Source organism: Schistocerca americana, chromosome 4, assembly GCF_021461395.2.
Source record: "Schistocerca americana isolate TAMUIC-IGC-003095 chromosome 4, iqSchAmer2.1, whole genome shotgun sequence".
Taxonomy (NCBI): domain Eukaryota; kingdom Metazoa; phylum Arthropoda; class Insecta; order Orthoptera; family Acrididae; genus Schistocerca; species Schistocerca americana.
The window spans coordinates 436,347,457-436,490,944 of record NC_060122.1 but is presented as its reverse complement, the minus strand read 5'-3'; the positions used below and the strand labels follow the sequence as shown (position 1 = coordinate 436,490,944).

General features: G+C 41.4%; 1 protein-coding gene across 1 annotated transcript; it reads left to right on the top strand.

Moving 5' to 3' along the window:
• Positions 1–62,606: 62,606 nt before the first annotated feature.
• LOC124613530 (pyruvate kinase-like) lies at positions 62,607–115,877 on the top strand. The gene is made up of 3 exons (XM_047142240.1): positions 62,607–63,170; positions 114,876–115,453; positions 115,532–115,877. The coding sequence occupies exons 1-3, from the start codon at positions 62,607–62,609 to the stop codon at positions 115,875–115,877; spliced, it is 1,488 nt and encodes a 495-aa protein (XP_046998196.1).
• The last annotated feature ends 27,611 nt before the right edge of the window (positions 115,878–143,488 follow it).

The following is a 143,488-nucleotide window of genomic DNA, read 5'->3' as shown; positions in this document are numbered from 1 at the left end:
GCAGAAATTGCTGTAGGTACAAAAGCAAAATTACCCTGTGACAGGGAACATAGATGTTTCCTGACAAATAAAGAAGAAAGCAATGTGTTAACAGGAAAGTAACATCTACAGTGAGGTTGGGAGAACTTCTGCGTGTGCATTAAAATATTGCTTGCGCATACAGATGTAGGGATCATTCCATGTAGGCATCATTCCTTCACAGAACCTCTAAATCTACCCATTGTGCTGTCCCACATGCAAGGTTATGTTGTAGTCTTCAGTCCATAGACTAGTTTGACGCAGCTCTCCATGCTACTCTATCCTGTGCAAGCTTCATCTCCCAGTACCTACTGCAACCTACATCCTTCTGAATCTGTTTAGTGTATTCATCTCTTCGTCTCCCTCTATGATGTTTACCCTCCACACTGCCCTCCAATACTAAATTAGCGATCCCTTGATGCCTCAGAACATGCCCTACCAATCGATCCCTTCTTCTAGTCAAGTTGTGCCACAAATTTCTCTTCTCCCCAATTCTATTCATTTCCTCCTCATTAGTTATGTGATCTACCCATCTAATCTTCAGCATTTTTCTGCGGTACCACATTTCAAAAGCTTCTATTCTCTTCTTGTCTAAACTATTTGTCGTCCATGTTTCACTTCCATACGTGGCTACACTCCATACAAATACTTACAGAAACAACTTCCTGACACTTAAATCTATACTTGATGTTAACAAATTTCTCTTCTTTAGAAACGCTTTCCTTGCCATTGCCAGTCTACATTTTATATCCTCTCTACTTCGACCATCATCAGTTGTTTTGCTCCCCTAATAGAAAAACTCCTTTGCTACTTTAAGCATCTCATTTCTTAATCTAATTCCCGCAGCATCACGCGATTTAATTCGACTACATTCCATTATCCTTGTTTTGCTTTTGTTGATGTTCATCTTACATCCCCCTTTCAAGACACTGTCCATTCCGTTCAACTGCTCTTCCAAGTCCTTTGCTGTCTCTGACAGAATTACAACGTCATCGGCGAGCCTCAAAGTTTTTATTTCTTCTCCATGTATTTTAATTCCTACTCTGAATTTTTCATTTGTTTCCTTTACTGCTTGCTCAATGTACAGATTGAATAACATCGGGGAGAGGCTACAACCCTGTCTCACTCCTTTCCCAACCACTGCTTCCCTTTCATGCCCCTCAACTCTTTTAACTGCCATCTGATTTCTGTACAAATTGTAAATAGCCTTTCGCTCCCTGTATTTTATACCTGCCACCTTCAGAATTTGAAAGAGAGTATTCCAGTTAACATTGTCAAAAGCTTTCTCTAAGTCTACAAATGCTAGAAACGTAGGTTTGCCTTTCCTTAATCTATTCTCTAAGATAAGTCGTAGGATCAGTATTGCCTCACACCTTTCAACATTTCTACGGAATCCAAACTGATCTTCCCTGAGGTCGGTTTCTACAAATTTTTCCATTTGTCTGTAAAGAATTTGTGTTAGTATTTTGCAGCCGTGGCTTATTAAACTGATAGTTCGGTAATTTTCAAGTCTGTCAACACCTGCTTTATTTGGTATTGGAATTATTATATTCTTCTTGAAGTCTGAGGGTATTTCGCCCGTCTCATACATCTTGCTCACCAGATGGTAGAGTTTTGTTAGGCCTGGCTCTCCCAAGGCTATCAGTAGTTCTAATGGAATGTTGTCTACTCCTGGGGCCTTGTTTCGACTTAGGTCTTTCAGTGCTCTGTCAAACCCTTCACGCAGTATCATATCTCCCATTTCATCCTCTTCTACCGCTTTCATTTCCATAATATTGTTCTTAAGAACATCGCCCTTGTATAGACCCTCTATATACTCCTACCACCTTTCTGCTTTCCCTTCTTTGCTTAGAACTGGGTTTCCATCTGAGCTCTTGATATTCATGCAAGTGGTTCTCTTTTCTCCAAAGGTCTCTTTAATTTTCCTGTAGGCAGTATCTATCTTACCCCTAGTGATACATGCTTCTACATCCTTACATTTGTCCTCTAGCCTACCCTGCTTAGCCATTTTGCACTTCCTGTCGATCTCATTTTTGAGACGTTTGTATTCCTTTTTACCTGCTCCATTTACTGCATTTGCAATGCAAGGTTATTGCATACCAAAATAAGCTAATAAACTGTTGGGTCAAGTACTTTTTCATATAGTACTGCATGCCGTTCATAATGAGGTGACCATGAATACCCTTGATACCTTGCCAGCTCTGAAAGATGTAGACTCAGTTTCTTCTGGCTACAAACAGTAAAGGCACAGACTCCCTAGCTAGTAGCAAGACTCCAGTAGAACATGAATATCTGCTAAAATTATAAAAATTGTAAAACCTGCACTATTTCAGCATGTGTGCAGTCCGTGGGCGCTGCTGGGAAGAGGATCACATTCCACAGAACATGCATGTTTCCAAAATTGTAAGCTTTTATAAGCAGGAGAGGATTTAAGCACCCCCTTCAGCTGCTGGGAAATTTTGTTCATTATTATTATTTGTGAAGTGTTTATGCATGTCATATTATTCATGTTCCTACGTTTGCTTTCTGCATGTATTCAGAAGCACAGTGTGACTGCATAGTTGGCCAAAAGGGAACAATGAGGAGCTCTTTCAGAGCAGTTGTTTCATTATCTTAACACATTTTATGTGAAAGATGTTTTAACATAGTCTTGTCGGGCTTCTGAAGTCAGAAAGTTGCGTAACTGCCCCAATATGGATTTAGAAAATACCGCCCCACTCTGAATAATCTGAACCTGCTGGAGGTGGCAGCACAAGAAGCTTTTGTCCACAAACACCACCTTGTGCTAGTCGTGTTCAATATCGAGAAAGCCTACACTGGCACTTGCTTGCGTATATTGTTGAACAACTTCATGAATGGGGAACTACTGAACACATTCCTCTTCTTATGATGTTTTTCTGTGCAAATCCTGTTTTCTTTATAGAGTCAGAGGCAACTATCCAATCTCTTCCTTCAAGACAATGGTATATTGCAAGGAAATTGACCCAGCAAGTCCATTCTTGCCATGTGCTTCTTATTCACGAACAATTTCTCAGTTTTCTATTCCTCCTCTAATCTTGGCTTGAAGCACACTAGCTCCAGCTGACATTTGAGAGATTGGAACAACAGTTATGAAAGAGCATTTATAACTTTTTGTTAGTGGAAAAACCATTTGCATAGATTTTAGTTGTTCATGTCGTCTTTTTAACTTACCTGAATTCTACATGAACATTACTCTTTTAAATTTTTACAACTTTTGTGTCAAGTTTTGATGCCATATATCTCTCTTAGCTGCCAATCAATTTGCAAACTGGATTACTTGAGTATGATATATATATTTGGATCAGCAAGCAGACGTTCAGAGGGTATTGTACTAGTGACCAGTGTGCACAGAGGTTATTGGACGATGACTCAGTAAGATGGTGTCTTCTCAAGTTCAGACGTTCTCTGAAGGTCCTATAACTGCCACAATTGTTGATATGCAACAATCAATAATCCATTTTTTGAAGGCCAGGTAAAAGAGGTTGGCATGTAACACTATGTACCGAGATTTGATCATTGTGGGATGTTTAAGCTTATGATCAGAATTGGAGCAGACACTGCCCTGGCTTATTAAAAGGCTCAGTCATGATTTAGAAATGATAAAACACAAGAAACTGTATTTTTCATGAAGTATTTAACTGTATTTGGAAGGGAAAATGATGGTTTTACTGTTTTGTGTACTGAAGGGTTCAAGTACATTAATCCTGTGTGGCTGCTCTGCCATTCTTGTTCACTAGATCTTCAAGTTCAGTGCTTAATGTGTACGATGTATATGGTGTAGAACACAGTGTTGTTGAAAAGGCACTTGAGTGGATGAAGAGTCACCATAGTAGGAAATTTATTCTCTCAAAGTCAGTACCGAGCTATACCAAAAAGAGTAATTGTAGATCATCTGAAATCTGTGTCCATCTCAATCCCACCACACACGTTGCTTATAACCACTGATGCCATCTCCCTTTATACAAACATCGTCCATGTACATTGTCTACTGCTGAAAATTTCCTCAATCAACAGCCACCTGATTCCAAACCTATGATATCCTTCCTGTTCACATTAATCATCTTGATACTTATCAGCAACTACTTTTCCTTTGAGGGCTGGTCTCACAAAGAGATCAGGGGCACAGCCATGAGAACCAGTACGGCTCCGTTCTGTGCCAACCTTTTCACGGCTTGCTTGGCTGGTGTTTCCTAGGATCCATATGGCATCATGGTGAGGTTAATCTGTTAAAATTTTTGGAATCTCTAAATACATTCTCCCAGTTAAAATTCACGTGGTCCAATTCTGAATCCCATGCCACTTTCCTTGACACTGACCTCGTCATCACTGAACGTCAGCTATGTGCTCCTGTTCACATTAAACGTAATAGCAAACAGTGGTACTTAATTGTGACAGCTGCCGTCCTTTCCATGTCAAATGTTCCCTCCCATACAGCCTTGGCATTTGGGGCAAGCATATTTGTTCAGAAGCAGACTCTTTACAGCAATGCACCACAGTTCTCACCTCACCTCAGCCTTCACTAATGTAATTACCCCACCAGAATAGTTCAAAAGCAGATTTCCCAGGCCTTCACATCCAGTCTTGGGACTGCTGATCCCTCCAAAATCTGGCTTTAGGTGTACACCTTTCATCACTGAGTATTACCTGGGTCATGAATGTATTAATTAGCTACTCCGACAGGGCTATGACTTCCTAAAATCAAGCCCTCAAATGAGATCCATTCTGTCTGTCATTTTGCCCACTGCACGTAGAATAGCTTTTTGTCACCCTCCCAATATCTGTAATATCCTTGCCAGATGTAGGCTCCTTCTGCACCAATTTCCATACCCTATGGCTCCTACCTCTGTGACCACCTCCACTCTCACACTTGCCCTATGCACCCTCTTACCACTACCTATACCAGCATTGTAACTCGCAAAACATGCTCTCAAAGGGAGAGCCACATATGAAACCACACATGTTGTGTACCAGCTGTTATGTAAACTTTGACCTTTTACATTGGCATGACTATCACCAAGTTATCAATTATGATGAATGGGCATAGGCAAGGGGTGTATTCTGACAACCCACAATATCCTGTTGCAGAGCATGCTCTACAACATAACAGTCGTGACCTTGGTATCTGTTTCACCGCATATACCATCTGGATTATTCCCTCAGACATCAGTTTCTCAGAACTCTGCAGATTAGAACTTGTGTTACAACATAACCATGGTTCTCGCCACTCACCTGGTGTGCATTCACATTAATTTCTTTGGTATCAGCACTTCTTCACAGTGACTATTCCTTTCTTCACTTCCTTTAAGTTTTCTATATATTTCATTTTCTGACCTGTCTATATTTCCCTGCTCGCTTCCAACCTCTATCACATGCAATGTACTTAGCTTTCTGCTCTTATTAACTCATGCACAATGCTTAGGCGGTAATCTCTGTCTTGCATATCACCCTATCTTCCATTTTTAAGCTCTCAGGACTTTAAATTTCATCCGGTGCAGTTCCCAACCATCAGGCTTTCTTTCTCATTCCATTTGATAAGCCTCCACGGACCTGGAGTTCTGAGGGACATTTCCAAACTCTCACCATTTCTTAAACCTCACCAGTCCTTTTCCTCCATACCTCTTCCCTCCTCTTCAACTCTTCTGCCGGTGGGAGCCACTGTCTCTGAAAGCTTGCACATTTAAATACCTTTATATATGTATTCTCGTACTTTTGCTTCGTGAGCAGACCTTTTATCTGTCCAGTTACATTATATTTTCAGAAGAGTGATTCAGTACATTCAAGCTACTCACCTGAAAATTCAGAGCAAAAGAAAAGGAGTAACTTAAGGTTTAGTCCAATAATAAGTGAGCAAGTGGTGGAAATAGTGTATTGGATACAGGAACCAATATTGCCCTATCCCTATACACACTCTGTATCCTCCTGACAGGAACAAAAAGAAAAAAAGTCAGTGGGAAGAAGGGTGGCAAAAATAAAGAACAAGAAGCTGTAGCCAGTAAAGTCCAAGGTTTGGGTACGGTTGTGGCCTCTAAAACACAGAGGTTAAGGAAGCTCACTAGACTAGAAATAAGTAGAGCATTAACCCATGACCCACAGCCCCTCTTTTGTTTCACTGGAGAACACCATTAAAAGAATGCTTTCACAACACCTTATGGCTTCTGTGAATTCAAAGTTACCCATATGCCATTTGATGTGTGTAAAGCTTCAGCAACCTTTGAATATATTATGATAACCTGTTTCAACAACTTAAATGGGTGATGTAAGTTATCTACTTGCAACAATTGTTTTCTTTAAGACATTGGTGCAGAATTTCGAAACCGTTAATAAATGTACTGAAGTGAATTCAGGCCACCATCTTTAAATGGAATCCTGAAAAGTACCTCTCATTGTCCAAGAAATGAAAATCTTGAGGTACGCAGTTAAGATACTGTGTCTGTTGTGATACAGGAAAAGTAGGAGCTACAACGTATAACAGATTTTCCTGCTCTTGGCACATTTGTAATGTGTTCCTATTTCCTATTATAGATGCTTACAAAATATTTCAGTTTTGACACATGGCCACTACAAGAACTGTTGCAGTTAAATGCCAAATTTTTTTGCAGCGAGGATCAAGAGAGACATTTCAGTATTGCTATGGAAGTGCTGACATTTTAACTAGTCCTGGCCATTTTCAACAAGAAAATCAAAATGGAACTATGCAGCTAATGGCTATCTTATGGGGGCATGAAAACCCAGGAAGGCACTGAGAGAGTGATTACTTATGTCTCCAGGGAACTCTTCATGTCTGAGAAGTGCTTTTTGACTGAGAAAGAGGACCTTGCAGTTTTCTCGATAAAGTGTGCTCTGACATGTAATGTAGGATATATACTGTCTTTATTGCCTGTAATGAAAATCTCGTGTTTAGACCACTCATGTTTTGTTCTATTTTTAAAGCATCTTCTATTGTGTTGGTTAGTGTGGCAGTCAGCACTGACACAAACAAGAAAGGAGAGAAGTTGTGATGGCTGGTGGCAGGAATACAGAATGATCTGTACAAAACATTTCAAATTAATAGAACTCTCTATTTCTAAAAAGAAAAGAAACATGAGTTAACTTCTTGTTATGACATGGCTTGATGTGCTTCTGGTGCCCCCTACATGCAATTACTTTACGCACTATTACTGCTTGCAGAACACAGGCCAAGTGTCGTCTTGATACTACTTGGTACTGATGTTCTTGTAGTCTGTGACCAAACTGCACTGACCAACAATGGGCGGCTGGTTAAGTGAGTGGTGACAGCGGATGCTGAGCTGTCACTTCATGGAGGTATGGCCCTGCTCGCTCTTTCCATTGGCACGCAGGTCAGTGCTGTCTTAATGCTATTTTGTGGCATTGTGCTGGTGATGCTTTAGGACTGCACATCTTCATTGGACATAATGTTGTTTTTCTTACAAATCTATCCGGTGAGATTGTAAACTGTTCTTCTTGTTTAAATTACCATTATTAGTCACATTTTCTTGCCTCTTACTTTATTCCTAACACTCTTTTACACATAGATATTCAACTTTGGTACACTGTACTTCACTGACACACAACATATTTTCATTTTTATGTTGTCTAGATTTATTTTCACCTCACTTCACCAGAAAAAAAAATACACGAAATGAAAGTTGATTTACATAACATGACGGCCGTGGTAGGCAAGTGCACAAGAAGAGTATGTGCAACAGCCAAGCAGTTTAATGGTGACATAAATCCTCAGAATACAGCTGAGGTACAATTGCACAGCTGAAAGCAGGGCCCAAGATTATGGTCTCTGCTCTGGGTTACATTTCAGTGGTTGGTGTCTTTGTGATCCATGGCGATGCTGGTAGGAACGAGTGCGTGCTGGCCTTTGTGAGCCCTAGGTCTATGGTTCTAGCCCCGTACCAAGCCCTAGTGAAGGTGCGGGTGAGCTGGTAGCAGTGGTCTACATGAGTGTGCTGCAGAGGTGGAGGTGGTGTCCGATGCTGGTCTGCCAGCTCCCAGACAATTGATGATGACTTGGTTGGCCCTCACTCGATAGGGGAGGAAAGACCAACTGATTTAATGGTCGTTGGAGATGATGCCGGTCAGCGAAAGCAATAATATGGGCGTGTTACCACATTTCTTCTCCCTTTGAGAGGTAGTGATTAGACAGTGTCTGCAAGGTCCTAATGCTGCGCACTGCAAAGTTTTCCACAGAAAGATGATGTCTGGAGGGTCAGGCTCTGTGAAACTAGTGTTGCCACGAGCTCCTGTAGGGAACCAGGGAGTAAGGCTGGAAGTGCTGTGGCTTGGTGGTGATGGCTTTGGTTGCTCCAGCTCCATAAAATGGGGGAGGGGTTGTGAATGTCCTGATATGGCTCCTGTGGACACTGGTTGCACTTCCTGCGGTAGCCCCTCTCTTGGCTTTGGCTGAGATAGACCCTATAAAGGGCTGTAAAACTCAGCTAATGATTTCTCTGTATGGGTGGGTAAGTCTGGATCAGTACAAAGGCTCAGGGGGGTTTATTGGGCAATTATTGGAGAGGTTGGAATGCTTGGATCTGACTGCTGGTGAGGAGATGCAGGTGCATATGGAGGTGGTGGTAGTTGATTCTCCATATAATCACAGCCAATTTTGGTGGAACGGAGGGGTGGGGGTGGGGGGGGGGGGGTGCACCTGCCTGTCACCCACCAGTATCATGAAGATACGTCATCCCTGCTGTACGTGGATGACTGCAGGGATCCAAAACTTTTTGGCTGAAGCTGCAGGCCCAGATGTGGGTCCCTGCTTTGAATCTTGGCTGTGGCACTGCTTGAGTGCATGTGGGACTGGCATCATAAGATGTAGCTGGTGGCCGTGTAACAATTCTGCTGGGCTCTTCTCACCGTTAGGCATGGTTCTGTAACTTCTAAGAAGTGTGTTAGTACATTCTCCACTGGAGTGTCTTATGTCTTTTCATTCGAGTTTTGAATGTTCGTACTTGGTGTTCTGCTTCTCTATTTGGCACTGAGGGTAAATCGTTAGTTCTCTTGTGTAGTGAACCCTATTCATAGCAAAAGGTCCTTAATAGTTTAAGATAGGACCCATTATCTGTTACTAAGATATTCATAGTGTTCTGTGGCATCATGGAACAGCCGTTGATGACGTATGAATATTGTGAATATACGTCAGTAACAACCAACCAATTTATATTGAAAAAGGGTCCCTGCAAAATTTGGGTGGACAGTTTCCCATGGCTGCATCAGCATTGGCCATAATGAAATACATTGCCACAGAGTGACTTGTTGTCCCGCACATTTGGTACATGCTTGACTTAATTGCTTGATTTGCCTGTCTATGCCCTGTCAGTGAACATGGCAATGGGCAAGCATTTTAGTTCTTGACATCCCACAGTAGATGAAGTATGTCATTTCCTAGAGATGCAGGGATTACTACTTTGGGGAGAGTGGAGGTATATTATCTTAACAGTACTACACCATGTACCAGAATAAAGTAGTGATTTGTAGGGTCTAAGTTCTCTCTTGGTGGTTGTTCGGCCCACCTCCACAATATATGAAGCCAAATTTATTGTAAAACATGGTTTGCACTGATGGTGTTGATGATATGTGAACCTGTAATTGGGAAGGGACCTACTTCTAGTTGAGCCCCATCATCGACATAAAAACAGAGAATTTCTGATTGGTCAAAACTGGATCTGGGCCCATTTGAAGACAAGACAGGATGTTTTTGTTGGCTATTGTGCTGTTTTTAAAAAAAGGAATTTTGTAGTTGTAGTGGCTACAAAATTCACTTTTGAAGAACAGCACAGGATCCACTGTTGTAACCTGTGGTCATTTTGTCTGGTAAGTGTGCAGAAGGGCTAAATAATGAGAGTAGCAATTTGTGGTCAGTGATGGGGTGAAATTTCACACCATATAACAAGCCATGAAATTTGTTATTGCATTTGGGCCTCTTTCTATTTGTGAATAGTTTTTCTGTGCTACGTGCAATAATTTAGGGACAACTACTATCGGCTGCTCCAAACTGTCTGAATTTTGGTGGGTGTGTACAGTTCTGAATTATTCATACTGTGCTGCATCGGCAGCTGCTGCCCGCTGTTTTCCCAGCTGAAAGGTGGCCAGGTATGGCACTGGCCAAAGAGTGTTGTTATATGTTTGGAATGCGTGTTCACACTCAGCTGACTAAATAAATGGCCCACCTTCTTTATGTAACTGATTTAATGGCTATGCAATTTTAGATGTGGATGGAATGAATCTTTAAAGCAAGTAGTTTTGCCCATAAGAGACTGGAGTTCCTTTATGTTCATGGGCCATCATACATCATTGATAGTTGCAATGTGGTTGTCCATTTTCTAGTTCCTCGCTGTGAAATAATGCCCTAGCTGCTCAGTAGAGGGTTAACAAAATTTGGTTTTTCTACATTGCACTTTAGACCTGCTTGCTGGAAGGTCTGAAAGATTTCTTAGATTTTGGAGGTGATTGTTTGTGGTTGACCACATGATGACAATATCATCGAGGTAGTTGATGCAACATGGAATGTTTTGTGTGAACTGCTCATAAGAGAACTGGAAAAGAGCACGGGTACTTGACGTACTGAAAACTAATTGTTTGTATGTGTACAGTTCGTAGGGCACGCTGACCATGAGCAGCTGTTGAGATATTTCATCAATTGGAAGTTGTAAATATGTGTCTGAAAGGTCTAATTTAGAAGAATACTGACCTCTGCCAGCTTTGGTACTAATTCTTCCAGATGAGGAATAAGGTATGTGCCAATTACTGCTCGATCATTTACTGTTGCTTTGAAATTGCTCAGAAGTGTATTTTGCTGGACAGTTTATATTTTATCATCACAATTTGTATTGCCCATTGGCAAGATATAATTGTTCTACCACTCCCGGTTATATTAATCTGTCTAATCTGTCTATTCCTGCTTGATTTGTTCACATAGTGGTAATGGCGTGTGTCGTGTCCAAAACAAACATGACTGTGCTGTCAGTTTGAAGGTAATGTGAGCAGTGAATTCTTTAGCTTTGCCTACATCTGGTGAAAATTGTTCTCATCATTTTGCTAGCTTCTGGAATGGCTCTTGTTCTGATACCACGTATACTGAATGTGAAATCATAACTGTGAAAGCTGTGGATACATCTAATCCAAACAAATTTTCAGAACATGAACAGCTTACTGCCAGGAAGTTCAACTGACATACCATGTTTTTGTAAGTAGTTTCTGAAGTATCCGTTGACTCAGGATACTCCCAAAAAAAGAAGCCCAGGTAGCGTTCAACAAAACTTGAAAATTTATTTGCAGTTCACAAAGTACTGGAACAAATAACTTTGTTGACAAAAGTTCAAGCTTCTTGTGCTTTTATATGAAATACCAACTGAATAGAACTCCCAACCTTAATAACAGAAACACTATTATAAGTCTTTACTTGTTAGGTCTCATGCCTGGAGAACCACACTTGTTAAGGGGAAAAAAATCAAAAATTGAAACACTCCCAAGGTGAATATGACTGAAGTCATTGAATCACAATCACCAATCAGTCTAATGAGAAAACAGTCAGTAACATAATATCATCTAACAAAGTCAAAGTCCTGGAGAGAGTGACGTGATGATCCTATCCTACAGCTGATGGCATGTCAAGAGCAAGCCCATGATTGAAGAAGTGCTCATGTACTCAGCACCTGGCTCAGTCCACTTGCTTCAACAGAACTGACTCACTGTGGCTAGTGTGTTAGCCTAAACAGTCTCTGGGTGACAGGACACGGTGAAATATTTTCAGCATGTGATCTGGTGGAAGGAAGTAGTACTGTGTGGCTAGCAACCTCTCTAGCCATTGCTAGCGCCACCTACTGACCTGCCACTGGTGATGCAACTGCCACCTGGAAGCTTGACACAGGAGGTAATCTTCCATGGGACTTTGCTGTGTACTTAAGTTCTTCTGGCAGAAGATGAGCTGTAGCCCGTGTTGTGCGGTGATTGTACTGGTAGCTGATGGTGCCAGTGTTCCTTAGCAACGCAGTAGTCCTTCCCCCACGAAAAAAGAAGTCGGTTTCCTCGGAAATCTAATTGGGGGGGGGGGGGGGGTAGGAAGTCATCGACATCCATCAGGATTTGGGTGGGTGGGGGGGGGGACATTCAGGGAGGATGACCCTGGAATGAATCAGGGGCTGCTGGAGGAACCACAGATCATTATGAGTCTGGAACAGAGAATGGTGTTAGCGGCTCCTGTGGTGTTGTGAGTCCCTGTCGTGGTCAGACCTGGCCAATGTATTTATAGCAACTACCACCACTCAGCAACTGCACTTCTAGCATTGCACGACCAGTCAGGGTTAGGACAGTGGCATGCTGCCACCATGGATGACCTCTGGCAAATGTGAGGGCTCTGACCGGATCCCATGGAGAGAGGAGGTGTGTAGTTGGGAGCTCTGGAGATGGAGCAGACCACTGATGGATGGATAAGAGACAGATGGCGACAGCCGAGCAGTCTTTCAGCTGGAGTCAAACCACTTTCAGGAGAAGCCTGATAAAATGACCCTTGCAAACATCATCATATTGACTTATCAGCCTCGTGTCAGTTTTCAGCAAAATCTTTGAAACCATTTTTACCCAATGGATCCATTATTACCTTGCAATCCACCTACCCATTCCCAGTGTCCAATGTGGCTTTCAACCCAACTATTCCATCAACAACCAACTTCCTTACCTGACCCACCTAATCTCTCATCAACTGAATAAATGGAAGTCTGCCATATTTGCCTCCCCTGATATCCAGAAAACTTTTTACAGTGTATGGCATTCTGGACTGTTCTTCAAGCTGCAAACAAGTGGACTCCCACTTAACTATGTCCACTTTTTAGCATCCTTCCTTCAATAACATTCTACACATGTCACTATATACCATGCCTGCTCTCACATTTTTCACCCCGCTGCAGGTGTGTCTCAAGGCTCTGTTCTCTCACCCCTCCTTTATATCCTGTATACTGCAGAAATTCCCAAACTGCAACCCCCATGGACCACCTGCATTATGCTGAGGACACCGCCTATGTAACCACTCATCTCTCCCATGCTTCCCTCCAATGTCACCTGAATCTCCTAGTCGAGTGGTGTAATACATGGAAACTTCAAGTAAATCCACAGAAAAGCCAAGCCACCATCTTTGGTCGCACCACTTGGTGTTTCCGTCATCCAGATTTCCTTCTCTCCATCTACCATCATCCCATTTATCTAATAAACACAGTAAAGTATTTACATCTAACTCTTGACAGAAAACTAACATGGAATGCACATCTGTCTGACATCCAACGCGAAGCCCGAAACCAACTAAAACCACTAATGGGCCACACCTGTTTTCTATATCCTTCTGCCTATAAATCTCTCATCTGCCTCATTCTAACCTATGCCAACATGGCCTGGATCTCTTCCTCACCTAAATTGAAATCCTGTACCAACTGCTCCACTTCCCACACCTTCTCTTCGTAGAGCACCCTCAGATCTGATATGTTAACTCAAAAATCCAGTCTCAGCACCTAATTTCCCATCCACTAATAACCAATCCAGGTGGCTACTGTACCACTACATCCATACTCCGCCCTCCCACACCTTCATGCCTCATCCATCTTCTCCTGCTGGAATTTTAAGCAACTCCCACTCCCCAATGATGAAATCTGTCCTGAGATGTGTTCCTTTTTCCAGCCCTAATCACAACACTCCACCTCACATCCTCCCATTTTTTCTTTCATCTTCATCCACCTGCGATTTCTAGTCACTACCTGCTGTTCTATAAAGCCCTGTAGTCTTATCATCACACCTTCATCATGACAATTTTTTCGTATGTCACCTAGCATCACCATTACACCATGGCATCATTCACATTCATCAGTGCTGTATTTTAACTAATACAAAATCATCAAATGTTTAGTAACAACCATCAATATTTCCCATCTATGTATTGTAGGAAGTCCCTGTTTACTGTCATCTTTTCTATGTTAATATCATCAACCTACATATTTTTTTTGCAAAATCTTCTGTTATTGTCACTCTATATATATTTTAACAATCTTTAAATACAGTTTATGTGACCAATGTGTGAAGAACGGATTTTATCCAATGCCAGCCCACCCCGGTGGTGGGGAACTGAAAAAAAGAGACAGCGAGTCAGTTCCATTAAAGCAAGCACATTGGGTCAGACACAGAGTGCATTAGTACTTCTTTAATCAACCATACAAGAGGATTTTCACACTGCTCACTCTAAGACTTTGACTTTTCTAGCTGATGTGATGCTTAGGGCACTGTTGTTATTTTACTCATTGTTTTCTCATTACATTGTCAGGTGACTGTGATTCAATGACTTTAGCCAATCACTCCGTAGCAGTGTTGTCATTTCCCAAATCTTTCTCTGAACTAGTGTGGTACTAAAGGCATTAGCCCTCATGAGTAGTTTGTTATAATTTTTTCCACTATTAAGGATGAGAGTTCTGTTTAGCTAGCACTTCACAGAAAAATGTGAGAAGCATGAACCTTTGTTAACACAGTTATTTGTTCTGGAACTTTGCAAGCTGTGAAAAATTTCCATGTTTTGTTAAATGCAACATGAGCTTCTTTTGTGAGAGTATCTTCGCTTGATGGATACTTCAGTTGAGCGATGTGGACTCCAGAAACAGTTTTTTCATGCGTTTGTCTTATTCCAGGTAGCCAGAGTTGTGGACCCACCATTCTGCCTGCACAAATCCTCGAGACACAGCCTCGGGGCATCAGTTCTTCTTGGTTTAGACCTTCTTAACGCCATTGGGTTGGAAAAACACAATACTGAAGCAGCTGTTTGTTCTTAAGTACCCTGCCCTTATGCCGCAAAATTTCTCTCCAAATTTCAATCAGATTTTCACCAATCATCCATTGGAGCCAAGAATTTTGAGGCTTGCTTCACTCTGCTACTGATGGCAATTCCAAAATTCTGTGAAGTCTAAAACATGCCAGTTGTGCTCAGAAGTAAGCTTTGACAAGAACTGCAGCAGTACCAATGAAGGAATTCTGATACTGGTGACACAGCCAATGGCCCACACCTATAGTGATTGTGGAAAAACGATCAGGGGTTCTGCACAGCTGTGGTGATTTTAAAGATTTAATTAGATGAGACCTTCTCAAGTCTCAAATCCCGGCTTCAGTACAAATTTTCATTCGTCACTACAGTCTGCATGTTTGCATCACACATTTTAAAGCTACTGTTAACAGTCTATCAGTGGTGGATGCTAATCCAATACCAAAGATAGAAGATATTGTGATGTGCCTGGTGGAGGGCAACATGTTTGCCAACTTAGATCTGCATGACATGTACTTACTACATCCAGTGGATGCAGACTCAGATCATTCATGTGATCAATCCCCCACTTGGATTATTCTGATATAACTTCCTTCTGTTTGGCATGGAAAGCGCTCGAGCGATTTTTCAAAGATACCTTTAGCACCTCATCCATGACATCCCAGGGGCAGCGAACTATTTGGATGATATCATGGGAGGCAAAGACATTCAGACCTAGGAAGGAATTAAGATACATTATTCACCACCTTCACCAAGGACAACCTCTGATGTAACCCAGGGCGGCCTACAGTACTGGACTGCCATGAGCTGTCAACCCTTCGGGATGTTCTGCTTCTACAATGAGACCGAAGCCTGCATGGTGATACCCAGCTCCATCCACTACTCCATCCTGGATTCCCCCCTGAGGGCCATTGGTGTGTCATTCTCACAAAATATTAGGCAAGACAACATGTTTACTGGCATATGGTGGGTGCCGCCATCTCAAAGATGGTCACCTCCTGCTCCACATGTCAAAGCAAACAGGTGTTCCAAGCCTGACTTCACCTCAATTTTGCTGACCCCTTTCCTGGTTCTTCCTAGCTGACTACATTTGATGCTGGTAGCAGTTTCTTTTCATCTTTCATATGCCATGTATGACGTCTTAGCAAACAATCCAAGTCTTAGCATGATTGCCCTCGAGGGCCTTCTAGACACAACAGTGACAGAAAACAGGCACAAATTTAGTTGTTCAGAATGTACTTCCTTTTGCACTTCCAAAAGCATGCACTATTCCACAAGGACCCCATTCATCTGGTCTTCAATGGCCTTGCCGAGCCCTTCATTTGTTCTTTGAAACCCAAATGATCAGGCTGAGACAATACCACTCAGTGGATGATGCCCTCACTTTATTACTGTAATAAAGTGAGGGCTCGACTAGAAGATTCAGGTGACATTGGAGGGAAGCATGGGACGCAGTTTGGGAATTTCTGCAGTATACAGGATATAAAGGAGGGGTGAGAGAACAGAGCCTTGAGACACACCTGCAGCGGGGTGAAAAATGTGAGAGCAGGCATGGTATATAGTGACATGTGTAGAATGTTATTGAAGGAAGGATGCTAAAAAGTGGACATAGTTAAGTGGGAGTCCACTTGTTTGCAGCTTGAAGAACAGTCCAGAATGCCATACACTGTAAAAAGTTTTCTGGATATCAGGGGAGGCAAATATGGCAGACTTCCATTTATTCAGTTGATGAGAGATTAGATGGGTCAGGTAAGGAAGTTGGTTGTTGATGGAATAGTTGGGTTGAAAGCCACATTGGACACTGGGAATGGGTAGGTGGATTGCAAGGTAATAATGGATCCATTGGGTAAAAATGGTTTCAAAGATTTTACTGAAAACTGACACGAGGCTGATAAGTCAATATGATGATGTTTGCAAGGGTCATTTTATCAGGTTTCAGGAAGAAGAGGACTTTTGATGTTTTCCACTGCTCTGGATAATAACCTGTGTACAGGACGGCATTGCAAAGGATGACAGGGGGTTTTGTGGTAGACTCTGGGACATTCCTTGAGGTGACAGTAGGTAATTGTATCATGACCAGGTGGAGTGTTTTGTTTTTTAACTACTGTTTGTGTGATGTCATCAGCTGTTATTGTCATATTTCGTACTGTTCATGAAGTGCTGTGTAAGCACTGGAAATCTGGAGTGAGTGATGAGACAGTTGTGTTGGTATGTTCATACACATGATGGTACATTGTGTAAGCAAAGTTGGGATCATGGGGGTGGTGAATGGGTTTTCATGTAGGATACAAAGTGGTTGGCTTTGGTGAGGTTGTCTGGAAGTAATCTGTTGTTGTGTAGGATGGGATAGGTGGGAGTAGAGTTGTTTCTGGAGAATCTCTGGAATGCTTTCCAATACTTTGTAAAGTTTATAGGTGTTTCGTTTGGTTTAGTGCATGTAATGCACCAATGCTGACATCGTTTGGCTTGTAAGAAACTGTGACCATGTCATTGGAGCTGTTGGTGATGTGTGAGCATGTCCCAGTCGTGAGTACAGAGGAATTCTCTGTATGCACGACAGGCTTCTTGGAGCAGGGCAAGAGCATGTGAAGGAAGAGTACGATGATTGTAGTACAGTTTACAGTGTGGGATGTGATGGAAAATGGCATCTGAGATGGTGTGTTGCAGCACTTCCTCCAAAAGAGGGGAGAATTCAGAGGAGGGATTAACGGGAATGAGGATCATTAGTTTTGAAGATGATGATGGTAGGGATGAGTGCTGGACTTGCGTTGTTGGTATGTAGCATTGAATGTGAGTTAGGAGTGTCTTTGGATGGGAAATTTGGTGTCATATCTGCTGAGCAAAAAGGAAAAGGAATGTATTAGGTGTTGTCATTCTGGGATGATTTCAACCTGCATGTGTTTAGTATCTTGGAGAGTTAGCTGGGTCCCTCCACAGCTGGTGGTGCCGCAGCTGGTGGTGCCACAGCTGGTGGTGCCACAGCTGATGGTGCCACAGCTGATGGTGCCGCTGACGATGATGTGACTGATGCTGGTGGTGACGGTAATGGTGCTGTGTCCTCAGCAGTCGCCAGCACTGGTATCACCATACGGGCTTGTCCATTGTCTCTTTGTAAAAGCAGGGCATCACAAAGAGTTGACAGCTCATGGCAGTGATACCAGGGGCGTGTGAGATGTGTCGGATCTGGTGGCCACCTATGCTGGATGAGACAGACGGCCTCCAGAACACTGGGGTTCAGTAGAGTGCTGGTTGATAAGCTGTGCACGCAATGGAAAACTGGCAATGGCATGTAAAGCATCATAGTCAGTATGAAAACAGACTTCAGGATCATTGTCGCACTCCAGATCCTGGCCTACAGGAGAATGAGAAAGCAGGTCAGCGTCTGATTGGTGTGCACTGGAGCTTTACTCTACACTGATACAACCCATGGGATAGTGACATGCACATATACTGATGGCAGTAGCATCATATACACAAGGTATAAAATGGCAGTGTTGGTGGAGCTGTCATTTGTGCCCAGATGATCCATATGAAAAGGTTTCCAATGTGATTATGGCCACATAAGGGGAATCAACAGACTCTGAATGCGGAATGGTAGTTGGAGCTAGACGCATGGGGCATTCCATGTTGGAAATATGCCATGAAGATTCCGAGATCCACTGTGTCAAAATGTGCTGAGAATACCAAAAGTCAGGCTTTACCTCTCACGACTGACAACACAGTAGCTGACAACCTTCACTTAAAGTCTGAGATCACCGGAGTTTGCGTAGAGTTGTCAGTGCTTACAGACAAGCAACACTATATGAAATAACCATAGAAATCAATGTGGAACATATGACAAATGCATCCATTAGGACAGTGAGGCGAAATTTGGCATTAATGGGCTATGGCAGCAGATGACTGACATGAGTGCCTTTGCTAGCAGCAGCACATCACCTGCAACGCCTCTCCTGAACTAATGATCATACCAGTATAACCCCAGATGATTGGCCTGGTCAGATGAGTCCCAATTTCCATTGCTAAGAGGTGAAGGTAGGGTCTGAATGTGGCACAGACCCCAGGAAGCCATGACCCAATTTGTCAACAAAGGATTGTGAAAGCTGGAGTTGGCTCAGTAATGGTGTGGGCTGTGTTTACATGGATTGGCCTGGGTCTTCTGGTCCAATTGTGCCAATCAGTGACAGGAAATAGTTATGTTTGGCTAGTAGGAGACAAGTTGCAGCCATTCATAGACTTCATGTTCCCAAACAATGATGTGTCATCTCACTGGCCACAGCTGTTCACAATTCATTTGAAGAACATTCTGGACAGTGTGATCGAATTATGTGGATACCCAGACTGCCCAACATGAATCCCGTTGAACATTTATGGGACGTACTTGAGAAGTCAGTTCATGTGCAAAATGCTGCACCAGCAACACTTTCACACTTACGGATGGCTCAATATTTGACATGGACACATGCATGCACTTGTGTGCAGATGTTATTGAGAAATTCCAGAGTTTGTGCATGACTATGTATTCTCTGGACCCCGCCTTTTATTACATGGCACCTGGGTTGTCTTGAGCAGTTCTCAAGAAAATGAAGTACACCATTGAATTATTGACCAATGCTGACATGCTTCTTTCCTTTGAGCAAGGGATCCTTGGGGACTTTGTCAAAGAATCCATAGGCATATCAAGGCAAATAACCCACGGATGGGTGACAGATTCAATGTACCCTTTGATTCATGTTACATCATGTACTTAGATGTAAATAACTTATACGGGCATGCCGTGCAATGATCACTGCCTATTGGTGTGTATTGATGGGTGCCAGAAGATGAATGTAAAGTGACTAGTTAGAAAAATCAAGAGGAGTATGGCAGCTGATTCTACTGTAGGGTATGTGGCAGAGGCAGAATTCACGTACCCTATTAGTTTGCATAATGTACACACCGATTTGCCACTGTGTCCAGAGCAACTAGTTCCATGAGGAGGCTCCACAGCAAAACTGAAGACAGTGCTGGGGAGTAAGCGGAGATACATTATTCATTACTGTAATCACCAGTAGTGTCTCAGCTTGGGGATGGAGCTGATTATAATCATCTGAGCTATCTCCTTCAAGCAGTATATTGATTTGAATATGAGTCAGAGAACTTCCATGATGTATGACTTTGAGAAAGGTTTTTAGAGAATAATGAATAATTCAGTTTTTGGCAAAATAATGGAGAATTTGATGGAATGGCATGAAATTTTGATTAGAACCAGATGGGATAAGAAAATGCATTGCCAGACCAAATTTTAAGAGGGGCACCATATTCAATAAGAACTTTGTTGCTGTGGAGGTGACAAAGATGGCAGTAGAGCTTATGAAACCTATTTATGTGGGGATGCGCATATTATCCCTATCCAAACTCCAAAGGTACCAGTTTCATTATGAGTTTGTGAAAACTCATTTCATAGATTCTAAATTACTTTATATCGATACAGATAGCTTCATCTATTGAGTGAAGAATTGTGATCCATATGAAGTAATGAGGTACCATGATAATGAATTTGACATGTCCTCATACATGGCTGATAATCCTTATGGTATTGTTCCATGGAACAAGAAGGTTATCAGCCTTCTGAGAGATGAGGAGAATCGATTGCCATTTGTGCAGTATGTAGGTCTGCGATCAAAAATGTATGCATATCGCACATTGGAATGTGCCAACCAGAGATGGGTTAAGGGTGTATGTCTTATGGTATCAAGAGCCCCCTCTATTGAAGACTATGGTGCATGTACAACAGTGTTCGTGATGCTGCAACGCAGCCACTGCGTGTGATATGGCAGACTAGTATTCGATGAAAAGGACACGAGGTGTACACTGTGCTACAGTCTAAAATTGGCCTGTCCCTTCATGACACTAAAAGGGTCATTTGTGATGACAGGACTGAAACTCACACTACTCACTTGTAGTGAGAGAAGGGGTGGGGGACTCTGAGTGAGAGGTACAGAAGGAGTGTGTGTGTGTGTGTGTGTGTGTGTGTGTGTGTGTGTGTGTGACAGAGAGAGAGAGAGAGAGAGAGAGAGAGAGAGAGAGAGAGAGAGAGAGAGAGAGACAGAGAGTGTCGCATAAATATTATATGTACTATGTACGCGTGCATGTACACATGACGTGTGTGGAAAAGAAGCATAAAGCAAAAAAAAAATGTATATTAGTGTGTGTTTATATATAGGTTGGAACTTAAATAGTGGCAACACTGCTGTGGACACTCTATGCAATGGAATCTACTATCATCGCTGATAGCACACGTTGAAATATCTACCTTACCTCCGAGCAAATGGACTCACCCGTCCCATGTCACCGGCATGCGCACAATCGAGGGAAACACAGTCACGTGTGAGCAAGCGGTCTAATGTAGTGGTGTCACTATGTTTTCGAAACAGGAACAATGGAGTTGGATCAAGATTTAATGTACCAAAGGTTGTACAGCACGGCAGTATCATCAAGGTCTTTAAGAGGCATGTGGTGAATTGGCATTGCTGTACAGAACAGTGGCACATTGGGTAAAAAGCCTTCAACATAGGTTGGCAAAGTGTGGCAGACATGCATCAGGCAGGTCATCCTAGCATCTCTGAAGTAGTAGTGAGTGCTGTTGCTGCATTAGTGGACAGTAATCAACGTCATACGATTCATGAGCTCGCTCATGAAACCAGATTAGTGCATACGACTGTGCTTCGCATCCTGAAGAAACGCCTGAGCATGCGAAAAATTGCATCACAATGGGTTCCGCAAGACTTGACGGAAATGCAGAAATGGGTGCGTTAGGACGCTGCTCAGATGCACTTGGAGCACTATAAACATGAAGGAGAGGCTTTCTTACACCACATCATAACACTGAATGAGACATGGGCCACATCATACAAGCCAAAAGTGAAATTCCAATCCAACGAATGGCATCATTATGGGTCGCCACGAAAGTCGAAAGTGCATCAGAGCCCCAGTATGGCGAAAGTTATGGTGATATTCTTGTATGACTGTGATGGTGTTATCCTAACACATTATGTTCCTCCACAGCAGACCGTCAGTGCACAGATTTACCATTCATTTTTGGAGCAACATCTGCGACCAGCTTTGCGAAAGAAGCGGCGATACTTTCTGTGCAACCCATCTGTCATTTTGCCGACAATGTGCGGGCGCGTACACCGCAAGCTGTGACTGCTCTATTTGGTCGATGGGACTGGCAAGGACTGTACCATCCACCATACAACCCCGACTTAAATCCTTGTGACTTACTAGTGTTAAAAAATGTAAACAAAAGCATAAACGAAAAAGGTTTTTACTGTAGACTTATATACCTGGAAAAATTGTAAACATTCTCATGCAGTGTTACTGCAAAAAAAATTGTAAAAAATATTCTCAACCAGTGGTACTGTTGTAGCGTGTAAGTTAGAAGTGTATCTGCGTTGAAATATTGTAGAATTCCAAGTCTTGAATAGCAGCATACTTGAAGATTCGATGCATCTCTGAGGTCATCTACTTTCCCTTCATGAAGATGATGGTAGCTGTGTGGTCAAATAATCGAAGCGATGTAACCATATCTTTAAAGGGTGTCCCAGGATCATCACAGTGAAATCCATAGTAGAAATATGTTAACCACTCTACACTCTTCCATGTTCTAGCACACTTCACATCCTTGGAAAGACTTCGGTGACGCAATTTTTGCTGAGAATATATGTATTATTCTGGCATCTTCTGTGTACGCTACAAATGCAACATCTTTAAATATGAACTGTCTATGCCCATCGCCATAGAAATCCTGAGCCTCTGCAATGATACTCACACTTTGAGATACTATTGTGGAATGTTCCGGGTATGGCACAGCACCTGTTCATTTATACAGCTCACTGCACAACACCAGTGAGCAGGCAGTAGTTAATCACATTATCATGCAGAACTAGAGCATACACCACACTGTGCTCTGGGCTGAGGATTCAGATTCAATTAGTACATCTATATGTCCAGATTTAACTATCTCATTCTGTTTTGAGCAGTCTATTATGATGATTAGTGATAGCTCCTTGAATTTCCATGGACTGAGTAGCCATCCTCCTTCTTCTTCTTCAGCACTTTCATAGTAAGAAGCACAGAACCTCACATACATGTCATATGCTAGATTGTAAACATTTTCATCCCACTGCAGGTGTAAATTGTCATATGGGTAAGACTCTGGCATTAGTTAACTTGCAGTTGTTGAACACAGTGGAATTATGTGCTACATTCCCTCTTCTATCAGTCTGAAATGCAAGTACAATGAATCTAGGCAGCTCTAGATGTGAAGAGGTTTTGATAGCACATGTTTGTCTGCTTGCAGTCGGTAGCACTGTATACTCGAAAACCACCAAGAGCAGAATGTTAGTGATAGATATGTACCAGAATTCAGAACTTTTAAAAGCTTTAAACACTCCTCTTGTTGATTGTGATCATATTCTCATATTGAGCTCCTTCAATGTAAGCGTTATTACCCTTCACACACTGTACCAGAATGAGTTCCCATTTAGCTTTCATAATAATCTTCTTCATGTCCTCAAAGTAGTACAGGTGCATTTTTACAGGTATGCTTGCAGTACATCATTTGTGCTCTGCAACTGTTCTATCCACTGGGTCATCAATGAATCATCCTGCATTTTCTAAACTACTTAAGTCCATTGATGATGCAGAGATGTATGTTTTAAGGGTTGACGTTATGCCAACACTGCTTGTACAGTCAATCTCAGATACATTGAGTTCAGAGGGTATCCTTGAAGCAGGAATGCCAAGGCTTTATGTGTAAGCTTGGACCCCATTCTAGCACTGCCATCGGTTTTCTTGAATGATCACTCCAAATACATTGAAACTGTTGCATGGAAGGGTCTTGCTGCTGGATGACCATCCTAATTTTATCATTCTTGATAAATGTGAATGAAGCATAAGGTTTATGCAAGAAGTATTCCTGATGTATAATTTGCTCATCATACTCTACTGGGCTGGTTATATTGAGTGAGAATGTCATTGTGAAGTTTCAAGCCAAATGATGTAAGAAACTCATAGTTCACACGTGTTATCACTTTGCAGTTCGGCACTGAAGTGACGTGCTGTGGGTTGCGTGCACTGGTTTTATTCCATGAGCTCGTCCTGCGTTAGATATAATTGTACTATGATTTTCGCATCATGAAAGTCAGCAAGTTGATTATTCTGGTCAACAGCACGCAACTTCAAATAGTCTTGTATCTGAACTGTCACTGGAAGGGATGTTGCATTGGTGGGAGTCTCAACAATCTTAGATCCTGTTGCAACTGAGGAGAATAATCCATATATAGAATGAATCAGAGTGTCACTGAAATAGAAGTTTGTTGCAGTGTTACACTCGACTCGGATTATGCTGAAAGGCAGTATGACAGCAGTCTGATCTGACTTGTAAAATCTACTAGGATCCTGCTTCAAAACCTGTCTTTTTGTAAAACCCGGTATGCACCCTATTGAACCTTTCTAGTTAAAGTCAATCATTGCACTCACAGTCCTTATTTCAGATTTAAGTGTATTGATGGTTTTAAATGGCTCAATACTTTTTCCAGACTGTTTTAGGACTGTGTTTAAATCATCGATATCATATGTACCAGGTTCAATTTCCACAATGTCTTTTTTCACCATTAATATCCAATGCAGATTGTTAGCTTCGGTGATATTTGGGATGCTGTTGTATGTCTCCAGTCCAATAAACACACTACTCCATTCATCAATGCTCAAATCAATTGGCGGGAAATAATTTGCATGTAATACAGATGAACATTCTTTTAAAGTCACAGTGTGTGACACTGCTTCTGAACCCCAACTTATGAAGAAATGTTTATAGCTCTCCCTTATATATTCTTCTTCTTCTTCTTCTTCCTCTTCTTTGTAAATGTCAAGAGAAACATGATGCATAGATGTCCTCAGAGATATGTATTAAAGTCCTGATAGAGCCAAAAATTGTAGAACACGTCTTCTGCGAGTGAAGTATCATTGTAATTCTTCTAGTTGTTGCAGGTCACCAAATGAGTTGAAACAGCAGATGGTATTCGCATGTTTCATAACATATGACACCCAGTGGATGCTAGAACCTTAAGCAACATCTAAATTTCCACATTGTCTTTGGTAGTGTACCTCACATAAACAAACCACAGAATCTTGGTATTTTGAAATTTTTTCCAACAAACTTACGTAGATCAGTGTCTGTGAGTGCTCAGTCTGGTAGGACTGCTAATGGGCTTTTTTTTTATTTATGAACAGACCAAGCCCTTTCCTGCATGGTTTCAAGTACAGTTCTTTCCCGATGGCTGCGGCTTCCATCATGCAGTTATGTCTTCTTGCTTCTTCTAACTGCACTTGGGAGTTTGCACATTCTTCACAGTTTAAGGAATTGTTGCAGCACCACCAGCAAGGGACCCCACCACTGAGAGAGCAGAGAGGGCTGGGATGGGGAATGGAAGAAAACACCAGACATCTCGGGTACTGGTAGAACTCAAGGTGCTTTAACCGATCATCTTCTTCTTCCCAACTCCCCCTCCTTCAGAGCATTTTTAGCTGTGAGGTTACAGTTTTTTCAAACAACTTTGCTTTCCACTCCTTCTTCTTCTTCTTCTTCTTCTTCTTCTTCTTCTTCTTCAGTGCACTATGTGCAGCATTCATAACTCATTTGAAAGTCGTCGCTCCTAAGCCGAAATTAACATTTCTGTGCATGGTTAACATGCTGGAATGCATTGACCAATATGAGTATGCCTTCTTGTGCATATCACCTGAGCCCTATCAGCAAAAAGCCTGTCTGCGATGCGATGACTTGGGAAATCTTTATTTGCAGCATATGCAGTGTTGTGTTCCATACACACTTCATCAAGCAGAGTAATATCCTTATCACCTCATGCTAAGTGTTTATCAACCTTTGCTGGCTGGAGTGGCCGAGCGGTTCTAGGCGCTACAGTCTGGAACCACGCGACCGCTACGGTCACAGGTTCGAATCCTGCTTTGGGCATGGATGTTTGTGATGTCCTTAGGTTAGTTAGGTTTAAGTAGTTCTAAGTTCTAGGGGACTGATGGCCATAGCAGTTAAGTCCCATAGTGCTCAGAGTCATTTGCACCATTTGAACCATTTTCTCAATCTTTGTTCCAGGTCCACAGTAGTTATATCCTGGGATGTGTACTTCGCCTGTGTGGAGTTGCTAGTCTCCCATCAGGTGCCTCTCCAGGTGGTGAATGGGGAATGGTCACTAGATATAGTGGGAACCAAATAAAATACCCCAGGGTGGACCAAAATTAGCTGCCTCGTAATTACAGGCCAAAAGAAGACAACTTTGGAAAAAAATTACCTGGTCCACCAGGTTGGAGGTTGATGCAATAGGCCAACTCCTCATTCACTGGGGGAAAAACAATACAATGTTAAAAGACCCAAGGTGATACAGCTGGATGGATTAAATGGCAAACAGATAAAGCTATGGAAATGAACTATGAAAATTGGAACATGGAACATTAGAGGATTAAGAAATAAAGAAGGGAAATAATAAGAGAGTGAGAAAACATAAAACAGGACATTATTGTGTCATCAGAAACAAAAAAGAAGAGAAATGGTGTAGAAAATAAGGGATCCTATGTACACTGATACAATGGGCAAAAACGTCAAAGTGCAAAGCAAGGAGTGTCAATATTGATAAAGAAAAAAATTACAGAAACATATTACAAGTTGGGAACCTATTGATAAAAATCTGATTAAAGTAAACATAACTCTATGTGGACACAAAACTACTGTAATAGGGGTGTATGCAGTAAGTGAGGATGAACCAGATCATACCAAAGAAACATTCTTCAATAAATTAAATGACTTGGTAGAAGGGATAGGAAATACAAGAGAAACAATAATTGCTGGGGATTTCAATAGGAGAAAAGGGTGACAAGTAAGAAATAACATGGTAGGACCAAGTGGAGAAAATATAGTAAATGATAATGGGCTAAGATTAATTAATATATGTGAACAAAATTCACTACAAATTTTGGATGTTTTCTATCCACATAAAGAAATCAATAAATTTACATGGCATCAAGAAACACACTAATTAAAATCAATAATTGATTACATAAAAATTCAGCAAAAAACAGTTTTAAAAACACTAGGCATTAGAGCACCCAGAGGAGTAACCCAGAGTGACCATCATCTGGTTAAATTTAAAATTGTGTTTCCATATGTAGATATAAATAGTAAAGAAGAAATTGTTTATGAGGAGGAAGATTTTAAAACTGAGATAAAATCCCAAAGTATAATTACATAGCCTACAAAATGAAAGTACGGTGTATCTATTCAAAAAAAGGTTTAGTGAAAAGTTAACTGAAACAGAATTTGACAATACAGATATACAATATAAATATATGATTAATGATCTATACGAGGCAGCCAAAGGAGCCCTGGATAAAGAAATTAACAATAAGAAAAAAATCTTTAGGCTATTTTGATACAGAAACAATGGGAGAGGTACTAATAAAGAAAGAAAAAATCTTTAAAATGGCTAAGTACACACAGTATCCAGGACAAGATAGACTTAAAAGCACAACAAGCCGAAATTTGGAAAATGGTGATGGAAGCAAAACAGAAGAATCAGGAAAATACTTGTAATAAAGTGGACAATCTAATTGAAGATAAAAGAAACTCAGAGGCATGGAAGATATTGAAAACACTGCATTCATACCCAGACTTGGGAAAAAATAGTTCAAAGAGTTATTGACTGCAAACAGAGGAGAATTTCTGGATACAATTAATAATGATATAGAAGAAACAGAAAATAATGGCAGCATTTCACTGGACATAGAAGTAGTAAAAAATTAATTAAAACTTTAAAAAAAGGAAGTGCTACTGGAATTAGGGGAGTACCAATAGAACTGGCGAAATATGGTACAGATAAATTACATTAACTTTTGAGAAGCCTTTTTGAAAAATGCTTAAATGGCAAGGCCGTAACAGAAGACTGGAAAGTAAGATTTATATCAACAATCCACAAGAAAGGAAAAAAAGAAGAGTGGACAACTACAGAGAAATAACTGTAACTTATGTATTTAATAGACTTTGTGGAAGGATTATCGAACATTTTTTGGAAACAGAATTTAAGGAAACAGAGGCTGAGGAACAGGCTGGCTTCAGAGCAGGGAGATATTCTACAGATCATATATTTTGCTTGCAACAGATATTGAAAAGAAAAAGGTGATAAATCATTTAGTATTTGTAGACACAGAAAAAGTGTATGATAATATACCCATATGTAACTTGTGGAAAGCTTTAAAAGGGTTTAATATTAGTTCCGCCATAATTAAAGCAATTCAGAACCTTTACAAAAACTTTGTAGCAATAATAAAAGTACAAAATTATCTTTCACCTGGATTTAAAGTTACAAAAAGAGTATGTCAATGGTGCAGTCTGTCACCAAAATACTTTATAAAATACATACAGAAAAAGTAATGGAAACTGGAAAAGAAAATGTAAAAACATGGGGCACCATTCATTACAATTTGCTGATGAACAACTAATTTTGATACAAGGTAAAGAAGACATACAGTACATTACAAGGAAATTAATGGACTAGTACAAAAGATTTGGACTTCAGGTCAACGGGGATAAAACAAAATATATGGTAATAGGAGAAACAAATCAAGATTTGACATTGGAAGAAGGGATGGGAACTATAAACACACTGAAGAGTATAAATACCACACAAGATGGAAAACAAGACACAGAAATTAATTCAAGAATAACTACTGGAACAGTAAATGGTATTTTATGGGACCAACAGATTAGAAAGGAAACAAACAGAAGATTCTTCAACCCAATTATGAGAACCATCATGACATATGGATCAGAAACATGGACAGTTAAATTTCAAATAGTAAAAAGGTTTATGGCAATGGAGATGGACTTTTGGAGGTGGACCACAGGGATATCTCGGCAAGAAAGAACCAGAAATGAAGTCATTGGGAAGAAAGTGGATGTTAACAAATTCAATTTCAGATTTTATAGGAGAAAAACAAATGTTATGGTATGGACATACAAAAAGGGTGTCAAAGGAGAGCTTACTACAGAGAATTATGGAATGGGAGCCACAAGGAAGAAAGAAAAGGGAAGACTGCTGACCACATGGATTCAAGGAATTCAGACCTCGATCAGAACAAGAAAAACTAAAGAAAAATTATGGACAGATAGACAAAATTGGATGATGAAAATCATGTTTGACGTGTAATCTTGGGGTACCAGAAAATGTAAAGTGTTACATTGTGAAACCAGATAATAATAGTAAAAAAAAGTGTACTTCCACTGGCAGTTTGTCTATAATACCACCACCTCCTCTAATGTTGTCTTCTAGAATGCATTTTATATTACTGCAGTGGTTGTGGAGTGTGCACCCCAAAATATAGCAAATTGTTAGCATCAATCCAATAGTTTTGTACTGCAGGAAAACCAAGCCATTTGACTTGAGCTCTATTTCTTTGACATCTTATGACTCTCTCCATGAGAAACATATCCAGTTCTGAGCTTTTCTGCAACTCTTAAGTGTGGAAGCAACCCACAATTTCTTCACGTTTACCATCCTTCAAGATATAAGTTCTAGGATTCATTCTTTGCACCTTTGAAACTGTAAATATTTATTTTGACCAGTTTGGCAGGTATGATTTCTCTTCTTGTGTTTTGAGATTCATGGAAAATCTCCTACATTAAATTTCTGTTTATGTCGATCCAGCATCTTAATGTAATAGTACACCATATCCATGAGTCTATCATTGCAAACATCAAATGGTTTCATTTTTATTGTTCTACATTTGGTTTGATTATACTGAGCAGATATTTTTGGGAGGATATCTGTCCATTTGTATGAGCTGTGAAGGTAAAAATGCATCCGCATTTGACGTTTTATTGTTTTGTTCAGACATTCCACGATACTCGCTCTGGTGGGTGAATTTTGAGTAGTGATGTATTCTGTGCCACTGCATTGCAATCTTGAAATACCTATGGTAAAACTCTCCACTGTGATTGGTTTGGTGGTTATCCGGGCATCAATTCATCCCTGTCTGCAACAAACGCTGCTCACACACATCTGCCACATTCCTCCCCATTTTTATTTTAACAGGTAATACTCAGACAGATTTGGTGTATGTATCAATAATCATTAAAACATATTTGAATCCATTATCCTCATGTGAATATTCCCTCTTATGTACAAGGTCAACCTGCGATAAATCAGCCAAACCTTTAAACATAACATACCTACAAGGGTATGCTTTGAGTGCTGGTTTGTGCATTTTTCAAACAACTGTTGCCATACTTATTTGATGATAACTCTCTCTCTCTCTCTCTCTCTCTCTCTCTCTCAGCCTGGAGATTATTCATTACTTGCAGCAGCTGATGCCATGAACAAATGTAGTTAATCTATTAGCTTGTTGGGATCATCGTAATATATATACTGCAGGATTCGATTGTTCTCTGCTGTATGCTCAATGTCAATACCATCACCACTGCTGTTGTTGTTTTCACCATCGAGTATTGGTTTTATATTTACTGTTGCTCTGGTTTTTTGTGATCTAATGTGCATCAGTCAAATCCAGTATTTCACGGTACATTTCTCCTATCATTAACTGAATAATTTATGGGTTTTTTCGTGGGTCTCACGAAAATAAGATTCATTAAGCCAGGTGTCCTCTCAGATTGTATCTGTATTGTGTCATCAGTTACATTTATAGGCTGCATATACAGCATGTACAATCTTCGCCTGCTGACACCGAATGTTCTATCTATCTGGCCAGGGGCATGATTGATAATGAATTCATCATCATTATCATGTGGTTTTGTTTTTGTTGAGAGCTGCCTGAGAGATTCAGTAACTGGGCTTAAAGGTCTCTCTTAGTGTTTGCTGTTGATCCATGTGACCTAACCTTAGCAACCATAATTTCTCTCTAATGGTGTTTTGTGCCTGAATGACTTTCTGCTCCATTGACATCTCAATGTATACTAAACAGACTTCTCTGCTATGTGAGGCTTTATATATCAGCTCTTCTTCGTCTTATTATGTGGCTGCTCCTCCTCCTCAATAACAAGGGCCTCAACTAATATTTTCCCCTCAATAGCCTCAACCTTTTCAGTTAAGTCGGTTACTTTCTTACCAGTTTCATTAGCTAACTCATTTAATGCATTGATCAAAAAAATGGTTCAAATGGCTCTGAGCACTATGGGACTTAACAGCTATGGTCATCAGTCCCCTAGAACTTAGAACTACTTAAACCTAACTAACCTAAGGACATCACACAACACCCAGTCATCACGAGGCAGAGAAAATCCCTGACCCCGGTGGGAATCGAACCCGGGAATGCATTGATCATTCTCAGAAGAGTTCAGTAATACATATGTAGCTCCCTGCTCATACCTCCAACTTCATGCACAATATTCTGGATTCTTGCATCCATGTACAAGCAAATTTTCTATCTATGTGCACCCAAAGCCAGACATGTGCGCGAATTTGTCCATGGTGCACATATACTGATGTACTGACCTCTCTTACCAAGTTATATATAGGGTGATTTCTTCCAACCTGCACAAATTCTAGGGGCTGATTAATAAGAGGATATGGAACAAAAAAGGTCTAATGAACTTATGTCCGGAAATGCACAGTTTCCATGCTAGAGACCATTTATTCAATCATACTTTGTTACAGAGACTGCAGTCTTATATGTGTTGTACCATGCAGCCACAGTTACAGTATGTGTTGACAATGGTTTCCATGTGCCTCAATGCATGCGTGTATGCACCATAGTATATTATGTCTCACACATTCACTACTCAAGAGGACGTCGTTATCAGGAGAAAGAAAACTGGCGTTCTACGGTTCGGAGCGTGGAATGTCAGATCCCTTAATCGGGCAGGTAGGTTAGAAAATTTAAAAAGGGAAATGGATAAGTTAAAGTTAGATTTAGTGGGAATTAGTGAAGTTCGGTGGCAGGAGGAACAAGACTTTTGGTCAGGTGATTACAGGGTTATAAATACAAAATCAAATAGGGGTAATGCAGGAGTAGGTTTAATAATGAATAAAAAAATAGGAGTGTGGGTTAGCTACTACAAACAGCATAGTGAACGCATTATTGTGGCCAAGATAGACACAAAGCCCATGCCTACTACAGTAGTACAAGTTTATATGCCAACTACCTCTGCAGATGATGAAGAAATAGATGAAATGTATGACGAGATAAAAGAAATTATTCAGGTAGTGAAGGGAGACGAAAATTTAATAGTCATGGGTGACTGGAATTCATCAGTAGGAAAATGGAGAGAAGGAAACATAGTAGGTGAATATGGGTTGGGGGGAAGAAATGAAAGAGGAAGCCGCCTTGTAGAATTTTGCAAAGAGCATAACTTAATCATAGCTAACACTTGGTTCAAGAATCATAAAAGAAGGTTGTATACCTGAAAGAATCCTGGAGATACTAAAAGGTATCAGATAGATTATATAATGGTAAGACAGAGATTTAGGAACCAGGTTTTAAATTGTAAGACATTTCCAGGGGCAGATGTGGATTCTGACCACAATCTATTGGTTATGAACTGCAGATTGAAGCTGAAGAAACTGCAAAAAGGTGGGAATCTAAGGAGATGAGACCTGGATAAACTGAAAGAACCAGAGGTTGTAGAGAGTTTCAGGGAGAGCATAAGGGAACAATTGACAGGAGTGGGGGAAAGAAATACAGTAGAAGAAGAATGGGTAGCTCTGAGAGATGAAGTAGTGAAGGCAGCAGACGATCAAGTAGGTAAAAAGGCGAGGGCTAATAGAAATCTTTGGGTAACAGAAGAAATATTGAATTTCATTGATGAAAGGAGAAAATATAAAAATGCAGAAAATGAAGCAGGCAAAAAGGAATACAAACGTCTCAAAAATGAGATCGACAGGAAGTGCAAAATGGCTAACCAGGGATGGCTAGAGGACAAATGTAAGGATGTAGAGACTTGTCTCACTAGGGGTAAGATAGATACCGCCTACAGGAAAATTAAAGAGACCTTTGGAGAGAAGAGAACCACTTGTATGAATATCAAGAGCTCAGATGGCAACCCAGTTCTAAGCAAAGAAGGGAAGGCAGAAAGGTGGAAGGAGTATATAGAGGGTTTATACAAGGGCGATGTACTTGAGGACAATATTATGGAAATGGAAGAGGATGTAGATGAAGACGAAATGGGAGATAAGATACTGCGTGAAGAGTTTGACAGAGCACTGAAAGACCTGAGTCGAAACAAGGCCCCGGGAGTAGACAACATTCCATTAGAACTACTGATGGCCTTGGGAGAGCCAGTCATGGCAGAACTCTACCATCTGGTGAGCAAGATGTATGAGACAGGCGAAATACCCTCAGACTTCAAGAAGAATATAATAATTCCAATCCCAAAGAAAGCAGGTGTTGACAGATGTGAAAATTACCGAACTATCAGTTTAATAAGTCACAGCTGCAAAATACTAACGCGAATTCTTTACAGACGAATGGAAAAACTGGTAGAAGCGGACCTCGGGGAAGATCAGTTTGGATTCCGTAGAAATGTTGGAACACGTGAGGCAATACTAACCTTACGACTTATCTTAGAAGAAAGATTAAGAAAAGGCAAACCTATGTTTCTAGCATTTGTAGACTTAGAGAAAGCTTTTGACAATGTTAACTGGAATACTCTCTTTCAAATTCTGAAGGTGGCAGGTATAAAATACAGGGAGCGAAAGGCTATTTACAATTTGTACAGAAATCAGATGGCAGTTATAAGAGTCGAGGGGCATGAAAGGGAAGCAGTGGTTGGGAAAGGAGTGAGACAGGGTTGTAGCCTCTCCCCGATGTTATTCAATCTGTATATTGAGCAAGTAGTAAAGGAAACAAAAGAAAAATTCAGAGTAGGTATTAAAATTCATGGAGAAGAAGTAAAAACTTTGAGGTTCGCCGATGACATTGTAATTCTGTCAGAGACAGCAAAGGACTTGGAAGAGCAGTTGAACGGAATGGACAGTGTGTTGAAAGGAGGATATAAGATGAACATCAACAAAAGTAAAACGAGGATAATGGAATGTAGTCAAATTAAATCAGGTGATGCTGAGGGAATTAGATTAGGAAATGAGACACTTAAAGTAGTAAAGTAGTTTTGCTATTTAGGGAGTAAAATAACTGATGATGGTCGAAGTAGAGAGGATATAAAATGTAGACTGGCAATGGCAAGGAAGTCGTTTCTGAAGAAGAGAAATTTGTTAACATCGAGTATAGATTTAAGTGTCAGGAAGTCGTTTATGAAAGTATTTGTATGGAGTGTAGCCATGTATGGAAGTGAAACACGGACGATAACTAGTTTGGACAAGAAGAGAATAGAAGCTTTTGAAATGTGGTGCTACAGAAGAATGCTGAAGATAAGGTGGGTAGATCATGTAACTAATGAGGAGGTATTGAATAGGATTGGGGAGAAGAGAAGTTTGTGGCACAACTTGACTAGAAGAAGGGATCGGTTGGTAGGACATGTTCTGAGGCATCAAGGGATCAGCAATTTAGTATTGGAGGGCAGCGTGGAGGGTAAAAATCGTAGAGGGAGACTGAGAGATGAATACACTAAACAGATTCAGAAGGATGTAGGTTGCAGTAGGTACTGGGAGATGAAGAAGCTTGCACAGGATAGAGTAGCATGGAGAGCTGCATCAAACCAGTCTCAGGACCGAAGACCACAACAACAACAACAACATTCACGTCAGTCAAGCTGCCCCTGCATTACTGCAGTGACCAGTAATGACCTCCATCTTGCTGTTTAGAACCACCACCAGCGTTCGAGGTGTCAGGAACAGACTGGGCATCCTCATCACCCAAACTGATGAGCGGGACAGGTAATAACAGCTCATTGTCCTGCTCCAGCATGTGGGCAATGTGTGCTACAGGATCCCACACGGTTGCTACAGGTTCGGACACACTGAAGGTTGTTGCTGCTGCAGGTCCAAACGCTGATGCAGATGGTGGCTGAGGTTGTTGTAGGTCCAGATGTCCCCAAGGGGGTCCACAACTCTTTTGTGGATGTGTGTGTGGCGAGCGTGGAACCTCGAGCTAATGCAGCTCTCTTTCTTTTCTGGGCTGAATACATCCTTTTCCACATCCCTCCCCGTCCTCGATCCTTTCCCCCCCCCCCCCCCCCCTCCCACCGCCCCTTCCCTTCCCCTTCTCCCTCTCTTTGGAGACTGGTGCTTATGACTGTGAGACATAATTTCTCTTCTTTGCTCTCTATGCTGCAAAGTCTCTGTCCTCCCTTTGTCCTTCTCTTTTCTTTGCCTCTTCTCTTTACCCTCTTCTCCACTGCGGCATTTGAGACCTCTCTTCTTTCCTTTTCTTTGTTCCCCCCTTTCTCTTTCTTTCCTCCCTGTGCATGTCTGAACGCCGACCCACGCGTTCCCACGCATAGCTGGTAATGGGGTAATGCGTAATTCCCGACCCCAGGTAGACAAGTAGGACATGTACATACCCCCTGGTAAAGGCCAGGCCCAGGGAGGGGTGATTACACGAGCTGGTACCTTCCGAATGTGCTGATTGGTCCCTCCATCTGTTTCGCAGGAGGTGTGACCTGAGGTGTGGATAATCACCTAAGGTGGGAGTGCCCTCAGAGAGGACCCCCCACGAGGAAGGAATGCACCATCAGAGATACTGGTAATCATGGGGGATACTTTCGCAATGGTTTCCTCTACTTCTACGACTTCTGCCCACAAGAGAAAGCTAGGTGAGTCTCAGCCACAGACACTTCTTCCATCAGTGCCAAAGTTCCTAATTGTTTCTCGGTCTGACAAAGGTCAAGACTTCTCTACAGTCGACCCTTTCAATATTCAGAAAAGTTGTCAATGCAATTGCAGGTCCTGTAAAGTCTTGTTCCTGATTACGAAATGGCACCTTGTTGATAGTAACAATCAGTGCCCTCCAGGCACAAAAATTGCTGTGAATTAACTGCTACACACCTTCCATCTCCATCTCCGAGTGGAAGCGCATTGTACTTTAAATTCATCATGTGGGGTGGTTTATACTCACTCACTCGACGGATTATCCAACGAGGACATACAAAATTACATGTCTGACCAGGGCATAACAGCCGTACATTGAGTCATGAAAAGGCTTGACAAGGACTTGGTACTGACCCGTACTCTCTTCTTGACATTTGATAGAGTTCAACTTCCATCGAACATTAAAGCAGAATATGAGATCATTTCAGTTCACCCTTATATCCCCAACTCTATGTGTTGCTATCGGTGTCAGTGGTTTAATCATACCAGCCAGTCATGTTCCAACCTGGCCAAATGCGTTACATGTGGCAGGGATGCCCATGAGGGTGATTGTCCATCTCCACCCCCTCGTTGCATCAACTGTATTGGCGACCATGCTGCTTCCTCTAGAGATTGCCCTATTTTCAAAGATGAACGAATTATTCGCAAAATCCAAGTGAAGGAAGAGATGTCCACATTTGCTGCTCATAAGTTATTCGCCAGTAGAACGCCCACTGTGCTCCCTGCTGGTAAATATAGCACTGTCCTTGCATCTCCTCAGACTGCTAAAGAGGTAGCCACATGGACTTGCGATCTCACCTTTAGCGCCACGGTGGTCATATTGGCAAGCCAAAATATCACCCATTCAACCTCCCCACTATCACCTGCTCACTCTAAGGCTCACCCTTCATCAGCTCCTGCTAAATCACGGGCCCCAAAATCGGACACCCAGGCTTCCAAAAAAAGAGCCTACTCATGAAGATTTTTTACATAGCTCGACCTCCCAACCATCGATTCCTCCCTCCTCTCAACATCCTGCTTCCAAGAAGGCTCAAAAGAAACAAAGTTCCTCTCCTTCTCCGCCATGGCGAATCTCATCTACACTGCCACCCAGCTGATCAACCAGCCAATCACTGATGGCACGAGCTGCCCCCGAGCAACCTAAGGATCAGGATCTTCTACCTTTGGCTGAATGCCATTCCACGCCATTGGCTGCCAGCTCTCAGCGGCCATTGAGATGACAGCAACTGTGGTGAGATTTTTTCCTTTTTCTGTCCACCCTATGTGAATTATCCATTGGAATATCTGCGGAATTCGCTCCAACCGGGATTAATTGTCGATCCTCCTATGATCCTCTTACGATCCTATTCCCCGGTCATCTTCTGTCTTCGGGAAACAAAGCTATGTCCCCATGATTGCTTGGACTTCCATCGTTTCCAATCAGTGTGGTTTGATCTCCCCTCTGCTGATGGCACTCCAGCACATGGAGGACTTATGATTCTTGTCCATTATACTGTCCATTATCACCCAATCCCCTTAAACAGTTCTTTCCAAGCTTTCGTTGTACGTCTTTCCCTTTCTAGATACACATTCTCTCTTTGTACTGTATAAATTCAACCGTCCACACCAATGGCAACAGCCGATCTCCTCCATGTCCTTGGTCAGCTCGCCCCCCCCCCCCCCCCCCACCCATTTGCTGATTGGGGACTTCAATGCTCACTATCCGCTTTGGGGATCTCTGTGTCCTTGTCCGCATGGCTCCCTATTGATTGACCTCTTCCGCCACCAAGCAGATCTTGTTTGCTTTAACCCTGGGGAACCTACATTTTTGTTTGCCTCAACGTCAAACTTCTCGCATTTGGACCTTTTGGTTGGCACTGTTCAGCTAGCTCGGCGTTTTGAATGGTTCGCTCTTGCTGATACACACTCGAGTGACCATTTCCTTCGTTAACAGCCACAGCTGCCATTTATGCACCCAAGACACTGGAAGTTTTCCCAAGCCAATTGGACAGTTTTCTCCTCTCTGGCAACGTTTGATGACCGTCAATTTCCTGGCATCAATAATCTGATCACTCATGGTACAGAAGTTATTCATACGGCCGCAGAACGTTCAACACCTCATACCTCCCCTTTGCCCCTGCTCCCCACCAGTTCCTTGGTGGAACGAGACATGCCGTGATGCAATACACGAAAGGAGACATGCACTTCACACTTTCTGCCACCACCTGATGTTGGTCAACTGTATCCACTATAAGCAATTATGTGTGTAATGCCATTGCATCATCTGCGATAGCAAGAAGGCAAGCTGAGACTTATTTACCAGCTCCTTTAACGCCTTCTCTTCCTCTTCTATAGTTCGGAGTCGAATTCGACGGTTATCCGGCATGTCTGGTTTCTCCCCAATCTCTGGGCTCACTGTCGCACATAATACCTTAGTAGACCCAGTCGTAATTTCTAACTCATTGGGTCAACACTTTGCTGAGATTCCGAGCTCTTCAAATTACCTGCCAGCCTTTCTCTCGAAGAAACGAGCAGCGGAAGTGTGACCTCTTGCTTTCTCCTCTCAAAATCGTGAAAGCTATAATACTGTTTTCTCTATGCGGGAACTCCAACACGCACTCTCTTCCTCTCGCTCTTCCAGCCCAGGACGAGATGGCATCCACGTCCAAATGTTGCTGCATTTATCACACCGAAGTCTGCATTACCTCCTTCACCTTTAAAATTGAATTTGGACCGATAATAACTTTTCCAGGAGATGGCAGGAAGCTATCGTCATTCCTGTTCCAAAACCTGGAAAGGACAAACATCTCCCCTCTAGCTATCGCCCCATATCTGTCACGAGGAGTGTGTGTAAGGTTTTGGAGCGTATGGTGAATTGCCATTTAGGCTGGTGGCTAGAGTCACGAAACCTTTTTACACCTGCACAATGCGGTTTCTGAAAGCATCGTTCTGCAGTTGACCATCTTGTTGCTCTCTCCACTTATATCATGAATAATTTCCTCAGGAAATGCCAAACGGTAGCAATATTTTTTGATCTGGAGAGAGCATACGATACTTGTTGGAGGACAAGTATCCTCCGCACACTATTCTCTTGGGCTTTCCAGGTCGGCTAAGCCTTTTCATTTGTGAATTTATGACATAGCACATCTTTAAGGTGCAGGTGAACACTGCTCTCTCCTGTACTCTCTCCCAAGAAAACGGAGTGCCCCAGGGCTCCATGCTAAGTGTTTTACTGTTTGCCATCGCCATAAATCCAATTATAGATTGTCTCCTTCCCGATGTCTCAGGCCCCCCCTTTGTCTACTACAGATCTCAACCGACCAGACTTCTTGAACGACGTCCTCAACGATGTCTCGATCGCCTCCACTCATGGAGCATCGAAACCGGCTTCCGCTTTTCTCGTAGTAAGAGCATCTGTGTAAATTTTCTGCATTGTATGGAGATTCCTCCGCCTTCCCTACACGTAGGCTCTGTCGACCTTCCATTTGCGGACGTCGCCAAATTCTTGGGACTTACATTTGACAGAAAACTGTGCTGGTCTTCCCATGTTTCATATATTTTGGCTCGCTGTCTGCGATCCCTCAACACCCTCCATGGGGAGCAGACCGAGTGGTCCTTCTCTGCCTATATTGCGCCTTAGTGCACTCAAAATTGGACTATGGAAGCATAGTTTACTCCTCTGCACGGCCATCTATTCTTTGGCGTCTTGACTCTGTCCACCACCATGGATTACGTTTAGTGTCTGGAGCTTTTTACAGCAGCCCCATGGAGAGCCTGTACGCTGAGACAGCTGAACCTCTGCTCTCCAACTGGCGAGCTGTCCCACTGAGTCGTTACGCTAGCCATCTGTCTTTCATGCCTACCCATCCGCCCCATGCCCTTTTTTTCGATGCCTCCTTGTATTTAGGATATGCAGGCTACCCTTCCTCCCTACTACTACCGGGAGTCTGCTTCTGTCAACTGTTATGTTCTCTTTCCTTCCAAGTTCCTAAAACTTAAAACTTTCTTGACAAATGGGCGGGGGGGGTGGGGGGGGGGGTGGGGGTGGGGGGGGGGGGGTACGGTGCCACCTTAGCTTTGTTCCCAGACCTGTCTTCTCCATGACCTTTGTCAGCTTCCCAATGATAGTACTCCTCCTATAGTTTATCGTCGGGCATTTGCTGCGCTATGCACCCAGAAGGAGGATGCCACAATACTGAAGGCTCAAAGACCACATTTGGTGTTGTGAGTGCCTATATTGTTGATGACATCCCTAATAGATTCGGTTTCTCCACCAGTACTCGGTTTTTACTGTGGTGCTTTACGCTGTTCTCCAGGCTGTCCAATACTTCTGTCGCCATAAACAGCTACAGTATATTATATGCTTGGATTCACTCATCTCTCTTCTCAACCTCCAAGCTCTTCATCCCGTCCACTCTCTGGTCCACCAGATTCAGGACTGCCTCCACTTGCTCGACTTGGGGGTCGTCCCTGTGGCATTCCTCTGGATCCCACGGCACGTTGGTATCTGCGGAAACAAGGCAGCCGTTATAGCGGCCAAGGCTGCAGTCTCTCTTCCTTGGCCTGCTGTTCGCATGGTTCCCTTTGCTGATCTACAGAGTTTTTTATGTCATTGTGTTGCTCTTTTATGGTACACACATTGGTCTTCTCTTCCCGATAATAAATTATGGGACATAAAACCTCTTCCCTGTGCTTGGACCTTTTCCTCCCAGCCTCGTTGTCTAGAGGGGGTAATTTTAACTAGACTCCGGATAGGGCACTGTCCTTTTAGCCATCAACATTTTTTAAGTCGCGATCCTCCCCCACTCTGTCCCTACTGCTCTCAGCCATGGACAGTGAGACACCTTTTACTTCAGTGGACCTATTTTAATCCGCTTTGCGCCCGTTTACAATTGTCGCCTGATATATCTTCGCTTTTAGCAGATGACATGCGCTCAGCAGATCACATCCATGAGTTTATCAGTGACAGTGAGTTGACATTGGTCATTTGAAGCTCTCTTTTGTGGAATAAAACCCCCCCTTCAATAGTAGTTTTCTGAGATTTCCTTCTGTTTTTAGTTTCTCTCCTTCTCGAGTTTCGCTCCCAATGCTGTTGATTTAACATTCGGTTTTGTACCCTTCCCTAAGCCACAGAATGAGCGCTTATGACTGTAGCAGTTTTGCGCCCTAAAACCATAACCAGAAAATTTTAAAAAAGGGTCCACATGAGATGTCTTCGTATGAAACATTTATGTAAGAATTGGAATTCACAATATCCACTATTTTATGGCGCTATACAATATGTTCATTTATTTGGATAAAAGCATATGGTACCTGAAGATGGCAAAATGAATTGCCAAAACTGGTTGCCTTCAGAATATAATAAAATATCATAAAAAATATGGCTGTTCGTGAAGTTTATTGACATTGAAAATATGCGACGGAAGTTGACATATTGGTGCTCACTCCTGCAGGCTTCAACATAACGAAGGGTGCTGCTAAACAAGGAGGAGAAAGCATCACATACATACCAAGACATAAAACAACCAATAATAATGCTAACTACAGACAAGGATGAGATGTGCAATAATTACTTTTCCACTTCCTGTTTTGCAGGGCTGTCCCAGATGTCAACTTCTGCTGCTCATACTTCATGGTTCTTCTTCTGCTGGCTGATGGCTGGCTGAGGGAGACTGAGGCTGTCGACCTGCTGAGACCACCCTACACCTACTATGATGACATTACCAGGTACTGTAATCGTAATGGCCGAAGCCTATCACATGACTAGATTCAGCATTCCTATTGGTTCCAGCCCTTCTTTTTCTGGACCGCCATCTTGGATTACATCACACAAGGAGCGGAAAGGAGGAGGGGGAAGGAAGGGGAGAGGGGATGGGAGGGGTGAGGGCCAACAGTGCCCCCTGGTGATGTTGTTGTCGACTAGATCAGTTGGTCTCCAAATCTCAAGGTGAACACCTGTGGTTCATTGTGTTAAAAAAAAGTACCACAGTTGTTTACATCATCTAAATTGTTTAAACACAAGCATCAATTTCTAGGTGTATTGCAATTTCAGAAGTAGATAAACAATATTCTTAAACAAATTCTCTAAACAATGTTTTATGCACACTATATTACCCTGCCGTCATAAAGTCCTCCTAGTCCAGCAGCTCCACACAGACCAAGCGAATTTCCCACTATTTTTATTCACAGGGCACAGTCTTGGATTACGTCATAGGAGGGGTGAGGGAGTGAAAGGGGGGAGTTAACAGCGCTCTATGGTGGTGGTTTTATGAACTAGGTCACTTGGTCTCCGGAACTCAAGGTGAACACACTGAATGGAGCAATTCAAATTGTTTAAATAAACAATATACCGCACTGTATACAAGATAAAGATTTACCGTAAATTGGGGCTACATTGCCCCTCTGAAAAGGAAATCTTCAAATAAAATCAAAAGCTTTCAGCTTTAAATCATAGATGGTATCACAGTCTTCCATCCAGTACTTTCTCAATCTGCCATTTTGTGTTTAGTTGTTGAGTGTATGATGCCCTGTCTAATAACAAGATATAATTTTCTTTTTTCCTTTCTTTTACTACTTTGTACTCCATAGATATGTTTGTGATGACATAGAATAATTTTCATTTGGTTATGTAATGTAGAACATGAAATGTGTGTGACTATGTTTACTATGACTATGTCATAGTAAATCCCCAGAAACTGTTTTCTTCACAAGTGGAAGCCATTGAACTGAAGTGTTATTTATTAAACTGAAATTTTCATTTGAAAAGTTGTCTCTACAGAACAGAATTTTATTACTGAAAGGGTAAGTACACAACCATTTGTCGTAGAATTTAGTGCTGAATTAAAATTTACTTCACCTGATAATGCGGTTGGATTTGTTTTTCTCTTATTCAAAAATAAATAAGTGAGGTTACATTATCAACAATTCTGGGGCTACTTTGCGCCACAAACAAAATGGAGCAAAGTAACCCATTCATTTCTATAAAATATATTTTAGTTATATTTCTGCATTATTTTCCATAGATACGATTTGTGAATATAAAAGAAAACCAGAATCACATTGATACATGTTAGCTACAAGTCTGGGCATTTGTGGAATACATGGACAAAAGAGATACAAAGGGATGCAGGTACAATAATTCTAGTTCAGGATGGTTTGAAGCAGCGACCTACAGAGACTGGTTTGAGAGCATACTGCTGTCCAAGCTGAAGAAACTGGAAGGAAGAAAGGTTTTGATTGCTGACAATCTCTCCACACATTTGAACATCCAAATTTTCCAGATGTGTAGAGAAAATGACATTCTTTCATGTGTCTTCCACCAAACTCAACTCATCTCACTCAACCTTTAGATGTTGCCTTCTTTCATTCCATGAAAGTGGCATGGTGGTAGGTACTGTGTGAGTAGAAGCAAACACTTGAAGGAATGAAGTGTGCCGTTCTTCCTAAATCCAGTTACCTGTTCTGTTGAAAAGAGCTCTTGATGTGATGCAGCCAAATGTAAAATGTAGCCTTGAAAGTGGCTTTAGGAAGTGCTTTGCTTGAATGTATCGGACACAGAAAGGTCCAACAAGATGATCTCAATAATTCATTTCTGCTCATTCTTCAAAGAAAGGAAACTCTCAACATTACCAGTGATAAAGGACACACAAAAAGAAGAAAGATTGCAGTCTCATCTGGAAAAAGTGTCTCTCATGCAATTAGTACCAGTAGTAGAATGGTGGAGACATATTTGGGTGTTGCAGTAGAAACCGCTTCACAAACACCTAGAGGCCAATGAGGAAAGCATAAAAGAAAGCAAATCTGGCATTCTAAGAGAAGTGATGATCACTATACACAAAACTCTTCTGACAAAGAATCCTGGGAGTCTTGCAGAAAGAGATGTCTTCTGGAAGTAGAGCAGGAAAAAGAAGAGGAAAACTCTCAAGGATCACAAATTAAACCAGTAAAGAGAGAAGTTGGTGCTTTCGTGATCTTTAATTATAAGGATCGTCTGTGTCCAGGTGTTATTCAAAACCTTAATGAGATTGGGGCAAAAATAAGTGCTATGACTGGATCAAAAAATCGTGGAAATGGCCATCAAAACCAGATGAACTGTTTTATGAATGGAAAAATATTGTCGAAGGCATAGATCCACCAAACATGGTGAAAAAGGGAGTTATTCCAAATTCCTGAACTGAGTAGTGTTGACTGACAATGCTGAATTCTGTGGTAATTAGGTTATGGTATCTAGATTATATAAACATGTTGCATCTTTGGTGAATATAGCATATCTAAGAAAATCTAATATTTACTTTTCCATAAGAATAATTCTGCAGTTTTGAAAAGTAAATACTGTATTTTTGTATGTGGATTTTTTTCTATTTAATAAATGTTAAAATTGAACTTTACTATGTGTCAAAATTTGTTCCATACAAGTTTTCCATTAGAATTAAACTGATTTTGAAAGTGGAATGAAGAAACATGCCTGTATGGGGAAACTTTGACCCACTTTTAAAAATTGTGTAACTCATTATAAAATGAAAACCCAAAGACCTCTTCACTCAGACATTATTCCTTTGTGCTGTAATTAACTGCTTGGAAATTATCAACTGTATTTGTTAACTTCAACTTAGGTGTTTTCAAGCATTGGTACAAAGTGTCTAAATACTGGAGCAAAGTAGCCCTGTTTTATGGTGTGTCTGTCCTGTTTGGCAGCCCAGTACAGACTGAGTCCTTCTCCCGTCAATTTCCAGATGGCAAAGGGGGAAGAGTGGTGGAGTTAGATTAGTGGAGGTAGCCTAATTGACATATTTTCCTGCCTCAGGACTTTAATTTCCCACCATGGCATCAGTGCAATGTAGCAAATCTATGGCTGCCATCTTGGATCCCCCATTTCAATAAATCTGGTAACAATGTAGAGTTGGATGATATGAACTTTGCCCTGCTTCTAGTGCATACATATTTTTAACTTACCATAATGCTAATGGACACACCAAAATTGGTTTTCCTTTCCTTTCTCATTACTAACTTACCTGTAATTAGAAACTATCGCAACAGCACAGCATGGGCAAATCATGCACCCGCCTTGAGGAATTCCAAACTGACCACATAGCAATCAGCTGGATAAACACTAAAGAGATCACGAACACAAAGGTCAGGAAGAACACAAGAATACAATTGGATCATTATCTTACAGAAGTTAAGTGCCTTTGGATTCCAAACAGGGACAGATTGCCACAGACGAATAGAAGAACCGGAAACATGAAGATAGACAGAGACATATTAAGACACAGCCGATCCAGATATGAGGAAGGAATTGAATCATTCAATGAATGGGAGGACATGAAGTGAAATATGGCGAAACAGGCTGAACTATGGGTAAAGGAAGAAAAGTAATGGAAGCACTGGTGGTGGAACAAGCAAAGTGAGGAAGCAGGAGAGACTGGAGCAGCAAGAAGGACCCGGAAAAATGGGAAGTTTTCTTAGGAGCAAGAAAAGAAGTGGACTGAACAATAACATGGATCAGAAGACAAATGACGACGCAGGAACTGGACGAGATTGAGACCAACTTTAGGAAAAACAACAGCAGACACTTTTTCGAGAAATTCAAAGAGAGTCTGATTGGATACAAGGATAGAGAATTGTTTATAAGAGATAAGAAAGGAGAGCTGGCTGTTAGTGTGGTGGAGAGCTGTAGGATTTTTGCAGAGAACTGTCATGACCTGCTGAACTGTGAACCATCTGAAGACGAGCTGGAATTGGGGACTGACACAGAAGAGGGAGAGCCACGCCCTCCAACTAGGGATGAAGTCACACATGCCATAAGTGATCTAAAGAAAAACAAAGCAACTGGAGAAGTTGGTACAACAGACGAGATGATAAAGTGGGAAGGCAACAAAGGAATAGACAACATGACTTACGTAATCCATCAGATTTGGAGAACAAAGAAGTTGCCATGCAGAACAAAGAAGTTGCCAGAAGGATGGAAGAATGCAATTGTATTACCAATACATGAGAAGGGGGACAAGAGAGAGGCAAACAACTACAGAGGAATATCGCTACTAGAAGTCGGATACAAGGTGCTGTCAAAACTCTTGCTCAAGAGAATAGAAGAACAGATAGAAAGTACAGTTGGTGACTACCAAGCGGGATTCAGGAAGGGAAGAGGATGTATAGAACAGATTTTTACCCTGAAACAAGTGATAGAACATAGGGCTTTAAAAAACAGTAATAACTTTCGTGGACTTCACAAAGGCGTATGACTCCATTGACAGACAGACCCTTGTTTGGATCCTGAAGAACAGAGGACTAGATGGAACTACACAAGAACTAATAAAAGAAATTCTGACAGACACAAAAGCAAGAGTGAGATTCAGAGGAGCACTGTCAGAAGAATTTGAGAGCAAGACTGGTGTTAAACAGAGAGCTGCATTGTCACCATTATTGTTCAACATAGCACTGGATGGAGTGATCAGGCAGTGGAGAGCAATAAATGAGGAAATGGGAATACCAAAAACCCATGTGGGGGACAAAATGGACGACAAAAGGGCTCAAGTGGACTGCCTAGCCTTTGCAGACGACATATCAATAGTAAATGAGACAGAAGAAGACGCAAAGACACAACTCGACAACTTAAGTAAGGTAGCCAGAAAGGTGGGACTGAGGATCGCCTATGTAAGACAAAGATATGAAATACCACTGCAGACTGGGAAACACAATAAGGCACTGTGCAATTGGTGTACAAATTTAAATACCTGGGAGAATTTATAACAGGAAGGAAAAGGAGCAAGGAGGGAATAACAGAGAGGATAAAGAAGATGAGTTCAGCCTTCTGTATGGCGAGAGAGATGTACAATAAAAAATATATATCCACAGAGGCAAAGATAAGCCACTACAAGGCAATGGTGAGGAATGCAGTATTATATGCTGCTGAGACGATGACACTGGGAAGAAATAGGACAAAACAACTAGAGAAAGAAGAGATAAAAATACTGAGAAAAATACTAGGTCCCACAAGAGGTGGAGAGAGATGGATGTGAAGACGTAGGGAAGAACTGTATCAGAACATGATAACAATATCTGACGGCTAGATTTGCTGGACATGTAATTTGGATGAGTATGGACAGAATGAGGAATAGAGTGTGGGAAACAACAGGGAGGACAAGGAGAAAGACAGGAACCAAGTGCGTTGTTGAACTTCGGAAGGATTTGTAGGAATTGGGGATCAAAGTCGAAGGAAAGGAAAATTGGGGGAACAAATACACCGACCAATATGCCGGAGACCATTTTGGAAATTTGTGGTAATGTCTTATGGGACCAAATTGCCGAGGTCATCGGTCCCTAAGCTTACACACTATTTAACCTAACTTAAACTAACTTACGCTAAGGACGACACACACACGCATGCCCGAGGGAGGTCTCGAACCTCTCATGGGGGGAGCTGCACGAGCCGTGACATGACGCCTCGGACCGTGTGGCTACCCCACGTGGAGCCGGAGATCAACGACAGAGAAGAATACAGGAAAAGATTAGAGTGTCATCAGTGGAGCCGACAGGAGAAAAGGACACTGAAGATCTCGGAAGAAGAGTGGGAAAGAAAAACTGAAGAGGTTCTGGGAGAAGAAGAGGAAAATGCAGTCAACGAAAGGGCTACCCGTGGTGCTACAGAGGCCGTAACGCAAGAAGAAGAAGAAGAAGAAGAAGAGGAAGAAGAAGAAGAAATGTCAATAATTGAAATCTATCAGTGGCTTTGTTGGCTATTGACAGCGCTTATCCCTTCTTCGACGTATGATTGGAAATCAAAATATCTTTCCTACATGGCAATCAGGTGATAGGGGGAGTCTGGACCCCCTGCACCCCCCCCCCCCCTTTGGCTATGTCCTAGGCTCGTTTCGTAAACGTATGGCCAAAGAGCCCTACAGTTTTACGCCTTCATTGCGCTGTGGCTCGACAGTAATAAACAATAACTCACGTCCTGCTAGTACGATAACTGTGATTACACATTTGCGCTACTTTGCTATGGAATGTAGCTTTTCCTGCTATGAAGTATTCTGATTTGCATCTGCAGCAGCAACAACTCAACACAATTGTTGTTACTGACAAATAAATGCGTGAAAAGAGATTATTACGAGTAATATTGAAGTTTCAGTGTAAATGTAAACAACAGTGTCATAACACCACCAAAGCCTACCAGTCTGTGTGGCTTTCTCTTCAGCTAGAGTTGTGGTAGCTTATTTGGTATAGTACGTTAAATAATGTAGGTATTGCATTCCATGCAAGTTTCCTACGTTGCATATCCACTGATTTGACTAGAAATGTAGAAAAGAAAATTTATTGAGTAGATGTACGTCTATCTGCAAAATGTCGGGTCTTCTGCTATTTACTTGCCACTTTGTTTTGTTTTTGTTTTCTTAGAGGACAACATTCTTCAGCATCACCTCCCATGGTCCTTAGAAAGACAAATGTGATGTCATTTTTAGTTAGTGCCGATTTTTATGACTCTACGTACGGTTCCTATTTTAAAACCTATGTTACAAATCAAAATAAACGATGCTATGTTCGCGCTCATCCGATATCATATTCAGAAGTGTAGCTTTCTATTCGCTTGGAGCGCTGTTGTCACACTGTAAAACAAAAACGATCAAGAGTGCCTTACGGGTCGTTTCAACTTGATAGGTTGCCGTGTAAACGGCGCGGGGTTCAAGGCTGTCGGGTTCGAACTTTTCACATCAATACGGCTACCTTGTAAACGGCGCGGTTACTTACGCTGTCAGCACAGAGAGACTGTAGCGACTGCAAGACGTTCAGAAGATCCTAAAGTTGAAAGCAGAACTAAAAAAATGAATAGCAATAAATTAGTTGTTGGATATTCTTTTATATTCACCTGAACAAAAGAAGAAACAGAAAACAGTGTCTTCATCCAATCAAGACACGATCTCTGGACGTTCTTTATACTTTTTGAAGCCTTGGAGAAATAATGGTCATTAAATTTTCAGCTGTTTTAAGACAGGTGTACGAACGTTAGATGATCTGCATGTAAGAATAAGAGATTAAATCCAAAGCTGCAACACATCCTTTAGAGAATGTATCCAACCTATACAATTACTGGCAGTCACAATCATGGAAAAGTAAACATTTTAAATTTTATTGTTACTTATACTCCTGTTTCAAAGACCTCTAATATATTTTACAGCATTATGTATATGAAAGATATTTAACAACCAAGACAGATGGTAAATGATAATGTAGTAAACAAAAATCGTAAATGAAAACTTCTAAGAAATTTTTTTAAATATTTAGGTTAGATATTGAATGAATTCAGTGGTGAGGTTGCGGAGTGGTCTGAGGCAGCGAGAGATGTGCACAGTGCCCCTGTGAAGTCTTTATTAAAGGGACTGTAAAGTATGGTAGTGGTTACCCTGTGCTGAATGGTGTCCATGGGATGCGCTACGATAAGCAGCCATACTTGCATTTCCTGACTTGCGTTTTTTAACTTCGTAGCTGATTTGTAACACTCTCCGCTGGAATTTCACTACTTCGTCGTCGTCAAAACCGCCCAAGGACGGAATTATCCCACTGAAAAACGACGTATGCCGATCTGGCCTTTGCTTCAAGCACCAATTCATTAAAGTTCAACTGGTTCTGGTTTGCTTTCTTTCGTTTTTAGTGATGTTGTTTTTTAAAACATTTCAACATCCAACATGATGAAAACAGCTACCAGCAAGACATATAATTTCACACTAAAGAACACAGAAGCATCGCAGGCAACAACAAACGTCAAATACCCCCAGATGTGAGCGCCAACGATGGCCCGTAATCCCTTTTTCCATTGGTCGGGACTACAGAAGAACGAGGCGACCAATCACTGGTTCCTAGCCAATTCTTTGTCACTAAACTTTGAAAAAACACACTACATGCAGTTCAGAACTTGTAAGGGGTGTCCCACGAGTAATGCAGTAAGTGAAACAGGCAAAAAGGAATACAAACGTCTCAAAAATGAGATCGACAGGAAGTGCAAAATGGCTAAGCAGGGATGGCTAGAGGACAAATGTAAGGATGTAGAGGCCTATCTCACTAGGGGTAAGATAGATACCGCCTACAGGAAAATTAAAGAGACCTTTGGAGATAAGAGAACGACTTGTATGAATATCAAGAGCTCAGATGGAAACCCAGTTCTAAGCAAAGAAGGGAAAGCAGAAAGGTGGAAGGAGTATATAGAGGGTCTATACAAGGGCGATGTATTTGAGGACAATATTATGGAAATGGAAGAGGATGTAGATGAAGATGAAATGGGAGATATGATACTGCGTGAAGAGTTTGACAGAGCACTGAAAGACCTGAGTCGAAACAAGGCCCCCGGAGTAGACAATATTCCATTGGAACTACTGACGGCCATGGGAGAGCCAGTCCTGACAAAACTCTACCATCTGGTGAGCAAGATGTATGAGACAGGCGAAATACCCTCAGACTTCAAGAAGAATATAATAATTCCAATCCCAAAGAAAGCAGGTGTTGACAGATGTGAAAATTACCGAACTAACAGCTTAATAAGTCACAGCTGCAAAATACTAACACGAATTCTTTACAGACGAATGGAAAAACTAGTTGAAGCCAACCTAGGGGAAGATCAGTTTGGATTCCGTAGAAACACTGGAACACGTGAGGCAATACTGACCTTACGACTTATCTTAGAAGAAAGATTAAGGAAAGGCAAACCTACGTTTCTAGCATTTGTAGACTTAGAGAAAGCTTTTGACAATGTTGACTGGAATACTCTCTTTCAAATTCTAAAGGTGGCAGGGGTAAAATACAGGGAGCGAAAGGCTATTTACAATTTGTACAGAAACCAGATGGCAGTTATAAGAGTCGAGGGACATGAAAGGGAAGCAGTGGTTGGGAAGGGAGTAAGACAGGGTTGTAGCCTCTCCCCGATGTTGTTCAATCTGTATATTGAGCAAGCAGTAAAGGAAACAAAAGAAAAATTCGGAGTAGGTATTAAAATTCATGGAGAAGAAATAAAAACTTTGCGGTTCGCTGATGACATTATAATTCTGTCAGAGACAGCAAAGGACTTGGAAGAGCAGTTGAATGGAATGGACAGTGTCTTGAAAGGAGGATATAAGATGAACATCAACAAAAGCAAAACAAGGATAATGGAATGTAGTATAATTAAGTCGGGTGATGCTGAGGGAATTACATTAGGAAATGAGGCACTTAAAGTAGTAAAGGAGTTTTGCTATTTGGGGAGCAAAATAACTGATGATGGTCGAAGTAGAGAGGATATAAAATGTAGGCTGGCAATGGCAAGGGAAGCGTTTCTGAAGAAGAGAAATTTGTTAACATCCAGTATTGATTTAAGTGTCAGGAAGTCATTTCTGAAAGTATTCGTATGGAGTGTAGCCATGTATGGAAGTGAAACATGGACAATAAATAGTTTGGACAAGAAGAGAATAGAAGCTTTCGAAATGTGGTGCTACAGAAGAATGCTGAAGATTAGATGGGTAGATCACATAACTAATGAGGAAGTATTGAATAGGATTGGGGAGAAGAGAAGTTTGTGGTACAACTTGACCAGAAGAAGGGATCGGTTGGTAGGACATGTTCTGAGGCATCAAGGGATCACCAATTTAGTATTGGAGGGTAGCGTGGAGGGTAAAAATCGTAGAGGGAGACCAAGAGATGAATACATTAAGCAGATTCAGAAGGATGTAGGTTGCAGTAGGTACTGGGAGATGAAAAAGCTTGCACAGGATAGAGTAGCATGGAGAGCTGCATCAAACCAGTCTCAGGACTGAAGACCACAACAACAACAATGATGGCAAGAAGATAGAAGAGGTGGACAGTGTTAAATTCTTGGGATTACAGCTTGATAATAAATTCAACTGGGAGGAGCACGCCACAGAACAGCTGAACCGTCTTAACAAATCTCTGTTTGCAATGCGAATTTTGTCAGACACAGGGGATACAAATATGAAAAAGATGGCATACTATGCTTACTTTTATTCCATAATGTCATATGGGATTATTTTTTGGGGTAATTCATCAAGCCAAGCTAAAGTTTTCCGGGCACAAAAATGTGCAGTAAGTTATATGTGGTGTGAACTCAAGAACATCCTGCAGTATTCACAAGGATTTAAAGTCACTTAGTCTTGTACAAAAAGGTGTGCATTATTCAGGAACACACATTTTCAATAACTTGCCAGCAGCCATAAAAAGCTTAACAAGCAATTAAATTCAGTTTAAGAGAAGCCTAAAGGATTTATTGGTGGCCAACTCCTTCTACTCCATTGATGAATTTCTCAGTAAAACCAACTGATTATATACATAATCTATCTTGTGCACCATTTCAGTGCAGTAATGTGTTCATTGTAAATAAGTATTATAGTAGTTGTATTACATGTTTATTACCTTATATGTGAATAAATAAAGTTTTTTATTTTAAATTCAGTGCATTAGTATTTGTAAAATGACTTTCATATAGTCCTCATTAAAAAATGACGATCATTCCACTTGGGACCTGTGGAACGGTACATCAGCTTATTTGTTTTAGTTGTAAATATTTGTCATGTATTGTTATTTTTCTGACATGTTCAACATCCTGGAGGACCTCCTCACTACGGATCAATTGGAATGAAAGTAAATCGAATCTAATCTAATCTAATGTGCCTTGGTTTGCAACAGGAAGGGGAAGGGTAAATTGGCTGGGGAAATAGCAGGAAAGTTAAAGGGGGGAGGCACTGTCATGAGTGGTAAAATACCAGTGGTTATAGGATTCAGAAAAGACCCTTTTTTAGGGTAGGGAGGACAGAAAGAAAACAAATTTTAAGAGAGGTTAGAACTGAGACAAACCTTCAGTTTGAGAAAGAAATCAAAAAACATAATTCCAGCTTATTACATCAACATAAACAGCCATTGGTTAAGAATTTTCAACTGTCAGCAGATATTTTAACTCCATCCAATTTTAAGTCAGTCAATGTGAAATGTCAGCTATCTTTATTGCATCAAAATATTCGAGGACTGAGAAATAAAATTAATGAATTAACTATCTGCATAGATGAATTAGAGTCTTCAAACCCAGCTGACATAATCTGCCTCTCTGAACATCATGTGACCACTGGTATAGAACTTTTAAGTGTTACAGGGTTTAGGTTAGCATCTCACTATTGTAGATCAGAAATGGAGAAAGGAGGAGTTGCCACATTCATCAGGAACTGTCATAAATTTAAGAACATAGACATTCATAAATTTTGCCTAGAACAGCATATGGAAGCATGTGCAACAGAATTAGATTTTCACAAAAAATCTTTCATAATATTAAGTGTATATCGAGCACCTGCAGGTAACTTTAATCTGTTTGTAAACCACCTTGAAGCTGTACTGGCCCATTTAACAACCAAAAACAAAGAAATAGTGGTTGCTGGTGATTTCAATGTAGATTTCCTTAAAGACTCTCCCAATAAGAACCTATTTGAGTTAGTAACACTATCATTCAACTTAATTCCCACAGTAAAGTTCCCCACTAGGATAACCACTTGCTCACAAACAGCCATTGATAATATCTTTATAGAAAAGTCAAATGAACAAAATTATATTACAAAACCAATAGTCAATGGCCTCTCAGACCATGACATGCAGTTCCTTCTGTTAAATGTTAATACTGAACAGGATATAAAATCTGTTAAATCTGAGCTCAAGAGGGTAATCAGTAAGCCAAAAATTGATTATTTTAGGACACTCCTCAGAGACATTCACTGGACTGATGTTTACAGTGCTCATGGCATGAATGAAAAATATAACATTTTTGCTAATAAAGTGCTTACCTTATTTGAACACTGCTTTCCCCCAAAACTTACCAAGGTTAGAGCAAAGTCTACAAAGAAGCCATGGATTACTCGAGGAATAGGGGTATCTTGTAAAACAAAAAGAAAACTGTATCTGTCAATCCGAAACATTTCCAATGTTGATGCTATAGCACATTATAAGAAATACTGCAAAATATTAAAGACTGTAATACGGATGTCAAAGCAAATATATTACAAGGAAAAGATAGTCATATCAGATAACAAAATAAAGACAATATGGGATATAGTGAAGGAGGAGACCGGTAGAACCAGACATGAAGAGGAACAAATAGCATTAAGAGTAAATGATGCATTGGTGACAGATGTGTATAGTGTTGCAGAACTTTTTAACAAACATTTTATAACTGTTACTGAAAAGATGGGGTTGTCAGGTTCGGTAGATGCTGCTATGGATTACCTTAGACCAGACATTTCAAGTAACTTCCATAATATGAATTTGACCCTCACTACCCCAACAGAAATAATGTCCATCATAAAATCTTTAAAATCAAAAACATCTAGTGGGTATGATGAAATATCAACAAAGTTAATTAAAGAATGTGATTCTGAGCTAAGTAACATATTAAGCTATCTGTGTAACCAGTCGTTTATCAGTGGAATATTTCCCGAATGGCTGAAATATGCTGAAGTTAAGCCACTGTTTAAGAAGGGAGATAAAGAAATAGCATCAAATTTCCGTCCAATTTCACTGTTGCCAGCATTCTCAAAAATTTTCGAAAAAGTAATGTACAGTCGTCTTTATAACCATCTTATCTCAAATAACATACTGTCAAAGTCACAGTTTGGATTTCTAAAAGGTTCTGATATTGAGAAGGCTATCTACACTTACAGTGAAAATGTACTTAATTCATTAGACAAAAAATTGCAGGCAACTGGTATATTTTGTGATCTGTCAAAGGCATTTGACTGTGTAAATCACAATATCCTTTTAAGTAAACTAGAATATTATAGTGTAACAGGAAATGCTGCAAAATGGTTCAAATCTTATATCTCTGGCAGGAAACAAAGGGTGTTATTAGGAAAGAGACATGTATCAAGCTATCAGGCATCATCCAACTGGGAACTAATTACATGTGGGGTCCCACAAGGTTCCATTTTGGGGCCCTTACTTTTTCTTGTGTATATCAATGACCTTTCATCAGTAACATTACCAGATGCCAAGTTTGTTTTGTTTGCTGATGATACAAACATTGCAATAAATAGCAAATCAAGTGTAGTCTTAGAAAGATCAGCCAATAAAATATTTGTAGACATTAATCACTGGTTCCTAGCCAATTCTTTGTCACTAAACTTTGAAAAAACACACTACATGCAGTTCAGAACTTGTAAGGGGTGTCCCAAGAGTATATGTCTAACATATGATGACAAGAAGATAGAAGAAGTGGACGGTGTTAAATTCTTGGGATTACAGCTTGATAATAAATTCAACTGGGAGGAGCACACCACAGAACTGCTGAAGCGTCTTAACAAATCTCTGTTTGCAATGCGAATTTTGTCAGACATAGGGGATATAAAAATGAAAAAGCTGGCATACTATGCTTACTTTCATTCCATAATGTCATATGGGATTATTTTCTGGGGTAATTCATCAAGCCAAGCTAAAGTTTTCCGGGCACAAAAACGTGCAGTAAGAATTATATGTGGTGTGAACTCAAGAACATCCTGCAGAAGCCTGCTTAGGGAACTAGGGATACTAACTACAGCTTCCCAATATATTTATTCCTTAATGAAATTTGTCATTAAAAATATATCACTTTTTCAAACCAACAGCTCAATTCATGGAATCAATACTAGAAATAAGAATAATCTTCACAAGGATTTAAAGTCACTTAGTCTTGTACAAAAAGGTGTGCATTATTCAGGAACACACATTTTCAATAACTTGCCAGCAGCCATAAAAAGCTTAACAACCAATGAAATTCAGTTTAAGAGAAGCCTAAAGGATTTATTGGTGGCCAACTCCTTCTACTCCATTGATGAATTTCTGAGGAAAACCAACTGATTTGTATATAAGTACAACATAACTTCTGCACAATTTCAGTGCAGTAATGTGTTCACTGAAAATTTGTGTGTGTGTGTGTGTGTGTAAGTATAATCTAACTTCTGCACCATTTCAGTGCAGTAATGTGTTCATTGTAAATAAGTATTACAGTAGTTGTATTACATGTTTCTTACCTTATAAATAAATATAAAACTTTTTTATTTTAAATTCAGTGCAATAGTATTTGTAAAATGACTCTTAGTGTTCATTAAAAAATGACGATCATTCCACTTGGGACCTGTGGAATGGTACATTAGCTTATTTGTTTTAGTTTAAATATTTGTCATGTATTGTTGTTTTTCTGACATGTTCCACATCCTGGAGGACCTCCTCACTACGGATCAATTGGAATGAAAGTAAATCTAATCTAATCTAATCTAATCGTGCTGGCTTCCCACGGCAGCCATTAGCCGGTGCCGGGCAAGTGTGAAATGTCTCGCACAACCGTGTACCGGCGTCGGACAAGCATGAAACGACTGAGTTAACACTAAGTGACCTTTTCTGTTTTCATTCGATAGATATTCCTCTTCTATGATTCCTTCCACAGATATTCGTCCTCTATGGGTAAACCATATCAAATTTTTATGTAATAAAATCAGCAGTTAATTACATCTAATCAGCAAGTTATCAAAAGTAGTCCCACATCAGACATTAAAAACAATTTATTATGGAACCATTTTTGCACAGACTAATCACGGGATAGAGATACGGGGTTGTGCTGCCGACATACAAATGAACAGAATATTAACCCTACAGAAAAGAGCAATCAGAATTATTCATGGATTAGGGTATAGAGATTCATGCAGGGAAATCTTTGTTCCTCATAAATACCTCACAGTCTACTCACTGTATCTTTACAAATTAATTATATTTTTGTGACATATCAAAACAAAGCAACAAAGTGCTCTGATATGCATGCCTATAATACAAGAAATAAAGACTGCTACTACAGACAAAGAACAAAATTAAAAACAACAGACCATAGTCCATGCATTAGTGGTCAAATATGGTACAACAGATTACCGAGCTCTATAAGGTGCCACAAAGGGAACTTATTCAAAGTGAAACTGAAATATTTCTTGATTGACAAGTGTTTATATTCTTTAACTGAATATAAATACATGTATATATGACTGTACTAAACTTGTAAAAAAAATGCTATGACGTTTGCAAAAGACACCAGTTGGTGTCTCCATGCAAAAAAATACAAATAATAAATGTCCATGGAGGTAGAAAAAGAAGGGAGTTGGCTCCACAGACTTACACTATACGTTGTTTTGAAGCCAGAATGGGCGGGGCATGCCGCCGCTTTAAGTACCCCAAAACTAGCCGACTACTGTTTACGATAGCTGCTTATCCATTATTTCCGTCGTATGCGCGCAACAAAGGTTTTAAATACCAAAAATTATAGAGATTACGTGAATAACATAGTGTCAGAAGGCAATTTCGAACGTTTTTCTGTTCTTGAATGCGTATTTGCTCTTGTAATACGACACATTCGGCCTCCATCACGTATCTTGCTTTTTTGCTGCTATATTTCGGATAACCATAAACAGAAGGAAGTGATGAGAAAAGCGTGCTTTCGTAATCCATCTAATTCCACTTTTACTGTGTTTGCATCGACAGCAAATGAAACTGGAACTCTGAATCCAAAGATTATTTGGTTACTGGTATCGGTATTACTTTTTGTTCATTACATTTTCAACTTTTAACTCGTATGCACAACATTTTTAGTGTTCACGTTTGCAAAAAACTTACCTACGTGTTCTTTGCTGGCCCGTAAACGTGTGCAATGAGGAAAGAAGCAAGGCATTCTATCGTATCTTTTGTGTGCCAACAAAATGAATGATTATTGAAATGTCAAAGAAACAATAACTGCATGGAGGCATACTCCATGCAGAATAGGGTTCTTATTTTATTAGATTATAAGCGAATTAGTCTTGCTGTAGTTTACCCATCTCCTCACTTTGAAATCTTACCTGAGATGCATCATTCAGTGTGTGGCCAATAATAGCAACTTACAGGGTAAAAAAACGATATAATTTTTAAATATCTTCCAGCATTATGGAATGCTATAAATGGGATGAAGGGAATAGTCTAAAACGCTTAAGACCCTTTACTATGGATATTTTGCTATGTATGTGAGTGACTTTTTAGTAACGCTAGTCTAGCCTGTGTAGGAAGTACCCCCACCACTCCAACAATATTTATCGCCAGTCACTGTGTCAGTTTTTCAGGAATAACCAAATATAGTACAATTGGAATGTACGCCTACTTTGAACATCTACTTGATTTTACTTTTGCATTTCATTTTGAGGTTTTCAAAGTAAGTAAGTCTATACAATACTTTGTGACATACCAATAGTTAGTTTCATGTTCAGTGTATCATTCGCAGAATAAACCGTAATGATATGGAACGAGTCGTTATATATTGACATCAATTTTTTTTGTAGATATGCCTTCACGCTGATCATTTATTAGTTTTTACGTTTTTTAATTAAAGATAGACACAGTTAGTAAGTAATTCCTACCCATCACCATTTACAAAAGTGATCAAAACTTTTAACTGCAGCATAGTGAACCCCTGTTTGCGCTACTGACAACTTTAATGTGGCGCAATGAATGTCATTTTTTTCTTCTGGTATTGTAATTATTTACAACGAACTTCAGGAAGGAGTAACTATACTGTGAAACGGATAGATTGCTGCTCACATGCCTAGTACAAGGCAGGCACGACGAAAAGAGTGTGTACATAAATTTTCAGCCAAAGCCTTCTTCAGAAAAGGAGCACAACACACATACACATCTGTACAATCAGACACACAAAACTCACGCATACATGACCACTGTCTCCGGCTGTTGTAGCCAGAATCTGTTTTAGAGGGGAAGAAATGTGGAAAACGAATAATAATAACTATCGGAGAGGAATTCAGGGCATCACATACTGCACCAACTATCAGCGCGGTTACGTAGCCGTGTGTTATGCGATGACGAGACCGTTGATAACAGTGCGGCTCGGATGTCAGAGCGTTTGCGACTTGGAAGGCAATGACAAACACAGGAAAGATGGAAAAGAACGGACACACAGTACTGTAAGGCAAATCTAAAAGTCAAATGACAGAAATAAAACCTTTACAATAAAACTAAACAGTGCAACAATAATTCATGTATACAAAAGAAAATATTGCTAGAATTGCTCCAGTTACGAATGAAATGTGATTTATTTAAACTTTACATTACGATCGGATCGATGAGTACACCTCTGAACAACGCAAGCTGGCATTTTTGATGAAACAATTACGTCTCCATACAGTAAAAGCACCCAATAGTCGAAATTGGGTACGGGCACATCAGAGTGTACAATCACATGTCATCCTATTTGAAACATATGCAAAATTTACAAAAGTTTAAAGTGAAACTGAAAGAGTACTTGCTTGACCACTACTTCTATTCTGTTTCCGAGTTTTTAGAGTACCAGAAAAGTGTAGTGTAATTGCCCAAATATTCTTAATAAGTCTATCATTTTATTTTTATTATATTAAAATTGTGATCAATATTCAACATGTATTGAATAATTTTTAATTATTTATCCTTTCAAAATAACAATGTGTATGATGATGTATACACTGTACCAACCTGACTTGACCTACATCGTTTGTGCAAAATATATACCTAAACACGATTTACAGGACCAATAAAGAAATACAAATACAAATAGTGACATCAGGGGAAAGTATCACCGCTATGAACCTAATGTTTTGGACTAGTTGAGATTTGGACATCGGCTTCAAGTTTCTTTTTTTACCTCCGTGCTAATACCCATAGACCATATATAACAAGACCGGGCATGCTCCCATCTCTGGCGAGTTAAGGTTTGAAACCAACATAAGACTCGGGGTAGAAAGCTGAGTTCGTGTCTGTACGCGCTTTGTGAAGTGGAGCTGACAGTTACAGTTTCTCCTATTTATAGCTGAAATCAAGCATTGGTTTTGACAATTCGGCGACCTGTAGTACAACTTTTACACACGTAGTAGTGCAATTAACGTACTTTCTCCGAAATTCCTGATAATAAAGCAACGGTTATCGTTTTTACAAGTGGTCTGTTTTAAACGTATTGACAGTTCTTTTTAACAAGCGACAGAATAATTGTTGTTTAGCGAATACTCTTTTTTTATACCGTGAATTCTTGTAGTTCATCACTTCCACAGGAGTGGAAGACAAAATATTAATTATGCACGCAGCATTAGGTTTCTAACGATTCCACAAGAATTTGTGTGAAATGTTACAGGCTTTTGTAAGAAAGGAAATTCGTTTATGGGCATAATGTCAGGTATTTACATAAAATAATGACACATTTTTTCTGACTTTTTCTCAATTCATTACAGTTTCCGAAATGTTACCAAGATAGGAAATGTAATACATTACAAAACGTTGATTATACTTGTGTAGTGAGCTAGATGTTAACAATTTTCGTCTTAAAATCAAGTTTTGCATCCAAGGACCAACATCCATCCTAACTTTCAATTCATGGAAACAACTCTGCAAATATTTTGAAATAGTTTCCTTTCACAATTGAGATTTTCATCAGTTCGTGGAGAGTGTAGGGTCAAAACAAGATTTCTCTGGGCATATATTCACTGAAGAACTGTAAACAGAACAGTCAGTATGTTTCACCTGGCCACACTAAAAACGATAGCCTTCGCATTAATGTTAGGAATTTCGGAGAAATCAGATTAACTGCACTACTACGTGTGTAATAGCAGTAAGGCAAATTATTTTCTTGTTAAAACTAATGCTTCATTTCATTTAAAATGAGAAAAACTGGGTAATTTCCAAGAATGATTGCCTGTGGAAGTAGCTGGGTCCAAACGAAACATATCGAACGTGCGATGGTAAATCGATCATGCGACCCCGGTGACGGGCGTTGTCATCAATTATTTGTGATCGTCATCTTTATCTGTTTTCCGTCGTTCCCGTACTTGCTCTAAATTACATACCTCCGCGAATTATTTGTGAGTTGCTAGGGAAACCCAGACGATTTATGTCGTTACTGAGTGGAATGTCTGGTGTTATTGACGTTTCTTCGGTGGATTCTCTCACATGGAAGAATCTAATTCCATGTTTATGCAGCGTAGAAAATTGTTCGACTTTTTGTAGCAAATATGGAGTACTACCAGACAAGGAAAGAAGGGACTGTGGTGGTGCGAAGTGTGTAAAACTCCGTAAGAACAGTTTCGATGCTGAAATACCGTTACAATTTCATTGCGGACAGTGCGGAAAACGAACGAGTATCAGGAAGAATACATGGTTCGACTCTTCCAAATTATCCATCCAGATCACCGTAATGGGCTTTCACATGACGACAACACCGACGTCGAGTAAGGTAAGTCGTCTCCTTTACAAATACAGGTATTTTTGTAGTCGTTGCTGTAATGACCAATGTAAACATACTCACAACGCCCGCCAGAGTCGCACGATCGATTTACCATCGCACGTTCGATATCTTTCGTTTGGACCCAGCGACTTCGATAGGCAATCATTCTTGGAAATTACCAAAAACTGTGTCAGCTCCACACCATAGAGTAAATATCTCTGGAGTGAGCATTCACATGCGCAGAACAATTTTGTGTTGTCAACATACATTGCCGGCCTGGTCACGTGATCTCGGGACATCGTGTGTTTGTCCGTATAGCGCCCTGTATATTTAGAATGTCACTACACCCCTAGTACAGACGGATTCTTTTCTTACGTGTCGTGGATTATTTATATATGTTGCGCAGACATTTTAACAGTATCCATTTGATACCGGGAATAAACCAGCTACATAACTTTTAAGGGCAAGTGATATTACATTCTGCTTCTTTGCGATAGGTGTCATAGTTCAGATGCCCTCAATCTTTGGTAGTTTTCGCTATGATACGGCACTTTATAGTATTACAGAGCCTGACGTACATTTTTGCAGTGATAGTCGTTTTTGCGATCTAAAGCACAATTTTTCGTACTGGTGGCACTTTGAGGTATTTATTTAACGCCTTTTAAGTACTTGCCCCCAGTTTATTAAATAAATAGTAGACTGAGTAATCTATATACATAATCGACAAGTCACTGATAAATGCATGGAGGATAGTATTTACTGAAACAACTAACCTTTCCCTTTCCTGTTCCACTAGCAAATTTACGAGAGGAAGCGATAGTTTGTGAGCTTTTGTACGAGCCGTAATATCTGTTTTATAGTCATAAAATCGTAGAAAAATAGGTCTACAGAATCAAGCCTTAATTATAAGACGTCTCGAAATTTTTAAACATATACAGTGTCACTTACTAATATGAATACTATAATTAGAGCTACATGGTATGTACCCATGAAAAGTTACTATCCCTCCTTTCACATATTTTTCTTTGCATCCGTAGCAACAACAGTAATTCCCCTCGCTATTACACTATCAACAAACGGCGAAACACAACAAAAACTCTTGATATTATAAACTTCAAACGCTGCAGAAAGCACACACGCACAGCGAAGTCCCGAAAACACGTGAAAATCCTGGTTTAATGTTGACAACATGCGCAGAACGCAATGCTCACTCCAGAGATCTTTACTCTATGCTCCACCCCAAAGAGTGCGTAATAACAGAAACTCGACGTCCTGTCGCGGGTCTCGTGACTTAAATGTTGTTTTCATTGTAATGACGTCACGCGCAGTCTATGCTATCTGTGGTCTACGGTGATATCGATTGACAGAATAATTATATTCGCCTCGTCCAATACAATCATAAATATTCTTTGTGCCACAGTTGACAGTTTTCGACGAAGAATGTGAATTCTAAGTTAGGTTTCTAAGAAAACAGTTCGTTTCTTCGATTCTTTCTTTCATATTTTGTAAAATTGTTCACAAGTGGGGACAGTTTATAGCATAATCGCACGCTCGGATATATAAGATCTGAGAAGTACGGAACTTGCAAACAACGTCTCGTGTTTATTTAGGCAATAGAAACATCCCAGTGGATCTGAGCAAATGACTTGCCACTATCCGAAATTGAGGTTCTCCGAATATAAAAGTGAGTGAGTGGTGGAGAGTGGCGATGGGGGACGAGCCGCTGCAGCCGCCGTGGTTATCGTCGGGCGACGAGGGCGCACCCGGCTGGAAGGACGCGGCGACGCAGCTGGAGCACAACGCGAGCTTGCGGCTGGGCTGCCTGGAGCGCGCGCGGCGCCTCACGGCCACGGTGTGCACCGTGTCGCCGGAGTGCGTCAACGAGGAGGAGATGGACCGGCTGGTGGAGGCGGGGCTGACGACGTGCCGGCTGGACCCGAGCCGCGGCAGCCTGGAGCAGCTGGCCGCCGTGCTGCAGGCGCTGCGCGAGGCGGCGGCGCGCCGCGGAGCGCGCCTCGGCCTGCACTGGCCCATCTCGGCCGCGCTCGCCACGAGCGGACCCGCCATCCGCACGGGCAAACTGTCCGGCGGCTTCTCCGCCGCCATACACCTCGACCCGGGAGACTTCGTCACGCTCACCACGGACAGCCAGTACTCCGAATCCTGCTCTGCCGACAACCTTTACATCGACTACGAGAAGATTACCAGTGTCGTCAACGTCGGAGACACGGTGTTGCTCGACGAAGGGCGCATTTCGATGATTGTGAAAGAGGTAGGTATCGTACACAGTCTAGCGAAACAATCGTGACCGAGCCCCTACCACGCCGTAGTGGAGAAGCGAGGCAACTGTACCCCAATTGAAGCAGCTGATCGCCGCCATTTGCAGGGATGAATCCGAGTACAGTGTGTAAACTTTTAGATGGCAGACCTCTCCCTAGTCCTGAATCGGTAAAAGTCGGTAAACGTCGGGAGGCTTCGGTAGGCACGCAGTTGCGACTGCTACCAACATTACGTAGCCGACTGTGTTGTACAAGGTAGCCATTGTCGTCTGCTTCGTTATTGTTTTGCGCTGTACCGTTCTGCGTGTTTTTATCGTGCAGTTGTGCTAAACATTATCAAAATGAGTGAAGAGGCAGTTGCTGGCCCATCTCGGGAGTCGCCAACAACCCCTACCGGTAGGCCTACGGTAAGAAGGAAACCAATATTACGTAGCGATGCTCGCAAAATTAAATTGCGTGTGATTGAATGCTGCGAAAGGGAAAGGGAGCAGAAAAAATTTCTTCCATTACTCTTTTCGGGTGTTCGGAGAACAACTCACCAAAGTTTCATTTCAATCGGATGAATGGTCTGTGAGTGCATAGTAGACAAACATACATACATTCATTTATATATATATAGATTTTAATATACATGACGATTTCAGTTTCGTTTATGAACAACATTTAAAGCGAGATTTACTTCCAAGCCTTTCGTCTGCTTTGTAGTGCCAGCACTGCAACTGGTAGGCGTGCCTCGTGTCCCCCAACGGCTCCTCTCCCCTCGCCGGCCAATGCTTGCTCCCCCCTCTCCCCGCACTCCCAACACAACTCTGCCGTCTTACAGTTAACACACTGTACTGGGGTTGTGATTTGAAGTATATGAGGCGCAACGAGAGCAAATTGCAACACAAATTAAGCACATGTTTGTTTAAAAAAATACTGAGTATTCGAGTGTATTTTAAAAGTATACTTAAATGAATGAAGTTTCCTAATTTCCGAAATACGCCTGCATAGAGACGCGAAATTTAAGAATGTAAGGCTCTTTCCTGACAAGGTGGAGCGAGTTTACATCGAGCTATTTGCATTAGACAATTACATGAAACTTTTAAAGTAGCAGACAGTACGATTATTATTTAATTCACATAATTTTCCTGTCAGTTCCTGTTTGCTTTTTGCCGACTACTGTGTACATTTTGCACGCTTACTTTTGTTTAGCACGGTTTTGTCTACACTCGAATATTGGTATGATTAATTGTAATAACCCATATCACTTTAAATACCGTAGGAATTTCATTCGCACATTAGTTTTTAACACTGATAGCACCCCTGAAAGTGGTTGAGTTTGCAACATTTGATCAAATATTTGACCTGACAACACATGTTAAGTATCTAAACGCAATTATTCGACCTACCTCTGATTCATACTTAATATATATTTGATTAAAAATCTAAATACCTATCATGTGCCTAGTTCTTCATTCAGTTCAACTTGGTACATTAACCCTCTTAGTATTTTTAGTAATTTATGTGCAAATACAATATAAGTACTTGACATGCAACAAAGTACCTTTGTCTGTAATCTAACACTGCAACTTTTTCCCTATGTAACTTGCAATGTTTGTAGCAGAAAGTTTATTAGATACAGTATAAGGTATAAATATAGACATCAGGTTAGGCTATAGAACAATCTGCTGTCATCTACATTTAGCATTTGCATTAATTGGCTTTGCAAACACTATACCTTTTCAAATGAGTTGGAAATCCAAATACTGTCGATATAGCATCATCCTTCAGTTGACTTCTATTTACATAATTTTCCATACATACTTTTCAAAATGAAGAGAGCACAGCAAATGATTTGCTGTCGGTTGGAACTTCTCTCTCCGAGTACCAACAATCCATTTGCGATTTAGAAAATCATTTGTAAGGGGAATCCTAAACAAAAACAAACGATCATGATGTATTGTTTCTCCATGAAAATACTATATACAAGTAATAGAAAGTATCAAACAACCAGAAATGACTGACCTATGAAATGTAACATTGTTTCCGTCTTCATCTTTGCTTCCATTATTCTTGTTACAATTAAAAGCAGCACACGAACGAACCATGTTTACGCACTGTTTCCCTGCAAATGGCGACTTCTGTCACGTTCAATGTGAGGACGCGAAACTAGCGCCAATGCGCGGTCTAGTATTCATTTAGTAAGCCTATGGTCGTGACACTCCGTTTCGTTTTTGTTACCACGGCGATAGCAGCGTGCCAAGTGGCCGGCAATCGAAACTTCTGAAAACGATATCGGATGAGTGCGAATGCTATCTTCTATAATGATTTTGTAACATAGTGTAAAAGCGGTGGCTCGTTTTTATTTTACAGGTTACTATTCCTTGCTGTGGGGCTGTGATTTTTGATATTTTTTTCTAAACCAGATGGCAGTTATAAGACTCGAGGTACATGAAAGGGAAGCAGTGGTTGGGAAGCGAGTGAGACAGGGTTGTAGCCTATCCCCGATGTTATTCAATCTGTATATTGAGCAAGCAGTAAAGGAAACAAAAGAAAAGTTCGGAGTAGGTATTACAATCCATGGAGAAGAAATAAAAACTTTGAGTTTCGCCGACGACATTGTAATTCTGTCAGAGACAGCAAAGGACTTGGAAGAGTAGTTGAACGGAATGGACAGTGTCTTGAAAGGAGGGTATAAGATGAGCATCAACAAAAGCAAAACGAGGATAAAGGAATGTAGTCGAATTAAGTCGGGTGATGCTGAGGGAATTAGATTGATATGTAGACTGGCAATGGCAAGGAAAGCGTTTCTGAAGAAGAGAAATTTGTTAATATCGAGTATTGATTTAACTGTCAGGAAGTCGTTTCTGAAAGTATTTGTATGGAGTGTAGCCATGTATGGAAGTGAAACATGGACGATAAATAGTTTAGACAAGAAGAGAATAGAAGCTTTCGAAATGTGGTGCTACAGAAGAATGCTGAAGATTAGATGGGTAGATCACATATGTAATGAGCAGGTATTGAATAGAATTGGGGAGACGGTGAGTTTGTGGCAAAAGTTGACTACAAGAAGGGATCGGTTGGTAGGACATGTTCTGAGGCATCAAGGGATTACCAATTTAGTATTGGAGGGCAGCGTGGAGGGTAAAAATCGTAGAGGGTGACCAAGAGATGAATACACTAATCAGATTCAGAAGGATATAGGTTGCAGTAGGTACTGGGAGATGAAGAAGCTTGCACAGGATAGAGTAGCATGGAGAGCTGCGTCAAACCAGTCTCAGGACTGAAGACTACAACTGAAACGTCCCCTTTGAACAATTATACATGACTGTGCTTAAACTGACACACAATATTTTGTTAGCGCAACGCAGTCTGACTTTCAAAATTCCCTACAAAAGAATGGCCCTGACTAACATTAAACTATACCTTTCACAAATCACTTACCTCACAAAAATCTTCGCTGCTCAAGCTACTGCAATACAGCGAGCGCCACTACTGCCAGCTAAATAAAAGATTCAAACTATGGAAGGCACTAACTACTGATAGGGATAGTTAGCAAATGAAAGATATTAATAGAGAACAAACAATGTATTTACCTTGATATCATCATATATAAATATAGCAGTTCATGACAAATTTCAAAACTCCGCCATCTCTCTCCCCACATCCACCACTGCTGGCGGCTCACCTCCAACTGCGCAACGCTACGCGCTGTTCACATCCAGCTGCCGCTGCCCAACACTACAACGGCAGACAACAATGCAAACTAGCCACAGACTGCACACAGCACAGCCAGTGATTTTCATATTGAGCGCTACGTAACGTTGCCAATAAGAAAACATAAACAGCCTACTTACATAGAGAAAACATAAACAGCCTACTTACACAATAACAACAACAACAACAAACCAGCAAGGCAAAACCGAGGCCACTACTTCCACCACATCAAGTGGATTTAGTGCTCACGTACTCACACTGAGCCGTGAACACTTCCCAGTTTATCAATGGGGAATAGTTGAACATGATTACTACTGTTATCGGTGCCATGCGTGCAATGGTCGTGCCAGGCGCGCGATATTGAATCTTTATACTATCGTTTGTGGCGCGAGACGTGCACGACCTTATAGCAACCGTTATAGTTCCGCATTATTCTGTTACACCAGGGGTGAGGAAAGAGAGAGAATGTAAGATTTACGGACTCATTTATTAAACAATTGAGAATCTAACAATAATACAACCAAATGGGGGTGGGGGGAAGAAAGATTCGAGTTCAACAGCTTGCCCTAACGTACGTTCATAACACGCCACGATAGAAGGAGGAAGGGAATTTTAGTGATGATCGCCAAATTATCAAATAGAATCCCATTTAGTAAAGGAAGGGGTTGCAGGCGTGCAACGACCACCACCAGGAATTAGCCAAAGTGTAAGAAGATGCTGCTGTTAAAAAAAAAAATGGCTCTGAGCACTATGGGACTCAACTGCTGAGGTCATTAGTCCCCTAGAACTTAGAACTAGTTAAACCTAACTAACCTAAGGACATCTCACACATCCATGCCCGAGGCAGGATTCGAACCTGCGACCGTAGCGGTCTCGCGGTTCCAGACTGCAGCGCCAGAACCGCGCGGCCACTTCGTCCGGCCGATGCTGCTGTGCGTGAATCGCTCCGTAGCCTCCCGTACTAAAGCAATAAAACCCGCAAGACGCGAAACTATTCACAATGACCTATCAGGTTCTCGCTGGGTCGCAGGGCGCGAATCTACAGTGCACGTCGGCGCTCATGCTTACCGAACGTTATCTCCTGGAAGCGGCAGGTCTCCGACACGGTCACACTAGAACTGAACTACTGCCCCTTTGTCCACCACCCATCCACGGAGGAGCGGTTGGCGCCCGCCCGCAAAAAACGGGCGCGCACCTGAACTGGCCATCATAGGGCCGGAATTTCACAGGGAGGCGACCTCGCGACGTTAAAATTGAGCAGAAATAGCGTTTACAAGGTTGGTAAGGCAGGTTGGGGAACTGAGAACAGGAGGAACTTTGGCCACTACTGAAAATTCAAACGACACCACGTGCTACCCTGGCGATCGGAAAAAGGATAGGAAACGGGGAGCCATCATGGCTACTAGGGAGACTGCTGCCCTCGCCCATAAAGAAAATTCCTGGCGCCAAGCTCCTCTCACAGATCAGCGTGAGACAAACTGTAAAAATCGTCAAATAAATCAGGCAACCCATAGAAATTATTAATATTACCTGAATTATTACTTTACCGAGAACCAGATTGCTGGGATTAGAAATATGAATAGTTTTACAATGAATAGTTTTTACAATAAGACCATATGTAGTACCATAAAAATCGACAATAACTAAAAAATGACAACACATTTGTGATTATTGAGTTTTCTAAGGACCGTAGAATGTATAAAGCAATAAATTGCAGGACAGTTTATTTACGTTTCTGTTGGAACGTGCAGATATTTGCTGAAGTATGTCGTCTACTGATAATAACCAGAAATTGCTATCAAACACCAGAAGACCATCGGCTCAAACACACAGTATATCTACCCGACAACGTGAAGTTTTGGTCGCTACAGTACCAGCCGAATCAGTGACGGTGGAGCGTAGGAAATCTGGATGGAAAATAATTCCTGCATTATTTAACGTATCAAATATGCCAAAACATCTATAGCTGAAGGGAAAACCACATAGATATGATACTAAAAAGTGAAAAGCAACAAAACTTGTTTTCCAACACAGATGAAACTAATTCCACAACTGTCGATACATCTGAGCAAGGAAGGAATCTTCAACGCATTCGCTTTTGAAGCAAAAGTAATTACATTTACAAAAATGTCTCTGTATTAGAAAGTCGAGTGATGTGTAAGAATGGACGCATCATTGAAGTCCGAAAACAATTTTTAGGTGTCAAGGGAAGTGCCAGGCATAAACATGCTTCTCACACATGAAATATGTGGTTATATTCTCTTGTTTTCGGCGGAGCAAGCTGCAATTATACTCACATATTCGAGAATGTTTCTTCATCAATAAATTGTAGCTTGTGTCACTGAATCAGTGAGTTTTGTCTGAGTTTACATTTATTTGACGATAATTCATGTGTCTTGGTAATTTACTAAAGCATGGAGCGTAAAATATAACTAGTTCGTTAATTAAGTAGAAATAGAATTAAAATCTAACATTATTCTTACGACCCATGTCTCTGCTTTCTCACCGCTTGGTGCGCTAGGTTCGCTCCAGCTGTCAAACGCTAAACTTTCGCGCTAGAGAATGACACGACTGTATGTACTAGACTGTGGTATTATACACTGTTTTGGGGATGAAGAGGAAATTGCAATACTAGCCGTCGGTTTAGACCAGTGACGTAGTCACAGTCTAATACACGCTGTCGCGACACCCTCTGCTGCGAAAGTTGTTACCGTTTGACAGCAGATACATGTGTCGTAAGACTAATGTTACGTTTTAACTATTTTTCTGCTTAATTAAAGAAATACTTACGTTTTTTACGTTCCATGTATTACTAAATTAGCAGGAGACATGAATTATCGTCAAATAAATGTAAAAACAGCCGAATCTCACTGATTCAATGACATAAGCTACAACTTATTCATGAAGAAACATTTTCGAGTATGAGTGTGACTGCAGTTTACCCCGCAAAAAAAAGAGAATGTAAACACATATTTCATGCGTGGGAAGCATTTATCACTGTTTTTGTCTGTTCTTATTACAATACGCACTTTTCTTGATACTTAAAATTGCAGACTTTAATGATTCATCCATTCATACACATCTCTCGACTCTCTAAAATACACGAAAAGTTTTGTAAATGTAATAACCTTCGCTTCAAAAGCGAATGTGTTGAAGATTTCTTTTGTTTGTTACTAACAAGGGAACCTCCCCATCCCACCCCCCTCAGATTTAGTTATAAGTTGGCACAGTGGATAGGCCTTGAAAAAGTGAACACAGATCAATCGAGAAAACAGGAAGAAGTTGTGTGGAACTATGAAAAAAATTAGTAAAATATACAAACTGAGTAGTCCATGCGCAAGATAAGCAACATCAAGGAAAGGAGAGATCAGGAGCGCCGTGGTCCCGTGGTTAGCGTGCGTAGCTGCGGGACGATAGGTCTTTCGTTCAAGTCTTACCCCCGACTGAAAATTTTACTTTCTTTATTTTCTCAAAGCTGTGATCTGTCCGTTCGTTCATTGACGTCTCTGTTCACTGCAGTAAGTTTAGTGTCTGTGTTTTGCGACCGCACCGCAAAACCGTGCGATTAGTAGACGAAAGGACGTGCCTCTCCAATGGGAACCTAAAACATTTGATCGCAAGGTCATAGGTCAACCGATTCCTCCACAGGAAAACACGTCTGATATATTCTATACGACACTGGTGACGGCATGTGCGTCACATGACAGGAATATGTTGTCGACCCACCTAACTTGTACATGGGTAAAAAGATTCTTCTACCTTGCCCGATTTAGATTTTCTTGTGGATGTGATAATCACTCGCAAAAAAGTGATGAAAACATAAGAGTTTGTCACATAAACTGAAAATAAAAAATTAAACTTTTCACTCGAGGGAAGACTTGAACCTAGGACCTTTCATTCCGTAGCTGCTCTCGCTAACCACAGGACCATGGCGCTCCCAGGCTCCCATTGTCCTTGATGTTGCCTATCTTCGCATGGACTACTCAGTTTGTATATTTTACTTTTAATTTTTTTCATAGTTCCACACAACTTCTTCCTGTTTTCTCGATTGAGCTGTGTTCAGTTTTTCAAGGCCTATCCACTGTGCCAACTTATAACTAAATCTGAGGGGGGTGCGATGGGGAGGTTCCCTTGTAAGATGTAGTGAGAGTTGTGGAATTAGTTTCATCTGTGTTGGGAAACAGTTTCATTGCTTTTGACGTTTTATTGTCACATCTATGTGGTTTTTCCCTCCGGCTACAGATGTTTTGGTGCATTTGGTAGGTAAGTAATGTAGGTGTTATATACCATCCAGGTTTCCTATGTCCCACAGTCACCGATTTGGCTGGAACTGCAGCGACCAAAACTTCACGTTGTTGGGTGGATATACGACGTCTTTCTGCTAAAGGTCTGGTCTTATGGTGTTTACTATCATTATTTGGTTATTAACGGAAAACGACATACTTCAGGAAATATCTATGTTCCAAGAGAAAAGTAAATAAGTTGTGCTGTAATGTACCGTTTTTCCAGGGTCCTTATGAAACTCAAGAATGACAAATGTGGCGTCATTTTTAGTTATGGCACTACATACGCTACGTTACAAATCAGTGTAGACGATAATATTCGCACTCATCCGATATCATATTCAGAAGTGTAGCTTACTGGGCGCTTGGTACACTGCTAACGCAGTGGCTAACAAAAACGAGACGCAATGTCACGACTGTAAACCCGGCCCCAGACGGTTAATAACATTGTGCAATGCTACTGACGTTCTCTCTATACAGCTCAATCAAATTGTGCAATTAAATAGTGGTTCGAAAATGTTGACGATAAAGACGTTGGTGCTGTGATAATTGCTCTACTTCATTGCAAGCAGAAAAATATGTGGATGAAAAACTCGGTCAAGGGCAGTCGAAGATCACTCAACTTAATGAGAGATTTGAGGCTGAAAAAAAATCGCAACTTTTTGTGTGTTGACGGCCCAACATCTGATACATTACTGGAAATGATTGTCAACGTACGTAGGCGTCCCCATACATAGCACGACCTCTTTTTATCCATTGCAAAATTTTTATACACTACTAGAAGTGATTTCCCATGATTCCGCTAAAATTCTCGCGTACGGTTTTCCGGGCGGGAAGGAGCACCGGTCCCCAGCACGAATCCGCCCGGCGGCTTTGTGTCAAGGTCCGGTGAGCCGGCCAGTCTGTGGATGGTTTTTAGGCAGTTTTCCAGCTGCCTCGGCGAATGCGGGCTGGTTCCCCTTATTCCGCCTCAGCTACACTGTGTCGGCGATTGCTGCGCAAACAAGTTCTCCACGTACGCGTGCACCACCATTACTCTACCACGCAAACATAGGGGCTACACTCGTCTGGTGTGAGACGTTCCCTGGGGGGGGTCCACCGGGGGCCGAACCACACAATAACCCTGGGTTCGGTGTGGGGCGGCGGAGGGGTGAAGTGGACTGCGGTAGTCGTCGTGGGGTTGTGGACCACTGCGGCTGCGGAGGGGACGGAGCCTCTCCGTCGTTTCTAGGTCCCCGGTTAACATAACGTAACATAGCTTTAGCAGTTGCTGTAAATTGTTTGTTCTTTTAAGTACGATATTGAAGTAATGTACGTGTACTAAATATTGAGTGGATAACCGCCTGGTATATAATGTTTTTTGTGTTACCTACAACATTTAGTTCTTGAGGAATAACACGTTCCAAAATCGACCAATTCATTTGCATCAGAAATAGAAATTTTAGAGTCTTGCACTCACCTCCCTCCCATCCTCCTGCTCCCACGGACGTTAGATTTTTGCGGACGTTCAAATCCCTATTATCAAAAACCAAAACTGTACAGTGAGAGGCATAATTTCACGAAGTCTTCGTTTACCTGTTATGTATTATGATACAATATATTGCATGTGGCAGTTCTTTCGAACTAAAAATTTACAAGTTCAGGTTCATCTTATAGTTACGGAAACTTGTCACGCAATAATGCATGCACTAAACGACTGTTTCCGGATAGGTAATGTACGCTCGCACATAAATATCTATTTATGCTTTGTCATAATTTTGCTTTAATATTTTTTTTAACATCGTCCTTCGTTGCCTTTCCCTGTATTTTTTGAGCAGCAAATCACACGATTCATTATAAGCATTTCCGTTTTTGTACTCCTCTGCATTAACATCCCATAATGCCGGTAGTTATTTATACATTTTGATGCTCTATAGACATATAATGCTCTTTCGTCTTATTTTGAGCTCATTTTCAGCACCGTAACAACAACAAACAATGATATCCCAGAGTCTGTAGCACATGAGAGACTGACAAGGATATTTGTCAATACTGCCCACATCACAATATTTCCAGGCAGTGCAAAATATTTCAGAAGTTTTAAGTGTTCCCAATATTATTGCGCAAGCTCTCAGTGTCACCCCTAGACGTTAAATATCGTTGTGCTTCAGAGAAAAAAATTCTACAATATTACTGACCGTTTACGGAGCGCTTCATATAAGACTGTGACGCAGTGAATGTGCGACAAACTTCATAAACAACACGGTGACCATAACGTCATCTTAAAAGGTAAAGTGCACAGACAGTTTTGACTATGAATATTACCTCAAGTAGGAAAAAATAGTTCTAACTCCAACTATTATGCTCAATCGTGTAAAATACCAGAAACAATACGTGGAAATAAACCGAATCGATATTGTAAAAACGTATTCTACAGATATAATGGGTATCATGACACACAGTAGGGACTAAAAATAAACGTAAATGAATCGTAGCTAGTATCGGGAAATGTGCTTTAGCTATACAGCTCAAATGGAGACTCTGATAGGCAGTTTCAATGCATTTACTTGCCAGTGGTAATAATCAAATGGTTCAAATGGCTCTGAGCACTATGGGACTTAACATCTGTGGTCGTCAGTCCCCTAGAACTACATCACACACATCCATGCCCGAGGCAGGATTCGAACCTGCGACCGTAGCAGTCGCACGGTTTCAGACTGCGCGCCTAGAACGGCGAGACCACCGCGGCCGGCTCTGGTAATAATCGTAATAGTTATAAGAAGAATAATCTTTAATTATTTAACGGAAAGAACGCGAATCGAGTGTTGTAAAAAAGTTCTATATTTGTAAGGGAAACCTCGACAGGCAGTACGAAATGAAAATGAAATGTGTATCGTACAGAAATAGGGTCAAGATCAAGGTCCGATTCCACCCGTATGACGTCATTAGTTTACGTTGCGAAGGATGTAAGAGAACTGTTATTAAATATTATCTGCACTTGTATTAGTTTCCTGTGCTGTCTATGGTGTTTGTAAACAGGAAGCATAGCTTTAATTGGCGGTAGAGAATTAAATAGCGATTACATTTTTATTTTTTACACAAATACGGGGCTGTTTATTTCTGGATTGAGCACGATCTCTGAGCGTAAGGTTACACAGGAACCCTAGAGCAGAAGTTAAATTGCTGCGAGTGACACGATCAGTGTTCACTGCGTTTTTTCGGTTTATTCTGGAAGAATCACCGTATGTTGCTTTTAGATTATGTAATTTCCTTGTAACGTTGATGTCTGCTATTGTTACCTTCGTTTGAGTTATATAACCCTAGCGCATATTGAGATTTCACTTGAGTGGTCTTTGTACATTTTTGTTCGCTTCCGTGTGGGGGAATTTGTTTTTGTTATTCGTCGAATATGTCGTGGTGCTTTTGTGGCTCTGCGGTTGGTATCGCTATATTCCTTTGAGCTATATAGGTCTACCGTAAGATGCGATGCCACTAGTTTGCTACGACTAGTGACGTAAGTGTGTTATTTTGCGAGGCCCACGGGAAAGACCAGCGGTGGCGCGTACGTCACAGCACCTCATAATAGGTGTAAAACAAAGCATAGGACTATGGATAGAGAGATGTTGAATGAAACGCGTTTGGATTTCAAGAGAACAATGCGTGAAACCTTCAGTGACTATCGCAGCAGAATATTGTCAAACGATATTTCACAAAACCCAAAGAAATTCTGGTCGTATATAAAGGATGTTAGTGCCACCAAAGTTAGTGTCAAGTGTCTAGCGATTGAGATAAGAACTGGAACAGAGGATAGCAAAGTAGAAGCTGAAATGTTTAACTCTGTTTTCAAGAGTTCCTTTACAAAGGAAAACCCAGGTAAATTGCCCCAATTTAATCCTCTTACAACTGAAAAGCCGAGTGAAAACAGTATTATTGTCAGTCGTGTTGAAAAACAGCGGAAACAGTTAAAGCTGAACAAACCTCCAGGGTCCTATGAAATCCCTATCAGATTCTGTATTGAATATGCGGCCGAGTTAGCCTGTCTACTATCTATAATCTACTGTAGATCCCTCGATCAAAACACAGTGTCCAGTAGTTGGAAGAACACACGTCAAAATGAAGGGTGATAGAAGTGGTCCACGAAACTCGATTTGTTGTACATTCGTAGAACATATTCTAAGCTCGAACTTAATGAGGTATCTTGAACAGAATAACCTTCTCCACGCCAACCAGCATGGATTCCTAGAACATCGGTCATGTGAAACCTAGCTCGCACTTTTCTCAAAGGACATAATGCAGGTTTTGGATCAAGGCAGTCAAGTAGATGCAGTATTTCTTGATTTTCTAAAGGCATTTGACTTAGTACCACACCTAAGCTTATTGACAAAAGTTCCATCTTATGGATTATCAAGTGAAATTTGTGACTGGACTGAGGACTTTTTGGTTGGGAGGACACGGCATATTATCTTGGATGGAGAGTCATTGTCGGATGTAGAAGTAACTTCAGTTGTTCCCCAGGGAGGTGGATTGGGCCGCTTGCTGCTCATGTTTTACGTTAATGACCCTGTGGAGAATATTAACAGTACCTCAGACATTTTGCAGATGATGTCGTTTTGTATAATGAACTGCTGTCTGAAAGAAGCTGAAGCTGCATAAATATTTAGTCAGATCTTGATCAGATTTCAACGTGGTGCAAAGCTCGGCAACTTGCTTTAAATATTCAGAAATGTAAAACTGTACACTTCAACAAACGAAAAAACGTAGTATCTTATGACTACCATAAATACCTGGGCGAAACACTTTGAAAGGGTATGAAATGAAATGATAATACAGGCTCAGTTGTGTGTAAAGCAGGTGATAGTCTTCGGTTTATTGGTGGAGTACTGGGTAAGTGTAATCAGTCTTCAAAGGAGACTGCTTACATATCACTTGTGCGACCCATTTTAGAACATTGCTCAAGGGTGTGGGAGCCGTACCAAATAGGACTAACAGGGGAGATTGAACATATACAGAGAAGGATTGTACGAACGGTCACAGGTTAGTTTGACCCGTGAGAGAGTGTTACAGCGATGCTGAAGGAACTTAACTGGAAGACTCTTGAAGATAGACGTAAACTATCCCGAGAAAGTATACTAACAAAGTTTCAAGAACCAGCTTTAAATGATGCCTCTAGGAATATACTACACTACTGGCCATTAAAATTGCTACACCAAGAAGAAATGCAGATGATAAACAGGTATTCATTGGACAAATATCTTATACTAGAACTAATATGTGATTACATTTTCACGCAATTTGGGTGCATAGATCCTGAGAAATCAGTATCCAGAACAACCACCTCTGGCCATAATAACGGCCTTGATACCCCAGGACATTGAGTCAAACAGAGCTTGGATGGCGTGTACAGGTACAGCTGCCCATGCAGCTTCAACACGATACCACAGTTCAACGAGAGTAGTGACTGGCGTACTGTGACGAGCCAGTTGCACGGCCACCATTGACCAGACGTTTTCAATTGGTGAGAGGTCTAGAGAATGTGCTGGCCAGGGCAGCAGTCGAACATTTTCTATATCCAGAAAGGCCCGTACAGAACCTGCAACATGCGGTCGTGCATTATCCTGCCGAAATGTAGGATTTCGCAGGGATCGAATGAAGGGTAGAGCCACGGGTCGTAACGCATCTGAAATGTAACGTCCACTGTTCAAAGTGCCATCAATGCAAACAAGAGGTGACCGAGACGTGGAACCAGTGGCATCCCATACCATCACGTCGGGTGATGCGCCAGTATGGCGATGACGAATACACGCTTCCAATGTGCGTTCACCGCGATGTCGCCAAATACGGATGCAACCATCATGATGCTGTAAACAGAACCTGGATTCATCCGAAAAAATGACGTTTTGCAATTCGTGCACCCAGGTTCGTCGTTGAGTACACCATCGCAGGCGCTCCTGTCTGTGATGCAGCGTCAAGGGTAACCGCAGCCATGGTCGCCGAGCTGATAGTCCATGCTGCTGCAAACGTCGTCGAACTGTTCGTGCAGATGGTTGTCGTCTTGCAAACGTCCCCATCTGTTGACTCAGGGATCGAGACGTGGCTGCACGATCCGTTACAGCCATGCGGATAACATGCCTGTCATCTCGACTGCTAGTGATACGAGGTCGTTGGGATCCAGTACGGCGTTCCGTATTGCCCTCCTGAACCCACCGATTCCATATTCTGCTAACAGTCATTGGATCTCGACCAACGCGAGCAGCAATGTTGCGATACGATAAACCGCAATCGCGATAGGCTACAATCCGACCCTTATCAAAGTCGGGAACGTGATGGTACGCATTTCTCCTCCTTACACGAGGCATCACAACAACGTTTCACCAGGCAACGCCGGTCATCTCCTGTTTGTGTGTGAGAAATCGGTTGGAAACTTTCCTCATGTCAGCACGTTGTAGGTGTCGCCACCGGCGCCAACCTTGTGTGAATGCTCTGAAAAGCTAATCATTTGTATATCACAGCATCTTCTTCCTGTCGGTTAAATTTCGCGTCTGTAGCACTTCATCTTCGTGGTGTAGCAATTTTAATGGCCAGTAGTGCACAACCCTTTACGTTTCGCTCACATAGTGATGGTGAAGAGACAATAATTACTGCAGGGACAGAGGCATTGAAAGGATCATTTTTCGTGCGCTTCATACGTGAATGGACCGGGAAGCAACCCTAATAACTGGTGCACTGGGCACTGGGACGTACCCTCTGCCATGCACTTCGTGGTGGTTTGCATAGTAGGGATGTAGATGGGGGGGGGGGAGTAATTATTTCAGACGAGTTTAATAATTCTCGACTGTGTGTTTAAATGCATGCCAGCTCTCGATACCACACCACAAAGTTAGGTCCTTTAGGGTATACGTTTTCGACTGCATATTAATTTCTCGTGAGCCCTGCACGGAGACGAGCGTTCGCGGAGTGTGGCAGACAAGCCGACTTGCGTGATGTCACAAGTTCATTGCGAGGCCTCACTTTCTCGTGAGCCCCGATTTGTTGTATGAAGTCGTGCACGCTCGATGTATTTCAAATTTGCTTTCTGGAGTAAGTGGGGACTAACTATTATGTTTGTGTTTTCGTCTGTAGAAGCTGTGTCTAGTCTCTCGCAGTAATATGTAATTATGTATTTTTTCCTTTTGACTTGTAAGCTCTAGTTTTCGGTTTCTTCGTTTTTTAGATTGTCGGTTATTTGCTTCTTGTTCGTTTTCATATAATTTTTCCCTTTGATTACTGTTAAGAATGTGTCGCAGTATCAAGTACCGTTTGTGTTGGGACGTTGTTCGCCATTTTTTATTTTACCTTTTTTTGTTTCATATATTTTTAGTTGTCGGTTTTTTGTCGACAGAGTCTGTTTCTCTGAAATAGAATCGTCTGTGTTTACCGTTTGTTTGTGTGCATTTTTTTCCCTTGGAGTTGCACTTCTCTGTTGATTTGCGTGCAGACCGGTTTCATTTTGGAGATTTTTGTTTTGATTTTGGTCAGTATTTTTCATTCGATAGTTTTTCTTTTTTATTTATTTTTATTCTCGAAGCTGCTGGTTTCAGTTTCAGATTTATTGGTTATTAAGATTGAATATTGGGTATTTTGCCGTGTGTTCGTATGTATGCAACCACCTGTAAAAATGAGTTCGAGAGCTCTTGACATTGCTGTGGGTGAAGACGGCTATAGTAACATTAGCTTTTTAGTCTGTTGATGTTATAGCTGAACACGTTAGCTGTCAGCAGTGTGGCGAATTTATGAAGTTGTCTCGAGTCCCTCCGTCTCGGACCATCGCCCTCCACATGTAAAAACGTCAGCGCGGTAACATCTGAAGATCCATTTGTCGAGGTTCGTGGTTCGAGAAATCTATGTTGCCATTGTGTGAATTGTGCGAGTGACATATTGTTGGTCGTATGGGTATCCTATATGGTCGCGTGCCCGTGAAACAGGAGTGAATCTAAGTTGTGTTGTTGATTGGTATTCTTTCTGTAGGGAAGTTTGTACTAACTTTATTAAGTATAGGGAATCTTTGGTGGGGGCTGACTGTGTATGTCGAAATTGAATGCTAAGAGAAAATATGGAAAGGAGAATAGGCTTGTGGGAATTTGAGGGTGGGAGGTTGTTGTTCATGGGGTGGGTGGTGTTGATCGATGCACAAAATCATGTTTGGTAAGTTAAATCGAAAAATTTGTCGAGCTTGGGTCTACCATTATTTCTGATTGTTTCTTCTCTTACATTGTTTTCTTCTCTTGGGGCGTCGAACTTACGACCATCTCATCGTCAACCATACTTTTTAGTTCAAAGATGAAGAAATAGGGGCTTGTACGAACACAATAGAGAGTTGAAACTTCCTGGCAGATTAAAACTGTGTGCCGGACCGAGACTCGAACTCGGGACCTTTGCCTCTCGCGGGCAAGTGCTCTACCAACTGAGCTACCCAAGCACAACTCACGACCCGTCCTCACAGCTTTACTTCTGCCAATACCTCGTCTCCTACCTTCCAGACTTTACAGAAACTCTTCTGCGAACATTGCAGAACTAGCACTCCTGAAAGAAAGGATATTGCGGAGATATGGCTTAGCCACAGCCTGGGGGATGTTTCTAGAATGAGATTTTCACGCTGCAGCGGAGTGTGCGTTGATATGAAACTTCCTGGCAAATTAAAACTGTGTGCCCGACCGAGACTTGAACTCGGGACCTTTGCCTTTCGCAGGCAAGTGCTCTACCAACTGAGCACCCAAGCACAACTCACGACCCCTCCTCACAGCTTTACTTATGCCAGTACCTCGTCTCCTCCCTTCCAAACTTTACAGAAGTTCTTCTGCGAACCTTGCAGAACTGTGAGGACGGGTCGTGAGTCGTGCTTTGGTAGCTCAGTTGGTAGAGCACTTGCCCGCGAAAGGCAAAGGTCGCAAGTTCGAGTCTCGGTGTGGCATACAGTTTTAATCTGCCAGGAAGTTTCATATCAGCGCACACTCCGCTACAGAGTGAAAATCTCATTCTGGAAACAATAGAGAGTTATTGACACGCTATTAGAGCCGTTGTTGGTAGGGGGGAAAGATGCATTTCTACGTTACAATCTCCCCTAGATGAATAATAATGGGGGAGAAGTATGTCTGAAAATTTCTGTTCTTTCCATGCTTTTGTGAGATCAGTTTGTAAAACATATAGGAAGGGGAGGTTAGTTACGGATTTTAAGAGAGTTGTGCCGGATGGGAGGAGGATGGCCTTGGTTTGTGATTTACACGACATGCTTTTTTATTTTTTTTCATTTTTTTAAAGTGAAGATTTTAGTTCTGGGGAAAATGTTTCATTGGTTTTTATGTGTTGCTGTCCTTTGTTTTTGTTGTTTTGTTTAATCGTCATGTATAGCGAACAATGGCTAAAGGAGCGGTCATACTCAGTTTTCTTACACACACTCCCACATTCTCAATACTCGTACGGCGGTTGTCTTGCATCGGGCAGGTACATTACACTACCTCTTTTGGAAAGGAGTGAAAGTCTGCTATACTTCCTGGCACCAATGCCTCTAACTGTGTTCACTGGGTACGGCTGATCACACTTTACAAGGACGGCATGTGGTCATGCTGGCGTTGTTTTTCGCTGAACCTGCACTTCAATATTACAATATCTAATAAAAAAAGGCCGTTATCCAATTTAACGTCTACTTCGTATGTGCAGAGCAAGGACTGTAGTTATAAATCGAAGCTTAACACCGAAAATAGATCGATCATATGCTGCAAGACATGATACAACAGTGTCCCGATTTCCTCGTTAAATAATGAAAAGTATAGACAGGTAGATAATAATTTGCATTAGATACAATGACTCTTTTTTCTTAAGATCTATGATATTGCTTGACGGTATTGTGGTGAAGAAATATGTTTCTCCTGTTGTTTTAATGTAACAATTGCGCAGTGGCTTAGACACTGGTTTACACACGGCGGCAGACAGAATGTTCGTCTACAGCAAGATGGGGCTTACAAAAGTGTTTAGGCAATACATTTAGGAACCACCGATTCGGCAGAAATGCGTGTGTATAGGGAAGCACAAATGAAAGCTGCTTTATGCCTACGTATGACGAACAAATACTCTAATATGAACACCAGAGGTTCAATCTGTCTGTAGGAATCATTAATGTATAGCATTCGAATATTATTAATGTAAATTCAGACCTACAAGAATGAACGTATTTAGACATTCGATAATTCTTTTGTCTGGTACATCTGCATTTTGACCTACAACTTTTACCAATTTCCAGCATTGGCATCGCAACAATTTGCCAATTTTACAAATAATTTGCAAATTTTTGGGTTTGTTAGTCTACCAAATCACCAATTTTACACCCAATTTACGAATTTCTGGATTTGGTATCCCACCAGTTTGCCAATTGTACAGCCAGTTTTACCAATTATCGGATCTAGCATCCTACCAAATTGCCAATTCTTAGCTAATTAGCCAACTTCCAGATTTGCTGCTCTACCAATTTACCAGTTTTGCAGCCAGTTTTACCAATTTCCGGATTTGACGCTCAGCCAAATTACAAATTTTCTGCCAGTTTTACCAATTTCTAGATATTGTGCCCTACCAGTCTGCCCATTGTGCAGCCAATACTAGCAGTTTCCGGATTTGGTGCCACTCGACTAATATATTGCAGATTATGCTAAAACATTATTTTATGCCATCAGAGTATGCCATGCCACCTCGCCATTTTTTAACTCTAATTCTCAATACAGTGTCATGCAATTCGAATAATAAAAAAATTGTTACAAGAAATACCAACGACCCAATCCTCTCATGTTTCGTATCTTACGAGGGAATGTTCCAATCCAACATGTCGAGAACTATCCTGAAATGTTTTACGCAGGTGGAATACACTGAAAGAAATGCGCTATCAAAATTTTATAAGCTAAGATCCACTGCTAATGTTTAAAAAAGAGTTGAAGTTACTCGTTTTTGCAATAGGAAGAACTGCTTAAAACAACGGTTTGTACAGCTTCTCCTGTCTAGAGCTCGAATTGGCAAATAAGCAGACGTAGCCGTGACGAGAGGACGTAGTGCTGCGTAGCGCGAAGTCCAAAGCGAATAAGCAGACGTAGCCGTGATTAGAGGACGTACAAGTAGTGCTGCGTAGAGCGAAGTCCAAAGTGTACACACGTGAATTTTAAGCTCTTAATCCATACCAAAAAGTCTCACTTCATTAATTTTTTGAAGAACTTGCAGTTCCTAACGACAACTTTACTGTTGCAGAAGTAATTGTGACAGACGTAACTAGCAGAGGACAGAAAATCAAGACATTGTATGATGTTGCATTACAGACTATTTCCATCATTTGGGAATTTTTATTGTTGACATTACATATTTTATAGCAATTCCTGTTGTACTGTTCTTATGGTAATCTTTGAATAATGTATATTTTGCTACCAGTGGAAAAGTTCGTCGTTTATCCCCTTTTGTCAGCATAAAAATGCGAAAATTCTCTCCCAATTGAATGAAGAAAACAAACGCTTCCTTACATTAGGCGCAGCTGATAAAAGAATAATTAATGCATTCAGGCACTTCACCCGAACAGAGTAAATTCTGCACATTGCGCTGCGTACCAGGCATACTTGATCCGATTCTAAAAATGTGATGATGCAAACTGACAATAGAGAAATTTCTGAAGGTTAATAACACTGTTCCGCTGATAAACCTGAAATGACGAAGATCTGTTGGAAATTACATTGTCCGGCAGTTATTTGAAAAATGCTTTACACTGCTGAAATTTTTTTTATCGAGAGACTGATTCCGGGTGGAATCCGAATTGCGTTAACAGTCTTTTTGTCGTCCTGTTAAAGACAAGGGTGTCATTATGACCAAGCCAAGAGTCCAACAAAAGCAATCAATTAGACTCCTATTCTGTGCAAATGGTGAGAAGACGCTTAGCATACTACACTGAAAATTAATCTCTCCCAATTTTTCCAGATTTTGCTACATCAATTACAAGACTTTTGCAGATAAACAGTCCTTTTTTTAACTTTTGGCCCTAATTTGCTCGATGTTGCTGAAGAGAGAGATACAAGTTGCGGAAACAGGAGTCGTCTGATACTTATCACGGGCATTGCTCTATATACATGGTTCCCAAAGTGGTCCGGGAGACCAGACGTGGACCCACGTTGGCGTGAAAAAAAAAAAAAAAGAAAATAAAAAAGAAAATGGGGGTTCACAAGTTGTAAGTGGGGGTCCACGAAAATTTTTAACCACCTTAATTTTTTTGGAGAACCTAGTGCATTTTAAGGTCAGCGACTGCTACTTGTAAAAACAAGCATATTCGATATTCAGTACAACGCATGTAGATGCTTGCAAAGTGCCGCCCGTGTAAGGGACGAAATACCACTTGTGCTTCGCTTGCAAGCTTCGCTAATATAAACATGAATGCCAAGGACAAAAAGTTACTCATTTGTTTCCGGAATTTTGAGAATAAAAGTGTGAGTGAATCGATGTCAGTGATTGCTAGTGCCGAAAAAAGGAAGTACCTGGCCATTTGTTAGCGATATACCAAATTTATAATAAATATCTTTTCAAGCTTCTCAGTCTTATTATTTGTATTAACAATAAGAATCAGTACTTATCAATAAGGCGTTGCTCTCATTGAGAGTAGTACAACTAAATAATAACACAGTCCACTAACATAGAGAATCTATGCTTATGACAAAGATTTCCAACGATTGCTCTTACAAAATGAAGTGGGCTGGTTGTCGAAAGGTGCATATTTATCAAGATTTTACTAACTTTTCGAATCGGTTATAGAATTTCTGGAAACTAATGATCCGGATTTAAAAGAAAATCTGATCAAATTTAAAGCAGACATTGCGTACTTGTCGGATTTTTTCAACGAATTTAATGACGTTAACTTGCAATATTACAAGGGGACAGTCTAAATTTAATAAAAACAAAGGGTGTAGTTTCGGCTTTTCTTGACAAACTGAAATTTATGAAGCAAAATATTAGTCTGCGCGAATTCTCCCAATTTCCGTACTTGACACCAGCAGAATGTGTTGATGAGGATATTTAGGCACATGCTCAACATTTAATTACCCTGCATGATGACTTCAAAAATAGATTTGAAGATATTCTGACGATGGAAATACCACCACGGAGCATAAATCCACTTGATGAAACGGAAGTGGCGAATGTGGTATGACAAGAGTAGCTACTTGAGCTTAGCACCAATGAAGAGCTGAAGGTGAAATTTAAAAACGGCTATCAAACATTTTGACTGCAGGCGGAAATACCAGAAAATATCCTGGGCTGTGGGGAATTGCGAGAAAATTTTTGATAGCGTTCCCCTCGTCATATCTTGTCGAAAAAAGTTTTAGTGTCGTCACCAACCTAAAAACAAGAAAAAAGGAGCAGATTGAACATCACAGAACGGGGAGATCTGAGGTTATTCCTCACAAAACTGAAGCCAAATGTTGATAATTTGCTTCCAATTCATCAAGTGCATCCGTCTCATTAAAATTATGGCTATTTTTTAAATTGTTTATTTGCATTGTAGAGTTGATTGTTGATGTTTTGTCGATTGTTGATTAGTACGTTATCAATGTTTATTTTTAATCATATTAAGTATATAATCATAAGTATTATTTTAATACGTAACACACGAGAAAATGTGCTGCTTTTATTTTTACCACTCCGAATTTAGGGTTTGGACTCGACCCGGACATTTTTTAGGAGTTTTGGGAATATAGTAGAAATGTAGCAGCGGGAGGTCTACCGATAACAGTAAAACTTTCAAAGTGTTCTACGAGAAAAAATAGTTTGGGAACCTCTGCTCTATACTATGTGTCATAGCATTCATTGACTGCACAAACGAATATGTCTTTTTTTCCTCTCGAAATGACACTGTGCGGTTTGCACGAAACCTGACTGGATTTACACACAGCCTTTAGGGGATAACAAGAAGCTTCGTCTTCACCTCAGCTGCTAAGTTCCCTATAGAATCTACATCTACATCTACATCTACATCCATACTCCGCAAGCCACCTGACGGTGTGTGGCGGAGGGTACCCTGAGTACCTCTATCGGTCCTCCCTTCTAATCCAGTCTCGTATTGTTCGTGGAAAGAAGGATTGTCGGTATGCTTCTGTGTGGGCTCTAATCTCTCTGATTTTATCCTCATGGTCTCTTCGCAAGATATACGTAGGAGGGAGCAATATACTGCTTGACTCTTCGGTGAAGGTAAGTTCTCGAAACTTTAACAAAAGCCCGTACCGAGCTACTGATCGTCTCCCCTGCAGAGTCTTCCACTGGAGTTTATCTATCATCTCCGTAACGCTTTCGCGATTACTAAATGATCCCGTAACGAAGCGCGCTGCTCTCCGTTGGATCTTCTCTATCTCTTCTATCAACCCTATCTGGTACGGATCCCACACTGCTGAGCAGTATTCAAGCAGTGGGCGAACAAGCGTACTGTAAACTACTTCCTTTGTTTTCGGATTGCATTTCCTTAGAATACTTCCAATGAATCTCAGTGTGGCATCTGCTTTACCGACGATCAACTTTATATGATCATTCCATTTTAAATCACTCCTAATGCGTACTCCTAGATAATTTATGGAATTAACTGCTTCCAGTTGCTGACCTCCTATTTTGTAGCTAAATGATAAGGGATCTATCTTTCTACGTATTCGCAGCACATTACACTTGTCTACATTAAGATTCAATTGCCATTCCCTGCACCATGCGTCAATTCGCTGCAGATCCTCCTGCATTTAAGTACAATTTTCCATTGTTACAACCTCTCCACACACCACAGCATCATCTGCAAAAAGCCTCAGTGAACTTCCGATGTCATCCACAAGGTCATTTATGTATATTGTGAATAGCAACGGTCCTATGACACTCCCCTGCGGTACACCTGAAATCACTCTTACTTCGGAAGACTTCTCTCCATTGAGATTGACATGCTGCGTTCTGTTATCTATGAACTCTTCAATCCAGTCACGCAATTGGTCTGATGGTCCATATGCTCTTACTTTGTTCATTAAACGACTGTGGGGAACTGTATCGAACGCCTTGCGGAAGTCAAGAAACACGGCATCTACCTGTGAACCCGTGTCTATGGCCCTCTGAGTCTCGTGGACGAATAGCACGAGCTGGGATTCACACGACCATCTTTTTCGAAACCCATGCTGATTCCTACAGAGTAGATTTCTAGTCTCCAGGAAGGTCATTATACTCGAACATAATACGTGTTCCAAAATTCTACAACTGATCGACGTTAAAGATATAGGTCTATAGTTCTGCACATCTGTTCGACGTCCCTTCTTGAAAACGGGGTGACCTGTGCCCTTTTCCAATCCTTTGGAACGCTACGCTCTTCTAGAGACCTACAGTACACCGCTGCAAGAAGGGGGGCAAGTTCCTTCGCGTACTCTGTGTAAAATCGAACTGGTGTCCCATCAGGCACAGCAGCCTTTCCTCTTTTGAGCGATTTTAATTGTTTCTCTATCCCTCTGTCGTCTATTTCGATATCTACCATTTTGTCACCTGTGCGACAGTCTAGAGAAGGAACTACAGTGCAGTCTTCCTCTGTGAAACAGCTTTGGAAAAAGACATTTAGTATTTCGGCCTTTAGTCTGTCATCCTCTGTTTCAGTACCATTTTGGTCACAGAGTGTCTGGACATTTTGTTTTGATCCACCTACCGCTTTGACATAAGACCAGAATTTCTTAGGATTTTCTGCCAAGTCAGTACATAGAACTTTACTTTCGAATTCATTGAACGCCTCTCGCATAGCCCTCCTCACACTACATTTCGCTTCGCGTAATTTTTGTTTGTCTGCAAGGCTTTGGCTATGTTTATGTTTGCTGTGAAGTTCCCTTTGCTTCCGCAGCAGTTTTCTAACTCTGTTGTTGTACCACGGTGGCTCTTTTCCATCTCTTACGATCTTGCTCGGCACATACTCATCTAACGCATATTGTACGATGGTTTTGAACTTTGTCCACTGATCCTCAACACTATCTGTACTTGAGACAAAACTTTTGTGTTGAGCCGTCAGATACTCGGTAATCTGCTTTTTGTCACTTTTGCTAAACAGAAAAATCTTCCTACCTTTTTCAATATTTCTATTTACAGCTGAAATCATCGATGCAGTAACCGCTTTATGATCGCTGATTCCCTGTTCTGCGTTAACTGTTTCAAATAGTTCGGGTCTGTTTGTCACCAGAAGGTCTAATATGTTATCGCCACGAGTCGGTTCTCTATTTAACTGCTCAAGGTAGTTTTCAGATAAAGCACTTTAACAAATTTCACTGGATTCTTTGTCCCTGCCACCCGTTATGAACGTTTGAGTCTCCCAGTCTATATCCGGCAATTTAAAATCTCCACCCAGAACTATAACATGGTGGGGAAATCTACTCGAAATATTACCCAAATTATCCTTCAGGTGCTCAGCCACAACAGCTGCTGAGCCAGGGGGCCTATAGAGACATCCAATTACCATGTCTGAGCCTGCTTTAACCGTGACCTTCACCCAAATTATTTCACATTTCGGATCTCCGTCAATTTCCTTCGATACTATTGCACTTCTTACCGCTATAAACACGCCTCCCTCTTCACTGTCCAGCCTGTCTCAGCGGTATACATTCGAATCTGAGTTTAGGATTTCATTACTGTTTAGGTCTGGTTTCAGCCAACTTTCTGTCCCTAGTACTATATGGGCATTGTGACCGTTTATTAATGAGAGTAGTTCTGGGACCTTTCTATAGACGCTCCTGCAGTTTACTATTAGCACATTAATGTTGTTATTCCCTGTTGCATTTTGTCTACTACTACCTTGCCACGTCTCAGGAGGCGTCTTGTCGGGCCTAGGAAGGGAATTCTCTAACCTAAAAAACTCACATGTGCACTCCACACATACTCCGCTGCCCTTGTAGCCGCTTCCGGCGTGTAGTGCACGCCTGACCTATTCAGGGGGACCCTACATTTCTCCACCCGATAGCGGAGGTTGAGAAATTTGCACCCCAGATCTCCGCAGAATCGTCTGAGCCTCTGGTTTAAGCCTTCCAGTCGGCTCCAAACCAGAGGACCGCTATCGGTTCTGGGAACGATACTACAAATAGTTAGCTCAATTCCACCCCGCGAGCGAGGCTTTCCGCCTTCACCAATTCCGCCAACCGCCTGTGCGAACTGAGGATGACCTCTGAACCCAGACGGCAGGAGTCATTGGTGCCGACATGAGCAACAATTTGCAGTCGGGTGCACCCAGTGCCCTCTATCGCCGCCGGCAGGGCCTCCCCCATATCTCGGATGAGACCCCCCGGCAAGCTGACAGAGTGAACACTGGCCTTCTTCCCCGACCTTTCCGCTATTTCCCTAAGGGGCTCCACCACCCGCCTAACGTTGGAGCTCCCAATAACTAACAAACCCCTCCCCCCGTGTGCCTGCTCGGACCTTGCTGAAGGAGCGGTAACATGTCCACTCACAGGCAGAGCGAGCGATACCACACGGCCAGCCACCACATTGACTCTCCGCCTCGTGCGCCGCGAACGCCGCTGAACCCGCCACTCCCCTTGGGGAGAGGGTGGCCCAACCGCGCCCGGTACCCGCGAAGATGTCTCGACAGCAGTGACAGTGGGTGAAGCATGTAACACCTGGGGTGTACCATGCGACGCACCAGACTCCCCACTGCCGCTACACTCCGAGGCAGCAGCCTGAAGACGGCTGACCGCGGCCATCAACACGTTCAGCTGTTCGCGAACAGTGGTCAGCTCCTCCTGCGTCCGTACACAGCAGTCACACATGCTATCCATCCTAAGAAGTCAATTTACTGTAGAGAGTTAATCAACTTTTAACTAGACTGCTAATTCACTAAAGGCGGCTGATAGTTGACTAAACTGTGGTTGCTAGCCACTTCTTGTAGAAAACAATGAAAATAACACTACCTGTCTCTGGACTGTATTGAAAACAAACACTAGCACTACTGGCACTATGGTTGACTAAAGGGCATCGCTCTGACTGTATTCAAAACAAACACGAAATCTATGGAACACTATTACTATCACTCGACAATTAAAGCTTCCTAAAAGCAAAAACACACGGAAGAAGAAGTGACACGTAAGAAAAATACAGTTAATACTTAAATTAAGGTAGCTCGTTGCACAGCAGACGTGAAGCAGACGGCAGTTACGACGAATCCCTACTAATGAAAGTCCTCTACACGTTTGCTTGAGGTAGACATGGTAATTTTGTGTCTTCCGTTTCTCTGTAATTTCCTGAATCTGTTTAACCTGGTTGAAGAAGCCCGTAAATCATTAATGTTCATCTCATTTGCAATTCAGTGTGTTCGTTGTCGTAGATCTCCCTTGGAAATTGTGCACTGACTCATATAATGAGTTCCAAATCTTTCAAACAGTTTTTTTTCACACTTCTGCAGTTTCAATTTGTCGCATATTTCGTACTTCGTGTAAATCTTTCTTTTATAATTACATAAACTCATTTTCAGATTTTACGAAACAGGACCAGCTTTGCACAGTGCTTAAGTTTAAGCATTTTATCTTTCCATTTGAAACGCCCCCTTTTTAACAATTATACATGACTGTGCTTAAACTGACACACAATATTTTGTTAGCGCAACGCAATCTGACTTTCAAAGTTCCCTACAAAAGAATGGCCCTGACTAACATTAAACTATACCTTTCACAAATCACTTACCTCACAAAAATCTTCGCTGCTCAAGCTACTGCAATACAGCGAGCGCCACTACTGCCAGCTAAATAAAAGATTCAAACTATGGAAGGCACTAACTACTGATAGGGATAGTTAGCAAATGAAAGATATTAATAGAGAACAAACAATGTATTTACCTTGATATCATCATATATAAATATAGCAGTTCATGACAAATTTCAAAACTCCGCCATCTCTCTCCCCACATCCACCACTGCTGGCGGCTCACCTCCAACTGCGCAACGCTACGCGCTGTTCACATCCAGCTGCCGCTGCCCAACACTACAATGGCAGACAACAATGCAAACTAGCCACAGACTGCACACAGCACAGCCAGTGATTTTCATATTGAGCGCTACGTAACGTTGCCAATAAGAAAACATAAACAGCCTACTTACATAGAGAAAACATAAACAGCCTACTTACATAGCCCCCATGCTCCCCACAAAAAATTTTACAAATTGGATTGGGCAGTGGCCAATACAGATTTGAAAAAAATTTTTCATAATTACAATAACAAAGAAATCAAATGCACACACTTATTGATACAATGTTGGTCAAAAGCTAAAATTTTCTCACAGTCCATAAAGATAGTCCTGATCATTCATCATAATAGTAATTACAGGTTTTTTTTCACAAAGTCTCATTAGTAAAAGAAATTGCACACAGAAGTAGTGGATTTCCATGCAGTCTTGAAGAAGTAGTGTTGTCCTTCCAACGGAAAGACAGTGCTGACTCTTGACATGCTGACAGGTAATGGGCCACAATGGAGCAAACCCACAGCAGAGTCATTCGAAGTTTGAAGAATATTGGTAGGTAGGTCATCACAGCGCAGACCCACTGTAGTCCTGGTAGAGATTACGGTATTGGTGGGCCACCAGAGGTGCAGACCAACTGCAGTCCTTGTAGAAAGTGTGGACAGGCCCACTGTAGTCCTGGTAGAGACGATCAGCAGCCATCTATTGTGATTGTGCAGGTGCACAATCACCAGTGAAGAGTCTTGCAGTTAATATAGCAAGTCCATAAACCACCACTTGTGCACTCACAAAGTTTTCGGAACTGTCCTTAGAACCAACAATGCTGTTATCCAGTCCCTTGCTGAATTATTTACACACGCGTAAACGCTAACAGTCCCAACTTCTCACATATTGTGCATTACTATGACCACAGAAACGTGTGCAGTGAAATGTAACTTACAAGTTACTTAATTTGATGAACTGGTCTCAATTACAATTTTATAACATAAGAATACAATAACAAAGGTACAAAATACATCATTAAAAACATAACAATACAGATAACATTTGTAGTACAGGCTTTACAAAAGAATCGAACTAACATATACATCAGTATTACAGGAATTATGACATAAGTAAATACATAAAAGATCAGAATAACTTTTGAAACATCAACTTCACACATGAGCATTAACACAAAACAGAATAAATAATGTCTAACATCTTTACAAAGTAAATAACATATTATTAATGCCAATTATATTCGAGGATAACAGTATTCCTCATCATAGTGAATGTAGCTTAGTATTAGAAAAATTCTACAATATAAGTCTTATCAGATAAACATATAAATACAGGAAAAACATAAATACCCAAGGGTACACAAACATATAGCGGAATAATACAAGGAAAGGACAGGTTTTGTTTTACTGCAGTATTTTGCAAACAAAACTTTCTTTACTTCTCGGAGATCTCCCTTCGTTCTTCATTATTTCCAAAAGTCCTATCTATACCTGCTTTCTGTACTTTCCTCGTATAGCCTCTCAGTGCATTTCTTCAAATTCATCGCAACTCATTCTCTTATAGGCTACCCCCTCTTAAGCTAACTTAAATCTACTGAGCTCAGATACTAAACTAAGGAACGAGGCAATGCAGCAGCACAAAACAATTAACACAAACAGCAATGATAAAAAAATCCAAAAGGCAAAGCAAGCAGCATAAATTACAACTAATATAAGGCACTGTGCAGCAACAAGAAAAGCTTAACAGAGTAATACAAAGTCAAATTCAGTAACACTATGCCTGGCAAACAGCAGCAGTAAATGCTATGACGTATACCTAAGCATGACAAAGCTCAAGCATAAAAAATATTACAGTAAAAACAACAATGCAGACAAGGGAAATGTATGTTCACATCTTAATGTCTATGTAATTAAAGTGGTGCACCACAACAACTTATTGTAAAAAAAATATTACCATATACTTGAAAAGAAAATTATGTGTCCAGTTACTGTTACTAGTCCCTTCTTATTGTTCTTTCCTTTCCAAGTGCTCCATTTTTAAAGAATGTGGATTACAAAATTATTATTTAATAGATCTGTTGACAGAAAGTGTTCACATTAGCAAATGCATTTTATTTTATAAAAGCAATGCTGCAACACAGCTGAAAACCAGATATCAAGTGAAATAAGCAACTACGAAAAGCAAAGCATAAAAATATCATTCAATAGTCATGTGACACTTCATAAATTAGTAGCTCTCAACTCTCGTAGAAAGACACTTGTCATTATAATGGCCCCCCATTTTTTTTCTACCTGTGCCGCTGAAAGGCTAATGGCTTTTTTTCAGGCGGCTGTCGCCCAGGTGGGTGCCCGCGACGGACGCATTACGTGCAGGTGGTCACTTAACTTTCTTACGGAAATATTTACGACAGCAGTTTCCGCTACAGTGACAGTCTCACATAAAAATATTTCACAGGTCAAGAATTAGCGTTGCAAATCTGTAGAAACAAAACCCTATAAATATAACAGTGTCCAAAAAATTTTCGCCAGCATTGTGATACATTCACTCATATACACACATTTCATAACTCTTAAAGTACGATTCTTGGTTTCCAACAATCTTTTTCACAAATCAGAGTCCCTAATCAATACTCATTATTCCTTACCTTATTCGTCGACACTTCTTCAGTATTTCATCATAAGAAATACATAGCATAATCAAACTCCTCATATACGGTATCATCATCTTATTAATCATAAACATACCTCAACAGTATAATACACATCGTCGTCATAATAATATCGTAACATCTTAATCAACTCTCAAAATCGTCGTAGCTTCCTCCAATAATTTCAAAACCTAAAAAAAATTCTCTGCTCATTTCAACAGTGTCATCTACCTCAAACGTACTTTAAAATCATGCTCCCTTACCAAATACATCATTCAAAGCTCTCATAGTATCACAATGATTCCGAAAAAATATGAACAGTTTACAAAGTACAGACAAAATACAGTTTCATAAGTGTGAAGTTACCCAACTGTGTATTGCGTAAACATGTGCCACTGATGTAGTAAAAAAATGTTTATCTCTCAGTTAAATGATCAGATAGCTGTGTAATTTGTGTGTTAGAGAAATATGGTACTGATGTGTAAAGTTGTATAAGCAAATACCATATTAGCTAGGGTTCCTTGTGGTTGCCACACACATGGTACACAAAGTAAGCGTGTACCCCCCTGAGGATTAATGTAATTATACCCTCAGGTGTTACAGATTACAGCAATGGAATGAAATGTATCATGGAAAAACTTCGTATCATTGTACTTCAAATATCTTTAAAAATAAATGTTTTAAGTACAAAATTAATCACTCAAATGCGTGTCCTGTAGCGCTAAATGATCGTCTTGCTGTAAGATAATTCTGTGGAAGTGTCGTAGTTATCGTCCTCCGAAAGCTAAGTTCTGCAGAAGTCAATGTACTTACCTCATAATACACAAAAGTGAAATGCTTTGCGTATAAATTTCTTAGTTATTACGCTTATTGCCGTGATGAGGAAAGTACTGTGCTGTAACGTATTGTTGTGCTACGGAAAAGGCAATCTCATTGTAGCTATACCACAAAAGTTGCTAATAAAACGTGTTTTGCTTTCCAGAAGAATTCAGAAAAACTATGCAGATATAAAGCAGATACACCGCAAAAGCAACATTGTAAATTGTCACTCATTAGTAGCGTCGTGATAAAATCGTGTAGAAACATAAACTAACCACTATGTCATCTGGTATCTCACTGAAAGTACTTTAAATCCAGAATATATTTTCAAGTAAACCAAAATGTTGCATGAAAATCTCATTAGCAGTGCCAGTATATGTTCTAAGTATGTGAGCCTTATAGTCGTTACGTAATCGTGCAACTAACAAGCAAGAATGTACAAATACAACACTGTGTCGTCTGTTCACTATAACAATGCAATCGTAATTTCTGTTTAAAAATGTTCCCTAGGTTCTAGACTGGATATTTAACTTCAAACATTGTTGCATATTAACAGTTTCTTAAGTCTGACAAAGCATACTAGAAATGTGAAGTGAAAAGTTATATGGCAAAGACAAAGTTAAAAAGCAGATTAGCTTTCAATAAACGGTTTTACATGTGAAATCTGGTGTAAACCTTTACTCTTCATAGTACTCAGAGTTTGAACTTGAATGCAATTGTCATGCGGTATACGTCGGTAAAGAATACTGGAATTTTTCTCAAGGTTAGCGTTTATGTTATTTTTCTCTGAGCCAGCCGGCGCACGTGGGTGCCTGCGGCGCGAGTCATTGTCTGTCTCTTTGTTGGCGCGCGTTGTTATTGGGATTAGGAGACCTAACTTCTACAAATTCACCTCCTCAAGAGGGCCCTGCTCTGTTTGAATCCCGCCAGTTCTGATGCAATTCAGGTCTGTCGTTACGAATATATCGTCTGTCGTCATGTCGGTAGATTCCGTAGTATCTTCCTTGTCCGTCACGTGGTGGAGAGTTTCTCCCTGAATCGTAACTGTGCGCCGAACTGTTGCGTCTGAAGTTATTCTGCCTCCCTTGATAATAATTGTCTTGGTTCCCATATTGTCTGTTTCTCTGATTGTCTCTGTGATAGTCATTACTACGGAAATGCGATCTTTCTCTGTAACTATTATTACTCTGCCAGCGGTTGTCATATGGGTGGTGTTTGTTTTGGTCACGATTTGCGTTGTAAGAATAGCCTTTTCGTGTCCAGTTATTATTTCTTTCATCGTGGAATTGTGACAGATGTGACCTGTAATTGTTGTGCTCCTGTTTCCGCGTTCCCCGATTGTCAGTGTCAATTTCCAATTCTTGTAACAGACCCTGAAAAGCCTCAATGTCTTCTTTACAACGTCCTGCTAAAATAATATGTCGTAAATGTTCAGGCAATTTGAGTAAGCAAATGCGGATGAGTTCTGAGGGGCTGTATGGGTTTGAAAGATACTGATTCTTATGCAACATGTCTTCAAAATATTTCACAAGACTGGAAAATTCAGATTGTTCGAAATGTTTCATCAGTATGATGCCATGTTTTACTCAGTCTTGTGTGGCTTGAGACCAATATGCTGAGAGGAAGGCATGGTAAAACTCTCCTTCACTGTGGCAATCGTGAATGACCGATCGCATTCTTACAGCTGGTTCATTCTCTAAATAGCCACACATAAATTCTAATCTGTGTTCTAACGACCAGTTGGGAGGAAAACAATGAGAGAATTGATGGAGCCATGCTTGTGGATGAATGTCGTTGCCAGAATTCTTAAATGTTTTGAATTTACGTGTAGTAATGAACAGCTTATAGTCAAAGTCGTCATGTCGGCGAGTCGCATGTCGGTCATTGTTAGGTCGTGTCGGCCGTTCCATCTCAAAATTCGGTGCACATTGCCAATTTCTTTCATAACTTCCGAAATGCCCTGTGTTATTATTTTGTGGTTGTTCCGTATTTCTATGTCCCTCTTCCCATATTGGAGCGTGAGTGTCCTCTGAAATACGTAATTCTTGTATTACCTGCGTCAACTAATCTTGTACTTCCCGGATTTCTCTTTTGTACTGTGTATTGATTTGATTTTGAATTTGTTTGAATTTTCGTATTTGTTCATACTCTTCTGTGTCAGTGAAGGCTACAGGTCTTGTGTCATTCAGATCATCATCTACCTTTGTAGATAAGTTAGTGACCTGATCCGAAAGTTCGGCTACTTTCTCCGATAGTGTACTTATTTCCTCCATGTGTCTTTCTGAACCAATTTTCAGGATATCTACTGTGTCCTTTAAGATTTCCTGAGTTCTTGCAGGTTGCGTAACCGAATCGGTAGATGCAACTGAGTCAATTTTAGCTTGCAAGGTCTCATGATTTTCATGAACAATAGTTTGCAGTTCTTTTATGGCTGCTTCGTGATTCTGTAATACATTTTCATGACGCGAAAAAATAGGTTGGAAATGCTAACAGATTTGTGTTTTTAAGTCATTACAGACCTTTTGACATTTCGATTCGATGTTATGTAACTCAGTGGTTAAATCTTCACGTGTTTGTTCAAGTGTAGTGTCTAACTTTTGAAGATTTTGTTCCATTGTGTCTAACTTTTTGAGATTTTGTTCCACTGTGTCTAACTTTTTGAGATTTTGTTCCACTGTGTCTAACTTTTTAAGATTTTGTCCCATTTGTCTCTGATTTTGTTCCATTTGTTGCATTAATTGCAATAATAATGTATTAGTGTCTGGAATCTGTTTCTCTACGCTTTTCGGCAGTGCATTTGCACCGGCAACATTCACATTTTGACAAGCAGAAAATGCGTCTTGACTTATTTGAGAAAACGGTGATAACCCAAAACCTGAATCTACAGTATTTGCGAAATTGTGTCCTGTCATTTCGGATTCCTGAGGCGAGCTGTTGCCGACCGATCGATCGATAATGCTTCCCTGTTCACTACCTGTTTCACTGTCTACACCATTGTTTGCAGCCCGCTCCATTTCCCTATGCACAATTACCAAATTACTACTTTGAACATCAGTTAATTCATTACTCGGTGACGCTAACACACTGCTTTCATTTTCACTGTCATTTCTCAGTTTACTTTGGAGCCTAGTATTACGTTTTTCACACGCCATTATTGTCACAATATTTCACATGACAACACAGAAAAGCACAATTTGAAGAGCAAAAATAAGAGAACACATTAACATAACACTGAAAATAATATCTAGTTAATTGCAGCTGCGAAATACTTGGTGCAAATCTACATGCATGCCGCAACTGTTTTACTGTACAACAATGAAAGACTGCAACGACAAAGGAGATTTTCTCTACAATTACGCGCTAGCAATAAACAAAATCTACACTAATTACACAAACTACAACAAAAGATCAGAAGATTCCAGTGAGCTTACCTGGCAGGGTCGCCATATGAAACGTCCCCTTTTTAACAATTATACATGACTGTGCTTAAACTGACACACAATATTTTGTTAGCGCAACGCAATCTGACTTTCAAAATTCCCTACAAAAGAATGGCCCTGACTAACATTAAACTATACCTTTCACAAATCACTTACCTCACAAAAATCTTCGCTGCTCAAGCTACTGCAATACAGCGAGCGCCACTACTGCCAGCTAAATAAAAGATTCAAACTATGGAAGGCACTAACTACTGATAGGGATAGTTATCAAATGAAAGATATTAATAGAGAACAAACAATGTATTTACCTTGATATCATCATATATAAATATAGCAGTTCATGACAAATTTCAAAACTCCGCCATCTCTCTCCCCACATCCACCACTGCTGGCGGCTCACCTCCAACTGAGCAACGCTACGCGCTGTTCACAGCCAGCTGCCTAACACTACAATGGCGAGTATTACAACAATGCAAAGCAGCCACAGACTGCACACCGCACAGCCAGTGATTTTCATATTGAGCGCTACATAACATTGCCAATAAGAAAACATAAACAGCCTACTTACATAGAGAAAACATAAACAGCCTACTTACATAGAGAAAACATAAACAGCCTACTTACACATTGCTTTACCAAAAAAATTACCGCCTTTTTTCATAATTGTCACCGAAAGCTGTTACTGTCTAAGTTTTCTTTGGGCTTGGAAGGTACTCTATTTTTGTTCTGGACTTTATTTAGCACAACAATGATCTTTCCAAGCACAGTTCATGGAATTGTCAAGAGTTATTTCCTGTTTCTTCTAACGTTACCACAATTTCTAATGAGATGTCGACATCATTGGAAAAAATGTCCAAGAAATTAATTAATAAATGACACACACTTAGGTCTTCAGGAGAAATAGCTGAAGTCAGTTGCATACCACATTCTTGCCGATGATGCAGGTATAGCTATCACACCCAACAGACAAGAATTAACTGATGAAATTGTAAACGATGTTTTTCATAAAATCACTAAATGGTTCTCTGCAAATGGGCTTTCATTAAACTTTAACAAAACACAGTATATACAGTTTCACACAGTAAATGGAATGACACCATTAATAAATATAGACTTCGATCAGAAATCGGTAGCTAAGGTAGAATATTCAAAATTTTCTATGTGTATGCATTGATGATGTGTTGAACTGGAAAAAACACACTGAAAATCTGCTGAAACGTTTGAGTTCAGCTACTTATGCTATTATGGTCATTGCAAATTTTGGCGATATACATCTCAGTAAATTAGCTTACCACGCCTATTTTCATTCTCTGCTTTCTTATGGCCTCATATTCTGGGATAACTCATCATTGAGCAAAAGAGTGTTCATTGTGCAAAAGCGTGTAATCAGAATAATTGCTGGAGCTCATCCAAAATCATCCTGCAGACACTTATTTAAAGAGCTACGGAACTTCACTATAGCCTCACAATATGATGATCTTCACTGCACAGAGTTAAATCTAACTTTGGCTCAGAAGGGGGTAAATTATGCTGCCACAAAAGTCTTTGGTCAATTACCTAATAGCATAAAAAATCTGACAGATAGCCATATAGAATTTAAAAGGAAATTAAAAGAATTTCTGAATAGCAACTCCTTCTACTCATTATATGAATTTTTGGATATAATAAGTGGGTAATCCCCCCCCCCCTCCAATCATACATACAAAAAAATTAATTGTCATGTAATATTCTGTGTAATGTAATATCTTGTATGGACACCTTTTATTAACCTGACACGTTCCACATCATTACGAAGTATCGTATTCATGATCTATGGAACAAGTACTAATCTAATCTAATCTAATCTCTTCACATTTTTCTTTACAAGGTTGAAAACATTAATTGGATTCAACGTTAGTGTGAAATTTTGGAACTTTCACAAAGACAAATTTCGAAGAAAATTAATTTTATCTCCGTTGTTACGACTTAGCGATACTCCAAAGGCAACTGCTAATTATTATGGTCATTAAATGAGTTGCAAATTCAAGCCAATAGTAACTGCGAACAATAATGTCAGAGGAAAGATCAGCAGAAACTTAAATTCTCTTTACAAATTACGATCGTGTAGCGCCGTGTTACCTGTTTACCGATGTTCCGTCAATGAAGGAAATGCGAGCCGGCCGGTGTGGCCGAGCGGTTCTAGGCGCTTCAGTCTGGAACCGCGCGACCGCTACGGTCGCAGGTTGGAATCCTGCCTCGAGTATGGATGTGTGTGATGTCCTTAGGTTAGTTAGGTTTAAGTAGTTCTAAGTTCTAGGGGACTGATGGCATCAGATGTTAAGTCCCATAGTGCTCAGAGCCATTTGAACCATTTTTGAAGGAAATGTGCTTTCCGTGTTATGAATGTGGTCTGCTACAACTACACAGGGATGTACATTTCGCCAGCCGCCTGGTGAACTAGGAATTTGGTAAACTTCAAAATAAAAAAAACAAATACTTGCAGTATTCCTTAGCAGACAAAAATTTGACGTGTTTCTTTCGATATATTCGTCCTGTATGAAAAAAAAATAAAAAAAATCAAGGCAGTTTCGACGTGTCGAACTGGACAGTTTCCTTGTTGGTTACGTTAACACGGTGACGGCTGTGTGTGCATTTTTTCCATGTACCTTGCAAAGTTCAAACCCATGGCGGTGTGTGATACAACGGTAGGTATGAGTACGGGCGGCAGTCATACCACCCACGGCCTCAGTAGCAGTAGTACTGAAACTACTGGGTTGTGAGACTACCCATATTGTATGTTAAAAAGGATTTTATAAACTGCAAGTGCGTAATTTACTGCTAATAACTCAGAACTTAATTTGTTAAGTTAGAGTTCAACTGCTGTCATTCAGATTCACCGGTAAGCGTTGATGTATTTCGTTTTGAAAAAGAAGTATAGGTAGCTGGCTAGGACATGGGGGGAAATAACAACAATATTTTTGTTGAGGATGTATAGTTTTACTTTACTAACTTAAAATTGTTGCATTGTAGCCCAGTGTCCCGCAAAAATTTGTCTTCCACATTGACGTGACAAAGTCGTGGGATACCTTTTTAATATCGTATCGGTTCTCATTTTGCCCGGCATAGTGTGCTGTGTGCGTAGTGGTGGTGACGTGAACTCAACAAGTCGTTGCAAGTCCCCTGTAGAAATATTGAGCTATGTTGTCACTACAACCGTTCATATTTGCGAAAGTGTAGTCAGTGCAGGATTTTATGTCTCGTAAATGTTCGAAGGGATTCACGTCGGATGATCTGGGTGGCCATATCGTTCGCTTGAATTGTCTAGAATGTTTTTCAAACTAATCGAGAACAATTTTGTCCTGGTGACATGACATCGTTGTTAGGGAACATGAAGTCCATGCATGGTGCAAATGGCCTCCAAGTAGCTGAACGTAACCATTTCCAGTCAATGGTCGGTTTCATTGCATCAGAGGGGGATCTGCGCCACACTCGAATCCTACAATCAGCTCTTACTAACTGAAATCTGTACTCGTTTCACCAGCTACTGTTTTCCAGTTGTCTAGGGTCCAACCGATTTGGTCACGGAACCAGGAGGGGTGCTGCAGGCGATATTGTGCTGTTAGCAAAGGCGATCGCGTCGTTCGTCTGCTTCCGTAGCCCATTAAAATCAAATTCCGCCGAGCTGCCCGGTGAGCACTGACAACTCTACGCAAACGCCGCTGCTCTCGGTTGTTAAGTAAAGGTTCAAATGGCTCTGAGCACTATGGAACTTAACATCTATGGTCATCAGTCCCCTAGAACTTAGAACTACTGAAACCTAACTAACCTAAGGACATCACACAACACCCAGTCATCACGAGACAGAGAAAATCCCTGACCCCGCCGGAAATCGAACCCGGGAACCCGGGCGAGGGAAGCGAGAACGCTACCGCACGATGTTAAGTAAAGGCTGTCGGCCACTGATTAGTCCGTGGTGAGAGGTAATACCTGAAATATGGTATTCTCAGCATTCCGAAATGGAATGTCCCATGCGTGTAGCTCCATCTGTCATTCCGCTTTCAGAGTCTATTAATTCCCGTCGTACCGCCACAATCATGTCGGGAACCTTTTCACATGAAATACCTAAGTGCAAATGTCAGTTCTGCCAATACACTGCCATTTTATATCCTGTGTACGCGATAATACTGCCGTTTATATACGTGCATATCCGGGGCAGACATAATTTTTTCTGGGAGAGGGTGGGGGGGGGGCTCAAGGATTAGGACGGTGAATAGGTCCTTATAGCCTTTGTGAAACTATTTGAAGACTAGAAATTCAAAAGGGGCTAAGTTCCATTTATGTGAAAAACAAGCTTTTGTTGTCGATAGGAGGTACGTGTCAAGGCCATTAACCGACGATGGGTGTTACATCCGTACGTCCTCCCTTTAGTTTTCTGTGCTTGCTCGTAGATGGAGTTCAACCCATGAGGAGTGTTGGTATGCGCTAAGTCGACGTTATACGACCGGTACTCTGCTGCCCATCAGTTGACGTTTGTTAATGAAGATGGGTGAGGTTATGACGCGTTGTGAGCCTGAATACTGTGGTGGTTCAAAAGCAATGAAGAGACAATGTGAAAGTGAAAGTAAGAGAGCGATGGAGAAGAAAAGAAGTGTGTGTGCTTTATCATGCAAGACAGGAAAAGGAAAAGAAAGACATCCCAAACAACAGCCATCCACGTTGTTATGGGATCAGTACATCAAACGTTAACACTCCGCAATAAAAGTATCTACGTGAGAGTCTAATGGTTGAAAACAAATAATGTAATATTGTACTATTATAATGTGTCATCACCGTCACACCTCAGCCTACGCTTTACCGGCAAGATGATTAGACATAACGTACATTCTTAATGGGGCTCATGGGCCTTATGCCATTAGAACGTCGGCGAAATGCAAAGTACGCCGATCCAACGGAGTTGCCGCAAGTGGACATTTATTTTTATGGTTCCTGCTTGTGAGGGTGCACAAAAACAGGCATGCAAAAAGACCTTTGTGGATATTTTCGGTATTTCAAAGAAAAAAATAGAGATAATGGCACAGAACAAAAATACGAAAGAAGAGGATCATTTAATAGAAAATACACAGATGAAGATTGGCAGATTGTTCGTGTTCGCATTCACGTGTTACCTAGAGATATGACTCACTACAGTAGAAAGCGCTTAACGAAGTAGTACTTAAGCCCCGATCTCAATATGAACAGGCTCTTCACTGCGTTCAAAGTAAAATATCCAGATAGTACTGCGACGCATAAATTTTACAGAAAAGTTTTCCTTGCCGGTTTTCCGCAAGTACTCTTCGGAAAGCCACGATCAGATACTTGCTGAACATGTGACCGATTAGTTCTAGAAGGTAAGGTAAATCACCAGGATGCTCACAAAGCTAAGTAAGAGCTTGAACTGCACCATCGCAAAGCCGAAAGGGCACATCACAGTTAAGAACTGGTGCACTTGCTGCAACGTTACCAGACATTTATACTTGCACGCTATTCATAGATCTCCAGCAATTATGTTCGTACCTTTCCTTACACATTCAGATATTTCCTAGCTGAGACAGTTCTAATGTTACAATTTCGTGTACATATGCGTGACATTGATGATGCAACAATGTGTATGTGGAATGAGACGGAAGTTGGCAGGGGAGCTAATGAAAGCGCATCCTGTTTATTTGCACTTCTCAATCAAGTACCTAGCTTCATAATGAAGAAAAAACTGTGTGTTTGGAGTGACAACTGCAGCACACAAAATAAAAACAAAATTCTTCTGTTCGTGTACAAGTTTCTAGGGCTTTGTGGGATGTTTGAATGTGTTGACCTTAAATATCTCATTTCTTGACATAGCTTTGATTGATTGATTGAGAGAGTATGGGACCAAACATCGAGGTCATCAGTCCCGCGACATAGCTTTTCTGGCATGCGCTCGAGATTTTGCTACCAACGAAAAGAGAAAAAAGACAGTGAAATATTTTGTTCCGTGCGATCTAATGAAGTTAGTGACTTCATCACGTCATGCAAAGCCATTCAATGTTCTGGAAATACGTGAGTCGCACTGTCTTGACTTTTACACAGCAGCAGATAACTTGATCACCAACAAGCTCTTGTGATCGACTGCATAGTGGATTCTAAAAATAGCCCTGAGGCGTCAAAATACAAAGAATCTTTAACAGGCTGCAAGAGTGGTCAGTGTCCGATGTCCTGAAAGAGGGCAAATCAGTCTCTGATTTCCAAAATATGGAACTAAAGCAAGATGACAACCGCCATATTTACCCGAAGAACACAGGAAGTTTTACTAGGACGTTAGTGGTTAAATTCATGTAAAATGTCACAAGATGGTATTTGGTACTCTTATTCCGCATCGCAGTGCTGTTGTAATCATTGCAAAAACAACACAAGAACAAAGGACTCAGCCCTTTTCGAAATCGTCATTTTCTTTGTGATACTAAGGGCGTACTAGTTGCTCAGTTAAGTCTCTGAGTTACATACCATGTCACAGCGGCCTGCAGTGTGACTTAGGAACGTTATTAATTGTATCAAGGCATTCTATACGGAATAAATTGGTTTTCTTTCAGTATCTCGGAACATTCATTTTGGTACTTAGCCCCTTTTGAATTTCTAGTCTTCAATTTCAAAATAAAAACTCTCTCTCTTTTTCTCTCTTTCTTTTTTCAGCCTGTCTGAGGGAAGAGTATGTGTGCCGTTCCAACCCCCGACCTCCCTGAATCCGTCTTTGTGCACATCGCTAACCCATGACTTTAATCACATCAGTGTCCTTGTTGTTGTTGTGGTCTTCAGTCCTGAAACTGGTTTGATGCAGCTCTCCATGCTACTCTACCCTGTGCAAGCTTCTTCATCTCCCAGTAACTACTGCAGCCTACATCCTTCTGAATCTGCTTAGTGTATTCATCTCTTGGTCTCCCTCTACGATTTTTACCCTCCACGCTGCCCTCCAGTACTAAATTGGTGATCCCTTGATGTCTCAGGACATGTCCTACCAACCGATCCCTTCTTCTAGTCAAGTTGTGCCACAAATTTCTCTTCCCCCCAGTCCTATTCAATACCTCCTCATTAGTTATGTGATCTATCCATCTAATCTTCAGCATTCTTCTGTAGCACCACATTTCGAAAGCTTCTATTCTCTTCTTGTCCAAACTATTTATCGTCCATGTTTCATTTCCATGCATGGCTACATTCCATACAAATACTTTCAGGAACGTCTTCCTGACACTTAAATCTATACTCGCTCACCAGTGTATAATCCTCAAATTCAGTCCGCATTGCACTGAGTCCAACAGGCGCAAATACATACACTGGAATGCCGTTTGTAAACTCAGCCTCTACACACTTTCCCGGTTCGACACTTCCACACTTTGCTACAGAAGGAATACAAACATCGATACATTTCTCTACTTGTTCCATATTTACGCTACTATTGTGCAGATGCGCAACTCATGCGTAACACACCCTTCTTACAAATGGGTGCCAGTGGCAATAGAAAATGTATAATACAGGTTTTTAAGTTTAACAACACTTGAATGCTTTAGATATATCTGCGTGTTCCATGTAGTTAATTCCAACAAGGTTTAAGAGAGCAGCGCATCGGCGGAACTGTCATTCGTACTCAGGTGATTCGTGTGATAAGGTTTCGACGTGATTATGGCCACACGACTGCAATTAACAAACTTTGAACGCAGAGTGGTAGTTGGAACTAGACGCACGGGACATTCCGTTTCGGAAATCGTTAGCGAATTCAGTATTCCGAGATTCACTGTGTCAAGAGAGCGCCGAGAATACCAAATTTCGGGCATTATCTTTCATTACACACAATGTAGTGATCGATGGCTTCCCCCTAACGACCGAGACCAGCGGCGTCTGTATAGAGTTGTCAATGCCAACAGATCGCAGAAATCATTGTGGGAGGTACGACGAACACATCCGTTAGGACAGTGCAGCGAAATTTGGCGTTAGGTGGCTATGTGAGTGCAATGATAGTTAAATCGATACCCTAGCTGCAAACAGGCGTTGATATACATCACTGGGGACATGTTGAAAATGTGTGCCCCGACCGGAACTCGACCCGGGATCTCCTACTTACATGGTAGATGGTCGTCTATCCATCTGAGTCACCAACGGCACAGAGGATAGTGCACCTGCAGCGGCTTATCCCTTACACGCTCCCCGTGAGACCCACATTCCCAACATGTCCACATCACTACATTCGTAGTGCGCCTAATGGTATCTGTTCTTTTGGGAACAGATACTACCTTTGTATATGTTGTGGCTTGGCAAGACAGCCAAGCCACTATGAGGAAGCCGAAAGGCACGCGTTTAAGCTCACGCAGGCTGGCGTGAGGTCTGGAACAGGTAAAGTAATTATACTAGCAAAAAAAGTACGTAGCTGCTGGAATACTTAACTTTAATTCATAATTGGTGAACATCGCTCGTGACGGTACATGTTTTACAGCATCAATAGTGACTGGTAATGGCGCCTTGCTAGGTCGTAGCAAATGACGTAGCTGAAGGCTATGCTAACTATCGTCTCGGCAAATGAGAGCGTAATTTGTCAGTGAAACATCGCTAGCAAAGTCGGCTGTACAACTGGGGCGAGTGCTAGGAAGTCTCTCTAGACCTGCCGTGTGGCGGCGCTCGGTCTGCAATCACTGATAGTGGCGACACGCGGGTCCGACGTATACTACCGGACCGCGGCCGATTCAAAGGCTACCACCTAGCAAGTGTGGTGTCTGGCGGTGACACCACAGTATATAGTTAAAATATGGCTACCCGGCCATTGACTGTGTGTGAATGCACATGCTATGCCCCAACTCGTACAGGACATGGTAGATTAATCTGCCACGAGTAATCAGTGTGATGGGCAAACATCTATTAGGTGCACTACAAATGTAGTGGTGTGGACATGTTGGGAATGTGGGTCTCATGGGGAGCGTGTAAGGGATAAGTCTCTGTAAGCGCACTATCCTCTGTGCCCTCGGTGGCTCAGATGGATAGAGCGTCTGCCATATAAGCAGGAGATCCCAGCTTCAAGTCCCAGTCGGGGCACACATTTTCAACATGTCCCCAATGACGTATATCAACGCCTGTTTGCAGCTAGGGTGTCGATTTAATTATCATTTCATTCTAGAGAAGCTGCGATCAATGGTATCTGTTCTTTCGGGAACAGATGCTACCTTCATACATCAATGTGAGTGTCTTTGCTAACAACACGACATCGCCTGCAGCGCCTCTTCTGGGCTCGCGACCATATCTATTGGAACCTAGGCGACTGGTAAATCGTGGTCTGGTCAGATTAGTCCCGATTTCAGTTGGTAAGAACTGATGGACCCAAGTTGTCGACAAGGTACTGTGCAAGCTGATGGTAGATCCATAATGGTTTGGGCTGTGTTTATGTGGAATTGGCTAGTTCCTCTGATCCAACTGAACTGATCGTTGGCTGGAAATGTATATGTTCGGCTACTTGGAACCATTCAAGCTGCCTGACATGAATCCCATTGAACATTTATGGCACAAGATTGAGAGGTGATATGTTAGATATTTTGCATGGACTTCATGTTCCCAAACAATGACTGAATTTTTAGGATGACAATGTTTCATGTCACCGAGCCACAATTATTCGCGAGTGGTTGGAAGAACAAAATGGACAATTCGAGAAAATGATTCGGTCATCAGATCACCTAACATGAATCCCATTGAATATTTATGGCACAAAATTGAGAGGTCAGTTCGTGCACAAAATCCTGCACCTACAACACTTTCACCATTATGGATAGCTATAGATGCATCATGGCTCATTGTGCAAGGGACTTCAAATGACTTGTTGACATCATGTCAGGTCGAGTTGCTACAATACGCCGGGAGAAAGGAAATCTGCCATGATACTAGGAGGTATCCCATGACTTTTGTTATCTCAGTGTGTAGTGATTACAGAATACGCCAAAAAATTATTCATTTATCACTATAGGTCAGCACATCTGTAAAATACATATGTATTGCAAAAGAGTGCTTTCCTAAGTCTTACATGAAAGTTTTAGAACATCAGTTGCTGGCCCCTTGCAGAGTATTTTATGAAATATGCAATTAATAACCACAAAGTCATACAGGTATCGAATATTTCAATGGAGCTCCCGAAGAGAGGTAAAGTAAAATTTATGTTTCTGCTAATTTGCTTTTTAACTAAGATAGACAAATGTTAGGATGATGCTACATTTCAATAAGGGATGTCTTGAAATATGACATGTTGGGATAAAATAAACACATGTGTATGTATGGCTACTGCTTAGAGCCCAAGCTTCTTATCTGTTACTTGGATTTTTCAATCTAAAGTCTACATAATGCAATTTGAAACAAGTAACTAGTTACAATTTTGTTTTTAGTTTCTAAACCATTAAAGGGCGATTACCTGTATGTGAGTGAATATATATCTTGAATTGACAAAGAACTGACAACAGTTCCTTCTAGAATTTCAAATTGTGTAGAAATTACCAAAGCTCTTAGAGGTTCCTTATATCTTTGGATAACATTACTTGTTAAATTATGATGTGTTAGTAAAATTTTTGAAGTGTTTTACAGGATTCTAGTTTCTTTTTCAACTGTGAAAACTGAAAAAATATAACAAATTACAAAAGGAAAGTGGTCAGATGAATTTTATGTCATACAATGACTTTTTTCTATAATACCAACCATAACAAAATTTTAGGATGAGTCTTTTAAGCACTGGTAGTTATTAGGAAACGAAAATATGAACGAATCTTAGCCAAAAACCCTGATGTGGATATTGTCACAGTGAACGACAGCTTAGACTGATGTGTAAAGTTACTTTTCTACTGACAAACATCTGGTCACAGGTCGCGTTCACTTCAGAAGGGACAAAACCATTGAAACTTAGAATCCATGTATAAAAGAATTAGATCATTTTGTTCAGTGATGTGATCCTTAAGGTTTTTTGATTCACTACTGAAACTTATTACATGGCATTGTTAGGTTAATTTGCGTTTTGTATTGTACTTTTAATGTGTATTATTTACAAGAATTTTTTCCATATTGAACTGACACAGCTTCAGACCTTTCTACCTGCAATAAAGCCCACTATTCCCCCCAATCTACTGCCTCTTACGTAAAATATTTTTTGTCGTATTTGTATGTTTAAAATGTCTAGGTCTATTCAAGGCCTCAATGCTGATATGATATCCTATTTTACATGAGCGGCTTCCTTATCTCAATCGACTACTCATGTCTATTGTTGCGCCCCTATCACAACTATGTTTGCATATTGGCGGCAAAATTTCGCGTGTTATGAGACTGTCTGCTGTGCAGTTTGGTACTGAAACATGCAAGTGAAAAGAGGCCACACTTTACAAAAAAAAGTCGAATGTAGTAATAGAATTAAAGGTTTGGCATTGTCATAATGTTTTATTAATAACCAAAGTAAAATTCATAGTAGATGTTCTTGACAAATGTCTTATTGTAATTGGCTGAGAACTGAAAGAGAAGGAAAAGTGTCGTCCAAGCATTTCAAAACCCGACATTTCTTTTCTTGAGAAAATTCAAGGATGCACTGAAAAGTAATGCCTCTTAATACTTTGTGTTAAAAATCGTAAAGATTTTCAAATGAAACACAAGTGATTAACATTATCCATCTTTATCCTTCATGTCTACATATTTATTTTTGAACATAGTCATCCTGGCCCCAAACACATTCCTCCCAAGATACTAGTTTGTTGTTATCACCACTGTAGAATGTCTAACGTTGTTGAAGAAGCCACAACCTCACATCTGCTTGCACCACTTCATCACTATTAAAATGAAGTCCTCGAAGGTGTTCTTTAATGTATATATTTGAATGGTGTTTGTTCTGTTGGACATGTCCAACAGAACAGACACCACTCAAGTGTATGCATTTCTATATGAGTGTGATGGTTCCTTGATGTCGGTTTCAGTGTGAATCCATTAACATCATATGATATGCTACAGGAATCAATAGTTTACTAGTTGGTGATTAATGGACGAGAGATGCTCCATTGCAGTATGCAATAAGTTGGTAATTTGAGTCTACCAGGGGTTGTGCCCATATAGCGGAAGTGGCTAGGCAACTGCTCATGAGAAACAGTAAATTAAAGTTCCGGTCCTGGTCCACCAAGAATTTTTAACTTTCGCCATTTCATTATCACAGTACGTTGTGCGGCTCAAAGTCACAAATTCAAAACCATCGCTCCCCTTTATTTTCCCATTCTCTGTTTCATACAAATAGGTGTTCTTTAAGTTCTGGAAACAGACAGAAATCGGATGGGGCCAAGTCAGTGCTGTATGGAGGATGATCAATGATAGTGGACTCTAGGCGCCTGGTTGCTGCAGATGTCGCATCGCTCGTCTGTGGTCTGGTGTTGTCATGCTGAAGGAGAGGGTGGTCTACGTGTGTACAAACTCTTAGAGTTAAAAACTCGATTACAACATGCTCTTTGTCATACACTGACATAGTTACATTACGCACCACCATGTTACACTCTACAATTCGGAGCCCTCTAGTGGCAGAGGGCTGCAAATACGTAGACAAGCAGAATAAATGTGTAACATGTTAATAACATTTGTTTCATCCAAAAAATTTTAAGAGCTTTCATATTACAAATTCAGATGACTCGTCTTTGTATAACCTACATACTCATGAATTAGTATTTGGAAGGCAATGAATTACGACATTTTACTTATCCTTTGTATCTTGTTTCTTTGTAAGTGCCGAGTAACAGTGTAACTTATTTTTCTCGTTCAACAGATCTCACATTTTCACCAGTGAAGCTATTTTCATTAAAAAACAATGCTATTTCTGTACAGTTATTCAGGTATTGTAGAACTTTCTCCTTTCAGATATTTGCTCTCTCTTGTGGGAAAACACCAGTAGCAAAAATACTAGGTCCTAGTACAACCTCTGCAATGTGTTGCGCAAACAATAAAACGATTACTGCAAAGACACAAAAACTCAAAATCCATTACTGTAACAAGAGAGGGCGGCGAGATTAGGTAACTTCCGATGTCGCCACTGGCAGACGACGCCACAATCTCTTGCTTCTGTGCATGTTAAAGTCTGAAGCTCTACACTCGACACCATCAGTTGATCATTGACGTCCCTGACCCGTTCGATACATGATTGACGGTTGCTTTACAAGCAGCCACGTGACACACACCTGGGGTGACCAACTCTCCCATATTTCCTGAGGATCTCCTGTATTATAGCAATATCCCGGATTCCTAATTGATCGCCTGTTCCTCCCGTATAATTCTTCAGTGATCACTTTCATAAGTATTAATCCCGCTAAGCATTGACGACAGTTGAAGCTTCATGACCGACAGATATCGAACGTTTTCGTATAATAATCGATACTGTTGTCTACTTGTAGTCTGTTTTCTGTTCATACTTCTAAGGAAAGAAGGTTGTTGTGCTCAAGTGAATATGAGGAGTGTGGAAAGAATGACATAGCCTACGCGTCTGCAAGGGTCGTTAGAGGTGGGGCTATTTACTAATTCTCGGACAACACTACAACACACGGGTGCGCATGGCCTCGTACCAATCAGCAGCTATGGTGCAAATAATGTACAGCAGTATCAAGTACTCGCGAAAGAGGATTATAGAGACACTCGTTACTTCATTTATTTCTCAACTGACACACAACACCACAACATTTAACAACGCTTCGAAAGAGTTTCTCGTCTTGTTAACAATGTTCAAAGAAACACTGACAGCAACTTGGGACTAATTACTTCAGAGCTTATCATTGAAATCAATTTTGATTATAACTGAAAAGAGTTTTTTAAACTTGTGCAGGAAAATATAAAATTGCAAAGTCCTGCCGCATCTCTAAATAAGTACTTGCAGGACACACAAAATATGCATGCACAAATTTGTTAAGTTGTATTATGATTATACTTGTGTATTACATGTGGTGAACACATAAATTGTTTTGAATGGGTTAGATTTATTTTTCCTTCCATGGACAAAAAATTACGGGAGTCTCATATGAAAACATAACACCATACAACAAACTTAATTTAAAACGCTTGAGTGTAATGCTCATTTCTGAATTTACACCACAAATGAGTCTTATTAAATACTTTTACATTCTAATGTCTTTCTTTTGGTTTGTGGTGTTACCCAAAATTTTATACCGTATGACATAATATAGTAAAAGTAAGCAAAAGATAGCCCGCCCGGTTGGCCGTGCGGTCTAACGCACGGCTTTCGGGGCAGGAAGGAGTGCCTGGTCCTCGGCATGAATCCGCCCGGCAGATTTCTGTCGAGGTCCGGTGAACCCGCCAGTCTGTGGATGGTTTTTGGGCGGTTTTCCATCTGCGTCGGCGAATGCGGGCTGGCTCTCCTTATTCTGGCTCAGTTACACTATGTCGGCGATTGCTGCGCAAACAAGTTCTCCACGTACGCGTACACCACCATTACTCTACCACGCAAACATAGGCGTTACAATAGCCTGGTGTGAGACGTTCCCTGGGGGGGTTCACCGGGGGGGCCAGACCGCACAATAACCCTGGGTTCGGTGTGGGGCGGCGGAGGGGTGGAGTGGACTTCGGTAGTCGTCGTGGGGTTGTGGACCACTGCGGCTGCGGCGGGGACGGAGCCTCTCCATCGTTTCTAGGTCCCCAGTTAACATACAATACAATACATACAAGCAAAAGATGCCAATATCTTTATAGATAGTGGCATGGTTAAAAGTTGCCCACCTCCCTTTTGAATACAAGTGCAATATTTCGACTTTTGGGATAGAGTCAACAGCTACAACAATGGACAGTTTTATGCAACAATCGATAGTTAGCATTTCAGTTTATTTCATCAGTGAAGTTGGACGTTTCTCTTTGTGGTCTGCAAAATGACTTTCTCGTCAGAAGAAAAAATTGAAAGTGCGGGAGCATATGTGAAAACAGGTTCGATTAAGGAAACTCGCGAAATTTTCGGATTCAAGCAACCGGGTAAGAGGACAACCAGCAAAGTGAACAATACACAGCCTGTATAAAAATTAGTTCATCTACAGATCTGTACAAATTGTAAAACGACAAAGAATTCCTTCAGTTTGCGTACCAGAGGTTACTGCAGACATTCGCCGAAAAATTATTCAAGAGCCCAAAGAAGTCTACATGTAAACTACCCCAACAGGCGCTTTACGTAGAAGGAGTTGCCAGAGGATATCGAAAAGTCTTAATTTGAAGCCTTTTCGTGTGGTGGTTGTGCAACAATTATGGGAGGATGACAGTCTCAGAAACGTGTAGATTACTGCACGTGTGTTTTCAATAACATCAACGATGGCTTTTTTTAACGCTTTTCATCAGATGGTGAGTGATGAAGCATGGTTTCATCTTTCGAGTTATGTGAATTCGCAGAATACGAGATTTTGGGCAACAGAGAACCCTAACACTGTGTCAGCGACCACACCATGATGAAAACAATCGGCGTTTGGTGTGGCATAACAGGAATGTGCATGATTAGACCGATATGTTTTGACGCTACCCTGAACACGGTTGCATAAACGGAAATATTTATACATTTTGTTCTCAGCTCACTGAATATGAAAGGCTACTGCTTCTTCCACAAGTTGGGGCAACATGCCACACGTCTAAGGTACCCCTGGAATGAGTCCATGATGTCATCACTTAGGAACGAACTATAAGCAAACGTTTATGGCTACTGCGTTTGTGGATCTAACAACATGTGATTCTTTTTCTGTGGGGACACTTGCAGAGCAAGGTCTATGAAACAAATCCGCACATAATACATGGACTGAAAGACAACTTTAGCGGTGAAGTTGCCGCCATCTGTATCCGAACTTTACGCTGGGTATATCTGAATACTTTTAGAGGTGCACAGCTGTGTATTAATGTTGCAGGAGGTCACTTACAACGTCTTCTATCAATGTATTTTTCACTGTAAGTAAATGGTAAGTCCATTTCAGCTCTTCATTTCTGTAATTTCACTGCATTTCCTTTATCCTTACACGAGCAACTTTTATCTGCGGTAGCCTATGTTTACCCCTCCCTGGTCACCAATTCCAAGAAAATGCCATGTAGTGTGCAACTGATCTTTATTGCCATCACATCTTCCTTAAACCTTGTAACGTATTACTATGTTTATGACGTTGCTCATCGAGCCATATACGTTATCTCGCATTTCTAGCTGCTTCTCTCACACAAATAATGATAAAAATTCAGAAATTCAGGGTTGTCACCAGCCCAAGCCCTTACTAACCATTTAGAAAAAACGGAGCTTGAAAATTATTAGTTTAATTACTTTAATAATTTAATTACAAGTACGCAAATTTCTTTAAGCAGCCAGATAAATAGCACTCCATGTCGTGCATGAAGCAACTTGATTAATTCAGGAACGGAAATCAGAGTAAGGGGGTAAGATCGACACCAAAGAATTTATCTTTCACGTAAATTATTTATTGTAACTAAATATTTGGTTGCACATCCTTACTACACATAACTAGTGCCTGACTCGAAATATTTAAGTAAGAACTACGTGAGAATGAAACAGAGCACAATTTAACTACAGCAATAAGAAACACAGAAGACGGGGGTGGGAGACAATTATACTATCATCTCCTTTGAATTAATACCATAAAAATATCTAAGTGAGATTTGCATTACGATTCTACGCTTGCTCTATTCTGGACAGAGAGATTTAACCAATACACAAGGCTGTGCGATAATTATTTAACATACTAACTGCATCTGCTGCTTGCAAACGACCGAACTAGAGCACGTGATGCATTCTGACTCAAACTGTTGTGCTGCTTTGTAGAAAGCGCACGAAAGGACAGATATTCTTGCAGAAATTGTAGCTCATTAATGAAGCAAACTGTTAAAATAAAGCCTATTGCGGTGCCGTGGTGAACCAGAAGGGTCATTGATTACCAAACACGTGGCACAAAATCGACACACAAAGACAAAAGCAATTTCCACAAAATATAAGATTAAAAATCATTAAAAAAATAGCTCGCTTCACATGCTTCAGATAAGCTAAAGTTCTTAAGTATTTCACCAGTTAAACATAACGAAGTCCTAACTCAACCTGATTCCTGTCACCTGAAACCCCCCTTAAGAGCTACGATCCGTACTCACCAAGCGTTCAGCGAAGATGCCCCTTTCTCTTTCCAGATTACCTAGCTCCTCATGCAGCGGAAGCTACCAGAGGCGTAGCCCTCTGTCACCAACCTCACACACAAAAACAGCCTTAGACACAGCCCTCGACTAAGATGGGTAAGCCTCTCTGTTCAGGTATTGGAAACCTAAGTTGGTCAGGCCGGCCGGAATGGCCGTGCGGTTCTAGGCGCTAGAGTCTGGAGCCGGGGGACCGCGACGGTCGCAGGTTCGAATCCTGCCTCGGGCATGGATGTGTGTGATGTCCTTAGGTTAGTTAGGTTTAATTAGTTCTAAGTTCTAGGCGACTGATGACCTCAGAAGTTAAGACGCATAGTGGTCAGAGCCATTTGAACCATTTTGAACCTAAGTTGGTCATCCTGTGCTCTCCTTTGAACGAGAAGCAACATCGTTTGCTCCCAGCAGACGATGACCAATTCAGCGATTCACACAAAACAAAACCGAAACCCACATTAAAACTCGCATATAACAATCAATAGGCCTTATTTGAGTGCTTAGTCTTTCTGGAAGAGGTCACGAATTGAGCTAAAATCAGGTAGTGAAATGAATAGGTTACACCGAATTCGACAAGAGTCTTACGAAACGACTTCGCAGAGAAAGTCGCTCATTTAAAACCGACATTACTAGCCTTCCTTCACTTACAAATGGCTTTTGTTTCATAATTTAACAGGTGAAGAGGAAAAGTGTAATATGCGAAGTAAAGAAGGGCGGCGCACTGGCAAGTTTCAAGAGCGTAAATCTGCCCGGCGTGACCCTCGACTTACCCGCCGTAACGGAAAGGGATCGCCGCAACCTCCAGTTCGGTGTCGAACAGGGCGTCGACATAATATTTGCGGGCTCCGTACGCAATGCGGAGACCGTCAGGAAACTGCGGGCGGAGCTCGGAGAGAAAGGCTACGAGATACTCATCGTGGCCAAAGTGGAGAGCGAGGAGGCGGTAGAGAACGTCGACGAGATTCTCAGCGAAGCGGACGGCATCGCGATAGGGTGCGGCGCGGCACACGTGGAAATGTCGCCGGACAAGGCGCTGCTGGCGCAGAAGCTGATCGCCGCCAAGTGCAACATCGCGGGCAAGCCGGCGGTGTGCGCGGCGCGCACGGGGGCCGAAGTGGCGGCGGCCGTGCAGGACGGGGCGGACTGCGTGCTGCTGCTGCAGGAGGCGACGGCGGAGAGCCTGCGCGAGGTGGCGGCGCTGTGCCGCGCGGCCGAGGCGGCGCTGTGGGAGCGCCAGCTGACGCACGACCTGCTGCGCGCCGCCGCCGCGCCGCCGGCCGCAGACCCCGCCACGGCCGCCGCGGCCGCCGCCGTCGTGGCGGCCCTGCTCAGCCGCGCCACCGCCATCGTCGTGCTGACCGTGACGGGGTGGTCGGCGCGCTGCATCGCGCGCTTCCGGCCGCACTGCGCGCTCATCGCCGTCACCCGCAACTCGGCCGTGGCGCGCCGCCTGCACGTGCTGCGCGCCGTCCTGCCGCTGCTGTACATGGCGCCGCCGCTCGAGGACTGGCCGCGCGACACCGACCTGCGCATCCAGTACGCCCTCTCGTTCGGCCTCACCCAGGGCATCGTCGGCAAGGGGGACGCCGTCGTGCTCGTCTCCGGCTGGCGGCCGGGTCCGGGGAACACCAACAAAGTGCGCATCATGTACGCTCCGCCCCTCAGTGATGACAAATAGACATTGACAAATTACACCTCACACTGAAAATGAAAATGTAGAAAAATTTTAAGCTCTCCTAACGACAATTGTAAAACTCTATGTGACCCTTTGTAATTGTAAAGTGCCCTCGGCTAGAAAAAATGCAAATATAAAATTTATAATAATATTCACAAACTTTTTCGAAAGGTTTTAGTGCATTAGACCTTTTAAACATTTAAGGCCGATTCACATTAGACGTCATTGGAATGGAACATAACGTAAGCCAACACCACCAAGAAATCGTTGTGTATTCTCACTGTACAGAGTGGTCCATCGATCGTGGCCGGACCAAATATCTCACGAAATAAGTGTCAAACGAAAAAACTACAAAGAACGAAACTCGTCTAGCTTGAAGGGGGAAACCAGATGGCGCTATAGTTGGCCCGCTAGATGGCGCTGCCATAGGTCAAACGGATATCAACTGCGTTTTTTTAAATAGGAACCCCCATTTTCTATTACATATTCGTATAGTACATCAAGAAATATGAATATTTTTGAAACCCAGTTCTAAGCAAAGAAGAGAAAGCAGAAAGGTGAAAGGAGTATATATAGGGTCTATACAAAGACGATGTTATTGAGAACAATATTATGGAAAAGGAAGAGGATGTAGATGAAGATGAAATGGGAGATATGATACTGCGTGAAGAGTTTGACAGAGCACTGAATGATCTAAGCCGAGACAAGGCCCCGGGAGTAGACAACATTCCATTAGAACTCCTGACAGGCTTGGGAGAGCCAATCCTGACAAAACTCTACCATCTGGTGAGCAAGATGTATGAGAGAGGCGAAATTCCCTCAGTCTTCAAGAAAAATATATAATTCCAATCCCAAAGAAAGCAGGTGTTGACAGATGTGAAAATTACGGAACTATCAGTTCACTAAGTCATGGCTGCAAAATACTAACACGAATTCTTTACAGACGAATGGAAAAACTAGTAGAAGCCGACCTCGGGGAAGATCAGTTTTGATTCTGTAGAAATATTGGAACACGTGAGAGCAATACTGACCCTATGGCGTATCTTAGAAGCTAGATTAAGGAAAGGCAAACCTACGTTTCTAGCATTAGCTTTTGACAAAGTTGACTGGAATACTCTCTTTCAAATTCTGGAGGTGTCAGGGGTAAAATACAGGGAGCGAAAGGCTATTTACAATTTGTACAGACACCAGATGGCAGTTGTAAGAGTCGAGCAACACGAAAGGGAAGCATTGGTTGGGAAGGAAGTGTGACAGGGTTGTGGCCTCTCCCCGATGTTATTCAATCTGTATATTGAGCAAGCAGTAAAGGAAACAAAAGAAAAGTTCGGAGTAGGTATTACAATCCATGGAGAAGAAATAAAAACATTGAGGTTCGCCGATGACATTGTAATTCTGTCAGAGACAGCAAAGGACTTGGAAGAGCAGTTGAACGGAATGGACAGTGTCTTGAAAGGAGGACATAAGATGAACATCAACAGAAGCAAAACGAGGATAATGGAATGTAGTCGAATTAAGTCGGGTGATGCAGAGGGAATTAGATTAGGAAATGAGACACTTAAAGTAGTAAAGGAGTTTTGCTATTTGGGGAGCAAAATAACTGATGATGGCCGAAGTAGAGAGGATATAAAATGTAGACTGGCAATGGCAAGGAAAGCGATTCTGAAGAAGAGAAATTTGTTAACATCGAGTAATGATTTAAGCGCCAGGAAGTCGTTTCTGAAAGTATTTGTATAGAGTGTGGCCATGTATGGAAGTGAAACGTGGACGATAAATAGTTTAGACAAGAAGAGAATAGAAGCTTTCGAAATGTGGCGCTACAGAAGAATGCTGAAGATTAGATGGGTAGATCACATAACTAATGAGGAGGTATTGAATAGGACTGGGGAGAAGAGGAATTTGTGGCACAACTTGACTAGAAGCACGGATAGGTTGGTAGGGCATATTCTGAGGCATCGAGGGATCATCAATTTAGTATTGGAGGGCAGCGTGGAGGGTAATAATCGTAGAGGGAGACCAAGAGATGAATACACTAAACAGATTCAAAAGGATGTAGGTTGCAGTAGGTACTGGGAGATGAAGACGCTTGCACAGGATAGAGTAGCATGGAGAGCTGCATCAAACCAGTCTCAGGACTGAAGACCACAACAACAAGAATAATATTCACAAACTTTTTCGAAAGGTTTTACTGCATTAGACCTTTTAAACATTTAAGGCCGATTCACATTAGACGTCATTGAAATGGAACATAACATGAGCCAACACCACCACGAAATCGTGGTGTATTCTCACTGTACAGGGTGGTCCATTGATCGTGACCGGGCCAAATATCTCACGAAATAAGCGTCAAACGAAAAAAACTACAAAGAACTAAACTCGTCTAGCTTGAAGGGGTAAACCATAGTTGGCCCGCTAGATGGCGCTGCCATAGGTCAAACGGATATTAACTGCGTTTTTTTAAAAAATGGGAACCCCCATTTTTTATTACATATTCCTGTAGTACGTAAGGAAATATGAATCTTTTAGTTGGACCACTTTTTTCGCTTTATGATAGACGGCGCTGTAATAGTCGCAAACGTGTAAGTACGTGGTATCACGTAACATTCCGCCACTGCTGACGGTATTTGCTTTGTGATACATTACACGTGTTAAAATGGACCATTTACCAATTGGGGAAAAGGTCGATATCGTGCTGATGTATGGCTATTGTGATCAAAATGCCCAACGCGCGTATGCTATGTATGCTGCTCGGTATCCCGGACGACATCATCCAAGTGTCCGGACCGTTCGCGGGATAGTTACGTTATTTAAGGAAACAGCAAGTGTTCAACCACATGTGAAACGTCAGCCACGACCTGCAACGAATGATGATTCCTAAGTAGGTGTTTTAGCTGCTGTCGCGACTAATCCACACATCAGTAGCAGACAAACTGCACCAGAATCGGGAATCTCAAAAACGTCGGTGTTGAGAATGCTACATCAACATCGATTGCACCTGTACCATATTTCTATGCACCAGGAATTGCATGGCGACGACTTTGAATGCCGTGTACAGTTCTGCCACTGAACACAAGAGAAATTATGGGTCGATGACAGATATTTTGCACACGTTCTGTTTAGCGACGAAGCATCATTCACCAACAGCGGTAACGTAAACCGGCATAATATGCACAACTGGGCAACGGAAAATCCACGACGGCTCCTACAAGTGGAACATCAGCGACCTTGGCGGGTTAATGAATCTTGCGGCATTATGGGTGGAAGGATAATTGGCCCCCATTTTATTGATGGCAATCTGAATGGTGCAATGTATGCTGATTGCCTACGTAATGTTCTACCGATGTTACTACAAGATGTTTCACTGCATGACAGAATGGCGATGTACTTCCAACATGATGGATTTCCGGCACATAGCTCGCGTGCGGTTGAAGCGGTATTGAATAGCATATTTCATGACAGGTGGATTGGTCGTCGAAGCACCATATCATGGCCCGCACGTTCACCGGATCTGATGTCCCCGGATTTCTTTCTGTGCAGAAAGTTGAAGGATATTTGCTATCGTGATCCAACGACAACGCCTTACAACATGCGTCAGCGCATTGCCAATGCATGTGCAAACATTACGGAAGGGGAACTATTCGCTGTTGAGGGGAATGTCGTTACACGTATTGCCAAATGCATTGAATTGACGGACATCATTTTGAGCATTTATTGCATTAATGTGGTATTTGCAGGTAATCACGCTGTACCAGCATATGTTCTCAGAAATGACAAGCTCACAAAGGTACATGTATCACATTGGAACAACCGAAATAAAATGTTCAGACGTACCTATGTTCTGTATTTTAATATAAAAAACCTACTTGTTACCAACTCTTTGTCTAAAATTGTGAGCCATGTGTTTGTGACTATTACAGCGCCATCTATCACAAAGCGAAAAAAGTGGTCCAACTAAATCATTCATATTTCCTTACGTACTACACGAATATGTAATAAAAAATGGGGGTTCCTATTTAAAAATACGCAGTTGATATCCGTTTGACCTATGGCAGCGCCATCTAGCGGGCCAACCATAGCGCCATCTGGTTTCCCCCTTCAAGCTAGACGAGTTTCATTCTTTGTAGTTTTTTCGTTTGACGCTTATTTCGTGAGATATTTGGCCCGGTCACGATCAATGGACCACCCTATATATCTATTCGCAGTTGTAAATACGAACGTCCATCAGCTGCAGAAGGGAATGACGACAATGTAAATTTGTGCCGCACCGGAACTTGAACCAGGGTATCCCGCTTTACTCCAGCCATCGACTTAACCACTATGGCTATCAGTGCATGACTCACGCCCAGACCCTTCCATATGTCGCCATTCCTGCAGTACAGCCTGTACTCGCACACTAATTACTGCATCGTTCTTCTCAACAACACAGGCACCACAATACCGTATTTATCCGCCGATACCAGGAGGCGACTTGCAATTAAAATGTCCTCCCCTGTACGGAAATTACGTAATGTGTGTACAAGTCCAGGTTATGACGCAGGAATATCGACGTATGGAAGTTTGGGTCTGTCCATTAGCCTGCATGGATCTCCAAAGCAGTTAAGCCGACTGTTTGTGTAAAACGGAAAATCTCCATCTCCATCTACATTTATACTGCGCAAGCCACCCAGCGGTGTGTGGCGGAGGGCACTTTACGTGCCACTGTCATTACCTCCCTTTCCTATTCCAGTCGCGTATGGTTCGCGGGAAGAACGACTGCCAGAAAGCCTCTGTGCGCGCTCGAATCTCTCTAATTTTACATTCGTGATCTCCTCGGGAGGTATAAGTAGGGGGAAGCAATATATTCGATACCTCATCCAGAAACGCACCCTCTCGAAACCTGGACAGCAAGCTACACCGCGATGCAGAGCGCCTCTCTTGCAGAGTCTGCCACTTGAGTTCGCTAAACATCTCCGTAACGCTATCACGCTTACCAAATAACCCTGTGACGAAACGCGCCGCTCTTCTTTGGATATCCTCTATCTCCTCTGTCAACCCGACCTGGTACGGTCCCACACTGATGATCAATACTCAAGTATAGGTCGAACGAGTGTTTTGTAAGACACCTCATTTGTTGATGGACTACATTTTCTAAGGACTCTCCCAATGAATCTCAACCTGGCACCCGCCTTACCAACAGTTAATTTTATATGATCATTCCACTTCAAATCGTTCCGTACGCATACTCCCAGATATTTTACAGAAGTAACTGCTACCAATGTTTGTTCCGCTATCATATAATCATACAATAAAGAATCCTTCTTTCTATGTATTCGCAATACATTACATTTGTCTATGTTAAGGGTCAGTTGCCACTCCCTACACCAAGTGCCTATCCGCTGCAGATCTTCCTGCATTTCGCTGCAATCTTTTAATGCTGCAACTTCTCTGTATACTACCGCATCATCCGCGAAAAGCCGCATGGAACTTCCGACACTATCTGGTTCGAGTTCCAGTACGGCTCAAATTTTCATTGTTGTCATTCCCTTACACAGGTGATGGTTGTTGATATTCGGAACTGTGAATATATTTCATGTATTTCATAACGGGTGTAGCCGCCACCGTGCTTATTCCTCCGGACATGCATGAATGTCCAAAGGAGCATTGCATAGTTCTTCAGCAACACGGACACTGAAACATCGTATTCTCACTAGACAGAATTTCAGGACAACACCAGTACTGAATAGTGAAAGTGAACTTAAGAAAGACCATCTGCAATATAAAAAATCGGAATATATTATCAGAATCGAGCAACAAGCAATCGTAAATGTTAATCAAAGAACATTCTGAACAGGTGTTTTCGAAAAAGTTTGTATGCAAAACTGGCGAGAAGTGAAGCCATATTAAAAGTGTACCAGTAGTCTAAACATTTTAAAACACTGACATTTACTTGCTAGAGAAATGCATACACAGAAACACGTCAGACAATACCTAGAACACAGAGCATAGAAAGTTTTTACCTTACCCATTCTTTCTAGGTACCAAATAAACAACCACACTGCACGACAAAATTAAAGGATTACCATTTCGAATCCCAATAGTTCCCACCCACTGCAACGCTCAAGTTTGAAATTTGGCTCAAAGGTGCCTACAGCCTTCCTCCCTGATGGAGCCAAACCGTGGCGCCCTGCGACGTCGTCCTCTGGCTCGGCGTCGCTTCATACAGCAAGTTACCGATACTTGTGAAAAAAAAGACCACAACTCTTCAAATCCATGTGACCTGGAAGATAGGTTAATGATCTCACACTGTCACCAAATTTCACCACATTTTTTGCCCAATGCCACAGTGGACGTGTCACACGATCGAAGGGCGTCACACCCATATTTAACCCCTTTCTTTGATGCCTCTGCGATGGAGGCCAGAACCGTCGCGCGTAGTGTTGAGATCACGCTGTTTTCTCACGAATGGCCGCGCAAAACATACCAGATACGCCGCTGGAAGGGCGTCAATGAAACCACCCCTTTCCCTTGGGCGTTGTTTCCCACACATTTCTCAGTCGAAAATGTCAGCAGTGTGATGAGCAACAAGAAGACGTTCTTGACAACTTTTGAAATTGCTTACACCCTCAGGCGTTTCAAACCTTCTCTAAGAACATCCCCATCGAACATGATCGCAACCTTTTGGGGTGCAATGCTCTCAAGGACAGGTTGAAACCATTAGGGAGTGTTCAAAACATGGCGATCATGCGGAGGTGTGGAATTGACACAGGTGTGAATAAAACAGCAAATGGTCCCTCTGAAACCCTCCAGTTCGGCAAAACCCTCGGTAGCATGCGTCCTTCTTTACTGAGAATTTTAAAAATGAACAGACAGAACTGTGACGACGTCCTAGACGCTTGTAGACCAGCAATCCCTTTGATACTCTCCTACTGCTGATGGCCTAGTATCAGTCGCAAGAGCAGCAGTGTAGCGGTCAAAGAGCAGCGGCATAGGCTGCCTGCAGGTGCCTGGTACTTACGTCACGTGTTCTGTCTGTGCAAGTACATTTTTAAAATTCTCAGTAAAGGTGGGCAGCTGCCACCAATGGTGTTGCCGAAGTGGGGGACTTTAGAGAATTCACGAATGTGTCAATGTCGCGCGTCCCCATTATCAAGCCATAGCAGGACTCAAAAAAGAAGACAGGAGGGAGTAAAACAGGTGGGCTGAAATTATATAAGCACCTAAGCACCTTTTACTGTTTCGGATCACGTTCAGATTTCGTCGAATCTTTGGGAACAGTCCCTGGTGGTTCCTTCCTGTACATTGCAGCAAAAATTGTGGTCACGCAGCATTCCAAAGGGGTGTGATCACGTTCAATGGAGATGAAACCCCATAGTGTCCTTAGAGAAAGGTTGAAAAGTACTGGGATTTCAGCAGTATCAAAAGTTGCCAAGAACGTCGTCCTGTTACTCATCGCACTGAAAACTGTCGTTTTCAGCTTCTAAATGTGTGGGAATCGACGCTTCAAGGAGAAGGGTGGTTCATTGACGCCCTTTTATGCCATCTCATTTTGCCTTTTCATACCGATTTTGAGCGGCCGTATGTCTAGAATGTTCTCCCTGGCCAGTCATACGAAAACCACGTGATTTCAACGCTGGAGGTCGTGGTTCTGACCTCCACCGCAGAGATGTCAAACGAGGGGATCAAATGTAGGTAAGAGGGGGTGTGATGACCTTCACATCGTGCGACACGTCCACGGTGGCATTTGCCAAATATTCTGGTGAAATTTGGTGCCAATGTGACATCATCAACCCACCTTACACGTCACATGAATTTCTTAGCTATGGTCCTTTTTTGGCAAGTGTCGACTCCTTGCTGTTCGAAGCAATGTCGAGCCCGAGGATGACATCACAGGGCGCCACGCTTTTGCACCATTACAGAGGAAGGTTGTACGCGCCTTTGAGTCAAATTGCAAATTTCAGTGTCACAATGGGTGGTAATTATGGTGTTCCGAAAAAGTGATTCTGAAATTCTGTTGCGCAGTGTACATTTTGCCCCATTAATAGGACTTAGTATTAACTGTTAAAAATGTCGTTTGCTAAAAATTGTTTCATCAGTTTATATTCTTATTTATGTTCAGTTCAGGTATTGTAAAACCGTAACCTTTTTTTACTTTTAGTCATCGGGCTTCTTTTGTGGAAGAACACTCAGGAAAAACATATCAGTGTCAGCATGGAAAATTTTCAATCTATCATGAAAACGAAGCTCACGATAAAAAAAGGATAAAGACTAAGAAGATACAAAAGCACAAAATCCACTTCCATAATATACACGAGTCCATAAAAAACAGGTTTACTTCCAGATTAAAACTGTGTGCCATACCGAGACTCGAACTCGTGACCTTCGCCTTTCGCGGGCAAGCGCTCTACCAACTGAGCTACGCTAGCACGACTCACGCCCCGTCCTCACAGCTTTACTTCTGCCAGTACCTCGTCTCCTGTGAGGACGGGGCGTGAGTCGTGCTTGGGTAGCTCAGTTGGTAGAGCGCTTGCCCGCGAAAGGCAAAGGTCACGAGTTCGAGTCTCGGTCCGGCACACAGTTTTAATCCGCCAGGAGGTTTCATTTCAGCACACACTCCGCTGAAGAGTGAAAATTTCATTCATTCAGGTTTACTCCCAGTTTCAGCAACCGACACCACCGCCCCCACCCCTCCAATTACAAACCTTGACGCTGGCGTCCCATCCCACGACCTGTGTGATTGCCGCCATTTAAAATGTGTTTTGGAATGTTTTGACATTCCATTCCGCCCCGTTCCTTTCCGAAAAGTGTGAATCGACCTTTATTGTGACTGACAACGTTATCGGTTAAAGTAACATTCGTGCCAAGGCAAGACCCAGCCACGGAAAAAGTTTCTGCCAAGAGAGAATTGAGAAAAAAACATGGTACAAGAGAGTTGGCGTGTAGGAAGAAGAATAGTATTTGTGACAACTGATAGGTCTCAGAGGCTGTTCGAGCGCCGTCACGGGATTGGCGCCGGTTATGAATCGCGTGAACTTTGCAACTGGATGGTTGGCCTGTCGATCCTTGCATCGTACATATTTTTAACAGCACGACTCTCTATCACGATATTCCTGACCAGCTGACGTTTCTACAACGCCACGGTTGATCCCTGAGGTGGAGATTGGCACATAAAATGCTTGAGTCAACATTAATTGGGCATACGAGATTCAGACAATGAACATACTGGTTCCAAGTTGGTAACAAAAAGAAATCACACATGTACAAAGAAAGTGTGTCTTTCAAGGTACTTAAGTCATATGCATTCATTTACTAATCTATAAATCTCGCAAACATTCTGTTTCCTTTCATCAACAGTGTTTGAACTAGGGGGAACTGGGAGGTGTGATGGAAGATGAATAGTGATATTATAAGTGGGAGGGATACTGGTGGAAACTGAATAATAATTGCTTGAATAATTGAAAAAATTGACTGGAAAGAACAGTGGAAAGAAATCTGTACACAATCCTGGGCGACTTTAACTGATACCAATATCAACAGACCTTCACTATCAATACAACTGAGGTAAATATTCATAATTTGCATTACGTACTGCTTCACATTAATTCCATTGTTCATAGTCTTGATTATAACAGTGCCGATGTAGGATCGCTCCTCCACTGCTCGCGCAATTCTCTTGTCTGTTCCGAACCTCGACAGACATGATATATGAATTGGAGTGGCACTCATTAAAATAAAGGCGTTTTTCGCTGCGACGGGATCTTCTCTTGAAATTTCAATCACCAGTTTTCTCCTCCGATTGCGACGAAAAAATTCTGTAGGTACCCACCTACATAGGGAGAAATGATCGTCATGAGAAAATAAGAGAAATCAGGTCTCGCACAGAAAAATTTAAGTGCTCACTTTTCCCGCGCGCTGTTCGAAAGTGGAATGGTAGAGTGACAGCTTGAAGGTGGTTCACTGAACTCTCTGCTAGGCACTTTATTGTGTATAGCGGAGTAACCACGTAGATGTAGATGGAGCATCTCAGCAGCGGGCGAAATGATGAACAGAGAGGGATGGACGTCCCAAATGTCCGAATTAATTTTACCTCTCTAATACCTTTTTATAACACTTTTAATGTACGGTTGAGATACACATTTTTTTTAAACAATACTGTTACGACGGATTCGAGCATATGTTCATACCCTACCACTTTTCGAAACAAACAGGTGAAGGTACAGGAATTAATAAACGTATTTCTTCTTTGGTTTTATACAGATGTTTCAAAACATTATGCTTGCCACAAATCAACTCGTTAATTTATCTTTGTCAGGATCTATAACCCATTCAGTTTACATGCATAAAAAGAAAAGAACGAAAAAATAATATGATTCAACGCTATTGCCCCCCCCCCCCCCCCCTCGACCCCACTGTTCACTGACGTCATATGGAGGTGCACAGTGTCTGAGCTTAATTCCCTCTTTGAGGGTTGATAATCCTGGCCAATATCGGTATAGCCTTTTTTCGGCCATTAGAGTTATTTTGAATGGTTTTCAACTTGTATGGGCATGTCAGGGTAGTAGGAGTAATCCATCGAACTACAGACCTATATCATTGACGTCGGTTTGCAGTAGGGTTTTGGAGCATATACTGTATTCAAACATTATGAATCACCTCGAAGGGAACGATCTATTGATACGTAATCAGCATGGTTTCAGAAAACATCGTTCTTGTGCAACGCCACTAGCTCTTTATTCGCACGAAGTAATGGCCGCTATCGACAGGGGATCTCAAGTTGATTCCGTGTTTCTAGATTTCCGGAAAGTTTTTGACACCGTTCCTCACAAGCGACTTCTAATCAAGCTGCGGGCCTGTGGGGTATCGTCTCAGTTGTGCGACTGTATTCGTGATTTCCTGTCAGGAAGGTCGCAGTTCGTAGTAATAGACGGCAAATCATCGAGTAAAACTGAAGTGATATCAGGTGTTCCCCAGGGAAGCGTCCTGGGACCTCTGCTGTTCCTGATCTATATAAATGACCTGGGTGACAATGTGAGCAGTTCTCTTAGGTTGTCCGCAGATGATGCTGTAATTTACCGTCTAGTAAGCTCATCCGAAGACCAGTGTCTGTTGCAAAGCGATTTAGAAAAGATTGCTGTATGGTGTGGCAGGTGGCAGTTGACGCTAAATAACGAAAAGTGTGAGGTGATCCACATGAGTTCCAAAAGAAATCCGTTGGAATTCGATTACTCGATAAATAGTACAATTCTCAAGGCTGTCAATTCAACTAAGTACCTGGGTGTTAAAATTACGAACAACTTCAGATGGAAAGACCACATAGATAATATTGTGGGGAAGGCGAGCCAAAGGTTGCGTTTCATTGGCAGGACACTTGGAAGATGCAACAAGTCCACTAAAGAGACAGCTTACACTACACTCGTTCGTCCCCTGTTAGAATATTGCTGCGCAGTGTGGGATCCTTACCAGGTGGGATTGACGGAGGACATCGAAAGGGTGCAAAAAAGGGCAGCTCGTTTTGTATTATCACGTAATAGGGGAGAAAGTGTGGCAGATATGATACGCGAGTTGGGATGGAAGTCATTAAAGGAAAGATGTTTTTCGTCGCGGCGAGATCTATTTACGAAATTTCAGTCACCAACTTTCTCTTCTGAATGCGAAAATATTTTGTTGAGCCCAACCTACATAGGTAGGAATGATCATCAAAATAAAATAAGAGAAATCAGAGCTCGAACAGAAAGGTTTAGGTGTTCGTTTTTCCCGCGCGCTGTTCGGGAGTGGAATGGTAGGGAGATAGTATGATTGTGGTTCGATGAACCCTCTGCCAAGTACTTAAATGTGAATTGCAGAGTAATCATGTAGATGTAGATGTAGATGTATCTACATGTAGGTGTAGATACATAAGTTTTCCCTCCTAACAAAGTACTTTCTGTAACTGCATCGTCTCATTGTTGTCAGTCAGCACCTGCACAGTGTTTAGCTTGCGAAACACGCACGCGCAGCGCAACGTCCGTTATCATAGCAGTTCACGCTGACATGTACAATGAGAGGCCGCAGTGTCCGTGTCGTGCGTTTACAGTAGCTTTCACTGCACAAATTCGGGAAGCTCTTGTTCAGTGGCGTGATCCTTCGTGAAATCTTCGATGTGCTGACAATTAGTTTCCATATCAGTGGCGTGAGGGATTTATTTCACCTCGTCGCTCTCATTTATTCAGTGGGGACACCAGCCGTACATCTCACATCTGTCGAGAAGGTAAGTTCCTTGCTGCTTTTACGACGTTTTCGAGCACAGAAAATTTATGTGATACGAAGTATTGCCATTTTTAGTTTATCACGCGCCCACCTAAGCATTGTTTTTTACACGCGTACTTAACAAATTGCAGCCTGATTTCGTATATTTTTGCCCTTTGTTTTTGAGCGTCTTTCATACAGTTGCATTATATAAAGTTTCTATAGTGTCCTTTTCACATACTGTAGACGTAACATAAAAATAATACAAATACAGTTACAAAATACACTTATCCTATTCATTTGCTCATATGTCATTATCGTCGCTCATATACATTATAGTCTGTAACATATTCTCTCCCCATTTTATGTACAGTGTCACTGCTTGCCATTTTGTTCTCATTTTCGTTACATTATTCGATTCCAACTATATGAGTGCACATTTTACTCTCGTTTGGTTATACATTCTTCATATAACATTCATACAATAATAGATTCGGTTTTCATTGATAGAATAAATTGACATACCTACATTTAATTTCAATTTACTACGACTACTTGTGGGAGCATATTTATTAATTCTAAAGAATTAAAGAAGTAAACAATAGTCTCTACAATAGATACTACGCGGCACTCGGATTAACTACGTATGGCTTCGCCTCTAGCATCTGCAGGAAGGATAAACACACTACAGGATTGAGGAAATTCCACAGAAAGGCATTTGTGCTCAGTTACGTCTCGTTAATAGACTTAACTGTGATCCCTTGAACAGAACAGTTTATTGTTTATAAACATAACTCAAATCTGATCATACTAATCGTATCAAATACTTATTCAGTGTTTAAAAGTGCAGCTCAATATTTACTCGTTATGTGCATTGTATAAAGGATAACCATTCCATGTGTTGAGGTTTACAGTGTTGTATCATCAATACGATATGTTATGTACAATGAGCGTAAAACAATGTTTACATAAGTAAGAAACATGCATAAAAAATTCAATGTATTTTTTTTTTCTTTATTGTATTTCAATTCCCCATCGGGGCGGGCTGGCAGCAGCATATGCGCTGCTCTTCAGCCGAAAGACAGAACAAAACAATAGAAGACATTTAAAAACAGCAAAGGAGAGAATAAGGTGAACATAGATATAAAAAAGGGGGAACAACATGGAAGGCAATAGACAAAAAAATAGGGTGACTAAAATGGAGATAAAAAACACAAAAGCCACACACTGCGACGATTAAAAGAACACAAGGCACAGTATAAAGGTATCGACGGATGGCATAGCACATAACATAACGCTGACGGCGAACCTCAAGGCAGTACACAATTAAAATCACACCTCTTGAGGCACAGGAGAAACAGCACTAGACAACACTGATGTGGCACACTGATGATGATCAATACAGAGGATCTGCCAGGCGCTAGGAGATGAGGGGGACCTGAAGAAGGGGGGGAGGGGAAGGGATGGAGGAGATGAGCGGGGGGCGTGCTGAAGAAGGCCAAGTAGGGAGGGATGTGGGAAGGAAAGAGGCAAGTATGGGGTGCAGGGTCTCAGGGGAGGGGGGGAATGGAGGAAAATCCGCTCTGGGAGAAGGAGGGAAGAGGAAAAAGGGGGCCCTGGGGAGGGGGGGGGGGAACAAGGCCAGGTTATAGTTGGAAGGAAGGGTAGATGTCACAGCGAAGTTCGTCATCCGGGAGGGGGAGGCATTGGAAATTGCCCTGATGAAGGAGACGGAGGGTGTGGAGGTGGAGAGAGGGAGGGATACAGCGATAGAGGTGCGGCAACGTGCGGGGGGTGGAGAGGAAGGAGGAAACCAGAGGGTGGGGGGGATCAAGCCTGCGAACAATGTAAAGGATGCGGAGATGTTGGAGGAAGAGGAGGAGGTGGGGGAAGGGGATCAGTTCATACAGGAGCCGTGTGGTCAATGTAATTCAGGTGTTTGACGCTTTCATGAGTAGTCGTCGCTCACAGTAGTTAGGTTTCGACCCCTTGGTAGTACTCAATCTTAGTTCAGTGACATACTGCAACTGTCACATTCATACATATCATAAACTTACAACTACAGGGTGGTCCATTGATCGTGACCAGGCCAAATATCTTACGAAATAAGCGTCAAACAAAAAAACTGAAAAGAACAAAACTTGTCTAGCCTGAAGGGGGAAACCAGATGGCGCTATGGTTGGCCCGCTAGATGGCGCTGCCATAGGTCAAACGGATAGCAACTGCGGTTTTTTTAAAAATAGGAACAACCCATATTTTATTACATATTCGTGTAGTACGTATAGAAATATGAATGTTTTAGTTGGACCACTTTTTTTGCTTTGTGATAAATGGCGCTGTAATAGTCACAAACATATGGCTCACAATTTAAGACCAACAGCTGGTAACAGGTAGGTTTTTTAAATTAAAATACAGAACGTAGGTACGTTTGAACATTTTATTTCGGTTGTTCCAATGTGATACATGTACCTTTGTGAACTTATAATTTCTGACAACGCATGCTGTTACAGCGTGATTACCTGCAAATACCATATTAATGCAATAAATGTTCAAAACGATGGCCATCAACCTCAATGCATTTGGCAATACGTGTAACGACATTCCTCTCAACAGCGAGTAGTTCGCCTTCCGTAATGTTCGCACATGCGTTGTCAATGCGCTGACACATGTTGTCAGGCGTTGTCGGTGGATCACGATAGCAAATATCCTTCAACCAGTGATGAATACAGCCACATTCCCCCTGGGGGGATATATAGTTTAAAGGGAGGGGGGGAGGAGAGGACAAAGTTATAGGCATAAAATTTGGCGCTGTTAATATTTAAAAATTTTCATGAATAGCTAATACATAATTAAATAACATGTAGTTTAAGTACTGTTAGGCTAGGCGTAAGTTAATTATATTCAATAATAAAATAATTTTATTGTGTTCAAAAAAGCTCACATTTACATAAAACTAATACGTCTAGGCTTTTTTACAGCATATCTCTTGATGATGTCATCAATAAAACTTTCTGTTGGCTCGGCGTCCCCTTCAGCTGAAATCTTCACACAAGCTTGGAGCGTTTCCTGACCCATCCTATTCCTTAATTTTCTCATCTCCCTGTCCATTGTACTAAATGACCTTTCCACACTGCAAGTCGAAACGGGAATGCACAGTACACAATCAGCGAGTGTCCGTAGTGCTTCGTAGCCGATGTCGGCTCTTAGAATGAAAGAAGCAACATCGCAGTCACAAAGACAGACGATGTGTCTTAAATGTTCCAGAGTTCCAGAAACAAGTAGAGGGATTTGCGAAATTTTGAGTGATTGTCTCTGCAAAACTTTACATAAGTTTGAGACTGCATTTAAGGTATCGTCTAAAATCACTAAACCTACAATTAAATTGGAAGTCATCATTTTTAACAAGATTCCTCCAGCTAAACTTGTTAAATCCGCGCCGTCCTTGTGTGTATGTTCACATGCCATTATAATGGACTTGTAGGTTAGGAAAATATCATGAACTGTGCGATAGGTACTTAACCATCGGATGTCAACAGCTTCGGGTATTTTTAAAACAGGTTGCTCTAAAGCACACTGAATTTCACGCAAAACATTTCCTCGTCTGGAAGAACCATGAAAAATTTTGTAAATGTCTTTAACAACATGTAATGTACGTTTTATAATGGGGTGTTTATTCCTAGAGTTGGTGGCAGCAATTGACAAAACATGTGCTCTGCAGTGAATGTATGGCAGCTTATGGCCGTTTCTCTCTGACAACCGAGCGCGGACTCTTGATATAGAACAACTAAAATTAGCAGCACCGTCGAAAGAAAGTTTTCTTTTCTTTAGTTCAGTGTCAGTTGCTGTAAATATGGATTCAGCTGAAGTGCTTTTCAACTCAACGAGACATAAAAACCTTTCCTTCACTTCAAACGATGGAGACTGTGCAACATATCGAACTACTAAAGACAGTTCACTTTAGTGGGAAACATTTGTAGATTCGTCTGCCATTAATGAAAAATATTTGTCATGGAGAAGTGTTTCATCTTGAAAGTCTAAAGACTCTCCCAAATAAGTCAACAATTCTGACGCAGTATACTTACTAAGATGTGTGGACCTTTCGCTCTGAAATTTTAACCACTTTTCAAGATTAATATCGCTTTTCAGTACTACCTTACGAATTAGAGGTTCATATTTGGTTGTGTGGGGTATTTCTTCCTTACTAAGGAAATACAGACTTCGAATTAACGATGACAGTGCTTGGCGGTTTAAAGCTTTTTCATTTTCACTTTGTTTAAATATCTGTGTATGAACTGGAGCGTTCAATCCCTGCAATCTACAATTTTCGAGTGCAACGATTCTTGCATGTTTTTCTGAGTTGGCGTGCTTATCTAGCTTTCCCGTGCTTCCGCTAGCTTTTCTAAATTTAGTAAAGGTACAGAAATGAACACTCCTGCTGTTTTCTGAAGAGCTTCGATATCGTTTTTTAAATGCATTTCACACAATTTGCAGAAAGCCCCACCTCGCTCTTGTTCAAAGTACAACCAATTGTACTTACACTCCCATTTTTGCTGATACTCAATCTCGCGTGCAATACTTTGTTTAGAATTGCAATGTACGGATGGGACAGAAATAGCACATTTATTGTTTGAAAACTGTGGAAGGGAAACTGAAGACTTGGTAGACCTACGCATTTTCTCGTCACAATCACTAGTACTTCTTTCAGTAGACTCACACTCGTCGTCGTCTTTTGCAATACACTGTCTTTTATTACACAACTGGCCATTAAAATTGCCACACCAAGAAGAAATGCAGATGATAAACGAGTATTCATTGGACAAATATATTATACTAGGACTGACATGTGATTACATTTTCACGCAATTTCGGTGCATAGATCCTGAGAAATAAGTATCCAGAACAACCACCTCTGGCCGTAATAAGTTTTGATACGCCTGGGTATTGAGCCAAACAGAGCTTGGATGGCGTGTACAAGTACAGCTGCCCATGCAGCTTCAACACGATACCACAGTTCATCAAGAGTAGTGACTGGCGTATTGTGACCAGCCAGTTGCTCGGCCACCATTGGCCAGACGTTTTCAGTTGGTGCGAGATCTGGAGAATGTGCTGGCCTTGGCAGCAGTCGAACATTTTCTGTATCCAGAAAGGTCCGTACAGAACCTGCAACATGTAGAGCCACAGGTCGTAACACATCTGAAATGTAACGTCCACTGTTTAAAGTGCTGTCAATACGAACAAGAGGTGACCGAGACGTGTAACCAATGGCAGCCCATACCATCACGCCAGGTGGTAACGCCAGAATGGCGATGACGAATACACGCTTCCAATGTGCGTTCACTGCGATGTCGCCAAACACGGATGCGACCATCATGATGCTGTAAACAGAACCTGGATTCATCCGAAAAAATGACGTTTTGCCATTCGTGCACCCAGGTTCGTCGTTGAGTACACCATCGCACGCGCTCCTGTCTGTGATGCAGCGTCAAGGGTAACCGCAGCCATGGTCTCCGAGCTGATAGTCCATGCTGCTGCAAACGTCGTCGAACTGTTCGTGCAGATGGTTGTTGCCTTGCAAACGTCCCCATCTGTTGACTCAGGGATCGAGACGTGGCTGCACGATCCATTACAGCCATGCGGGTAAGATGCCTGTCATGTCGACTGCTAGTGATACGAGGCCGTTGGGATCCAGCACGGCATTCCGTATTACCCTCCTGAACCCACCGATTCCATATTATGCTAACAGTCATTGGATCTCGACCAACTCGAGCAGCAATGTCTCGATATGATAAACCGCAATCGCGACAGGCTACAATTCGACCCTTATCAAAGTCGGAAACGTGATGGTACGTATTTCTTCTCCTTACACGAGGCATCACAACAACGTTTCACCAGGCAACGCCGGTCATCTCCTGTTTGTGTGTGAGAAATCGGTTGGAAACATTCCTCATGTCAGCACATTGTAGGTGTCGCCACCGGCGCCAACCTTGTGTAAATGCTCTGAAAAGCTAATCATGTGCATATCACAGCATTTTCTTCCTGTCGGTTAAATTTCGCGTCTGTAGCACTTCATCTTCGTGGTGTAGCAATTTTAATGGCCAGTAGTGTAGAAAAGGAAGAAATTAAAGTTTGTTGTTTCGTCATTGTGTTTTGGCACTAACGCTTTTTTTTATGTTACATACTGACGAAGACTGCACGTAGTACACTACGTAATCACATCACACTTCCATAGTAACCTGTCGACTGGCTGTTACAACATTTTCTACAATGCTTTGAGTTTTTATACAACAATGAAAGCTTAGATTATACTCGTAGAGCAGCGTTGCCAAATGTCCCACTCATGATGGAATGTACAGCTTCTTTAGGCAAAAATTGTGTATCCCCATTGACACTGCGAAAATCATTGTCAAGTGTACACAAATAGTTGGTCTGAGCATTGGACTCATCGATTAAGAAAAATCTATATGGCTATTAAATCTTAGAAATATTCCCAATAATGCAATAAAAAAAATTAAAACAAGCTTTTATTATGTCAGATGCTACTTCCAATTCCGTAGCAATACCTGGGGACGTGTTTTGCGACATCAGGTTTATTCTAAGGGCAAATAAATTATAGATACGAGTGACGGATAAGAATAAAGTTCGCAGCAAGGGTGGGCTGCGTAGCTAAGGGATTAGCTTACGCGTTAGGCCGATTGGAGGTGCGGTGAGGGAAGACATGAGAGAGGAAAGGCTGACTTATTCCACCATCGACGTTGCCAACACACCTTGTAACGCTGAACTTATACCGCACACTTATTATGCAGCAACTGCTAATTTGTTGGTGTTGGCAATAATAATAATAATAATAACAGAACAATCGACGCTAAGTGTTCCAAACCGAACCGATAAGTAACGAAACCAAACTATAGGGATCCAGCCGCCACCTATTGTGTTACAGAATTCATTTTGCGTGTAAAAACTGCATGTCGTCACGACTTTTCCATAGTTGGCTCCAAACCTCGTTAGCAACAGCAGCTGGCGTAGTTTAAATTTTGTCACAACAGTACAAGTTAACAGACGAAGTGATAATTTTTATTTTTCATAACAACTATGGATATGAATTTCTCGGGGGGGGGGGGGAGGGGAGGGGAGAATTTCCAATTTTTTGGGGGGGGGACACATCCCCCCCCCGGGCCACCCCCTGAATTCATCACTGCCTTCAACATTCCCAACAGAAAGAAATCCAGGGACGTCAGATCCACCTGTCATGAAATATGCTATTCAATACCGCTTCAACCGCACGCGAGCTACGTGCCGGACATCCATCATGTTGGAAGTACATCGCCATTCTGTCATGCAGTGAAACATCTTGTAGTAACATCGGTAGAACATTACGTAGGAAATCAGATACATTGCACCATTTAGATTGTCATCGATAGAATCTGGGCCAATTATCCTTCCTTCCATAATGCCGCACCATACATTAACCCACCATGGTTATTGATGTTCCACTTGTCGCAGCCATCGTGGATTTTCCGTTGCCCAGTTGTGCATATTATGCCGGTTTACGTTACCGCTGATTGTGAATGACGCTTCATCGCTAAATAGAACGCGTGCAGAAAATCTGTCATCGTCCCGTAATTTCTCCTGTGCCCAGTGGCAGAACTGTACACGACGTTCAAAGTCGTCGCCATGCAATTCTTGGTGCATAGAAGTATGGCACGGGGCAATCGATGTTGATGTAGCATTCGCAACACCGACGTTTTTGAGATTCCCGATTATCGCGCAATTTGTCTGCTACTGATGTGCAGATTAGCCGCGACAGCAGCTAAAACACCTACTTGGGCATCATAATTTGTTGCAGGTCGTGGTTGACGTTTCACATGTGGCTAACACTTCCTGTTTCCTTAAATAACGTAACTATCCGGCGAACGGTCCAGACACTTGGATGATGTCGTCCAGGATACCGAGCAGCATACGTAGCATACGCCCGTTGGGCATTTTGATCACAATAGCCATACATCAACACGATATCGACCTTTTCCGCAATTAGTAAACAGTCCATTTTAACACGGGTTAATGTATCACAAAGCAAATACCGTCCGCACTGGCGCAATGTCACGTGTTACCACGTACTTACACGTTTGCGACTATTACAGCGCCATCTATCACAAAGCGAAATTACAGCCAAACCCTCCAACTCCGTAACTGAATACGAACGTTTAAATTCGGATAAGGTGCGGCTGGTGAAGCTAATTACTAGTAAGAAAAGAGATTAACAGGATGCTTGAATGGGGCATAATACAACCATCATTTTCCCTTTACTGTAGTCCTGTTTTGGCCGTGAGTAAGCCAGATGACAAGGTGTTCTTGATCCTTGACACATGTAACATTAATAAGATTACTGCACCAGTTCGCACACATCCAGACAACTTAAAGGAACAGCTTATGATATTCTATGATACTAAATTTCTTAACTATAATCGATCTCCGGTCGTCATATTGGCAGGCAAAACTACATGAAGAAAGTTGGAAGTATACCATCTTGTGTGTGGGGGCAATAGGTTCAAATTTCAAATATTTCTGTTTGGGTTTATGCAAGTGTAGGTGTATGTATCTCTGCTCTGGACAAAGTGCTTACTCTTGAGTAAGGTAATAGTATACATGCATGACCTATTAGTCACCACACCCACTTGGGTAGAACACTTAAGATTAATTGAATATGTACTGAGCCGCTTTTCTTAACATAAAGCAACAGCAAATGTCAATAAATCTAATTTTGGACAGGAAAAGGTTAAATTTTTAGGACACATAACCTCTTCGGAAGGCAAATTGCCAGATCCTAAGAAACTTGATGCCATTAGGAACTGTCCTGTTACTCAGAATAAGACGCAATTAAAGGCATGCTTAGGCCTAGTCTCATTTTTCAGGAAATTCATCCTTACCTAATGAACAGTGATGCCTTACTCAATCTTCTCCGGAAAAACGGACCTTGGTAATGAAACAAGCAATGTCAAACTGATTTCGAGAACCTCAAGCAAGCGTTATTAAATACCAATATTTTATCTCAGCCAGACATGAAAGATTTCTGTTTATGCACCAATGCGTCTTCTCAAGGTCTGGGTGCATGCCCCACTATACATGTCAACTAAAGATTATTGCAGCCTACTCATTGAAAATAGTTTCAATAAAGACATGTTACTGCTCAATAGTACATTGTCTGACGTGACAGTCGCTGCCATTCCACTTTCGAAACAACTTCGTTAGAAGGAAGCCTGCTGCCACATCTTTGCACTGGCATTTATCCTCACCATGGCAACCACTAGTTTGCCTATCGACTTTACAGCAACTTCAGTGGAAAGAAGCCTGCTACCTCATCTTTGGAACGGCGTCCAACTTCACCATGGTAACCAGTGGTTCCAAATGGTTCACTAACAGGCCTTGACAGGGCAACCCATGTACTGTCAAAATGACATTCATTTATTCTACACGTTTAAATATTTTTAACATTTCTTAATTGACAAAAGCTGTTAAATCAGCTAAGTTTAGCGTGTGTTTATTTTTATTTCTTGACAGTATTCTTTTAACTAAGAAATTTTACATTGTTATTCGACTTATAACCCATTGCTTAGTAATGACATCATTCTGTCAGAAGTGGGCAGAGCCTCCATTATATATAGTAAGACGTGCACTGGTTTCTCCAGTAGTGGGTCTCCAGAAGGAGGTTCTTACTCATTGGTAATTCATCGTTTTATAGCTTTATAACTTTACGTATTTTCTTTAATGTATGTAGCCCTCTAATTTAAGCTTTGTATACGACTTGTAGGTCTGAAGGTGACCACAGCAGTGGTCGAAACCGGTCACCATAATAAATCAGTTGTGATCAAGACTGTTTTTGATAGTAAATATTCGTAACACATTGATCAGTGTCACTCCCATAATGTATTCAAAAGTAATGCTTCACTAATGTTTTGTAACTTACCTGCAAGTTGTTCCTGTTTATCGTCTACGGATGATACTTTTTCCGTCAACGTATTTATGCTGCGGGATATGTCGGTAATTATTTCTTGTTTTAGTTGTTTACCTAGCTCCGTCAACTTCCCACATATTTCGTCCGATAATTCAGTGCGTATAGTTTTCCTCACCGCACTGAACTGTGACTAATACGTACTACTCTTGAAATTGTTAAATACCTGATTTTTGCTGTGTAAACTGTTGTCCTATATTTTCCTGATATTTTGTGAGCTGCTGTGTCATACCCATAAGTTGTTGTGTTACGCTTCTTTCCTGAAATGCCTGTTGTTTTGTAAACTGTTATGTTATTAGTTGCATGGGTTGTGTCAAGTTGTGTGTCTCTCACTAGTATTTACATCACTTTTACGAACTGTTTGCTGTTCTTGCGTTCGCAATGTAGTGAGCAAGTAATCAAACGAATTTTCGCTGTCACGCCCTTCAGTTTCACTATGTGAAAAAATTGTCTCATCAAGCGTCATAAAATGGACATCATGATTAGTTACATTACGAGTGTCATCATTTATTGATAGTGGGACGCCAACCTGGTTGTTTTGGTTGCCGTCGGCCAGTTCACGAGTTGGCGCGTTACCTTCAACTGTTTCCAAGCTCGGATTTGCGACATCTTGGCTTATTGCATTTTGTAATGAATTTTCAGCATTGGCCATTTCCTTTGACTCCATTTCGAATAGTTTTTAACAAAATTATGAATATAATTGTTTTTTCAAAAATGAAATTGTCTGTATCGGTACTTTTCAACTACAGTAGATTCACTAATTAACGTGATAATTATCTGGCACAGTCTTATAGATTTTGAATGAGTTATCTTGCACTTTAATGATGACTCTGTAAAATTTTTCCTCTTTCCTGTAAAAATGCACTTTACTTAAGGGATATTAATTGAAGGAAAAGAGATTATATATTGCCAGAGAGACATCACTAAGCGCGGCCATATACGAGTAAGCATACAGCGTAGTAGCTTCCTACCTTTACCGCTGAAATCGGCATTCCCGGCTAGTCTCGTTTGTTGGCAGAATTTAATTTTAATTTGCTCCTCCAATATTTTTGTTATTCCCAATCTCGCGGACATGTAATTAAATACAATGAATGCTTCATTAGTTTCATGTAACAATAATATGAACCATTTATCGGATACAAAAAAAAAAAGAAATTCTCAACAGTGGAAAGATCTGTTCATATTTCGCTCGGCGCTGTCCTCTAAACTGTCGCCATTGTATAGTGATGTATGTGTGGATGGAATAATGGTGGAAATTGACTAATAATTGCTTGAATAATTGAAAAAAATTGTTTGGAAAGAACAGTTGGAAGAAACTGAAAGGTAACTTATGAATATGTACAAAATCCTGGATGACTTTAACTGATACCAACATCATCAGACCTTCAATATCAATACATTCAAGGTGAGTATTCATAATTTGCATTATGTACCGCTCCATATTAATTCCATTGTGTATAGTCTTGATTATAACAATGCCGATGCAGGATCGCACCTCCGCTGATCGCGCAAATTCCACTTGTCCGCTTCGAACCTTGTGATGCAAGATCTCGGCGGCGGGCGAAATGTTGAACAAACAATGATGGACATCTCAAATATGCGAATTAATTTTACGTTTCTAATAACTTTTTATAACACTTTTAATGTACGGTTGAGATACACATTTTTTAACAATGCTGGTACAACGGATCCAAGCATATGTCCGTACCCTACCACTTTCCGAAACAAACAGGTGAAGGTATAGGAATCAATAATTTGAGGAGCATATTTTTTCTTTTGTTTTATGCAGATGTATCAAAATATTATCCTTGCCACAAATCAACTCGCTAATTTATCTTTGTCAGGGTCTATAACCCATTCAGTTTACATATAGTTTACGAGCGTAAAAAGAAAAAAAAACGAAAATATATTATTCAACACAAAGAGAAAGTGGATCGGGATTATGCCTATCATACTGTGGATATCGAAGTCATTATTAGTGGTGGGGAAGAACAACCTGATAATAAGGTGAGAGCATAATAGTGGGTGTCGAACAGGACAGAATTTTCCACATAACCATCGGTCGAAAATGTATCGTTATAGACCTGAGGCCACAAACGACAGCCAATGAGCAACGATAGAGTTAGTGTGAAACCAGCATTACCAGTCTTAAAATACGTCATACTGTTAGCAGCTGTTACCGATTCCACTCGTGCATTGCTGTTCTACTGAGTTATGCCTGCGCACCATTAACATGCACACATCAGTAATTAAAATTAAAAAAATGCTATCATGAGCAAAGATAAAAGTACCTTGTGATATAGAATAGTGACACATCAGGAGGGTAGCAAGTTGAATATCTAGAATTTTGTCCCCTTTTATAGTTTACTTCTTCAGTTAGTCTTACTATGATGGCTAGGATGTGTGCACGCTGTGTGTGGATGAAGGAGGTGCTGGCCACAGTATATGAACAGCTGAATGTGCTTTTGGCTAGGTCAATCACCTTTAGGCTGCTGCCTTGGGGTGTAGCGGTGGCAGAGAATCTGGCACATCACACGGGGCGCCTCAGGTGTCACTTGTTTTGCGACGGGCTCTGCTACCAATGTGCACCTGACGCAGTGGATCCACCCCCACAGCAGGATGGGTGACAGTTGCTAATGCATGTCCATTGTTCGAACCTTAGGGCCAATGTGGAGACTGGCCTCGCCCATTCACACTGTGGGTGGACAGGTGGCCCTTCCTCCAGCAGGGTCTGAGCAGGCACACGGGTGGCAGGGGTTTACTAGTTATTGGGAGTTCCAATGTCATGTGCATTATGGAGCGTTTTAGGCAGATAGCGTTCATGGCTGGAAAGAAAGCCAATGTGCACTCCGTATGTCTGGTATGGGTCCTCATCCGTGATGTGGAGACAGCCTTGCTGGTGGCTATCGAGCGTGCAGGGTACAGTCGCCTGCATGTTGTGGCTTACGCTGGCACCAATGCCGCCTGTCACCTGGGTTCTGAGGCAATCCTCAATTCCTACAGGTGGCTGCCGGAGGTGGTGAAGACTGCTGGCTCCATGGCAGGGTGCAAGCAGAGCTTGCAATTTGCAGCATTGTTCCTGGAGTTGATCGGATCCTTTGGTTGGGAGCTGAGTGGAGAGTCTCAGCCAAAGGCTTCGTCGCCTCTAGACAGTCTTGGCTGCAGACTTCTAGACCTGCGTAATTGGGTGGGGACTTTTAGGATTCCCTTGATAGGTCAGGGACACGCTACACAAAGGAAGCAGAGTACTGGTCGAGTGCACATGAAGTTATTTTTTTTTTAGATTAGGCAGCAGTCTGAGGTGCTCTGATGAACACTTTCCAGTCGATATGCAGCAAGGGAAGTCAATCAGCGTTCATATTTGAGGTGTGCGTACTGTAAGACCTTCGGTACACACACCATCAGAATATTTGACTTGTCGCTCTAACGAAGTAGGCGAGTGTCAGCAATATGTCTTGTGGTCTTAACGTGGCGTGTTTATCTTCTGCCATTAGGTCAGACGATAGAAATGCCACTTGCATGCTTAGAGTAGCAGATTGACGGTGACCAACTTTAAACAGAACTTGATTAATTTTCACACACATTTATTAAAATGATAGAAAGGCATAGACATTACGTAACTTGAGTCTCGAAGCTGTTTACAATTGACAATCTGAAGTTCCTTTGGTCTTGGTACGTTAATCTTATTCTCACATATCTCTGATACTTGACGAAGTGTCTATACATTTATCTTCATGGCTATGTACAGGAATATGATAATCTTATTAGGCGCAGATTGAAACTTGACCATAGACTGGTACAGCCTAATGCAGATTGACTAATCAGATGTCTGTACACTTGTTATAATACCTCGAGTGTTCAGGTATCACTGCGCGAGTGTGATCCGCGAGGAGAAAAGGTTCTACATTAGCAGCAATCTTCTTGGCTGCGTGACGTATTAATACGTGGATTGGCGGAAGTAGAATTTGGTCCGTCTCTAAGACAGCGCCATCTCGTCGTGCGGAGATGGACGAGATCTGCGCTGTTGTGCTTAACAGGGCGCGCTCTAGTGGGAAAGTTGTGTACGCACTGACTAGGCATAACTATGTACACAACAATAATAAAGACACTTGGACTGCAAAAATTTTATCAGTAAACTGTCGAAGTAGTCGCAACAAAGTTCACGAATTTACTGCCCTCTAGGAAATTTCTCGCGCTCAAATTATTCTTGGGACCAAGCCAGCTGAAGCCCAATGTGGAGATGAGATATTTAGCAAGTCGTGGAACGTTTATTGGAATCACAGATGAGAGGCCATAGGAGGGGGACTGTTCATTGTAATTGACACAAATATTGTCTCTAGTGACGACGAAACTGAGTGTGACATTGGAGTTATCTGGTCGAGTATAACATGTGTAGGTGAAAACAAATTAATTGTTGATGTTTTCACCAGCCACCCAATTCTTCTGTGACAGTTGTAGGGCCATTCAAATAAAGTTTAAGTTCGATAGCGCGTAAATATCGAGATCATGCTATACTTGTAGGAGGTGACTTTAACCTACCGAGTGTAGACTGGAATGTCTTTGGATTCACTGCAGGGGGTAAAGACAGACAGTCATGCGAAATACTTTTGAACACGTTTTCTGACAACTGTCTTGAGCAGCGAGCTCGGCAGCCCACACACAATGGAAGCACCGTAGACGTTGTAGCTGCAAATAGGCTGGACCTTATCGACAATGTCAGTATAGAAACGGGGATTAGCGTTCATGACGTCATTATAGCAACGATGATTACAAAAGTTAATAAATCGATCAAGAAGGCTAGGTAAGTGTTTCTGCTAGATAGAGCAGATAATCAGTTATTAGCATCTCACTTAGGGAGGGAATTGGCATCACTTAGTTCCAGTAAGATGGATGTAGAGGAATTATGGGCAAAGTTTAAGCGGATGGTAAATCAAGGTCTGGAGCCTTAAGTGCCTGGTAAGTGGATAAAGAATGGAAAAGACCCACCATCGTTTAATAACGAAATTTGGAGAATACTGAGGAAGGAGAGGCTCTTGCACGCTCGGTTCAAAAGGAAACGCACAAATGACGACAAGGGAAGGTTAGTAGAGATTGGGGCGTCTGTGAAAAGATCTATGTGCGAAGCATACAACAGCTACTACCGAACACCTTAACAAAAGATCTGGCAGAGAAGCCGAGGAAATTCTGGGCTAATATAAAATCGTTAAGTGAGTCTAAGGCTCCCATTCAGTTTCTTATTGTCCAGTCTGGTGTGGCAGTTGAAGATAGCAAAACGAAAGCCGAAGTATTAAATCTCACATTCAAGACATCATTCACAAAGGAGAAATGTACAAACATACCATCATTTGACTATTGAGACAGACTCCCTAATGGATGACATAATAATAAGCATCCCTGGCGTACAGAAGCA

What these genes read in the sequence shown, in the direction of transcription:
- LOC124613530 (XM_047142240.1), top strand. Translation starts at nt 62,607, where the DNA reads ATGGGGGACGAGCCGCTGCAGCCGCCGTGGTTATCGTCGGGCGACGAG. An exon ending in TTTCGATGATTGTGAAAGAG is followed by an intron (nt 63,171 to 114,875) that starts GTAGGTATCGTA and finishes ATAATTTAACAG; the next exon opens with GTGAAGAGGAAAAGTGTAAT. An exon ending in CAGCTGACGCACGACCTGCT is followed by an intron (nt 115,454 to 115,531) that starts GCGCGCCGCCGC and finishes GGCCCTGCTCAG; the next exon opens with CCGCGCCACCGCCATCGTCG.